A 125,000-nucleotide genomic window follows, 5' to 3' on the forward strand; every position below is an offset into this window, starting at 1 on the left:
TTGGATGGCTTAACAGTAGCAGCTCAGTCAGATAAGGAAATATTTCATATCCTCATATTCTCATAATGTGACTAATATTCTTAATTAATCTAATTCTGTCACCTTCTAATGCACCATTTCAAATTGTTGTCTTAAGTGTGATATTATAATATAAATATCATATTGATAATATAAATATAAATGTTTGCATTTATATTTTAAGACTTGCATGACTGGATTAGTGGAAACAGTTTTTGCTATACTACACACAGCTATTTACATTAACTTCAAACAAACCAACAATACCAAACACTATTAGGAATATGTATATATGTCACCCATATTTATTCAAACAGTGTACTTGGTTTTGATTGTTCATGGATATTTTCCTGTGATAACACTGCAATCACTTGTGGACTGTCAGTCGAATAGCTATGACCCCTCTCACCTGCTTACTCAACCATAGGCCTTCTGCTGACTTCTTGTCTTTTGAGTAGAGAACAACTAAAGAAGGAAACCATGGGAATGAGCAAAAACTACCAAAAAAGCCAAATTAGTCTTTTAGAGAACACAGCAGATTGCTGATTTGCCATCATCATTTTATCCCATAACACTTGCCTAGCCTCCTTCTGCAGAGAAAACACATATTTGGAGGAGAAGAGGGAATAGATGCTGCTCCATCAGTCAATTTCCAGTCAGTCCCATTTGATTGCCTCTCTCCCATTTCCTTATGAGAGGATACTAGGCCGCACACCCTGGCTACTGCACTATAAATGAGAGAAAGTACATGGGTGCGTAGGAATATACTTCATATTTCAGTGGCATCATAATGTCACACTGTTTGAACAAAATAGGTTCTTGATCATTTTAATTCCATTCTGTATGTACAATGCAATAATTGTACAATGGCACATTTCTGGTGGTGGAGGTTCTGTATTTCAGCATATATAAAATGTACAGCTGGTTTTATACAGGGGTCAAAAAGTAACTAGACATGTGAGCATGATGTTAAATAAATGTTTCGTACTTTGGCCTTCGAGGTGGATGATGTGTCTTCCCTGATGATGCTCTGATTGGCCTGTACTGTAGAAGTTTGAAATTTCTCCTTGTTTTTTTTACTTGTCTTCACCTGCCATGTGGTGATAGAAAGATGAAATAGACTTCCTCATTTGTGAAACTGTCATGCCTTGGCTGGTATCCAGCCAGCATTCATGTAACACACACACACACACACACACACACACACACACACACACACACACACACACACACACACACACACACACACACACACACACACACACACACACACACACACCAAGCAAGGCATTCAGCCACTCCCCCCCATCTGCTTATTGAATTATCACACACATCTGTCCCTTATTCATTATCCTGCCTATTTAAACCCCACAGGTGGCCCTTTTGCCTTGAAGGTCCCTAGGCTGTCTCTGCTTCTCTTTCATAAAGCCTTTTTTTCTCTTTGTCATCTGTATTCTGCAACTAAGCATTTTGTGCTCAGCGCATGCGTTTCACTCCTGCATCCAGAAAAATGGTGGCATGGATGTGTATTGAACTCGTTGACTTACAAGACTTCCACATTGATGATGGGACCACTGACAGCAGCAACAGGACAAATTCTGAAGACTATAGAAGAATCTGAATTGGCAATGTGAAACACACTGTTAAAGCACCTATGGACTTTCAGCTTTATTATGCTTCTTAGCATCGTTTGTTCTCATGAGAATAAATACTGAAACAGGATAAAGCAGCATTTAACTCAGAAATTGATTTGATATACTAATACTATCGCAAACTGCTTCCTGGAGCCGGTCATCTGGAGCAGAGAGTTGGGAACAGTTTTGGGACAGTAAGAAACCATTTATTGTTTATACCCACATTTGATGCCATGTATTTGACAGTGGAGCCTAAAGTAAATTGTCAGGTCTTCAGTTGCCTTGGCAAATGACAGTGATGGAATATGGCAACCCAAAATGTAACTTTATGCAATTTACGAATCAGCAATAGTTACCATTTGGTTATATAGTTCCTTTATAGCTCATGATGATAAATAGCAGTCTGGTTAGGAATATTGCCACTTGAAAAATCTGGCATGCTCTGGTTGTATTTGTTATGGTTTTGTCTGTGTTTAGCTTTCTTGCTGGTCTGAATGATTTCCATTTCTCATAATCTTTTTTTAAATTTTTTTTTATTAACCAGGCTGTTGTGATATTTGCAGTTAAAAATGAGTAAATAGCTCATTTGTCATTATTAAAAATGTATCATTAGAATTTGTAATTATAAAGTTCATAATAGAGTTCATAATAGAGTGGTCATAGCTAGAGAGAAGACAGAGTAGGGCTCTTCAGAACAACACATGAGGGCTGATCTGAGGAAGCAACTCACAGTGACCAGCTTGAAACAAGACAATGTACTGCTTTCAGAAACATCAAAGCATGTTGTCATACTGCATCTGACTGGGCCCTTGGAGAAGAGGATGGAAGGGACCAATTACAAAATTTAGAGAAGAGACCAATTTACAGTATTTAGCTGACCATTTTATCCAAAGCAACTTACAATTATGACTGAGTACAATTTTGAGCAATTCAGGGTTAAGGTCTTTGCTCAGGGGCCCAACAGTGGCAACATGGCAGTGGTGGGGCTTAAACTGGCAACCTTCTGATTATTAGTCAACTATCTTAACCACTGCGCTACCACTGACTAATGAAAGGAAGAAAGCCAAGTACACAGATTTGGTGGATAAGTGTTGCAGGGAGGGACAGAGAGTATACTATTATAAGTGGTGGGCTTGCAGCTCAGTCTCTGTGTAAAGCCTACAATCTACAATCTACGGCCTACAAGAGGAAGACCACTAAAGCCAGCCCAAAGGCAACAGAAAAAGCCTCTAGATGGCTATAGATCAAAAGAAATAATCCGTGGACGCATGCAACAGGGACACAAGATGGGAACTGATCACTCCCAGCTGGGTCACCTGACAGAGGGTGTCTGATGTTTGAAAGACTCAAAACACCCAGTGACCCCAGGGAAGTGCATCACTGGATGTATATTTTTTAAAACTAAATTATTATATTGAATTATTATTTAATATTGAAATCATGGGACATGATCTCTGATATTAATTCAGCACATTAGTGGAATCCAGCTATAAAACAAGTACGAATTGAATGGCAATTTAGTAGCCCCAGCTTCCTGCTTAATGCCACTAGACAGTAGCATTCATACACCTCCTAGTGGTGGGACGTATGATTGCCAGTGAGTGTGTACTTTCCATATCTAGGATTTGGCAATGATTTGGTGACAAGTATGATGGTATTTGTAGTATTTTAAACTGTGGCCTGCTGAAGGTTTTACTGAATAAAGTTGAACTATTCTATTTTAGAATCTTGAACTCTTTTATAATTTTCAGATAGCAAAGTACTTTATTTAACTTAACTAGTTCCAAACTAGTTTGGTCACTTGTCAGAAATGTTGAAACAACGATCAACAATGATTCACATATATAGAGAGAAAGCATGAAAGGAGAGAGCAAATAAGTGGAGAAGAGAAAAGAGAAAACACAAGCAGGTGCACTATACGCTGACTTGCAACACGCACACCTCGAAGAGCAAAGATGTTTGCGAAAAGAACAAAAAACAAACACAGAGTTTGCAACACTTGCTATATACTCATTTCTCTAATCAAATGAATGTGTCATCCATGACATTTTCACTTTCTTGAGTTTGATTTCTAGATTATAACTTTGTATAATGAGATACTATCTCATCAACCATGGATTTTGTTTGTATAGATACAAAAGCAACAGTGGATTATGGTAAACATTGTAAACATTCATGGGAAGGGAACTGGAACCAACATAAACATAAAAAAAAACAACAACAAAAAAAAACAAAGGGACAACAATAGAGCTAGAGCTTCCTGTTCTACAGTAGAATGTCACTTGATGCTTGTTGTAGGGAAGAAATAGCTTATAGTGGAGAATTTTTGGAGAGAAATATAATGATTGACTGACTGATTTCATATGCATCATTTACAATAAAACAGCACCAGCCCCAACAGATCTTATGTCAGTCTCAAGTTTGAAAGATCTGGAGAAATTAGAATCTGCAAACACAGGAATATAATTTAGGAGATCGTTCACATTGTTACAGGCATGCTGACTATCAGAAATACAAATAATATATTTGGATGGGATAAGATGTGAAAAGTGCAACAACAGTAGAAATGTTTTACTGAAGCTACAGGAGTACCCCGCCATACCAAGAAAGCTTCATAACTCACGGTGAGTTGAGGGCATTGGAAAATTTTGAATGACAATGATCGTAGCAACAACAGGTTGCACGTGTCCATGTAAAATTTGTTTCCAAGGTATGTTATTGTAGCTCAGGCAAACTCAGGCTTTGCTAGATTCAGTGTCAGTGAAGCCTGTATTAATATTTTGAAAACAGCTCAAAATATATCCAAATAAAGTACCAACTCAGGGCATAAGTGACAAGGTCATCTGTGGCAGTATCGTTCCAACCCAGTAGCCTTTCCCCGCCCAGACTTAGGTCACCCTTGCCTGAGTACTGATAAGTAACACCTGTCCCTCGTTCCAGCTCCCTTTATAACATCCCAGTTTCCCCCCTCAAACTTACGAAGTATTAAATTCCTCTATGCGTACCAAGCATTATTTGTTCTTATTGTTTCTCCTGGCTTTTGACCTCTGCTTCCTCCCCAGACTACACCTCATTCCTGGCCCCTTGGATTACTTGGGTTTATGCCTGCTGACTTGCAGTGTGAACAGTACCCTCCACGCTCCTTATCCAAACTCCCCCAGTGTTGACGATTCCCCTACATATCCACCTCACATCCATTCCTGCCAGTACCAATAAACTCGTGCACTTAGATCCTCACTTACCTGCGTCTTGGAGCTCATTACACATCTAGATTGAGAAAGTCATTAAGAAAATCATCTTCATGCAAATTACTTTTATCAAAACATTTTTTCCTCATCTGGTAAATAGCATGATCAATATATATTCAATATATAAAATATTCAAAATCATTATCTTTACTTGCAGAATTGATATGATAGACAAACTTTGAATTTTGTTGTAGAAAATAAAAACTACTACAGTTAATATTAGAAAAATGGTTGTAGCAGCCTAGTTTAATTATATTTCAATAATGTTTTCTCTTTAAATAATATGACAACATGAAAAAAAAAAATTTGAACAAGAAAAAAACCCAAGATAAAGAGTAGGCTTTACCCAGCAAGAAAGAAAGGTGCCTTAGATTAACCAGACATGAAATTATACAATGCCTTTTTTGAAACATCTAAAATAAAATTGGATTCAAACAGAGGAATAGTTTTCTTGGCTTGCAATAGAACAAGAGGACGTTGCTACACTTCTGTTTATACCAGTTTTCTAACAGTAATATGATGACAAAAACATGATAGATTATTCTGATGTTGTATCAATTGAAAGACCATTCATAACTGCCGTCCCCTGCATCTTATGAACGTATGTAAATTAAAAGAAACTTGCATTATAAGGCTTTGGCCGATGCTAAAATGATGGCATCATATAATTGCTGCACATTCGGCAGCTGTAAATTCATGCTAATAATCTCTTCTTCCGCCACCTCCCTTAGGTTTCCTGCTGAATTCAGATCTGGTGACTGGGGAGGTACTGACGTACCCTCAACTCAGTGTCATAGTCCTTGACCCAGTTTGACATGACTTGTGCTTTGTGACATGATAGGTTATCATCCTGGAAATAGCCATTACAAGATTGGTACGTTGTGGCTATAAAGGGAAGCACATGGTGAATAACAATTGTGGCTTTGACACAATACTTGATTGATGCAGACCAAATTTGTGCCAAGTAAATATTCCCTATATCATTAGATGAAGACCCCCAACCTGATTTGTTGACACAAGGCAGGTCTCATGGATTTATGATGATACTGCCAAATTCTTACCCTACTATCTGAAATATCACAGCAGAAATAGAGATGACAGGTGACATTTTTCCCCCAAATATTAACTGTCCAGTTTCAGTGAACCCGTTTCCACTGTAGCCCTCAATGCACTAAATGTCTTGTAATTGCAATAAAATTGTATTTTATATAGCACTGTTTTGTATTGTATCTTATAGTCTGGGTTTCAGGACTCTTGTATTTGTCAGTATCTTGGTTTATGGGTATTTTTTAACTCTAACCTATTTGTACTTGCTAAGCTTTATGAGTAGATAAATAAGCATGTTTGTAAGCTGTTCTGGAGAAGACCATCCACTAAATGTCATAAATGTGAGCATATTTCAGTTATCATACGGCTACATAATTAAAGTCAGGGAGTTGGGGGTAGGACTAGTGTCAGTAAATACATATTTTATTGTAAACATCCTGAAATACACTGGAAATGGCTGGGTTGAAAAAAATCTAGCTGATAGAATAGAGTTTTCCATTATAGTATACTTTTGACCCTGGAATAGAGATTTTTAGCATACTTTTAGTAATTGTATAGACCTCTATGTATTATAGCTAAAATGAAGCTTTACCACACTTTCCATTATACTTAGATATAGAAATAAGTATTCAGCTAAAGTGGCTGTGGCAGTGATGAGACAAAAAACAGTGTTGCACTTGACAAATTATAAAAAATAATTGCAAAGAACAGGGATTGTCGCACCATCACCCTGATATTAGTATTTTGTTTTGGTACTTTAGGCATTAAAACTCTTCAAACATTTTTAGTAATTCAGGTAAAAATAAGTCCATGAAATTTAATTTACTCTTGTTATGAACAAAGAATATTTATTACTTGCTGCAGTAATCTAGCCAAAGTGGACATTTGGATATTGATTTATGTCTTTTACTTAAAGACATAGATTTTATGTACAAATAGGTTAGCATAGCCAAATAATCTCTTTTGAGGCAAGTATGGAATGATTTTGGCATGTACTCTGCAAGGTTCTAATTGGTTGATATAAATTTCCCTCAGTTCTGAGCAACATTAACCTTGTATATTATGTAAAGACTTAAAAAAAAATGTTGCTGAGCTATTCTTCCTCTGGAAGACACAGAACACTGGGAACTCAGATGTTCTTTGTTATAGGCCTATTATCCTGAAAATTTGTCAACTTTGTCTTCAAATATGCTGTTTGTGTAAATAATTCCCCTGCTCCCCCAAACCATTCCTAATCTCTTGTATATTATTCAAGGGCATGTTAACAACACACATTTTTAGCTTTTAACAAAGACAGAATTCATTTTTAACCACAGACTTTTTCCAAACAAAGCAGGATGTGGTTTGCCTACACAACTCTTGCTTTCAGCAGTAATCAGCAGGCCTGTAGCCAGCTTTCAATTCAGACAAAGTGCTGTGAGAATACCAACAAAATAGGGGAAGTCTTTCTTAGCTCTCACCAAATGTCTAAGATACTTTCACTAGAAAATGTGTCAATCACACATTTGTAAACAAGACTCCTGTGATTCTCAGCTGTCACCCTGTGACCTCTATGTGAGTTTTCACATGCCAGTTTGCGTGGCGTCATGTGTCTGTGCCCAATGTCCTCTCCTCTGGTGGTCTTATAACTATGGAGGCTTTGGCCTCCCTCCGTGCCATTTGCAGGTTCTCCTTCAGTATGAAGTAGTAGCACGCGCCGTCTGCCAAGGAGTTAATGCTGCTCACGCACAAGCTGCTGTGTACGAAACTTCGCAGTGGCTCGATGATCTCTGGATCCTGTTTAAGCTGTTTGAAGTGGAAATATAGCGGCACGGCTATGTGGTAGGGGATGAAGCAAACAAGGAAAACCACGAGGCTGCTGAGGACGATCTTCGCGCTCTTGTTGTTTCGCAGTTTGGCATCACTGGGCTTCAGTCGCCGCAGACTGTGCAGCGTGCGCACCACCTGCACAGAGCAGAACACCATGACTGCCACGCTGCAGCAAAACACCGTCTCCAGGGAAACCACGAGCCACTGCTTTTCCCATGTGTCGTTGGAAAAGTTTTGGAAACAGTGGGATGTGTTGCTGTTGGAATCTGTTCCATGGAAGTCGTATACGGGGAAACTGCTGGCAAAAACCAGCACCCACACGGCCGTGCACACCAGCCCGGCCTTTCGCGGTGAGCGCAGGCGGCGCGCGGCAAAGGGCAAGCACAGAGCAATGTAGCGGTCCACGGCAATGCACACACTGAGAAGCATGCTCCCATAGATGTTCACGTAGACCAGACTCTCCAGGAGGGAACAGAACAGTTTGCCCAGGCGCCAAACCTCTTTGTAGGCGTACATCTTAAAAGGTAGCGAGAGCAGCAACAGGCTGTCGTTAATCACAAGGCTGCTGAGGTAGACGGTTGACACGCTCCAGTGACGAACACGGAAAAACAGCTGCCACAGAGCAGCCATGTTCAGAGGAAGTCCAGCAGCCAGTGCTGGCACGTAGACTGCCCACTGCAGGCATTTCACCCAGTCATCACAGATCACCATGGTGAACCACTGGGAGAGAGGCCCTTCTGACAATCAATGTCTGTCACAGAGACATTCCTAATGAAAAAGAGACCAGGACAGTTAATACCATGCAGAGAATCACTCTTGTAATGAGCCAACACAAGCTACAGAAGGTTAAAAGAAAGAGGTCTGTAGGAGGTCATGGGCAGCATGCAAATATGCTGCCAAGTCTGTAGGTCAGCATGCAAATATGGGAATGTATCATTGCATACAACCACTCAACTTCCCCATACAAGGGGACAGAAAAAATACAGAAAGATAATTATATTTCTGTCTATAGTACAATGTGCCATTAAAACTAAACAAAGCTAAATCTTTTAACTAAGAAACAATTTCATGGTTAGGTCAGGTTTTAATTCTGAATTTTAGTTTGGTCAAACCAATAATGCTCAAATCACTATTGATATAAATAACATTTTTACAACTGAGAAGATTTGGATATCTGATTATGCCAAAAATGGACATTTCTGATAAAACTGGCATTCTCTGAAATCTTTAAGATTGTCATAAGGCTAATAGTTTTCACCAGAATCTTTCAAATCAAGTAGTTACAAATATTAAGAAGTAAACTTTCTTTTGTTTTGCTACTGATCGTTTCTATTTATTTATTTGATTTATGGCAGTTTAGAAAATGAAAGTTAGAGACAACACCACCTACCCATACTTAACCCCAGTAATCTCTAGGTAACCATCGATAACCCTGGATATTGCTAATAATAATAATAAAAAAAATTCTAGCTAAATTTGAATAAATATATTCTATTTGGGAAGACAATTCAATAACTGAATTCATTGAAAAACAGTTGCAAAGCACAAACCACGAGGTTACAGGGTACATTACACCTTAGACAGACCTGCTTACTACAAGACCCTCAGAAATGGAAGTTTCTTATTCCACTCATCTCACTCCAGTTAAAACTTATGTATCTATTTGACACATATGTTGATTTTCCAAATAATTGCTAAAACTACCTAAATAAATAAAAATATTTTAAAAATTTATTTATGATCATTCTGGATTTCCAATTCCAAGCTCATTTAGAACTGACAGTGGTATAAAACTCATACCCATGACATTAATGCTATTGGTTTAAAGAAACTCACATGGTTGGGGGATGGAAGGAGTACTAGATCTCACAGCAGTGGCAGAAACTATACCATCTCGGTTGGGTTATATATGTATATTTTCAAATTTGCCAAAAACTAGCATTTTACATGTAACTGTAACTACATTAAACATGATAACAAGCTCAAGATATAAGAAGGAACAAACTTACCTCAAATCTTTAGCTTTCAGATTAACTCTGTAGAAAATTCTGCTCCTACTAAGAATAAATTACTTCCTCTTTCTTCCTACCTTAGCATTTTTTGTGAATCTTTTCTAAGAAAGTGTCAACTGCTAAAATATGTGACAGAAAAGCAAGCTAAGTTTGAAATAGAAAGAGAGAGCTCCATCTTTGTGCAGTATGACTGATCAAACACTGAATGGAAACTTCCTTTGCAATGGTAGCTTACATGTTCACCACAGACTGACATTTTATGCAACTGCAGTAATTGTGGGTGTATGCTTCTCTGCTGGACCAAATGCACTCAAACAGTTCACTTTTTTGTGTGTTGTGTTTCATTTGTTATTATTACAGAGGATCCTTTTCAGGATGTGTGCCACTGCTAAAGTTCTACTGTAACCTTCTATCCTGGTCCTTATGACTGAATGAATGCACATGATTTACCTGGTAAAGCAGACAGAGAAACATGAGCCAAACACTATGGCCATGGACTCAGTTGCTAGGGAGTATACTGACAAATCAGCAAGTCTCTCTGGATATGAGCATCATTGAAATGCTGTAAATGTAAATGAACAGGTGCACTGGCTGGACAGAAAAGCAGTGTATATTGTGCAAAAAGAGCATTAAAGCTTTTGCCCATGGTCAGTGTCTATATAACTGTATAATTAATTATGTGCTCAAAATGGTTCAAAGTGCTAGAGGGTACCAAAATTACAGAACTCCTTTGTAGATAACACAAATGTCTAACATGTTAAAAATATTTTCAAATGAATGGAGAAGTGTCGTAAATGTACAGCTTACATGGTGTAATGATAGGCTTATGTGTGATTAATTACAATAAGGAAAAACCACAAAGAATAAGACAGAAAATCATAATAGTGGCATAGGTAGGCATACCCACACACATGCACACTGAGAGATATAGAGAAAGAGACAGAGAGAGATAGAAAGATAGCAAAAGGGGGTGTCCTAAAGTGTATTTACAGATTGAGCAACAGCTATCATTGATTAAAAAATTATATGAATGTACTTTGTTAAATATGTTCTCTGTACTGATATATTAAAATATACATTAACCGTCCGCTTTTCAAAGAAACTTTAAAAATGGGTGTTTAGAGATGAGACTTGTGTACTTCACTTGTGGGTTCATACTGGACATTCACCATCCCCTTACAGTGTGGGGAGGTGGGGGATACATTGATTATAGGTATGTTCCTGATTGTCTGTTTAATATCACACCTGGGTTCAAGGTCAGGAACTGTTGCTACCCTCTGCTTTCAGTGTAGGTAACTTAGATGTGAGAGTTAATTTCAGAAAAGACACAACCTTGATTCCACAATAAACTTTACACCAATTTAGAAATTACAGTTCTTAAGTCTCTTTTTAAGAGTTTCAGTCTGGTTTCAGATTAGTTCATAATACTAAAAAGCAGCACTGAAAATAATATAGGATCTCATAAATTTATATAAAAATATAGTTGCACTTCTACATCTACATTTGCACCTATTTTTGTAATCCTACATCTAGCCTAAGAGTTCTGTATTAGGCCCATTTTTATTTTCAATTGAATCAAATTAATAAACAGCATGCATAGCTTTGCAGTAGGTACACAATTATACATGTATTTCAATATAGCACAAGTTAGATTCCTTCTCGTACTTGTTTCTTTCAGACCTGTTTCTTTCTTCATGTCTATACTGTACTGTAATGCATTGTTTACCAGATTTCTGAAAACCATAAGACTGAAACTTGTTCAGAATGCTGCAACCATACTTTTTACAGACTACAACTTGTTTATAGGTTTAACAGAGTTGAGAAAGAAAGAAAATATTACATATATTAACCTCTAAACACTGGAATCAGGTTTGATTTCTGAGATATTTAAATGGCTTCTTCACTTAATGGGATAAGCTCTTAATGGGATATCACTTTCACACACTTCAGAATGCCTGATGAAATATGTTCCAAATTGGGTTTAAGATAAAATGATGACCTATTAAATGTTCCAAGGTTGAAGTACAAAAGCACAAATAAAGCAGCTCCCTGGAGTCAAGCAGTTACTGTTAATATTTTTAGAAAGTAGCATTTGTGTATAATTGTAAGCATTTTAGTAGTTTTTCCTATTCTTTAAAAAAAATTTTTTAACACTTTACATTTTTATTCTCTTTATTTGTATTTTATGGTTTTCTGTTTTTCCTATTATTTTCTACTGATATTAAACAAGCACCTTGTTCTTTCTGGCCTTTATAAATCAAGGATTTACTTGGACTAAATAAATTTACTATTATGTTCACATTCATTGTATTTTTAGTTGCATTTTTATGTCTGTGTCACTCTGTGAATACAGTCACTATTATTAAATGACTGATGGCTCAGGACTATAGACCAATCTGCATCATCTAGTTCACTGATGACACAATAGTAGAGGACCTCTTTAACATGTAATATGAATAGAAATTGATTCTCTTAATGAGTATAAGGTGAAAGAGATGTTCACTTGTTCATGCCAGGAAAGTCTGTGGAGGGTGATGACTTCTGTGTATCGAGTTGGGTTTTTTCAGGGGAGTTTGGCATGCAAATCTCAGAGGACCTCCTTTACTTTTTTCCCCTCTAACCAAGACACGTACCGCAAATGTCACATGAGTAAGACCTCCATTATAGACAATGACTGCTCTCACGTTTGCTTTGTCTCTTAGAACACACCACAGCTCTAGGCCTGTTCTGTGGGCTTCTAGCAGCATCTCCCCTAAAGCCGCCAGGTTCTTAATGTCTGACCTGGGCCCCCCTAATTTGCAGGCCCCCTCTTCACATTAGCCACTTACATGACTTTCCTTCCTTTTCTATTTCCCAACATTATTATGTTGCTGATGATCACCCACCTCAAGCCTTACAGAGTTGTGCTTATCATTTATTATCTCCACTCATAATCCATGCAGCAAGCACACAGTATTTTTACTGTTATATTTACTTGTACAGAGTGGCCCTGCAAAAACAGGCCCTGTCTCATCTGCTAAGGCCCTGGAAGGATATCACTTTGTCCCACTGTACAGCTGTACAGTATATGGATGGGATAATAAACAGTTCCTGCTGATTTGCAGCAGTAATTTAAATAAAGGAAACAGAGCACAAAATTATATTTTATTCAAAAGCACATTCAGGGACTTAATGAGGAAACTATATACTCATGTCTCATATTTTTTTAGGTTTGAGGTTACAGCAAAATGGAACAGCCTTCTATTCCAGTATTCACGATGGGCATTGTCATTTCATGGGTTACAATACGATGCAAGAAAAGTACATTTGTCACAGTCCTAACTGTGACTGTAAATTACTTAGAAAAGATTTTAAAAAATTAAAAAAAAAAAAACACCACCAAATACAGAACGTTTGTGTTATAAAGTGGTCATTGTGTTTATTTTCACGTGTTCATTGGGCTACATTTCTGTAAACTGGACAATTTAATCCATAACACTGAAGCAGATAAATATGGATATTTACACTCTGGGTGAATAATGACCATGTGATTTGTGTGGTGGTCCATGTGGCATGAGTCTGGAATTACATTCTCCAGTGCAAAGCACTAATTTACACGCTACAGCAACCTGTCTGAGAGATAACATGGACTTTATGGAGAAATTAATAACAACTGTTGCTACAAGTATAATTAGAGAAACATGAGAAATGTTAATGTTTAGAAATAAATACAAACACAGAGTGAAGGATCTATGTAACCATCCTAACAGACCTCAGATGAAGTGAAAAGGACACACAAAGACAGTCACTGAGACAATGATCTCATGCAATCTCTGATCTTGACAAACTGATAAGCTCACTATTTTCTCTAACCTCAAAGCATGCACGTCACTGAGACACCATGAGACACCACACTGACAAGCTCACCTTGGTCTCTGATCTCAAAACATGCACTAAATTCTTTTAAGAACATGCCTGGCAAGATTTATCATCAGAGCACAAACACAAACAGTGCTACTGTATAATTTCTGGAAGCACTTCTACTTAAAAACACCACTAATTATTGCAATTATGAATAATTTGGTCATGGAGAGAAATAAGGAGCGATAAGGGGAGGCGAGTTCAAAAGTGCTATCTGTCATTAATGACGGATTTGCTACAGAGCCCCCAAGCATGTGCGTTCATTAATGATGGAAGAATGAACACAGGAAGGCCCTATGGTGCATCACATATCATTGTCTCCACCACGAAGGTATTCTCAAAGTGTCGAATAGGATGGCAGTTCTGGGCCTCGCGTTTGAAAATGCCTGAGGACCACAGGGAACATTTTTTTAAATTTGTGAAGGCACCTCAAGCCTCAAAAAGAAAGCCTTATAAGGCAAAAACAAGAAGCTGGTCACTTACGTCTGCGGGTGATGCGACGTGTGAGCTGGTAAGTATCTTTGCCATTACACAGTCTATGGATAAACATGCCAAACTGTTGGGTGTTGGGAATCTTACCAGTCACAATCATCTCCTCCTGAATGATATATGTCTGTGGAAGAGAAATTCCCTTCTAGAGAGAGAGAAAGAGAGAGAAAGAAGTGGGGTGATGGAGTATATGCAGTAAAGGTGTGGGGCAATAGAGAATATGCAGTGAGGTAAATATGTGACTTAATCAAAAAGGCCTTTTCATTTAAAGTCTCATAGGAAAGTTTTGAAATAACAGAAGTGAAGGTTTTAGATTTTTAGACTGAGGTAAATAAGTTAAGGATTTGGAATAAGTGTACATGTTCCTGAATTACTATGTTAATGTACCACATACATGGTTTGACTCTTAGCAGATTCTATGGGTCAATGTGCCATGAACCAGACTGCAATTATGCAGTAATTCATATTTCAGTTTTGAACTGAGCTTAGTACTAGTAGTGGTGCTCCTGATGACGGCAGGTAGTGACCTGTATCATACCAGCGGTGCCACACCACACACTATGCAGACAATCTCAACTAGTGATACAAATCCATTCTGTAAATTCTAAATGATAACTGTATACCAAAATTTATTTTCCAGTGTCAGTTCTAGATGTGCTAGAGTGCGTTCTTGCTCTGCCTGTTCCCTCACACACAGAGAGCTGCCCTCAAAAAGACCATGCCAGCCTTCAAAAAGTTAAACGGAAAAACCTCCTGAGGGCAACTCCCCTCCCCCACAGCACTGAATATGGTATTTAATAACAGTGCTTTTCAAAGTCTTGAAGTTGGAAATTTCAGTATCATGACAACACGTCTCCACCTACACAGCAGTATTTCTGTAGATGCACAGGGTACACTATCTCCACCGACGTATTTGCACCATGTTTAAATGAACATAGGAAAGTATGACTTGAAAGGCAAAGATATATTAAGAAATGCCTACTTAATTTTACCTACTTAAGGAATGCCTACTTGAAGCTACCATATCAAATTTTATATTCCTCATATTATGTTTTATAAAAATACAAAGAAGCACACACATGTTTGGTTCTTAGCTTGACATTGATGAGCAATTCCCAGAGGTTTCGTGGAGGCATTACAATGGTGGTGTTCAGTTCAGTGATATAACACTTATCCAGAGCAATGTCATGGTAGGCCGTGAGCCCCTAAACAAACATAAACAAATACAGTGCAAGCATTCAGTAAGATTTTTCAGTCCCTGTCAGATGTGATGTGGAAGTGAAAGTGGTGTAATAGACATCTATATTGTGAAATATAATAGATTATAGAAATATAATAGACTGTATTGTGAAATATAATAGGTGCACTGATTGGTTGGAAACCCTCCAGGCTGTGTTTGTACCCTGTTAAAGTCATGGATGATGGTGGCAGGGTCAGCATTGCTGAACCTGGCTACTGGAACACTGATCTGCTCGTAGTTCTCCTGCAGGTAGATGCCCACGTTCTCCTCGAGCGCCTCTGCCCCACGTTGAGGTGCACTTACTGCATTCTCATAAGTCACATGACAGTGGAACTCACTCTGGTCTGGAGCCTGCGTGTATACAAAACTGCCATCACCATCACAGTTATATTTGAATGGTTTGGCTTACGTTTGCCTGAGCTCGAGAGAGATTTTGGAAATATGATGTATTGAAGGGATAGCAATTGTTGAAGACTAAGCCTGCATTTTAAAGATATAATAAGGCTGAATTGAGGTTTCTCTGTGTAGAAGTTACTAGTGGATGTGTGTTTTACATGCTGAGTGATAAATGCATGTGTGAGGGCAGCTACCTGTGGGGTGATGTAGTAGCGGTAGATGTAGATGGAGGCATAGATGAGACTGCATGTGCATATTATTAGGGCAGTGGTCAGGCAGCAGAGACCACTTAGAGATGAACGGCTTCGTCCTCCACGCAGAATCAGCTCTTCCTGCATTTAGTGAGTGTGTGTGTGTTCAGGGTGGGGGGTGGGGGATGGGGAGGGCAGCAGAGAAACACAAAAAATGTAAAAAAAACTGACCCATAGCAGAGACCCAGAGTGCAGGCCAGTAAAACAATTATCAGTTTATGTACAAACACATTTCTATTCCCTGCTTCATGGAAAATATTTTTTGTCATGATCAATTTAGAAACCAGCAAAAGCATAAGTCACAAACTAACAGGTGCTTCAGTGTTGCAAACACCCCGAAAGATTCTGTGTTCATTAACATGGCATTGCTGCATCAACACTGAACAATAATGTTGTTGACTTTCCACACAGTCCCTACAAATGTGTTGTTTAGTTAAGTTTATTTAAGCATCTTTACAATGTAGTCACTGTAATCCTAGTTCGGGTTTAGGGGTAAGGAATGCTAACAATGTAAACAAAGACCTGCAGAGTTCTTGAAATGCAAGTCCATCTCTCAGAATGAACCAACAAATGTATACAAGGACATTGATTCCTGGCATGTTTTTAGAGACAAGAACAGTCTATAATGCTATCATAACTGAATTTTTTTTTTAAACTGATAACACAAATAAAGAAGTTAAATAATCATTTTTAAAATCACAGTAAAAACAGGAGGCACATGTCATGTTAGAAATATAACTGAGGCTGACCCTGATGTCTCTAAAGAAGAGGGCAATTCGAGGTAAACAGTAAGATTAGATCATTATATTCGACAATACCTCTGAGACTTCTTTTAATTTTCTTTTAGATAAGTTTTCATTCATTCCTGTGTTTATTTTATTTTCAAATATTTGTCACATTTCAAAATACTGTGCATGTGCATTTTGACAAAGCTTTAAGTTATCAGTTCAATTTTTTTTTTTTTTTTTTAATGAAGAGCTGAATCTTTGTTAGGTGATGTTAAATTGATTTATGCTGACTGAAATTTCTTAGTAACTCTCAGTTCAAATGACCAAAACGACATTTTATTTTTCACCACAAGCAGTTATCGGCATATTCTACTAAAAAAAAGCAGCAGATGCCAACAGTCGTGACTATCTTGCATGCATCTGTGACCAGAGGATGGGCTTCCCCTTTGAGTCTTGGTTCCTCTTAAGGTTTCTTCCTCATGCTCTAGGCAGTTTTTCCTTGCCACTGTTGCCCTTGGCTTGCTCACCGTGGGCTTGCACTCGGTCAAGGGTAAAGCTGCTTTGTGACAACGGCTGTTGTAAAAAGCGCTATATAAATAAATTTGACTTTGACTATGACTACTCGGTGCAGACCGCTCTGTCATTGTAGACGTTAAACCTGCCTCCTCCGTGCCAGTGAAGTGGATGCTGCCGCCTGCACTCTATTTCCAGCAGAGCTGATAATGTAATAGCAACGCAACGAGCAGCTCATCTAAAGATGCAATCAGTCAGAACACAAAAGTGATCGATTTCACTTGATTTAACACTGCCGTAATTGGTCGCGCACGTTTACATCTTGAAAACCACGGGCTGAAGTTTAAAATCAAAAACTGACAATAGAATACAAAATGTATATTTAGAACATATATAGGCCTAATTATATCTATGTAGCTATAGCTACACCTTACTAAGAAAAGAGACATAGGAAAATAATTTTCAATAGTAAAATGGGTATACATAGTCAATTTTATATAAACAAGCAGCTTCTAAAACCTCATGGTTTTACTGGCCTGGAAATCCCTGCCAGCGAGAAAAACGATTTATGTGCTGCACCTGAATGCATTATCTGCCATTTTGTACGCGAAGTCGCGTGCGTAAAAGCGCGCTTTGCCAGTAGACAACAATTTTATGGATGACATAAAATTTAAGCAGTCTTCCAAATAAATCAACCGAAGGAAACGTTAAATAACTTGGACGTTGGTCCAGCAAAAACAGAGGAAAATGTGAAGCATTTCATCCACGAAGCGGTTAACAGATTCCTAGAATAGGCTACTCCATGGCTGCATCCCTTCCGACTGCACAGCAACCACGGGCGGTGATGCTGCATTTCAACATCGGATGACGATGAATAGCTAATAAAGGAAGAAGTGAGCATTAAACAGTACGTTGATTGTGACATTTCTGTTCGCACTCTTGTCAAGAGCTAGTAACAAGCGAGTATGTGAAAAGAGATGAAGAGCTTAATAACAGACTTACATGTGGGTGCTGGATATATATTTGCGTCTTATCGCCATCACCCTCGTCCTTGTCGGTTTTTTGTCCGGCTATGGCCTTAAAGCTGATTTTTACCATGACTGCTCGCGCACGCAGATCTGTGCAAAGCCAAATTGAGGGCGACTCTCGTGTCCCTGTAACGGCTCGACAATGTCAACGTCCCTGTGTTTTTAAATTCTTATTCATTACAAGCACACCGGAAGCGCACTTACCTATTGCTCCTCTTAAAGTAACCATGCCTTTTCCACAACATAGTCCAGAATCCAGAATCATTTGTGCTCCATAAAAAAAAAGAATAATTTAAAAAATTTATATATATATATATATATATATATATATATATTAAAAAATTATATTTATTTTATTTTTTTTCTTTCTTACTGACAAAGTGGAGTCTTACGTTTCTGAAATGAATATTCTCAATTAGAGGAATTATTCTATAAGAAATGTAAATGTATTCAAGGAAAAGTATGTGGGGGCTCATATGCCAGTAGCATATTGTTCGGTGGTACTCGAACCTGCGCTCGACTTTTAGACATCATCCCTTCTCTGCAAAACAATGACAACAGTAATGTTTTGTATCACAAACATTTGCTTTATTTTCGAAGCTGGATTATTCTGATCTTTCAGATACTTCAGAAAAGTGGCCACAATTTCAGTGACCAACGCCAGACATCTTCCTGTGCTTTCTGTTCACATTTGACTTTTAACTAATAAGCACTTGAGACTGTGCCAGTTTAAGAATCATGCTGCATCCTAGGTTATACAATTCATGCTCAGTTGCAAACTTTAACTAATGTTCACTAATTGCAAGATGAGATCAAAGTCATTGTGTCTGTGTGTGTGAGATTGATTTTATATATATATATATATATATATATATATATATATATATATATATATATATATATATATATATACACACACATATACACACACACATAAATAAAACACTCACATATGAGAACCATATGCCTTTCTTGCCACCTGAGTCTGCAAGTGCACCAAGATGAAGGTGATAGATTGTCTAAGTAAATGGTGACTTTAAAGACATAAGATGACTGCAATTAATTGCAAACTGACATATATGCCACAAGCTTTTTGGGCTTTGTGCCAAATTGGTCACTCACAAGAATTTTTCATGTCCTTTAAATAAAAAACTAAAATTCTTACATTTTACTTCAGAGAATTACATCCAGAACAATGATTTGATAAAAAAAAAGTAGAGGTTGGGGTTTTACTACTTTAACAAATAACCACCGGAGGGGGTTACTGGTAAAACCAAACAGCCGATTAGTCTGCAAGTGATTAAATTAGAGCAGACGTAGAATGTTTTTTAGTACATTAAAGCTATGGCAGATGTAATATACTACAAAGCGCAGTGAAAAAATCTGAATTTAAACCAGAGCAGTAATAAAAGAATCATCCCACATCTTTCCACGGTCTCCAAACCAGTGCTTTCATGTATATATCAGAAATACTGACTCAGGACATTACATGCAAGTCTACTGCAGTTTTAACAAATGGTTTTAAAATTGAGTGTCTGCGAAATTTCCAACACTGATACCTTTGTTGAAAGAAATCAAAACCCTCTGTGTCAGGGCTGGTCATGTTTCTTATTTTTGAAGGACCATTTTCCTGAAGTTGATTTGAAATAGATGGCCTTTCTGAAAACTGAATTCAGTTCTTTACTACTTTGAGTATCTAGCCTGGGGACTTGTTTTTACAGTCAGCTCATAATGGAGGCTGGACACAAAGGACAGAAAACCAGTCACAGGTAAGGAGCCAGAACATCCCTAGCAAATATTTGGGTCAAATTAGGGCTTCACACAACTGAGCAGAGCATTTACAGTCACTCATATCTTACAATATTATTTTTATAACCACCAAAAACGTAATGTCTTCAGTTTGTATATATACACACACACACATATAGTCAAGGGTCAGAGCCCAATGGAAAATTACAGTACCCAAAATAAAATAATAATAATAAAATTTAAAAAAAAAAAAAAAAAAAAAAAAAAAAAAAAAAAAAAAAAAAAAAGGGGGGGGGGGGGGGAACATATGTACATATCTAACCTCAATTGCCCCTCCCTAAAACATAATACTTGCCCAATGGATGGGTGAAACACATCAAATTGAAATTAGGATTATGCATCAATCACATTTTAACCAGGTACAGTATTCAGTCTCAAACCATATCTTATATTGTAACTCCATTAACCACACACAACCATTACTAGGTTGTACTTGGGTGTGCGCATGCTAACACATCTGTAACTGTGTGTGTTGAGCGCTGTTAGGAGGCATGTATAAGTAAAAGGATGGGTGTGTCTCTTGTGAGAAATACAACTGGACTGAGGTTAGACAAGATTAATGACATGCTGCTCTGCTGATATTTTATGGAAACCCATTAACATCAAATTGTCAAACTTCAGTCACTTCTTGTCTGCCAATGAGAACAAGCATATGTTTGTGTTACAAGGCCTACAACATTTTCATGTGCAAGAAAGCAGCAGCGACTGTCCTTTTGTTTGCTATTTATAAAATAAAACAAACTGTCCAAGTCCAGCAAAGCAAGACTCTATCCTCATTCTCCCTCGCCTTCAGACCTCATGAGACGTATTTCTCCTGCAAAACCCAAATTTTAAAAAAATGCTTGGTGTTGCAACCACTCCGGATCATAAAAGAGCCACACTTTGTTCAGATGTTGCCTAAGATGACATGTAGACACGATCTGTACTATGTCTGTCTGTTCAGGCATCCTGTGGGTTGGGCCTCTTGAGCTCTCTGATCTGCTTGATGAGATAGGTCTTTTCATCATTGAACTGCTCGTCCTCAGTACGATCATTCTGGAACTTGCTTAGGAAATCTATTAGTTTGGTCTGATTCTTCAGCAGGATGTCTAGGATGGGTTGGGTCTTGTTTGGATTGGCCACAAACACCTGCAAAGTTAAAATATAACATTTTACAGATGTCATGGGTCTTCCTAGAACATTATTCATGACAAACCTGCATGGTGTTTTATTCAAGTAGTTAAAATATATATATATATATAATTTTTTTTTTGTGGTGGTTAAGAGGGTTCTAGGGATTATGCAAAATGTATGATTACAAACAAACCTACAAAAAACGAGACTGGATAAAAAAAAAATAACATTACCAGACATGGGTTAGTCCAAGCCTCCAGAAGATTGCATGTGTGTAGGCTTATGCTTAATCTGGATCTGATAAATTGGCCCTAAGATTTTCGTAACTCTAGTACTAATGCTTCACAAAGCATCAAAATGGGCTAACATGTAATTAATTGTGCATATAGCACTAAATGGGCTGAGTGATTTTAGAGAACTTGCTGTGTTCACCAATTTTATCATATTTATAAATCTCTTAGCTACAAACAAAACATACCAGTGCCCCTCCATTTGTATCTATTTCTATATTCTATCTGAATATAGAAAATAAACTTTATGCATGCTACACATGTTGCAATGATCTTCAACAATATAGAATTTGACATTTTCTCTCTACTATTCTCCAATGGCAATCTAAATTGCAACAAAAGCTATTCATCAGATTTGCTAAAGCTGGACCAATATTATGTTACCCATTGACTTTATACACAGTGACAAATTAACCTTCAATTCAAATTTATTTTAATTAATTTATATATAATTTAACACTGTGATGCTGACACTGTCAGTCGCTGCTCAGGCTGATAAAAGCCATTAATGTTGCACTAACGGCTTTAATACTTCATCAACTGTCAACATTGACTGTCTCACATATTCACATAACTTCTTAATTTTGTGATGTTACAGATCTTGCATCACAGTGTAATCAATATGAGCAAATTCTGTTTCCCATTTCTTGGCTCAAGTTTGTCTTTAATGCACTAATAATGTTACAATGAACTGTGTTTGTTTACTTATCTCTGAAAGCAACTTTTTACCTTTAGATTGCATATACATAAGTATCATTACTGTCAAAAACTGCCTGAAATACCCCATGCAAACTCTTTGGGAAATTTAAGCTGCTCAGTGATTTGCCTACTCTAATAAGGATCACCACAATTAGGTCAGTAACAGGTATTACAAATGTTCGTCACATATTTTGCATTTTTCTGACCAGCTGGTAATTTAATATGTTTCCACATACGGTTTATGATACATAGATCGACAGCATAAAGATGCATTGATCTAATCAGCCTATACTTTAGTTACTCCAGGTTTACTAATTGCCATACTTTAACAATAAGGTCTATAAAGTCATTTGCTGGTATGTACTATAAACGAGACTACATCTACAAAAAACACCAAAAAAATGTATTTCCATATTACATTAATTGTACTGGCCAGACTGATACAATACAGCATTCAACTAAAAACAGAATAAATTAATCTTAAAATTTTGGACTGTAGGAAGATTACTGCCTCCTCTTATAAAAAGCATAGCATGCTACAATTATATAGTAAACAAATAAAGAGATAAGAATTGACCATTGCATTTCCATAAATAGGGATCTCTTAACAACCAGTTGTGAAGAGTGTACAAACGGTTTAGGAGTGGATGCTGTCAGGCATTAAAAACCTCCCAGTGTTCTATAACTGCAGACATGTGTTTCCATAATGGAGAATCAAAATGTGCCACCATTAGAGGTGACAGAGCTAAAGGCAAAGTTCAGATATTTCAAATGTATGCATCTTTTTGGGAGTTTCCATACTACATCCAAAAAATTTGATAGAAAGCAATCTTCCAGAAAGGGCATTCCTACAGAATGAAGGGATGCCATTTTTCATTTCAAAAATAATAGTAGAATCGTCTCTGGTGACATACTGAAATAGCCAAGCATGGAAAGCAAAGCAAACGTGTTGTGTGTGTGTGTGTGTGTGTATACCTTGAAGACATGGAAGGCTTCAAACTGTATGTTACGGCTCTTGTCTCTCAGCAGATTCATCATGAGTTTCAGGTTCTCTGGTTTACTAATGTATTTAGTCATGATGGTAAAATTATGCCTATCCAAAAGGAGCTCTCCTAGCAACTAACAGGGACAGAGACACAGAAATGCATTTAGAAAGTATCAGGTGACGCATGGACCGTTTATATAGTGCACGCATCACTATGGTCAGCAGAGTGTGCTGTGCTTGCCATGAGCGAAAAAAATTAAAAAGAGAGAGCTTCACAGGGATGGACACGTTGTTCTCATTAGCTTACCAGGAAACAGAGCAAGCCACAATCCCAGTTTAACCCCATGTTAACAAATGAACACTCCAGTATTTTACTGTATTGGAACATTAATATAAGCAAAGTGAAATATGATTGTTTTTGTTTTGTTTGCATTTATGATGCATAAAGCAGAGTGGTGATACTGCAATTAGTCTCATTAATAAACCACCTAATGAGTGGCCATTGATAGCAGGTGGTAGCTGGAGTAAAGTAATTCTTTGGAGAAAAAGAAGAAAAAACAAAATCAAAATTCACACCATTTTTCACTTATGCCAAATGGAGTCGATCTGCCAAGACATGTCTGGTGTCCAAATGTTGCTTCTTTAGTTTTGTGCTGGAGCTACAAGCCTAACACAGCTAACAAGGAAAAACAGGAAGTAATACTAGAAAAAAAAATCTTTAATTAATGTGTTCTTGGCATAAAGTGAGAAAATTAAATTACCAACTCATGCCATTCTTGGCTTCCAAGAGAGGCTTTGTGAAGATGTTAGTTTAAGAATGAGCACAGATATGGCATTTTAAATGTTAATGTTACACTGTGTATATTGTACCATCCTGTTACAAGAGAAACAACAAATACCCTTACCTAGATAGCGAGATAACCACATTAAGTCAACAACATGCTAACAACAGAAAAGGTCAGTTACTAACAATACCGACCAGGTACCATATAGGATTTAAGTTTGGTCATCTAAACATAGCCATCAGTCATGCTACTAGACATCAGTAACATACTTAATAGTACTACCCATTAATATAGCATTGCTCCGATTTAGTACATAGTCAGCTCGTAGTGATCTGCTTACCTTAAGTGACTGCCTTTTTGTCACATAGTTTTCAGAATGGAGAAGCTTCTCATATTCACTGAAGAACTATGGATGAGGAAAAACAGGGCAGAAAAAAGTCACCATGCATATTTCTCTCTGCTGCAGACCCAGGACATGGCACTTTTATAAATTAATAGCGCACATCTAATAAAGGTCCCTTCCCATGACTACAAAAATAGGACTTAAGTTGAATATCAACCAGCAGGCATTTCAAGGCCAGCAGGTCTTCAAGCTGGGGCTTCGACCATAGTGGCTAAAACCTCTGGGCTTCTCACCAATGGGAAAAGTGCAGTCTCCCTTTTAAAATGAGACCATCCCAAGTCAACAAAAACAGTGTTTCTTAAAACATGTGTGGGGACTTTTGTCCCCAGCTGGGTCACATATGTGTTTAGTAGTCACATAATAAGGAAAAGGAAGTTTCAGTGTGATAAACAAGCTCAGTTGTAGCTCAGTGATTAAGGTGGTTAGTGGTTAAAGCCTTTAACCCTCAATTGCTCAAGCTGTATTCAGTCATAACTTTGTCAATTTGTATACCAGCAATCAGCTAAATGCCATAAATGTAAATGTAGTATGCCCAAGTGCCAGTTCTTTGATGAGTGACACGTCTCTCTGTTGCAAGTCTAATAAAATCTAATCAAAGTCCCTGTACATTACATATCCAAATCATCCAAACACATGAAAACAGACTGACTGGACATATATGAAGCAGGAAAGGAAAACTAAACCAAACCCAGTCTTCCAAAACTTAACACCCTAAACTTTGGTAGTTTTAGATGCAGCACAAGGGTGATGTTCTCACATTTATCCTAGTTAGCACCTGCAGCCTTTGTCACTTTCTTTTTTCATACTGGGATATTTCCCACAGAAAATACCAGTACTTTTTAAAGTTAAAATGTTTCTGGAAAGTTCACAGAAGTACCACAATTTGAGGCATCTCAGAAAAATCACTTGTGTATAAATCATCACTTGAAAGAAACTTTACTCAGTACCACATTAATATGGATGAAAATGGAACTCAGGGTCTCCCAAAAAACACAAACCCACATAAACCTTCAGAAAACTAAGAGGAGAAACTAACAGAAACAATACGAGCTAATGGGTAATAACAGGTAATAACAGAGGTATTAACAGTTGGTGGTGTAGTGAGGCCTTACCCTATCATAATGCTGCTCCAGAAACTCAGCACTCAGCATTTTGTGCCTTGTTAACAAGTCCTAGGTATGAAAAGAGGCAAAGGAAACAAGAATAGTACCAGAATCCTCATCCCAACATTCAGCATAAATAATTCATCCAGGAAGTACTTCATCAGAAATATTTTAAATGTTATATTGGATACATCTTCCCAACAATTTTTTTTTTCTATGCTTCTAATGCAAGAATTGTTTTGTTATTCTGATGCATGCTCCTTAGATTTTAAATGGTTTCAGTGCTGGGGTTGAAATCAAAACCTAAAGCTAAAAAGAAACAGATAATACATTTTAGAAATGCAAATAAGAAAAAATAACAGCATTACATAAATATCCAAGCTAAATTACTTGGTAATTCTGTCCGATAAACTTGCAATGTAGAATAAATTTTTTGTGGAAACACCTTTGGCAACAATTACTGTACAGCGGCTGTTACTGAATAACATATTATTATACATGTTTCAAATGTTTTTAGCTAGGTTTCTACCATGTTTTCTAGGTTTGGAGAATTCATTTGTTCCTTCCACAGATGCCTCTCTCAAAGAATTACCACACGCATAGTTTTACCTTGAATGTGGCAAACGCATCGGAGGCAATGTCAAACGTGGACATCTCCACGTATCTGAAGAACTCATAAAACTGCTCAGAGCAGAGGGTGAGCTTCGCAAGGGGCTCATGACGGATGCACTCCCTCAACATGATCCCACAGTTTAGCGCGATCTCAGGGGACTCATACCTGCAGCCAGAGAAGGTGCACGCACAGACCAGCTCAAACCAATTGCAGTTCAAACAATATTAAACTAGACAATGTTCAAAAGGGCACTGGCAAAAACAAGCAGCAAGACATCGCATGGACGGTCTTTGAAGTAACAATCTTAATTACGAAGACACCTACACCATAAAAATCTAATGCCAACTGGCAGTATATGAGACAGTTACAGAAAAGTTCTGATTACATTTTTTTAAAAACTTTATCATCAAAGGGAATAGTTTTAAAAAAATTGTGTGACATGTATACAGACAAGTTATATCAATAAAAGATGACCTGTGCTCATAATGCAGGACCACACAATTAGAGCAAAAATTACCACTGATTCAATAATCAATCATATCAGCAAAGTCACTCAGCTCCTAGGGCCCAAAAAAAAATAAGCTTCCTAAATCTGGAGTTTATAATGCTGTTCATAAGTCACTTTTATCCAAGTCCAGCAACCAATGTATAACAAACCTATATAAACCAATGTAAGAAGCACAAAACCTGAACCCTTAAGCAACAGAAAAAGCTTGTATAACTGATAAGGGGAATATGGATATGGTACAGAACCATGTGCATTCTATGGTGCCAACACTACCGTTTCATTTGACATCATCAATCATTGCAACTTGAATGAAGATCAGAATTTGTTTTAGGAGTCATGTAGAAATCCAGACTCCCAAGAATGTTCCCAAACCTGTTCTCTCAAGTTAAGGTTTTTTGCCAATAGAGTTTTGAAACAAGCGGAGGAAGTAGGTTACAAACCCTGCATGTGGGTGTGTTGCATGTTATGGATTTTTTACATTTTATTAGTATATCATGTACCGGCTACGCAAACCTGCAAAAGCTTCTCATCAAACAAAGAACCTAACATCAAATTAAAATTCATCAAGCTAAAACCACGTTACAATCAAACAGCAGTTTGCTATGTAGTATTTAAGCTAAAAGACCCAGTTTTCCTCACTTAAAAAGCAAAGTAAGCATATTACAGCATTACATTTACAACTGACCAGAGTTCTCTTGCACTGATTTATGGCCAAGACCAAAAGATCAGTCTGTAAAGTCTGTCATGGCTTGTTTATTACCATGGGTTCATAAAATGCTTTGAAGCAGTACTGAAAAAAAATACTAACCATGTAGTTTACTGGAGGAACATTCAACAACATACTCAGATAGTCTTCCAGGTAAAGTAGCTAGTATATCCCTAGGAAGCACTCAGCCCATCACATTCTGAGAACAATGTTAGATTGCCTGATCAACCAGACACGTCATATCTGCATGGGGGTGGGTGTAGTTCATTTTGGTGTCCATTGTCACAGACAGTCAGGACATGTACAAGATTATAAAATAAATGCTTAATATGAGCATTAATATGAGCACATTCTTCAGCACTGCATGATGGTATCAGTAATGTGCAATAATGATAGCCATTAAGAGCTAGCGCTGATTGGCTGCCACATCTTGTGCACCTCCAGAATAGGAGTACAAGTCCTACCCTTTGAGCAACATGAAGAGGATGTTCTGCTGAGTGCAGAGATATTCGACTGTGGGAGTTCGTGTGCCAATCTGACGCCTCAGGATGTTATTAAAGATCTGAGCTACATCTTTCTTGCCCTAAAAAGACAGAGAAATGAATTAAATAAATATGTATTCTAGTTTATATTACATAATTATATATATTCTAAAAGTGATTGGTTCAGATGATTAACTGATTAGCTACAATGCCCAACAAGAAGGAATCAGACAGATCTGCGCAATAATATGGTACAATTTCATAGACTATGAGCACAAACATTGCTCTGAGGCAACATTAACTTTTCGGTTATCCATTTGCTGTTATCAAGGAGAAATTACAACTGAGGATTATTTTTTTTTTAACCCAACCCACCCCACACCCCCCTCATCCCCCCCCACATACACCTCAGTTATATACACAAAGATAACAATTTTCATTGCCCTACCCATCAATAGGTGATAGGTTAATTTAATTTAACTTAATTTGGCATGCAAATGCTGCTGAGTCTACTTCCTACACCACACAGGTGAAGGTTGTGGCTATGAATTTAAAAGAAGAACAATCAAATCTTACTGAGCATGATTTCAGTTAGAGCTCTCATGAATACTTTGAATGCTGGGTCAACGGTCATTTGCAGATGACTGATGGGAATACCAGTAAAAAAAAAATAATAATAAAAAAGAGCTCGGAACAGCACCTAAGCACATGTGCATACCCGCGCACACACACAAACAAACACACAGCCACCCACCTCAAAGTCAATGAGCTGTAGGTCTGCAATGAGGGTGCCGAGTAAGCCAGTGTTATAGAGCTCCTGAGCCAGCTGGGCCACCGCTTCAGCCTGGGGCTCCTTCTCATTAGTGCCATACAGAATCTCCTTCATGGCCAGGAGAGACTTGGAGACCTCCTCGGTAGCCTATGTGCAAGTATGTACACACATACACACACTTGTTCACACACACACACACACACACACACACACACACACACACACACACACACACAGATCAGTGCCAAACAATATCGTTACCAGCAAAAGGGCATAAGGGGTCTCCTCCAGCAGCTTTTGAGAGAACAGCATCGGTGGCTGGTGGAAGCAAATCAACACTCCATCAGTAGAGAGAAAACAAGGTGCCTAATACTGATTTTCTCCACTCAGTTACAAATGATGACCATGTTTTCTGACACAGAGACAAACATTAAAAGAAAAGACAGAGAGCAAGCAAGGATGAACAAACTCACTGTAGGATGGCTGTTAAAAAACAACAACAAAGAAAGAAAGAAACAAAGAAACCCCAAACAAACAAAAAATTGACAGAAGAACGAACACTATAATCTCATGGTCTCAGATGTTGTAAGAGGGAGTAATGTGTACCTTCTCAGCCTTCTTGTCAGATATGTCATGTTTCTCCAGAATCATCATGCTGTCTTTTAAGTTCTTCACAATGTCCGCTGGACACTTGTGAGATTTACCAAAAGGGAATGGCATAGCAACAAGCTATAAAAGTTTACCAGGTTGCACTGAGTGCACCTAAGACAGACAGACAGACAGAGAGAGAGAGCGGAGAGAGAAAATTAGGTGATTAACCAAAACTGAGAAGCTGGCATTATGGAATTAAGTCTAGTTATTTACTAGTTATTGTAAGCTCTACCAGTCCTTTGTTATGGCAAAAAAAAAAAATCACTCAATATTTAATAAAAATCTATATGAATTCAGTGTAATTCATAATGCATTACTGTGCTTTGTTAAGTCTCCCAAAGCATGTGTCTCTAGCTTTTTACAACTCAAAAAGGGTTGGAAAACAATCAATTGCCCAACTCCTAAACCCAACCTCAGTGCATAAATTGGCAATCTCAAACTGAACTAAATGTCATTCTTAGCTCTCCCAAGCTATAGATAAGCAAGGGTGTACAGGGCCAGTCTTGAGAAGCAAATCTCCAGATGAACCACATTAAACCCCCAATGAAGACAAGGCTAAACATTTGCAAAAGGTCTATAAAATCACTCACATTATTTACAATTATGTTAAAATCTATATATTTCATAACTAAAATCATGGTAATATATGATTTTACAAGTATTTAGAGGGATATTAAAATGCATTTGCTTTTTATTTGTTTGAAATGATAAAAAGAAATTTCTGCTCTTGTTGAAACATATATGCAGGCAGGTGGTGATGGTTTTAAGCATTTGTTGAGAAGTAATTTTATGCCAGTGGTGTCTCACAGGACACGAGACAGCAAGAAAGAAGGTTTAACTCCAATGGGTCATTTCAGGTTATAGCAGGGTGTCTACACTACCACACATGCCACATTAAAGTATCATGCCTTCTGTGGGGTGACCCAGTCAAGCACTGGAACCTGACATGGAAAATTTCTATGACCCTATCGCAATAGTAGCTCTAGGAAGGTGTCATATGAGCAAAGCCCTTTGTTACCCTCTGTGCTCAGAAAGGAAATCATCAATTTTATATCCAAATGAGAGAGAACATGTGATTCTAAGACAATGCCATGAAATGACAGTCTGTTGTAGCCTCCAATCAAGAATCACAAAACACTGTCAATGGATAAAGCAAGTATATTGAAAAATAAAGGCTTAAACTGGAAGACAAAGCTATGCCAATGCTTGTGCATTTACACTGCCCAAGTCACTTTTTTTTTTTAATAAGCTAGCTTTTTAAAGTCTAAAATTCTATGGCGATATTGACTTTCACAGATGTGCAAAGTTTGAGTGCTACGTTTAACAGAGTAACATATGACATACTGGTAGTTTCACCGAGGACGAATCTACGATTCTGACATGTGAAATGTGATGAAGAATGCTAATAATATTGATCCATCTGAAAACGGTATTCTGGCGATTAACTGAATTATGTCAAGTAAATCTCAAACAAAGATAGTTGGCTTCATATCGCCTACTGCTACCTAGACTGACTCTGGTGTTTTGGAAAGGAAAACTAGAGGTTTCAGGGAAATCGGAGTCAATATATCTGGGTTCACTGCTAAACCTTTCTGAAAGACCACCCTAGGTTCACTAGTTTAATTAACTAAAACATTCACTTAGCATCTTAGATAACCTTGCTGATCTAGCCACATTGGTAACTGGCCAGGTTACAACGGTTACTCTGCAGCGATGCAGTCAAATATTTTGTAGCCATCTCCGCAGCAAGTCAGAATACCATTTGACCGCTGCAATTAAAGGATTGACGATGGACATTTTTTATACAACGGGCTTTCGACAGTGCTAATTAGCACTAACTAGGGTTCATCTAATGTTTTGCAGGTCATCCCGACAGCAAGGAAACAAAGAGAACATCCCGACAAAGATGACTGGCAATTAGCTAGCTAGCCAACGTTAGCTAAATATTTAACTGGTCATGTTTTGCCCACACCGTTGAGCTGTTTATCATGGTAGCTAGTTAAATATACTGTCAAAAGCGCAGAACATGAACTTTATTAGGTATGACGTATTAAACCTAACCGTAGCAGTAACTAGATAGCCAAACCTGTTAGGCGCAGCTAGGCCTTGGTTGCACAATCCCTCGCCTCGCACCAAAACCTATCTTAGCTGTGCTAGCCTAGCACTTTGGTTTAAAACTAGCAAGCTAACCTTCTTGCCACCATAATTGTGGAGAAAAAAACAACATCCAACCTCAAAACACTTCTTTCAGAGTTGTCCTCAATGTGTGATGAAGTGCTTAGGTAACACCAAAACGTCCGCAGTTTTAGTCCACAATCTAGTTAACGTTAGGTAGGCAATTTCTCAAGAATATTGTTCCCACTTCACCTGCAACTTCCTCAACAACTTCTTCTACTTCGTCGCCTTTCATGATTTGATGATTGGTTTAACAGCTGGCTACTGACACCTAATGGTGATATAAAGTTGTAACCGCTACCGTGCGTCCTTAGTATCGACATTCCTAGTATAGTAGCAAGTCTGTACGTATTATAGTTTGTCGTTATTTAGGTGAAGTAAATGTGAAATAACTTAAATAAGAAATTGATAACTTGGATAACTGACCGTTGACGCGGCATTGCTGTTATTTATATTGAGACATTAGGAATAAACCAGAAAGCTGGTTATGATTTCGAGTCCTTTTAAATTATTTTAACTAGCATAAATGCTGTAGCCAGGGATAAGAAGCCCACCCAGCGTCTTCCACCAATTGGCATCTATAGGCCACCAGGACCCTAGTCAGAATTTATTTAAGGAATTTGCAGATTTCCTTTCTAATCTAGTCACTCTAGTAGAAAGAGCCATTATTGTTGGCGATTTTAATAGTCACTTTGATAGTGATCAAGACCCTCTGAGATCGGCCTTTAGTTCTATATTAGAATCAATTCGTTTCACCCAATGTATATGAGAACACACACACACTGGTGGACATACGCTTGACCTAGTACTTACATACGGTGTAGACATAGAACACGTAGTTATACTACCCCCGTCGGATGCCATCTCAGACCATTCCCAACTACGTGTGAGCCACAATAATAATAACCTTGCCTTGCATCATACAAGACGCAAGATTAAGTCAGCCACTGCACCTAGATTTGTTGCGAATCTCCCAAATTTATCATTTGTGACTAGGATACCTTCAAACCTCACGGTATTTTATCAAATAACTGAATTCTTAGAAACCGTATTCTGATACAAACAAAAACGTACCTTGGTATAATAACCACATTCACAATTAAAACAAAAAACTCAAAAAATAGAACGTAAATGGCTCCACACTAAACTTGTAGTCTTCCAGCTTGCATAGAAGGAGAGCCTTCAATGCATAGAAAACCACTTATTACAGCTCGAACAGCTTCTCTCTCGACCCTAATAGAAAATAACAGAAATAGTACTAGATTTCTTTTTGTACAATTGTATAAATACAATCTAACTAGGAATACAACTGACACCAATGCTCAGATTACAACAACACACAGTAGTAATGATTTCATTAATTTACATTTACAGCATTTAGCAGACACTCTTATCCAGAGCGACTTTCAAAAGTGCTCTGTCATTTACTTATACAATGCATCCTAGCCAGCAGAATAGGCTAAAGTGCAATATACCAATGATCTATAATGCTGTAGAAATACGGAGCTCAATGCTGATACCTAGAACTACAAAATACATAAGGTATATCTTAGACAATGATAAGTGCAATAAACAATAAGTTTGTTAGACATCATCAGTTTAATAAGCAATACCCTGAAATAAGTACTATTTTGAGTTAGTCAATATGGGAGCAGGGTCAGTGGTGATTTAAATATTCTGGGAAAAGATGAGTCTTCCGTCCCTTGAAGATTGCAAGGGACTCTGCTGTCTGGACAGCTAGCGGAAGTTCATTCCACCACCTAGTAGCCAGGACAGAGAATAGTCTCAATACTTGTCTTCCATAAGACTTGAACCATGGTATTTCATTCAGAGCTGTACTTGAGGTTCAAAGTACTTGAGGTACAGATCAGGCTTTGACTATTGACCTCACGTATGGAGGGGCTGGTCAATTTTTGGCTTTGTAGGCAAGCATCAAGATGCTTCAGATGGTGATAATTTCTTTAATGAGAAAATTATGTACATTAGAGATAACATTAAGAGTATTAACATGACATTGAGCAGCTACTTAGAGATCAGAACAACGAAGCCAAAAACGACTCTAGTATCCTTTACACCTATCCAAGAGCCAGAATTTACATCTCTGATTGAGCACTCAAAATCCTCCACTTGCTTACTAGATTCACTGCCCACACATTTTCTTAAGGAAATCCTACCTGAAGTAATTGAACCTTTACTAAATTTAATTAAATCCTCCTTAAACCTTGGCTACATTCCTAAGTCATTCAAATTAGCAGTAATCAGACCACTTATCAAAAAATCTAACCTCAATCCATGTCAGCTGTCAAACTACAGGTCCACCTCAACCCTTCCATTTATTTCCAAGATCCTAGAAAAAGCTGTAGCTCAGCAGCTAAGATCATATCTCGATCAGAACCAGATACATGAAGTCTTTTAGTCAGGGCTTAGGTCTAATCACTGTATGGAAACAGCACTAATTAAAGTAGTTAATGACCTGGTGTTGGCATCTGACCAGGGTTATGTCTCTTTGCTTATATTGCTTTATCTGACTGCAGCATTTGACACTATGGATCACATTTTACTAGATAGACTCTAAAATGTTGTTGGGATATAAGGGAATATCCCTTTCCTGGTTTAAATCTTATCTAGCTGGTTGCTACCAGTTTGTTAACATAAATGGAGACTTCTTAGCATACAACAAGGTTAGCTATGGTGCCCCATAAGGATCTGTTCTAGGGCCTTTGCTTTTTTCCTTATATATGCTACCTCTAGGTGACATTACATAAACACTGTGCTAGTTTCCACTGCTATGCTGATGATACTCAGCTATATGTTTCAGACAAACCAGAGGACATATCAGCTTAGTATTATTGACGAAGGCATAAAGGATGTCAGATACTGAATGTTGAGGAACTTTCTCTCACTTAATCCTGACAAAACAGAGGTGCTTCTATTAGACCCAGAGACAGCTAGGTCCTCACTCTCTAATTACTCAATGAACCTCAATGGTCTACCAATCACATCTTCACTAACAGTTAAAGATCTTGGAGTTATTATGGATCCCAGTCTCTCGTTCGAAGCTTATGTAAATAATATTTCTAGGACTGCCTTTCTCCACCTTAGGAACATTTCAAAGATTAGGAAAGATTAACTACTTCCCATCTTAGGTAAAGGTGTAGATCTGGGGGTCCATGGGCATTGCGAGTTATGTGATGTTATGATGCTGTCACTTCACCTCTCTTTTGTCATTTGTTTGTTGACTGAGAGCGGTGGAGTGCTGATGTTCCAGGGTGCCCTCATGTCTGTGTTTCCTTCTGGTTCTTTCCTTTTAGCTGTACTAGCATAGTTAGATCTGCTGGAGTCCATTGTTGCACATTATAGTTCTCTAATTTACACACCCTCATATCTGGACATGCCTAATAATCTAGTCTCTGTTTCTGCCAAGGTACACCTACCCCCGATGCCATGCTACGCCTACCACCCCCTGATATCCCCTGCTGTAGCCCACCACACCTCCACCCCAGCCAACTACTCTCTGTTGCTCTTAATGGGCGTTCTCTTATGGGATGTCATGATGTTACTGAGCCTCTACCCATCTCAGCTGCCATGGCTACTCCCATCAACCCCTGATGTCCCCTCCTGTAGCCCACCACATCTCCACCCTAGATAACTACTTCTCCGTTGCCCTTAATGGGCATTCTCTTGCAGGATGGGTCCCAGAAACATGTAGACCTTTGGGACAAGACTAGGACCTCTAGAAAGTTGGACTAGACTAATTGCTGTAATGTTCAGGAGGCAGAGCAGGATAGGGGGATGAGTTGCGTAAAACAGAGACTTATGTTTATTAGAACACTCAAAGACGACATAGCTTACAGGCTAGCATATGGGTAAAGATCGACAACATCCATGACTATACAAGAGACTTATATATGCACATGATAATGACACAGAACAAGGTGAGATACATTAGAGGGCGTAACCATACAAACACACACGAAGATTTTGAGGGGGAGGGGCCGTATCGTGACAGGGCCCCTCCCCAACGGCATAACTCCTGGTGCACCAGCCTATAGGGCTACAGCCCCAAAACCGATGCCAAGGTAGGAGGACCAAGCGACCCAAGCCAGCACGAGCAGAACAGAGGAACGGAAGACCAGGACAATGACAGACACACTAACAGGCACAGACACAAAGGGGGACAAACTAATCAGTACACTAAGGGTGACAGGGACAGGTACTCTATATACAGGAATAATTGAAGGTTAAGGGCCTTGATCAGGGGCCCAACAGTGAAAACATGGCAGTGGTAGGGCTTGAACCAGCAACTTTCCAAATACAAGTCAAGTACCTTAACCACTGAGCTACCACTAACCCACTGAGTTAATCCTGCCACTTCTTAATAAGACAGTAATGGAAAAACAATATCAAAGTTTGAACAATCTTACACTGGTTATGGTTACATAATAAGCAACGTCCATAAGACCTCATGCCATATATAAGGAGTTTATTCTGCAGAGAGTACGCCATTTTCAGTCTGGTTACCACCAGTGAAAAAAATCATACATACATAGAGCAGCATATAGACAAAAAAGTGAACACTCTATATCATAGTGCTGATTTATACTGGCAGCTTCATAGGATAATGATTTCATGGAATGGTTTCAGTTGGTCAAGTAAACACTTCGAGTAACTACAAGTAAACACAACTCAGGTTATGGGTTTGGTTCCCAGGGAACACATGCCTTATGATACTGATAAATATATAAGAGCCAAAAATGTAAATTATTATTAATTACTCATACACAATGAGTGAATCCTGCTCTTACAATCTCACACACAATCTATACTGCAAATTCTTAAAAGTACTAATATTAAGGTAATGGTATATTTCAACAATCTACAGATATTAGCTTCAGAATTCATGTAATGAGTGTCCACAAAATCCATTAGGGTGGGTGACACTCTACATTACAGAAATTAGTGGACTGCACAAGCAATGGGGATATGCATGTGACTCTGTCTGAAAGCACCAATCTTCATCTCATTTCAATACCAAACATAATCAAAATAATTAAAAAAATCATTGAAGTAATCCTGCCAGTGTTCAGGTCTCAAAGCCTCAGTTTTATCATCAAGGCTTAAAAACTCATTTTGAGGGAAAACAAAACAGGGGTTCATGAATTGAGTTATTCCAGTTGTGGTGAACAGAAATGTTGATTCTCTCTTGTTAATTCTCATTGTTAGGCCTCTCTGTTTGCATTTGTTGAAAGCAATGGAGTGTGACACAAACATACACTTCCCCATGCAATATCATTTCTCCAGTGAGACGACAACGGAGAGGCTCCTTTGGCGATCGTTCTGGTTGTGCTGGGCGAGGCTCAGCCTCCTCTCCAGGCACTCCCTCTCCCTCCGCACTCTCTTCTCCTCCTGCTGCAGCCTCCTCCTCTCACGCGCCACCCTCACCTCCTCATCTCTCAGAATGTCCAGACTCTCCTGAAACTCCTGTTGCTCGGCTTCCAGGATCTCCCTCTCCTTCTTTATCCTTTCCATCTCATCAGTGTGCTCCTTCTTTTTCTGTTCCACTTCTGTGTAGGACCTGCAGGCTGGACTGCCTTCCTCATGGGGCTCAGCAGACCTCTGCATGGGGAGAGCAGGCGCAGACCAGCAAACAGGACAACAGAACTGCAAATGTACAAAAAATACATCTGTTTTTCAGCAAACCTTTGTGGAGGTTTGCCGTGGAGGCAGAGAGTAATGTTCTGGAATTTCATTGGAAATTTTGTCATATCCAAAGTGTTGCTAGATAAATGATTATCATGCCAGGAGGTCTTTGTGTTTCATTTAACATGAAGGAGTAGTCTCAAATGTTGTGCATAGTATACTAAAATTTTTCAAGTAGTGTTGTCATTAAAACTAATGAAATTCATTTTACAGAGGCACACAACACATTTGCAGTTACTGCATCTGGAAATTTCACTAGTAAGTAGATAAGTCCAAAGCTCTTAAGAAGGGCAATTCTTCTTCTCTGCATTTCCTAATCATTTTCACACTGTATCCTTGAACTTCATATTCATATTGAGAACTGTATGCAATAGCATTCTTTCCCATTCTGTTCATATTTTAACAGTCACACTAGAGGCAAAAGTGTCTCTGCCATATCCTGGAAATGCAATACCAAATGGTGACCCAGCACTTTGAAAATGTGATCTAAATGTTATGGCTTGCTATAACATCTAAATGTTATGCTATGACACTAGTATTGCCCTTCTTAAGAGCTTACTCAACATTTTAAATGCTATGGCTTCATTTATTTTTTATAACTCAGTGTAAAGTTTACTCAACAACATATTACAGCTGTATTGTGTAACATGGTCTCAAACCCAGGTCAGCTGGATGATGATACCAACAGCCTACTGGGTGAACAACCACACTCTAACAATGGTGGGCCCGTTTTCTGAACAGTTAGAGCTTGGGTCAGGTAAAACAAAAGGAAAAACTAAACACCACGCCAAACGTGGAAAAAAGGGAGAGCAAAAGGACACCAGGGGAAGAAATGGCAATCCCGATGCACTGGGGAAAACTCAAACTAAAACTTCCCAAACAAAACCAGAAAACGGGGAGGAACTTGAATGGCTAAGGGAAGCCTCCGGAGAGAGACAGACTCAAGAGGGGAAAACTGGAGAGAGGAGGGGACGTGTGAAAACACAGACATCCTCGCAGCACAGAAGTGAGGTGTAGCACAAGAGCTCACAGACCTCAATACCTTAAGTTACCGGCTAGGAGCTTGACTCAGAACTTTGGCAAAGACCTACCACTGAATGACTGGTTCACTGGGCTTACACAAAGTCTAGCCCAGCTGTTGGGTGTTAGGTCTGATTAGTGGCGTGGTTGACTCAAGGCCTCCCTCTGGTATTCAGAAGGGGCCTCGGCCTGCTCCCAACCCTTACACATTTAGGGTGTACTCAGTGTACTCAAATTTGGATGAATTTGCTGAGACACCAATGGAAAACGTTGACAGTGAAGTCAAACTGCTCTGGTAACACCATACACAGCTACTGCTCCTGAAATAAATTTGTGGTGTGTTGAATTTAGAATAAACAATGTGTATACAATCTCTGCTTTTCACTCAGATTGTACCACATTTCCATGGTGGTACATTGACTGCCAATTATGGAACTATAGCCAGTTTATGCCAAATTACTGCTAAACATGGTATTCTAGAATTGTTGCACTTGAGGACTGCACTCTATCACACCCACCTTCCCATCACCATAATCACTGACAAACCATGAAGGTAAGGCTTCATCCTCCATAATGAGAAGTTTCTGAACTTCAAAGAAGCTGTCCAGGATAGTCACAGCAGCCTGAAAGTTGCAATACTTAAATATTTATCTTCCCCCCAACACACACAAATTCTAAATTAAACAAAGTAAAACACATTGTCTTGCCTGTAGGCTGTATAGTATCTGGGCTAAACTTTGAACAGTCTTCAACACCTAGTGTGAGGGGAGGAAAAGAGAGTGTGTAAGTAAGAAACAAAGTGCCTGCTAGCTTTACTCTTTTAGTGGTCCTCTAAAAATGGGGTTCTCAACTCCAGATCTGGGACACACTACCCAGCAAGTTGAAATGAATCAGTTTTTGAAAATTGTCAGAAAGTATTGATGTTACCAGAAATTAAGTGCAGGAAAGCAAGAAGTAATAATAATAATAATAATAGCTGTAGTTGTAGTTATTATTATACCTTAAAGCGAATCTGGTTGGTGCTGATTGCTGGAGCCAAAGTAACAGGTTCCACCCTTTTTAGAAGATTTTTCTTGCTCATAGTAGACATGTTCAGTTCCTCTGCTGATTGGGGAATTAAAACGTATTTAAGTAGCTTGTTGTGATTGATTGATACAACAAAATGTAAAAACATTACATTTAATACTGTGCCTTCTGCTCACTCACCTTCCTGAATGAAAATGTCATGGTTACAGGATAGCCAAGGCATCAAGGCCCCTGCCAGTTTTACCACTGTAAAGCAGGAGGTGGAAAGGGAGAGAGTGGGTGGCAGAGAGGGTAGGGTAGGAGGGAAAGACATGAAGAGAAGGGGAATAGGGGGAAGAGAGGAAGGAAGAGAGAGAGAGGAGAAAACAAAGACTATTTCAATTGCGTTAGTACTTATACTTGTTCATTTCCTAACGAATAAGCACTATGGTCATGACATATGCTTTCATTCAGGACCATTAACATCAGACCACAGGTCACTTTCAATACAGTTCAGATTAATTCAAGTCAGTCCTCTTCAGTTCGGTTTTATTTCAATGATGCCTTATAGTAGACAGGGTCAGAAAGTGGCTGCATTAAAACACCTCTACGTTGTTACCCTCTCTCTGTGCATCGCTTAGCAGACTGGAGCCTTGGGGTCTGTTATATGGGTGGGGCTGCACAAGTAAGTGGCAGGGAGTTAAAGTTAGTCCTCCCATCTTAGTATATAGCCGCAACTTTTCATCCAGAGCAGCACACATCTGTAGATCCAAAGAGAACAGAGCATCTACTCCCAGACCACACACACACACACACACACACACACACACACACACACAAACTCCTTTAGATATCTCTAATGGGACTGGCACAGTGAGGTCAACAATGTTATTTTTGATAGCAAAACATTAGCACCAAATATCCTTGAGACACTGAATCATCAAAGCACCTATATTTTTTTTTGTGTATATTCCTGATATTGAGGGATGCTCAACATTTATATAACAGTTTATTCTCAAGAAGAGTTTTAAATAACAATTTTGACTCCATTGTGAGTGTATAGACTAATGAATGGATAGATGGATTGACTGTTGAATGAATGGATGGACTAAAGAATAGATGGATGGACTTGTGGATGGCTGGATGGCCTGATGAATAAATAAAGTCATTGATAAATAGGACGGACAGATGAATGGATAGACATATGGACTGATGAACAGATGGATGAACTGAAGAATGGATGGATGAATTGAAAGTTGAAAGTAGATGGACTGATGAACAGGTGAATAGACTAATTAATGGAAGGATACCTTGTAGCATGTGTATTTTCTTGCTTTTCAGCTCCTCGTTATGCTTCATCTCATGATCAGGACTAAAGCAAAAAATACAATTTGATTTCTCTACTTTAAGGTAGATATGTTTAAAAGCATACAATGCAATTCAGGAGTTAGACGATAGTAAAACTTCAATGCATTTCAGTTGGAATACTACATTAGCTTTGACAGACTAGACTAGACTATGTGCCTGTATGCAGAAAAAAAAAAACATGCTTTGTTATGTGTTGAAAACCCATTTAAAGTTTTGCTGCAACGAATTCTGACATAGAGGTATGACAACCAACGGAGTGAAAGGGATGGGCAGGTACAAAGTCCCCAGAAAACTGAGATTAAGGAGAGACTAGTCAACCTGCAAGGGTGCATATTTATGCTCAAGACCTGCATGTTTTTGCATCTACCATGCTATCTTTGTGGTGTCTAGTGTATAGGTAGCCTAAGGGGGAACTTTCAGTGATTTGAAGGTGTCTGTTAGTCATGCTGAAAAATGATTTGTGTTTTCCTCTATATGCATTCAGCTCTCCCACCATTGTTGTGTAAGTGACAGCATGTTAGCACTCACAAACACTCAATATACCATGAGCACCATTACCTTATAAAATGTGCTCAAATTTGTTTTTCACGAAAAATATCAAAATTATTGGCATGAAATGGAGGCCTTTTTCAACGGCAAGCTCTCATGAGCTGGGAAAGCGCATAGCTAGGGTCAAAAGTTTAAGTGTAAGAAAATAATTAAAATTCCCAAAATAGCTACAGAAAATTTTGAATTCCTACAACTCCACTGTGCTGGTTTAATAAACTGTTTCATCAAATGAATTGAGCATGTTCTCTCAGACTGTCTTTATCTGTGTCTTGTAAAAACACACCTCTCAGCAGCTTGTTGCAGCAGTGTGAACCAAATGTTGCGTTCCTCCTGACTTGTTGTGTGAATCTCGTACATCTCAGGACCGACAGAGTAGTCATTGCTTATCAGAAACAATCCCCGCTCCTGATTGGCTATCTCTCTCAAAATTAGACCTTGTAATGGCACCATAGATGGCTTCTGCTCCTGAAGGAGCAAACACTAAACACACTCAGAATAAATGTTGCAGGAAAAACATGTGTGATTAAAAAAAAGCAGTGTGTGATTACAGTGTGTGTTTGGACTAGGTACCAAAGCAGCAAATGTGAACTTCTGTTCTTTTTCTTGAAGGAACACCAGGATGTCTGTGAGCAGAAGGGCGAGGACATCTAGAGGCAGTAGGAGATTACCAAATGATTTGGAAATTATTAAAAATGTAATAGCACAACGACTCACATAACCCTTCATCATCCCATCTCATAGCGCACAAACACATTGCATGCTACCTCTTAGTCTGCCAGATGTAGTTCTGCATGCGAGTGTAGAAGCATATGTTAGTGTCTGTGGTGTATTCTGGAGGATCTGCTTGCTGAAGATTTCTCCGTTCTTCAGCCTGGTGCAGCTCTTGGCATCTAGACGGCTGATGATTTCCTCTAGCTGCTGCGCTCGCTGAGACTCACTCACATGAAGCTCTACACCTGCCAACACACCCCGCAGCCCTTCCAGCGCTGCTGAAATCTCGTAGTGCTCAACACTGCCATCTATAGGGGTGGAGGCCCATACTCCTTTTGGCTGGACAGAAACATATCCCTTGCCAGTACATATATTAATTATAAAAGTATGTTTTGTGTTTATATTTCAAATTCACCCTCACATATAATTTCAACAAATCTCGGTACATGTTTTACCTTCACTATACAGAAGCAGTCTCTCTAGCAGAATTGGGTACTTGGTTATTCTTTGTGTAATCAGCAGAAGAAACTCTGGGATTTCTCTTCGTTTAATAACAGAGTTACTACTCTGCTGCTAAAAACAAAAAAGCATCCTTGTTACCAGTAATTTGGGTACCAGCCAACAGAATTATAGACATTTATCTATGAATTCTAGTTCCAGTAGCCACATAGAATGTTAAGATAATACACTGCCTGGCCAAAAAAAAAAAGGTCACCACCTGGATTTAACTAAGCAAATAAGTAAGAGTTTCCCTTTGGATAATTACTGCATGGGTGATTATGTTTCAGCTGGCAACAAGTTATTTAACCCTAATTGATGCAGTGAGTACCTTCTCCTTTGTTAAAAAACCATGTCAAAAGACACATCCTGTTGTCGTGGAAATTATGTTAATCTGTTTCAGAAGGGTCAAATTATTGGCATGCATCAAGCAGAGAAAACATCTAAGGAGATTGCTGAAACTACTAAAATTGGGTTAAGAACTGTCCAACACATTATTAAAAAGTGGAAGGACAGTGGGCAAACATCATTTTCCAGGAATGAATGTGGTCAGAAAAAAATCTTGAATGATCATGATCAGCAATCACTTAAATGTGTTGTGTAATCAAATTGTAGAAAAACAACAGTAGAACTCAGGGATATGTTTAATAGTGAAAGTAAGAGCATTTCCACATGCACAATGCGAAGGGAACTCAAAGGATTTGGATTAAACAGCCACTTATCAGTGAGGCTAACCATCAAAAACTGCTTCAATTTGCTAGAGTGTAAGGGTTGGCACCAGGCTGAGGCCCCCTCCGGCTACCAGAGGGAGGCCTCGAGTCAACCACACTACTAATCAGGCTTGATGCCCAACAGCTGGGCTAGAGCTATAAAAGCCCAGTGACCCAGTCATTCAGTGCTGGGTCTATGCTAAAGTTTTTAACCAAGCTCCTAGCCGGTAACTTAAGGTATTGAGGCCTGTGAGCCCTTGTGCTACACCTCATTTCTTCCCTGCGAGGGTGTCGGTGTTTTTACATATCCCCTGCCCTCTCCAGTTTTCCCCTCTCGAGTCTGTCTCTCTCCTGAAGCTTCCCTTAGCCATTAAAGTTCTTCCCCGGTTTCTGGTTTTGTTTGGGAAGTTTTAGTTTGGTTTTCCCCAGTGCATCGGGGTTGCCAATCTTCCTGTGGTGTCCTTTGTTTTCCCTTTTTTCCATGCTCAGCATGGCGTTTAGTTTTTCCTTTTATTTTTCCTGACCCAAGATCTAACTGTTGTGCACACTGGCCCACCATCATTAGAGTGTGGTTGCTCACCCAGTAGGCTGTCAGTGTCATCACCTAGCTGACCTGGGTTTGAGCCTACCTTACATAGGGAGCATAAGGACTGGACTCTGGAGCAATGGAAGAAGGTCATGTGGTCTGATGAGTCCACACTTACCCTGTTCCATAGTGATGGGCACATCAGGGTAAGAAAAGAGGCAGCTGAAGTGATGCACACATCATGCCTACTACCTACCGTACAAGCCTGTGGGAGCGGTGCTATGACATGGGGTTGCTGCAGTTGGTCAGGTCTAGGTTCAGCAATGTTATGTGCCCAAAGAATGAGGTCAGCTGAATATACTGAACAACCAGGTTATTCCATCAATAGATTTTTTCTTCCCTGATGACACGGGCATATTCCAAGATGACAATGCCAGGATCCATCAGGCTCAAATTGTGAAAGAGTGGTTCAGAGAGCATTAGACACCATTTTCACACATGGATTGGCCACCACAGAGTCCAGACCTGAACCCCACTGAGAATTTTTGGGATGCGCTGGAGAACACTTTGTGCAGTGGTCCAAATCTCCCATCATCAATACAAGATCTTGGGGGAAAATTAATGCAACTCTGGACAGAAATAAATGTTGTGACATTGCAGAAGCTTGTGGAAATTACGCCACAGCGAATGCATGCCATAATCAAAGCTAAAGGCGGTCCAACTAAATATTAGAGTGTGTGAGCTTTTCTTTTGGCCATGCAGGTAGAGAAGGCAGAGAAGGTATAAATCCAACTCTCTGAGTAAGAGAGCTATGTGTCATCAGTAGCAAATGTACTTTGGCTGTCAGTAGTTATCATAAAGGTCTTTTGCAGAATCTTTTGCACCTTTAATTATGGTTTTGATGTCAACTGTAATACAACATTGAAAACATCTCTTTTCGGTCTAAAGTGCAAGTTTAGAGACACTAAGTAATATGGCTGCATGGGAGGGGCGGACCAGGTTTTGACTGACAGCTAAGGTACCCTTAATTTGCTAATTGGTTACTGACTTGTTATTTCTTTACCAATTTGCTAATCAGATCACTACACACTGAATGGTAGAGAAAAAGGGGCATGGTTGCAACCCAACAAGTTCTCTATACAAAGGCACACAGGTTTCCACACTACTTACTTGACATGCTCAGAATTTCACATTATACCCTATTGGTCAGACATGACATGAAACAAATAAGTTACAAAAGCTAGGTGTCACTCTGGAACAGCTGAAGTGCAAGTGTGCATCTGATGAACTCACTCTGAGAAAAACCTGTAGCTTTCTGTTGCTCTGCTGTAGTTGCTTATAAACTTTGAGTGCTTCTGAATGTCTACTGCAGAAATCTCCATAAAGCTCTGTTAAATGAGTTCCAAGAAGACCTGAGAACTATATACACACACACACACACACACACACACACACACACACACACACACACACACACACACACACACACACACATTAAGCATGTGTTGGTAAAGATCAATCAATATTTATATTTGTTATTCAACTGCAAAACTGTTGTTTAAGCCACACCCACTTGCTGCAACAGCACATCACCAATTCTTTGGATGACATAGTTCCTGTGGTTTTCAGAAGTGGTGGAATCCTGCTGCCGCATCTCCATGGCAGTGAGGAAATTTCGGTGGAGTTTGATTAGCTCATCCAAGTTTGGGAAAATCTGGCCAATCACATCCTCTTCAAGCTGCACTTCTTCCAATAAACCACGCCTCAAAACCTCAATCATGACTGTGAGAGTCTGAACATGATGAAATTCTGTCTGCATCAACTCTGTAAAACACAAAACTATCATAGGTCAGACAAAAAAACAACAACAACAACAAAAAAAACACTGACATAAAACGAGCCTAAAAATACATTTTTGACCAGTATGCTTTTGACCATAATATCTGACTAGTAAAATACTGCTTACTGGAAGTTCAATTAACTGTTCAACAGCAACATGCTATGGTAAACCTTGCTATGGTAAATGGAGTACCTCAAGGTGGTAAATGTATTCTAATGTGGCAAAAATGGTATTACCTGACAGATAATGATCACATTCGCAATTTAAAACAAAACACTCGAAAAATAGAATGTAAATGGTGCCACACTAAGCTTGTAGTCTTCCATCTTGCCTGGAAGGAGAGTCATTTCAAGTATAGAAAAGCACTTATTACATCTCTCAACCCTAATAGAAAATAACAAAAATAATCCTAGATTTCTTTTTAGTACAATTGCATATCTAACTAAGAATAAAACTGACACCAATGCTCAGAATATAACATCACATAGTAGTAATGAGTTCATGAATTTCTTTAATAAGAAAATTAAGCACATTAGAGATAACATTTAAGAGCATTAACATGATATCAGGCAGCTACTTAGAGATCAGAACAACGAAGCCAAAAATAACTCTAGAATCCTTTACACAACAATCCAAGAGCCAGAACTTACATCTCTGATCTCGCGCTCAAAACTTGCTTACTAGACTCACTGCCCACACATTTTCTTAAGAAAATACAAGTAAAATTTTGTATTGATTATAAAATACTTCTAATAACCTGCAAAGTACTGAATGGTCTTGCCCGACAGTACCTTAGAGAACTCTTAGTGCATTACAATCCAATACATCTGCTTAGATCAAAAGGTGCAGGCTCTTTACTAGTACCTCTTTACTTTACTTGTCTACCCTCTTCAGAAGCATTTATTAATTTCATCAAGCATTGAAAGTTTGCAGGTGACAGTGTCTGCACAGTGCCAGTAGGTTGTAAGCGTTGTCTCTTTTCAGTTAATGAATAGGGTCTCTATGCCATTGACATTGACATTTTTTTGTAGTATCCTAGTAGAAAAGTAATACTAAGAAGCCAAATAAAACAATTCAGACACTGCTATTCCAGGCTCAGTAGGTCTATGACCAAGAATACATCTGTGTATTACATTTACATTTACAGCATTAAGCAGATGTTCTTATCCAGAGTGGCATACAAAAGTGCTTTGTCATTTACTCATAGAGTGTATTCTAGCCAGTACAGTATGTTACAGTTCAAGATACCATTGAATTAGAATATCAATGCTGATACCTAGAAGTGCAAAACACATGTAAGCTCTGTCTCAGAAAATGATAACTGCAGTAATAAATAATACCCTACAATAAGTACTAACATTTCAGTTATTCAACATAGGTGCAATAATAATATTTGATAGTTATTTATATAATTAAATAATTTCCAAATTGGCCAGGAATATTATCTTGGATATTATGTATTATGTAAGGTAACTGACCATAGATAACTTCCTGTTTCTTGACTTCCTGTGTGTTCAGTGTGTTAGTGAACTGTATATCCACCACAGCTGTCCATGATGCTGCTGTGTAATCTAGTGGTGCAGAAGCTGTGGAATGACAGAAATTTTGGCAAAACATTATTTGAATGTTCACACATAAGGATTTATTTAAAAAATATGAAACTCGTTTAAAAAAAGAGAAAAAGTGAAAATTCATGTTATTCCATAAATAGATGTGTTTACGTGCAATGCTTTCCAAAAGATCATTCACTGCTTCAATACCCACAATTCTCCACTAGCTGCATCAGTCAGCTTTGCATTTCTTTAAGACATTCCCTTTAACATCCTAATGTAAACTCTTAGAGCATGCCCTAAACATGTACCCTATTCACAAAGAAAAGTATTTGAGAACTATTACTATCCTTCATATTTATCCTTCAGCAAATAATTACTGTAAGGTTTAATGTTTGCTTTAGGATTTTATCTTGCTGAAGGATGAAGTGCTGCCCAAACAGTAATAATGTTGATGAAATGGCATGTCTCTGAAATAAAGCAAAACACAAAGCCATGTATTGTTTCATTTCAGATCCAATGTGGAATGCAGAGCCAAAAAACAGGGATTGAACTATTAACGTCCAATACCCACAACAATGGAGATTCCTAAACTGCAGAGGTTTGTGAAACCTAGTGGAGTGATATGCAGTAAAAATATACTTATGCAATGTAATTTCAATTTGTCACATACTGCATTTCACATAGATGTCTATTATGTGATTGTGCATTCGTAACCAAAATATGACCTTCTCACCTGTGCTTTGAGCCAATTTGCAAGTTGTAGAAAGGTTTGTCAGCGACTCTCCAATTAGAGACCATGTTTTCTTCATAGTGTTCTCATGACCACGCCCCTCACTGTTACTTCGCCTCCTACAGCAAACATACAAACATCAGAGACATAATTTGTCCCATTCATGAATACCGAATAGTGTAGCATTTACTCTCTTGTTGGTTAAGCCTTGAAGGTCTGTAATCTATTACCTAAATAAGTGACCCAGTAACAGTTCATTCTGCAGGTGATACACATACACACACAAACACACACACACACACACACACACACACACACACACACACACACACACACACACCTATGTCGCCCAAAGTTGTTGTGGCTGTTGACAAGCAGAGATGGAGAACTGTGGCTTGATGAACCTGAGTGAAAGAGAATATAGATCATCACATGATGAGATCACAATAATTGCACAAACTCTTACATCCCATTGGCTGTCATGTCCACATGACTGTCCTAACAGCTGCATAGTCCAAAAACAATTTGAAGGGAACCAAAACAAAATTCTGTTCTCTTTCATGGCCTGCCCAACTTCATCAAAGCTGTTTCCTTTTCTCCATCACTTCCTTTTCCCTTTTCCACTCCTCAATATGTGAGTCAGAGATGCCAAAGCAGACACAGAAAAGAAAGGAAAAAGATCAGAGATCTTAAAGAGAAGCAGTATGTGGTAGAGAAGCAGTATGTGGTATGTCTGCTGTGTCTGACAACCCTCAAAGCAGAGCCAAACACCTCAAAATACACCTATAGCAAATGTAGGAAATTTTAATCTTGTCACATTGATTATTTTTATGTTTAATAACTAGCGATAGAGGGTAACTGCAAGTATAACTGAATATGATGTTTAGCTTTTGTTTTTGTAGAATGTGAAATATGTTGACATCATTGTTGTCATGCTGTTTGTCACAAAACACAAATGAATTTTTTTTTTAAGAAGGAAATGAATGTATTTCTTATAAGGAAACTGGGCTGGCTACTGAGTTCACTGAAACTGTGGGATGAAGCTGAAGAGGAGAGTGCACCAAATATTTTGCTTCGCCCACCTCATTATTACATTACACCAGTATGGCACATGACATCTGCCAGAAACAGAAATTATCCAGTATGTTTCAAGATGCAGAAGCTCTGACTGCCAAAGCATAACACATGACACATTTTTCTGTATTTCCACAAAGAGCAGCTGCTTTAAGAAATTCCATTTCTGAAGTCACACACACACACACACACACACACACACACAAATGCACATACACACATAGTTGCAATAAGAATGTGAAAAACTGAAACAGGTTAAAAAAAAGTAAATCAGGAAATTGGCACTATTTTGTTCAAAATATATCTTCAAATCTATGTAATAATACATGGTAAACTTAACCATTTTATAAAGCATTATTCTCCATGGTGCTACATAAGGTTTGTTTTACACAAACATGCACACACTCATTTTATGTTTAAAATATAAACCTGCATGATGTCAGACTCAAGATATCATTACAGATTATATATGATATTTTAGGAGATTCCTGTGTTGTTTGTGTGCATACAGTGTCAAGTGCTTGATGTTTACCATCATATGGCGACAAAAATATTTCTTTTTTATAAAGAGAATTAACAGTGCAGAGACATTATTACTTCAATTTAGGAGAAATAAAAGATATAACTGAAAAGGAAGTCATTTGAAGCCTTAATATATGTAGTAATCTTGTTTTCTTTATTCTTGATTATTTCATTAGTGTTTCTGAACACTACCTAGTAATGTAATTTAACCTAATGTGTTTAAACTAATGTGTGTAATGTGAATGTCATGATTGGTAACCCTCCTAGTGTCCATGTCTCCATGGTTTCCTTGTCTCATGTTTTTGTTTTGTTTTGCTTCCTTGTTGTTGTTCCGTTTCTTAGTTTTGTTCTCTCTGCCCCTTATGATTTGCACCTGTTTCTTGTTTAGTGCTCATTAGATCATGTATTTAAGACCTGTGTTAGTTAATTCTTGGGGCTTTTTATTGTAAATCCAGCATCTTTTTGTGAATCGAAGCCTGTTTGTTAATCCTGGCCTGTGTGTGTGTGTGTGTGTGTGTGTGTGTGTGTGTGTGTGTGTGTGTGTGTGTGAGAGAGAGACTCAAAGCCTCTGTGTTATTCCATGCCTCTGTCGAGTTTGTGTTAATCCATGCCTTTGCGTTTCCTAGCCATGTATTAATTCTCATTTGTTTATTGTAGTCTGTTTGTTATAATCTGCTTCCCTTTTCTGTTGCCATGTGTTTGTGTTTATTATGTATTTCTGGACTCTCCTTGGTAATTTCACCCTTGACTGTGACTACATCTCTGACTCTGGATTTGCCCCAATCTCGCTCTTCTCCGCCCACGCATCCGCCTCCTTAATGCTCAATGTTACAGCGAAACCTGTCATAATAGACAGGTTTGGCTATTTCTAACACAAGGTTAGGGTGGAGTACAGTGAAATCAATTAAAAGTCACGTAATCAGGATGGAGCAGTGTGAATGGCTCACTCACAAAGTAGGATAGAACAACTGGTGGTCTTCAGGGGAACCTGGTGAGGAGAAAGCAAAGTAAAGAAAAGCTAAGAGTCATGACATCAGTGAAATGAGGGCAAATTTGAAATGTATCTACTCTCACCTTACAACATACAGGAGCCATGTCACCACAGGTCTTGTGAGTAGTTATGAAGGAATCTGTAAAAAAACCAAATACAGTCATTACATTACACACACACACACCCAAACACACACACACTCACACTTCTTGAACATTAAATCCACTTACTTGCGCACCGTTGACATCCTTTGATAAGGGGTGTGTGGTACACCTGTCAGGGTGGAGAAACAGAATGTTCAGGTGAGCAGGTAGGTGCAGGGTGGAGCCTCTGCTAGTAAGCCCTGGGTTATGCTGTATTTTCCCTGTCATTATTCACAGTAACAGTTTTGTGGAAGTTTTGTTAGGTAAAGAATTGCAATTTAGCTACAATGCACACAGGAGACCAAGTTTATGGTTCGACAGGCTAAATTTGGCTTTTAAGAAAATTTTATTTTGATTTTCGTGTACACCATTTGTTCTCTTAGGAAGCTAAGACGTGCTTTGGGCTTTTCCATTTCCGCATGAGATGAAATGGCATATTCTTCCTCCTCTGCATTGAGTTCTTCATTATTCTTCTTGCTGAAATATGAGACGAATGATAATTTGAACCATAGATATGTATATATATTTGTGTATGTGTGTGTGTATGTGTGTGTGTGTGTGTGTGTGTGTGTGTGTGTGTCACCTGTTAGTCTATTGTCTGTATGTGTGATGAGAGTGAAAATTCCAGGTAGAGAAAGTTCATACCTTTCATTGATTATAATTATTTCTTTAAAACTGGTTGGAGAAAACTCTAAAAATGTAGACAGAATTAAAAATAGTTTTAACTGAAACTGAAAACTCAAAAAGTAGATCAACAAAAATCACACAATAACAGTAAAAATACAACAAAGCAATACAGTTAAATAATAATGCTCCTCACATCACTCTTCTTAAACGTTCCTTCAGGTTTGGGAAAATATGGAGCATTCTAAAGAATAAGACAAAGTACTACAATATACTTCATTATAGAAAACAAAAATACACACACCCACCTGTTGCACTGCAAACCAGCATTCCTGATTGGCTGCTGGCAGTTGAGTCAGACTCGGAGCAGGGTTCCTGGGAGCAAAATATTAAATTCTCACTGAACATTACAGCATATTTTATCACTACCAATAAAAGCAAATGTTTTCACTATACTTATACACCATCAGTGTTACATATGTAATTGTACCATAAATTACAATTGAACCCTGTGTACCGATGCATTTGTACTCTGTATATGCATAATAAGAAACAGTGTATTAAAGGGTTGTTACATACATGGTGAATATTTAGTACAAATGTGTTTAATGTGAAGTGACTCTCAGTGGTCTTTTGCACATCAGACCTTTGATATGGGCAGAAAAATGTGTCAACTTCATCACACAGCAGCATGCTTGCTCCAATATTTGTGTTGATTTAACCCTTGAACATAACCCTGACTTCTAAGGTCCAACCATATCCCTTAAATGTGTTCCGTGCATTTCACTGAGCTGTTTGGAGAAACATCATTGAATCCTTGCCTTGTGGTACCAGATATTGTCATGCTGAAAAAATCTACTGCTAATTTTTTTTCTTCCAATACTTGTATTCAGTTTTTTACTTCCTTCGCAAACTGTCAACACAAAGTAGAATTCTGTAAAGTCCCATTTGTTCATTGTTCATGGTGTAAATGGTGTGCATTATTTTATGCCTCTCTCAGCACCAATACCACATTGGACTGTCAGTTGTCCAACCTTTAGGCCAGTTTTTGTCAGAAGGAAATGATCTGAGTACAAGTCAACAGCCAAGATAGATGATTATTTACACCTGTTATTTTCATGTGCCTCAAACATACCTTCTTCGACCAGTGACTGAGTTTTGTGAGTAACCACAAAATTGTTGTTAGGCAGGTGACCATTGATTTGGCATGCTTTCAACCATGTGTATGCTTTGAATTACATACTAGGATATATTTTCTCTAATTTTTACAATTACTATTCTTATAACTTTCATGTTAGAATTCGCATTGTAATGTAATTTTACCTGTTCTTCATCAGCACGTATGCTTCCCACACTGGATTCTAAGATTTCACTGAATCCAACAGGAGAGCTGATACTCAAATTAGAATGATTATCTGATCCACCTATTAAAACAATTAAATACATGGTGAAACCAGGTTATAATGTTTTAAATCAAATTTAAGTAACAATGGCTTATTATGTTGAGAAATTATTCTAGCAATTAAAAAAAACCTTACAATTATTACAGTTAGAATTGAAATAAAATGTTTCTCCTGAGAATTACTTAAGGCTAATTTATTTATGACTTGTGATGGTTTATAAATTGTGGGAAACATATAGTCAAATTTAACAGCTTTTACATGCATTTGGTACATTTTGAAGATCTCAGGTAATGTAAATGTTTCCAAGTTTTGTGCTGTTACATCCATTTGGTACTTTTTGAAAGTAGTGCTACATGCTTGCAAATTTTGCACAGTTTTCAGATTGGCTGTATTAAAAAGCAAGTAAAACTTGATGTGATAAAGTATTGTTGGGTGGTCTTCATCTGAAATGAATTTCAGGGGAAATATAAGATAGTTTATTTTTCACTTTTACTTTAAAATATCACCAACCACTTGTTTTACAAAATATACTTATTTTGTAACTACATAATTAATTTAATGTTTTAAGAAAAAATAAATGACAGAAAATAACTGTCTTGAAGTTGTCATTAAAACAATGCGCCCTATCATAAAACCATAATAACCATAATCAGTGTGTGTGTGTGTGAAAAGAATCAAAACTTGTAATGCTCAAGTTCAAGGTAAATCATAACTTGTGGAACACAAGTTATAAAGGTCTTTCATAGTAATTTTATAAAATTTTAAAGGCATGTTTTCCAGTAGTAAATATATTTTTGTAGCAAATGAGAGTAGTAAATATGTAGCTGTAAAATTAAAGAATTTACCAGAGTTTAGAGATAATAGAAGTTCTTCATCTTCATCAGCACTTGAACTGCTTAACCATACCTGACAACAAAAAATAAATAAAAAAAATAAATAAAATAAAAAAATAAAAATAAAAAAACATTTGGGGAAAAATAAGAGAGAAGACAATAAAAACTGATAAACAATTCAGCATTGAAATGTAGTATTATTAGATGTGATTATTATTTGATTATTAGATTATTTTTTCAAGCAGGTCTAACTGTGCATTGATAGTATCTCAGTTTTGACAGTGCTTGAATGTTGGCTGGAATTTGAACAATTTCAAAACTGCAAAAACACAAAAGAGCAATAACTGTTTAATGCAGAAGTGCTTTTTAGGGAAGAGAGTAATTGACTGGTTACTGGAAGAGAGTAATTGACACACAGCTGGTCCTGACACTGAGTTCATTAACAAACACTAATACTGTTCCATATCAGGACCAGTCTGAAATACAAACAATCAGACTAAAATTAAACACAGAACCACGATTACAAAGTCCAGATTCCGTGAACACAACCTGCCTAACCAGATCGCCTGATATAAGAAATTATGGCTGCCCAGAGACCAGAGAGTCTGCCAGCAGTGTAACAAAGACACTGTAGAGACAGAGCTGCACTTTCTGACTGAGTGTGAAACATTCAACTAAATACAGTACTTCACAAAATTTGAGATGACACACCCCATCTTTAAGTCTCTATCCAAAACTGACAAACTGCCCATTCTATTGGGAGAAAAGAAAGAAAGCAGCGCTTTAGCGCTTTAACTGGGTAATATATATCTGCCTGCTATAATATGGGGGATACACACACAGACACACACACATACAAACACACTTACACACACATGCAGGCTGTATCTCCCAGCTTATGTAATTATCTAATTATTAATTTTTTCCCATCTTTATTATTATTTTTTTCTATTCTTTTCACTTCTTTCCTTTCAATTCTTTCAGTGATTATTTATTACCAATTACAGGTATTTTCAAATGCATTATTATAACAGAATTCTTAATTTACTTAATTCAAAGGTTCATTCATGTTGTTTATTGTAATGCTGCTTTGGCAATACTGTTAATGCATATGGTCATGCCAATAAAGCTTACTGAATTGAATTGAGTTGAATTGACTGCACAGTGATCCAGTTCCCTAAAAATCAGAGATGAAGATTATAACACAACCAACAGAAAATGTATATTTCCACTCACGTTGTATGGTGCGACTGCATGTGTTGAATGTGGTTCATCTAGATTGAAGAGGGCAGAGTGTAAAGGACACATAAACAGTGGAAACACACAAATCACATTAATTTATACAACACTGCTTCTCTTGTGATTAGGGCTGTACACAAATTTTGATTTGAATCTGTGAATCCTATATGAACATGAGACAAGTATGTATAGCTTGTATTATTAGGAAGATAGGAGAGTCTGAGTCAGATGATATGGATAGCAATGACATTTTTTGAACCACAAAGTAACTACAATAACTCCCGACTTCATTTTTCCACAGTAGATGCAGAAAATTAAATTGTCTGATGATTAATTAGCTTTAATGATTCTTATTCATTGTTTATACTTGCACTATACTGAACTTCTAAAAAGGTAGTCAGATTGTATACAGGCATCTTCAGTCCAAATAGCCAAATGCCAATACTGTACATAGCAGTTAGATGCTAGTTTGATTTCTGCTATAGAAAACTTGAAAAATAGAAAATGAAATACAAATTCTTGGCAGAATGAGATTTAAAATTGGCTCATATATGCAACACAGATATAAGTCTCATTATGTAAGTGGATGGTCCATTTAGCATGATTTATATGTCTGATATAAGCAAAAATAAAAAACAGTAATTCTAGACACTGACATTTTTTCATATTCTATTTTTGATATTTCAAATCAGGAATCTTTGCCCACTTAAGTAATATTCACAGATTTGAACTCTAGGGAATTTGAAGCACAAACCTAAAGGTGATACTAAAGTGTCCTGATCTGGCCTGTTCACTTTACTGGCACCAAGTTCTTCAATCTGAGAGTGTACACACACACACATAAACCATTGACAGTGATAGGCAGGAACCACACCTGAAATATTTTATGACAGTTACAAATGTTTACAAAACATGCATATAGTGCATCTGATACTGTACGTGTAAAGTAAAATTGTTTTACATAGTAATTGCACTACAATGATGTTCATTAAAGGTCAAAGTCTCAGGCATCAAATGAACATGCCCATTAATCACATTTTATTGGCTGCTATGGTGAGAAACATAATTAACAAAGCAGTACCATGGATTTTTTCCATCTCTGTCTGGAAGCCATAGACAACTATCTGCACTACTGATTGAAGTTTGGTCACATAAAGAAGTCAAAAACAATGGAACCTCCATAAATAAATAAATGAAGTGACATATTCCAAATGCTACAACAGCTTCTAGTAGTGTCTGGTATTGCACTACACTTCTCAATTTAATTTATCACAGCGATTTCATTTAGACTTTTATTATCCCACATTTAAATCAGTTCCTGCTTACACCACTATACAAAACAGTCCTTTCCTAAAGTCATTTTTAGTCTAAATCATTAAAATCTGGATGAAGCTAAGATTACCTTGTGCAGTAGGGAAGAGTCCCTTATACAGTCTCTTAGTAGTAAGATGGTTGACTGCATGTGATGAATGGAGTACACATAGTGGGAAATGCACACTGACAGTGACATGACTCCAAGAGAATGGTTATACTTGAGGAGATGAGAGCGACCTATCCACACCTGAGAAACCCCTGCCAGGGGTGTAGCTAGTGGATTAGGAGGACTGAGAGAGACAGAAAATTAAAGAAAAGGGAAGAAATGTAAATATAGCAGAGTTTACATCCCATAGATCTATAAAATGTAAAATGTAAAGCTACCTATGCTTGCTGTGGCTTTTTGAGCAATCACACGCACACATTGAGCAAATTATTATTAAATAACTGCCAGCATGATAACATTCACCAAATGTAGAAAAGTCATATAAGAAAGAGAAATAAAAATCTTTCTACTGGGTGAGAAGCCTTAATAGATCATGCTGTTTGGTCTGCCGGGCAAGTTCTAGCGGTGTGTCTCCTTCCTGATTGGGTGAGCTTATGACCATCAGAGCACCAGGCTGACAGAGGAGGAACTCTAAGACACGTACAAAGCCCAACCTCACACAAAGATGCAAGAGAGACTCTACATGAACACACACACACACACATACACACACATACAGAGAGTGAGAGAGAGTGAAAGAGAGAGTGAAAGAGAGAGAGAGAGAGAGAGAGAGAGAGAGAGAGAAGAAACAATGAAAGAAGAAAGAGAAATTAATATAACACACCTGTATATTACACAGAAACTCTAACTCTCTATATCTATAAACCAACCCTTCAATCACAAAACACTGTAATTAGAGTATCCTGTCTTGCCTCTGGTTACCGCAGTGACCTAATTCAGTTAAAATACTGAGTTTAGAATTCTGCTCCTCATTTCCGGAAATTTGTGTCATTTGGATGTGAAGCAGAATCCAGAACAAATCAGATCACACACACACACACACACACACACACACACACACACACACACACACACAGGAATATAGAGGAACACACACAGGAATATAGAGGAATATAAGTGGGTTCACTTATAGCCATACACACACACACCTTGTGCTGACTGGCTGAGTAGATCATAAGGGGTTTGTAGGTTCGCCAAAGCAAGTGTGACACGCTGATCCATTTGCGTTTGGGTGCTGCAGTTACTCAAACCATACTGACGAATCAGATCCCTGTATTCAGTTGTGCTGAGGCAGTTACTATGGGTTACCAGGTACTCAGCCAGTTCCTGTGCATCATCTTCCACGTATGTCAGAAATGACATGCCCACATACCTCACCACACCTTTGATATGTGTGTATGCTTTCACACAAACTGTCTCCTGTTGATTATGGCCTGTATGCATGCATGAACACATATATACACACACAAGCACACAAACACACATTAATTCCTCATATGACAGAGTCAATATATTGTAGATAAGTAAATAGTCTATGCACTTCACTAACAAATTGCACATGGATTGAACATTAATGAAACAAAAAGGCACTCAACTGTAAAATGAGGCACATTGCCCTCTAATAGCAAAAATATTTACACTATGGCTATATTCACACACACTCATTCACACACACACACGCGCGCGCGCATAGGATAATATTTTATATATTTAAATGTGTTTATATATTTAAATATGGTCATAGTGTAAAATATACATGAACATATTTTGAGTCTCAGTGGGTGATTTTATTTTGCCATTAGAGAATGGCATGAATCATACTGCCACTTTCATTTAGTTCAAATGACACTGAAATTAAAAGCCCTTTGTTTGAAATCAAGATTTGAAGATTTCTATTAAAAAAATAAAATAAAATGAAAGCTTTGGAATGATGACCAAAAAATGACGAAAAAGTTCAAACAATAACATGCCAGATCAGACAAACAACAGCAAAAAATATATAATTTTTTGAAGGGTACTCTGATAATTTAATAAGTTAATGTTTGCCATGGAGAACCTGAAAATAGGGATTAAGAGAGACAAACAAAGGACAGGAATAACATGGAGTTACCTGGAGCAATGAAGTACAGAATGGAGTGAACTTTAGTTGGGAGAACATGAAGAAGACTGGATCCTTCTATAACCACAAAAACCTCCTCATCTTCCATTACTAAGGGGATCAAAGCGAAGACTCTTGCCTGACCCTGAGACACACAAACACATGAACAGTGCCCACATGAACACACACACACACACACACACACACACACACACACACATATACATTTATACTCACATAAAGGGGCACTTCTTTTCTGCTTAGCTCCATGGTTGCAACAGCGCCTGAAGCTTTATAATGATTAAAAATAAACATGCAAATGCAAAATCCCTGTCTTCTCTCAGAAGCTGGAAAACCAGGAACCATAGAAGATGTGTGACTACAGTACACACAGTAAGAAAGAATGAAAACGAAAATGAGGGCGAGAGACAGACCGAATTATAGGGGTGGGGGGGAGGGGTGGTTGACAGAGGATGGGGGAGGAACAAAAAAACAAGGGAGGAGGTCAAGAAAAGAAGGAGAGAGAAGAAAAGAAAACGATAAATGGAATGTAAAAAAATATCAGCGCATAAAGAGAAAAGCAAATGCATAAGCGTTCAGTTATGAATGAAAAATCTTTAAAGACTTCTGTATTAATGGGCAAGATTACTCTATAGTTAACAATTACATACCGAAATATGTTAACATTCCATTGTATATCTTACAAATATGTTTTCCATATGTTATGCAGTGGAACAGTTTTCCCACACATGGCATAAGTAGCATAACTTAGTTACACAGATACATTCAAAAACATACAATAGGTGCTCTGCAGCTGGGCTAACTTGAAACTAGTGGTTTTTAGAATTAGTGACTTTGGGATGGGAAAGTGAATGCATTACATCATGATTACCACCTGAGAATAATCTGCAAACCAAGCACCTTGATTTCTGTTCGTACCTTCAAGGCCTTCCTAACCGGGTTTATCACAGTCCAATGCATTAATCCTCTCAAGTATATAGGTTTGGAAAGTTGCTGAACTTAAGAGCTGACTAGTTCAATGGGCATTGGTCAGAACATACATTGGGAATGGGAACATTGGTTACCAGGAGAAAGGAAAGCACAAACCTTTTTTATTAACTTGTGGCAGTAGGACAATTATTCTATAATTGTAGTATTCTCATTTTTATAATGCAATATAGCTCTTGACCTTTTGAGTAACAGGATGACACTGTCAGGGTCCAGAACATGTCATCCTGCTCATCCAACTCTAACGCTGGAGCCTCCCAGAGCTATGGGATGTCCTGTAAATGCTGGAGCACCCCTGGGCTATGTGCTGTCCTGTACACTATAGAGCCCCACAGGGATGTGTGTTGTCTTGTATATGCTGGTGCCCCAAAGAACTGTATGCTGTCCCGTAATATATAATGACTTGCTAGTTGTCTTTTTCCTCTGTATTCTTCTGTATTTTTCAATGTCCTCCTCTTTTAGAGTATTTGTACTTGTGTCATTTCCACCACCACTCCCCTCCCCCCACGATTTGCTAGTATTGGCGTACGGGCCACCGTAGTTATATTCGACTTCCCTTCCAGGCACGCGAGGAGGCGCGAGCACCAAACTGTATTGCTTGTTGAACGTTGGACCAGTTTCAGCTTTCGAAGGTAAGCATAAGAAATCGTTTCGCGGAAAGTTGAATTTTCTTGTGAAATGCACTTCTGTTCAGAGCTATGAGTTTAAGGTCACTTAAACTTCAAAATAGCATTTCCCTTTTAGTCATAGCTCCGCTACTCAGTCTACTGGTTAGGCCGCGCTGGATATCTGGCTAAAGCATCTTTTACAAAATGATAGAAGACTCGCTAGGTAAGATAGCTAGATACGTTGCTTATTTAAAATCAATAGCAAGCATATTCCCATATCCTGCAGAGTGAGCTGGGTCGATTTTGGCCAGTTAATAACAACTATTTGAGAGATCTAGAATGACTTTTTGCAATAGTTAAGGGAAGACCACACTTCCTCTCATCAACAGAAATAAGACACTAGCTAGCTAATTGCTATTATTTTCCATTAAAATGTTAGGACTTTCTCATTATACATACACATATACTGTCAGTACGTGTAGCCGCTAGGATATCGTTGCATTTTCGACAGTTGAGCGATTGGGATATCGTGGGTTAACAATGCAGTCACAACAACGGGTTGGCTATCGCTAGCTAGCTAGTTATCTAACATGGATGGTGGACAAGCAGTAACCTGCTAGCTACTGAGTGGCTATCCTTGAACGACCGCGGGATATTTACAAAACAGCAAGCCAACTGCTGTCGACGTAGGCACAGTAATAAATAGCTAGCTAGCTAGCTAGCTAGCTAGCTAACATAGGTCTGGCACAAACCGCTGCGTACCTCCTTATACAGAAATTATTAGCACGCTGACCCAATTAAGAATCCGTGCGATGAGGGAGTGCTCGGGGAACATGATCGCAATCGGGACGGGATTTTCTCTCACCTGACTTCTTGAGTTATTGAGCGCCCCGAGCATTGTCGTTAGCTAGCTAGCTTGATTTTTTTTCCCCTGATGGATATGGTGGCTGCTTATCTTATTGATTTGATTCTCAGGTCAGATGTAGCGAACCGGATGTTCAGTCCAGCGTATTACACTAAGAGGTCTGTGCATTTGCAGAGATTAAGCTTTCGAGTTCAAGTTTGCCTTTGTGGGTGTGTGACCGTTGTCATTTGAGGTCATGGTCCTGCTTTGCGTTCGGATTACAGCTATAAAACCAGAGCAAACAACCTAAACGTCTCTTTGTTTTAAAGCGTACTAGCCATTTACCGAATAGCCCTTGGTTAAGATGGAATATAGGATACTGAAGACGTTAATAATTATATAGCTTGTTTGGAAACAGTAAACAACGGATCAATAAACTTGTTCTACTTATAAATGCAATAACACCATGCCCAATAAGCGCACGCTCTGTTTCTTAGGCAAACATGACCTATAAGTAAGCAAAGTGGAAGAGTTTGACCTACGATAAACCGGTTCTAAAATTACCTAAAAATTCACATAGCATCGCAAGCGCGAGCTTGTTTCTGATCGTTGCGGCTGGAGGCGCTATCGGATGAAAACTATCCGCTTCTGAGCACACGACCAGTTTCTTTTGGAGTAACGCACTGCAGATTTTTCAGTCACTTTAATAAGCTAACCTTTCTCAGACAGAGTTGTATCAGGTTATTTTCTAGCTAGGTAGGGAGTCATAGTGACATTGGTCATTATAGTTGAACAAGAATGCGTTTTTCAGAAAAATGCAGGACCTGTTTACATCTTGCATTACGTGTTTCTTTTTTGGATCATATCTAGATATACTCGGATATGGCCACCCCTAGCGTGACCAGAGGAGATCCAATTTTATTCTCCTGCATAAAAAGCACACCAACACATGTCCATTCCAGTATTACTTCATATTGTAAACGGGGGGTTTTAACAATTCCTACCAATATTACTGTGTTAAATAGTAATTTATTAAAAATTTAATGGTAATAAATGTAATTAGTAATAAAAATGTCAAATATTATATGCTGTCAAAGGACAATTAATGCAGGCAATGATGTCTCATCCTTCCATCCGTCCAGCTTCACTTGGACACTTTCGTCAGCCCAGAGTGCAGTTATGCACTGGATTTCTGGATACTCCACCTTGCAATTCTCCATGTTGTATTACATCTCATCTGCCAGCACTCTGCAGACATATTTTCATTTATGTAATTGTATGCGGATATTGAAAACGCATTCCGTTTACACTTGTATTAAACTTGGTCAAAATCCACACCTGGATATTCATGGATATTTACACCTGGATACCCCTGGATATTCATGTGGCCAAATGGAATGCAAACATGATGTGAAGACCAGAATTGCATGTCAATGCAAGGAGTAAACAGACTTGTAGAAGAAAAGGTGTTTTTGGGCTGCAGTGCCCTCCAGTGCAATTTTTTTTTTTTTTTTGGGTACTATTTGAGATTTCAAAATCATCTTTTAAGCAAAATCTATTGATTTCTGCATGATGTTTTTAAGTAGCAAAAGCAAAGACACTACCGTATCAGTGTTTGCCAAAGCATAGGCAGTATGCAAAAGTCTCAGTCTCTTTATTGTCATAGCCTTAACAGGATCAGTAGGCTACTTTTGCATTAGTAACCCTGCTCAAAATCACTGTAAAGGAATACAAAAAGTGTAGCACGGCTGTGCAAGGATTATATGTACCAACAGAAAGCATGGTAAATGTAGTAAATAGATTAGTTAGTTAGGACAGATGTAATTTTCACTTGTATATTTATATAGGCTATGTTCTAGCTCTACATTTTCTGTATTTGGCCACCAAGAAATAAAGCACATAAAACGCCTGTTCTCTTGTATCACTCACTGCAGAGATCCAAATTATTCCAGGAAGCAACATTAGCACAAGAACTGTGTAGAGAGCTTCATGAAATGGGTTTCCATGGCCAAGCAGTTGCACATAAGCCTAAGATCACTATGCACAAAGCCAAGCTTTGGCTGGAGTGACATAAAGCTCTCCACTGCTGGACTCTGGAGCAGTGGAAACCTGTGCTTTGGACTCATGAATCACACTTCACTATTTGATATTCTGACGGAACTCCATGTTAAACACCCATGACTTTGGAATGAGATGTCCAGCAAGCTCATATAGGTGTGATGGCCAGATAACCACATACTTCTGGCTAAATAGTGTTACAGTAGATTTGTTAAGAGAATACTTGCAATTATGCTGGTACGGGCACATGCCTAGAGAGGGCGTGGCTGGTCGATCTGCTGGTCAGCAGGGAAGAGTTATGATTATAATGGTTGCCAGGAATGCAGTTTATACACATTTGCTTAGAAGTGCATTCAAGATTGGACTGTGTTTTGGGTTTGTTTTTTGTTTTTTGTTTTATTTATTTGTTTTATAAAGTTTGTAGTAACATAGACCTAATGGATTGTTATAAAGTAAAGCTAATGCATTTTATTGATTGATTTTCAGGCTGCTGCATATAACCTATTAGGACTATTCAGTTTTTTCATTCAGAAAATATGAAAATTTGTTTCCACAGTGGCTGGTAGATTAATGTTTTAAATGTCCAGCAGTGAGACTGCAGTAAGTCACATTTTCTGCATATTTTCTGGGCTGTCACTTAGTCCAGATGGTCTGTCAAATTAACCTGTAGAGCCAAAAGGGACATGCTAGTCTCTGTTTAAAAGCAAATTTAAAAACCTAAGCTTTGGCCAATTTCACGTAAATCTCTTTAGCTGAAATTGGAAAAGCAAATTAAATTACTTTCCTTTATGTATTTTTTTTTAATGTAAATTATCCTTTCTGTTTTTATTGTTAGGTGGTTTGAGTAGACCTGGATAGATGGATGCACAACATTTTGGACAAGCCAAAGATTGATGGTGTATATGAAACTTCATATCTGTCTGAAGTCTGATTAGCTGACTTAAATGTAAGCCTCTCTTTTATATGCCCTTACATGCGCCTAGCTGTGTCCTTGCCAACATGGTGACTAATAATGGGGCGGGGCCATATACAGAAAGAATTGGTGTTATTTTAGTGTCCTGGGGTTAAAACCACTTATCCCTGATTTGTGTGAATCTTAAAGGTAAAATAATGTCAATCTTAAACTTACAAAGAGTTTTCTGTTGCAGGTCATGTTCTGTTGAGTACAGCTGAAAACGAAAAGCTTGTAAATATGAACAAAGGCCAGAAAGAGCACACACATGCAGCCTTTTCCAGTCAAAGCAAGAACTGATTGACTGACTGAACAGTTGGTTCAGGATCCTGAACGGAGCCTTTGTGTCACGTTGTGGACCATTTCCAGGTCTAGATGCCTACGGAGGATTTAGAGCACCGCACACCAAAGGAGCTGTTAAGCAAGCTGTATCGCCTGTCCTGACGGTGCAGTTCGTGCATATTCCCTCTGTGGCTTTGTTGATAACTAAGCAATGGCCATGGTGAGAGGGGGATGGGGAGATCCCAATGGGAATACTAATGGACTTGGAGACAAGGGCTATCTTAGGGGTGATGAGGATGATGGGTCACCACAAGGCGGTGGCAGCGACATAGAGGCAGGAGAAGACGACAAAGGCTGTGTGGTGGACTGTGTGGTGTGCGGTGATAAATCTAGCGGGAAACACTATGGTGTATTTACATGTGAAGGATGCAAGAGCTTCTTCAAGAGGAGCGTTCGGCGCAACCTGACCTACACCTGCAGGTAATGGTTTGTTTTCCCTTTCTGAGACTAATCACTGATATTAGTATCTTGCCTCGATAAGCAATGTTATCAAATTATTATTATTATCTTGGAAATTATGCAAACAAACCCTCCAGTACATGTGAGCTGTTTTCTGGTAGAGAGTGAAATGTGTATGAGCTTGTCCAGAAGAAAGCTAAACCAGTACTTTTGTGTCTGAAACAGTTGTTAAATTTGTGGTGTTACATTTTAAATCTGACCACTGAGCAACTGAACATGAATGAAAATTAAATCATTGTTTATTTATTTTGTTTAACATGCTGTTTTTTTTTTCTAGAATTTAGATTTGATATCTTTTAATTCTCTGTTGCAATACAATAATATTATTTATCTCTATAATGCTGGAGACAATCATTTACATTTATTTATTTACTTCATTCTACTAATATCACTGTGTTCTGATTGCTTCAATTTTATTTCTATTTTGAATTATACTCATTGTTTTTAATTTCCAGGTCCAACCGGGACTGCCAGATTGACCAACATCACAGAAATCAGTGCCAGTACTGCCGTTTAAAGAAGTGCTTCCGGGTGGGGATGCGTAAAGAAGGTGTGTCTTCATCTCACCAGACATCCAGATCCATACATTTTCCAAGCCCAATCCATATACTTATTGACATTAACAGTGTTGGTGCTCAAGTTGGTTTAATTTTTTTTCTTCTGCATTATATAGTTTGCATAAGTTTAACTAAAACAACAAGTTTGTAAGTTTTGAGCTTATTACAGCTGTTATTTTTAAATGATATTTTGTTTTGTTTTTTTTTGTTTGTTTGTTTTTTTATGTTAGAAGAGAAGGTTTTTCCCCCTTCATTTTCTTTTGCATCTCCCATCTGTCCTGTCATCCAACACTGTTCTGGCCCCAACTTTCACAGTCACTCTTCCCTTCCTCCTGCAGCAGTTCAGCGTGGTCGAATACCCCCATCGCATGCTGGCCTCAGCCCATCCACCACGCCGATAGGTGGCGGCAGCATTGGAGGAGTGAGCGAGTTCTACAACGGGCAGCCGGTGTCGGAGCTCATCTCACAGCTCCTCCAGGCCGAGCCCTACCCCAACAGCCGCTATAGCCACCAGTACGGCCAGCAGGGGACCAGCAGTGGCGGCATGGGCATCGACAACATCTGTGAGCTGGCTGCCAGACTCCTGTTCAGCATCATTGAATGGTCCCGCACCATCCCCTACTTCCCTGAGCTGCCCGTTCCAGAGCAGGTGGCCCTGCTGCGTCTCAGCTGGAGCGAATTGTTCATCCTGAACGCTGCCCAATCTGGCTTGCCTCTGCACACAGCGCCGTTGCTGGCCGCTGCCGGCTTCCATTCGTCCCCCATGTCAGCTGAGCGTGTGGTGTCTTTCATGGACCAGGTCCGCATCTTTCAGGACCAGGTGGAGAAGCTGAACCGCCTACAGGTGGACTCTGCAGAATACAGCTGCCTTAAGGCCATTGCCCTCTTCTCACCAGGTGAGCTTTATCCAGATCCCATTGACTTTGTGGCTTTTATCTGTTAGTTGCTTATGTGCATAAGTATAGCCAATTGTTGGTGTGTAATGAAATTAGGTTTGGTGAAATGATTTGGGGAAAAGGTGCATTTTCTAGCAGTGTGGCCTATAAAAGGCATTGCTTGCTGACTAAATCCCTGACACAACCATAGTGTAAATATGGATACATGAGGAGTCTTGGGTAGTGCACATTTAAATCTAGAAAATGTGAGACAAATTTGTTACATTTGTTTGCAAATGAGCCCATCTCCCAGCATTTTGGTACCACAGAGGTCTTGTCTTACGTGCCAAAGGGCTACCACAGAGATCTTGAAGGTTTTCATAATGTTTTGGCTCACCAGTGTATACTTTGTGCCAAAGTGTTTTCTGCAATAAATTTAATGGGCTTACCTGAGTACTTGAAAGAAGCACGGTCTGGGAGCATTTTATTGAAGAGCACAGACTTTAATGCAAGATGAGCAAAAATAAGATAGCATTCCACAGGAGAACGATTTAAGTGCAGTTTACATTGCTGGTCGAAAACTCAATTAACAAATGTATTAAATTCTAAGAATTGTTAATCAAAACATTAAGCAAAACATGAATTTGCAAGTCACTGCCTGATGCAGAACTGAACCTCTGACTGGGCAGCTTATCAAGATTCCTCAGCTATGTAGTCTGTGTAGTCAAATCACTGAAACCAGATGTGGTAGTTTTGTTTGTATCGAGGGGAATAATTAGTTTTGCAAAATACCTGTGTATTTTGTGATCAAAGAACAGAATAGCAACCTGCAGGTTTTTATTGAATAGACTAATTGTTCAATGTAGTAGAACAAGGACACCTTTGTTGTGTGTACTCTATTCCTTTTATTATTTGAAGCACTGTAGGTTAGAAGGAGATCTGGGATATTTTCTTTATGCATAAAAGTGATTTAAAGATCTTTCTCACATTTGATTTAGTCGATATAACCAAAAGATAGCTGACAACCTCAGCTTTCAATTGTAAGGCATAGGATGTGCTCCCAAGAGGAGAAAGTTCTCATGGCAGTGCTGCTGAATTTGGTACAACATGAGTTTGGATGTTTCTGTAACTACATGCTGGCTGTGTTCATCTTGACTATTATGCCAGGTCCTTAAAAAGCAAAGCAAATTCAGGGTATTTATTTCCTTTTCAGTTTAGTTTAACCGTAACTTAATCTCCTTGTTATACTTGGAAATGTACGAAGGTCTATAAATTAGTTGAACAAAAAACAGTGAGGCTCTAAAAATAAGCCATTTTCTCTGGATTGGTTTTGAACATATTTGAGACCTTTTGAGTGCTTAAAAGTTGCCTTACCCATGTTACAAAAGTGACCTCCTTGACTTTCATTTCTACTTATTTGCTTTTTCCTATTTTCTTTTTTTTTTTATGTTAAAAGAAGACAAATCATATTTGTATATAAGCTACAGCACCTTTTTTGGTAATGCAGGACATTGCCCTAAAGACTAAATAATGTCTCAAGGACTTCTAGTTCTAGTGTGAAGGTTATAACTTTCGTCATTCCTACATGAACGACTGCCTCCCAGTTACTGAAATGCCATAGACTCTTGTGTGACATATGATATGCTAAGGATGGCCGTTCGGTAAAATTGGGTCTACGTACTTTAAAAAAAAACAATTTAGAGGAATCCTTCAAACTTTCCTTGGACACCTCTCTTAACATTCTGTCTGACTTTACCGTTATTTCTGACCTGTCATTTGTTCCCTCTTCTACTGTGTTTATTTGGTCACAGATGCATGCGGCCTGACGGATCCAGCTCACGTGGAGAGCTTACAGGAGAAGGTTCAGGTGGCACTGACAGAGTATGAGCGCGTGCAGTATCCCGGGCACCCCCAGCGCTTCGGCCGTCTGCTGCTGCGCCTGCCTGCTCTCAGGGCAGTGCCCGCCAGCCTCATCTCTCAGCTGTTTTTCATGCGGCTAGTGGGCAAGACACCTATTGAAACCCTCATCCGAGACATGCAACTCTCCGGCAGCTCCATCAGTTGGCCCTATGCAGCAGGGCAGTAGTTTTCTTCGCCGTTCCCAGAACGTCAGGCCATCGTTTTGTTCATTGGTTGCAGTATTGCATTCATCAATACACCAATGTTGGCTGTGCTGTTATCCACGGCAATAAATCACACTACTGCTATATTAGCTGACTAATGTCCTCCAAAGTGATGCACAAGCTGGGAATGCTAACATAAAGGAAAACTGGGGGGAAACACCTACCTTTTCCCTATACTCGCTGGCCTCTTTAATTAGGTACACACATCTTATAGGTGCTTTTTATAGGTAAACCGTTCCAGACCGTTGCCCGTCTTTCAGCCCTGTTCTGTCTCATCCATAAGCAGTCATTTTCTGACCACGGCACTGCTGCTGACTTCTCTTTGGATGGCAGACAGTTCTTAACACAGTGCAGACACTCGTAGTGGCATGGTGCTGCTGACACAAGTGGGTAAGGCAGCAGTGTTGCTGTGGGTTTTTACACATTAGTGTTACTGTTGGGTTGAGAAACATCTGACATCTAAAAATATTCAGCCAAAGAGTGATTGATAGTCATCCACAAACTTGTGGTTTCAGCTTGTGCAGGGCAAGAGAGACTCCAACTGTCTACCTACAAAATGTTTTGGGGTTTTTTTTGTTTGTTTGTTTGTTTTTTAAATACCAGTCTAACTGTATACCTGCAAAGTGTTTCCGATCTAATTTTTGTTTTACCAAAGTGTAGTGTAAAATGTAATGATCAAATGTAAATTTGATCACATCAATAGAGCACTTGAGCAAGCATGAAACACCAGTCCTTTTGAGCATTAAATTTCCATGGCCCCTAGTATTACCATTATTCATTTTCTCTTGAGACCAGACTGCTATTTTGGGAAAATGAGTGCAGCGTTTATTTGTGGATATGTAATGATGAGTATCACACTTGCAGTATTTAAACAGAAGATTGTTTAAAAAAAACTCAAAATCAGAAAAAAGTAATTTTTTGTGCTATTACATACCTGTAATGTTGGTAAAAGTTACTAAGATGTATACTTTTGCATATGGCTAATATTTTGATGTTGGTACTTATTACCAAAATTACTCCAAAGGACTCCAGTAACTTCATTAACCTACATGGGGCTAATGTAGCCAAATTGACTGTCATGTCTCTCCTTAAAGAGAGGAAAGTACTAAAACAGACCTATTTTGATGCTTTAATTTTTTTCTTTTTTTTAAATTTTAAAATCAACATTTGTCACACCCTCCAATATCTAGAGATGCAGAAAAACATTTAACTTACAAATTATGCATTTGCTAACCATCAGCCAAATTCATGTTGTATGCTTGTGTCCTACTATTAACTTGGCATCATACATGGAACTATGTTTGAAGTACCTGAAATATTCTGTTGACTTGGACAAATATCAGAAATGACAATAGTTCTATGCACAGACTACTTCATTTTAAAATAAATAATTAAGAGAAAGTGAATGCCACTGTTATTCAAAAATGCTTTTTTTTTCCCCCCATATGCATACGTGCAGTAGTGTGAATTATTTCTGCTTTAGCATGCTGTTTTTCCCTTGATCTTTGCTAGTTATTCCTGAACTTGGAGTTTGTCTATATATTTTAACCAAAAATACCTCTATTGTCCTTAGAGACATGAAAGAACCATCATATGTATCAGTTAACAATGCCATCACACCTTGGATGCTTACTTTTACTGCAAGAGGACTGGGGGCATTCATGAACAATTGCAATTTGTCAAAAATAATTTCTTCATTCTGCTTTTGTATTGATAAAATTTATGCTTAATTTTTTGTTGTACCCATCGAATGGCATTTAGATTCTACAAGCATGAGTAAATGGCTATACTCATGATGAGCCCTTTATGCCCATATCACCATATATTTTGCACTTTTGCATGTTTCTGATTGAGCATGCTAGCTGTATTGGACTGGCCACTAGGTGCTAGGGTAATCTGAGTCAAAGACCTGTAACTCATGAATGCTTAAATATGAATCCTCATTAAATATTATATATTGATGTAGAGTTTAATTTAGAAAGAGCAACTTTGGCTGTTCTTTTATCTGAAAGTGGCTAAATTAGTTCAGAAATGCTCAGTTACTCTGTTGGATTCAATTGTAAAATTCTTTCTACATCCCTGTTGAGAGTGGCATAAAATCTAAAAGCTTTTTGATTTACTGTGAGAAACAAACACCCTTATATGGTTTACCTTCATATAATGGGACAGAAGCATTGTTTGCATGTGTGTCTCCACGTTTTCACTAGAGCTCATATGAAAACCTCTGTGAGGGTTTGATTTCAGGACTTGCACTATGAGTTGTAAATACAGGAGAGTCTGGTTTCTTGTCAACACAGAGGAATGTCCATCCTCCCTCTTCTGAAAAGAGCATGCTTATCCAAATGGTTACATATCAGGAGCAACTGTGGTTATTGGGTTCTCAATGCATAAAGTTACAGTGCGAATATACTAAGCCAAGGTAGGACCACCAGCTCATTGCTTTGTCAGTTTGTTCAGTGGAATGTTTGCTAAAAAAAAAATTCAAACTGACTTCACAATAATAAGCCATGCAACAGATTTGAGTCATATGTTCATTTATTGCAACTGCTTTTCATGCCTTTCTTTTTTAACGTAAAATCAAACAAAACCTCCGCACAATTCACAGGATCCAACTTTTGCTTTTTTGTTGTTTTCTAGCCTTTTTGAATGATTAAATTTACCTCAATCCACAGTAAGGCATTGGAGTAGGATGTCTAATCTACATACGTCAAAATTTCAGTGTTCATTTTAACTTTGTCTTTCTAAATTCTTGTGTATAGTTGTTTAAATAAAAATAGTTTTGAAAAAGGTGCATTTGTGAATTTTGCTTCATATTTAAAAAAGGGAATAAATGTTCATTAAACTGGAGTGTAGATTTCCTGAACCTTTTTGGTGAACCTTTAGAAAGTTGCTTCAGACTAAATGATTTGTGGTGGACTAATTGTGGTTCTTGCATTGTATTATCAGGAACAAACGTAATTATTTTCTCTGTGATACCAGAGAAGAGTCCTTTTACCTTTTATCAGGAACCCTTGGTTTTTAATCCCACTGTCGGCCGCACATTCATCACTGCTTGGTCCAGATAATATAAACATTTGGGAGGTGGACTGTTCTCAGCACAGCAGTGATACAGGTATGGCTGTGAAAGGGTGGGTGGTGTTTTACCGTATAAATGCATGCCTCGTGTGTCTGACATGCTGGATAAGAGTAGTGGTACTGGACTTGGCTTGTTTAATGGCTGCAAGGTGCAAGATGGCTGCCCACATTGTAGGTGCTGAAACTAGCTGGGGCTTGAGGAATCGGTACCCTGGACAAAGGTGATCTGTTTCTAATGAGTCTTGATAATTATACTACAACTGGTGGAGTCGGCACTGAATAAAACCTTTTCAGGCATTCCAATAAATAGTAGGCCCATGTGACTTGCAGCGCATACCTTGATGTCACAACAATGGCGAGAACACAATGTGCTGTACACAAGAACCATAAGACTAACCAATTAATTTATCCAGAATTCTTTTGCTGTGTCCCACTGGAATTACTTGCAAAGACAAATACACTTGTCAGTGATGTGATGAAGAGTTACATAGCATTAGCCTCTATGTGTAGTTAGATACATAGTTTTAGTAGCTAATTAAAAAACAAGTTGAATACATGTATCTATGTATCTATAGTTGTGTAATTAAACACAAACTGACTGGAGATATTAAGTTTACATTATTGTTGTGCATTTACTGGTATATCTTTCAAAAAGACAAATTATAGCCCAAGTCTCTAAAGGTGCTGACAGCATTTCATTACGGTTGCCATGATAGTAATTAGCATGTCATTACATTAAAGCAACTTTATAATCTTCCAGGTTTTATCCTGTCATTTCATTTGTGGGCTAATTCTGATTATAGGCCTTGGATAACGTTTGAGGGCATATTCATGGCATGGTGCCCACCCTCTACATTACACTACCACACCAAGAAGGACAGTTCAAATTGAGATTCATTATCCTACCATGACGTGTCACAAGAAGGGCAAAATAAATATTAAGACAAGCACAGTTGGATAAACAGTTTGGAAAAGCTTATTTTGTTTTTTTTCAGAGTGAAAAAAAGTCATGCACAGTGAAAAAACCCTCCAATAAAAAAAATAGATTACTTTGCTTCTCAAGGTTTTTATTTTAGCACAATATGCATTCTAATCACTGGGTCTAACAAAGCTTGCATAAGTAAGTCATTCAGCAATTTCTAGAGCAGTCCATTTAGCAGCATTTCATTGCAGACTCCTTCCGGAGTGTACTCCATCTACAGTACTCTTATTATTCGATACTGCAGTTATCGAGAAAAATGTCACGAGAATGGAAACAGAAACAAATGATTCAATTACCAAATCTAATAGTATTTAGTTTCACTGTTTGCCCTGTTAGAATTTCAGTAGACCATTATTACTTATGTTACACAATGAACACTGCATATTTTCTCCACGCAAAAAACAGTGTAACATAGATGTTGCATACTATTCATATGCAGTTATGAACTATTACATTTACCTTAATTGTATTCTTAGTGGATAACATACTGGTCATAATGCTAAAGTTCTCATAAATGCTAAGATTGCATGGCCAGGATAGGACTTGCATTAATTATAGGCAATAAAGTTAATGATAATTCACTACAAACAAAGCATCCTGAGTGCTTTCCTACAGGAAATCTCAGGCAAGCATCACTGCCGGAAATGAAAAAGGAGTTTGTTAAGGCTTAACAGTACTGCACAAATTCACTCATGGTGCACCCTAACCTGCAGCACACACCCGCTGGTCCAGCATCGCGCTGTGATCTGGCAGACGCACTCATAGCATGTCTGGTGGTCAGCTGCTCTGTCTTCTTTTCTGGAGGTTCCATGTGGCTAGAGGATGGCAGGTTCGTCACGCTTTCCTGAGGAACATTGTCTGGCCCTTGGTCCTCCTCACTGTGCTGGATGTCTGTAAACTGTGTAAGCAGGCTTCTGCCAAACCCATTCCTCCAATTCCCTGCTGGGAAAAAAAAAAAAAAAAAAAGTACATTAAAAAGATTGAAAATATCTTTGGTTTCCATGTCTGAGAAGGTTAAGGAAGAGTGAAGGTTACCAAGACACTGTTTCGGATGAATTGCATTTGATGTTAACAAATCAGGTTAATAATTCAGGTTTAATTAATAAAAAAGTGGCATAACAAAATTCCACCTACATTGAGAGCTTCCATGGGAACGGTCCGAGTCAGGTGCATAGCGTGCCATTCGGGAGCTGCCGCACGACATGACCACCATTCTGATAAACTCACGACCACAAAGTTTCAGCCTGACATCTTGCCCTTTACTCCTGTCAGCATCAACATTTAGAAAAATAGCAAAAATCACAAACCATTTGATATTCATCATATTCTTCCAAAATAGACAGGTAACAAGATTACAATATCCAGTGTAAAACGCTTCTCAAAGTTTGCAGAGTTAGGTGCGTTGTTTATATATCCACATCATGAGTGATTAATGGCTGATGGTAGATGTGGGTAACTTTTTCTACTGGACCTTGAAAATAGAAAATAATGTTCTGATCTGTGAAGTTTATCAAGGCTGGATAAGTACATGTCAGCTGGTGATGTATTATATGAGGTTAAGGGAAGTTAACCTATGCTGCATTCATGTTTAAAGAGCATTATAGAAAATAGAAAAAAGTCAGACATCTGTGACTTACAAATGTACCTATAATTATATGTTTCAGCAGCAAGATGTATTACTTGTGTTACTTGTTATTACTTATGTATTACCTTGGTGTTCTCATCTTTAATTGTAGTCTTGGTTCCCAGTTAACTCAGGCATCTTAAGGGGGGAACTACTTTAATATTTAAAATATGTAAGTATTTAATGTATATGAATATCGGAGTATGACTGGCAGTGGGGCATGGCTGAGTATAATCTGGGGGCTGAAGAGAGCATGGGTGAACCAGCAGGTGATTAATACATCTGTGTGTCATTGATAGTTTAAAAGCTAACTTTTCTGTTAGTAGGTTACCGGAAGAGAGCGCATGAATGAAATTCAGACTGAAACTGTTCATTGGCTGGAGCTGTGTTTCCATTCCTTCTCTCCCAAGCTCTCATTGTGCAAAACATAATACAGCACCACTGAGTAGGAATGTCAAGCCATCAGTGAACAGTCCTCATCCTTCGGTACTACCAGCTGGGATGTTCTTTCATCCTCTGCTGTGACCACACCTCACTCCATTGGTTCCACTGGTGAAGGATGCTAATGTGTGGATCACCTGATAGTATCTAGTGCTTTAGCCTTTTAAGTTCAAGGTGATCAAGTTCAAGATAAATAACAATTATAACATTAAATATGAAATATAAGCGTGCTACAAAGTAAAAACATACTACTGTGAAATGTCCTGCTCCACTCTAATTTTTGAAACTGGATCAGGTCTACCAGCTTGTTCTACCTCCTTTAGCGGATCAGGTTCTGGCTCAAACTGTTATGGCAGAACCGACACCATTGCAAAAATACCCACATTGGAGTTTACAGCTACTCAAGAGTTAAGTGTCTATCTGCAGACTGCAAGATGGGGCAAAACATGTAGGGCTGGAACATCCTTGGCAGTTGACCAGTCAGAACAGAGAGGTCAAGTTGTCCAATCAGAGCTTACTGGGCTCATCAGAAGGAGCATTTCAGACAGAGGGTGAATAGAGATGTAGAGTATGAAAAAGTGTTTCCATGTGTTTCTGGAACATTGAAACATGGAAACCTACACTAGTAGACCCCAAATAGTATGGGGTATAATAAATTACAAAATACAATTATGACACAAAATAAGAATACCCTTTAAAATTCCTGACACTACACTTACAAGGCTAACACTTTTAGCAACTTCAGAGAAATAATGAGCTTAGATATTTAAGATATTTGACTTTATTATGCTATTAAAAAAGAACCACAATTGTAAATATGCAGTTATCTGAGCCCATTTAATCATTTGTATTGTAAAAATTTATTTTTAGATTCCATTTCTATAATTTCTAATATTCCTTTTTCCATGTGGTGAAATCAGCCGTGCTGATTGTATTGCATAATAGCAAGTACACAGCACACCTCACTAGGCGTCATCCGTCCTTGTGCTCTTGCAAGTTTTTCCGCAAGTACGTTGTGTGCACACCTTTATTACTAAATCCAATTTGGTGTTGTGCGTATGTTCAGTGTATGACATTGTACTGTATAAACTGTATATATTAACTCATGATGATGATGTTTTTACTGATTTGTATCCAGAATATTATATTACATTATACCAAGCTCTTTCTTCCATTTGGAGTTTAAATGTTGGGCGTGTTTGCAGAAATTGGCACATTTTTACAGAAACAGTTATGGTGTTTTACTGAGGAATGCTACATTTCCAATTCCAAGGATTAACTGATATGTCAAAAAAATGTGATTGTCATTGGCCAGTCAGCATTCAGAAATAATTTAGCATTGACCAATCATGATGAAGCTTGTTGCCATGGATATGAGACTGACACAAATGTTGCTTTTCATAATGTTTACTGCCTCAGGTTTTTTTTTTTAGATCCTTTTGTCAGATGTTTATATGATAAGTACAATTATAAGCATTTCATAAGTTATTTTAACTTTTTATTGACAAATACATCCAGTTTAAACAAAGACTTAATATTTACAGTGTTGAACTTCTGCAATTCTCCTTGGCATGCCGGATATCAGCTTCTGGGCAAAATCTTGATTGATGACAACCCATTCTTGCCTAATTAGTGCTTGGAGTTGATCACAGTTTCTGTGTTTTTGTTTGCCCATCGTCTTTTGGAAGATTGATCACAGGTTCTCAATGGGATTGAGATCTGGGGAGTTTTCTGGCCATGGACCCAAAATTTAAATGTTTTGTTCACTAAGCCACTTGTTATCAATTTGCCTTGTGACATGGTGCTCTGTCATGCTGAAAAAAGCATTGTTCATCACCAAATTGCTCCTGGATCGTTGGGAAAAGTTGCTCTTGGAGGATGTTTTGATACCATTCCTTATTCATGGCAGTGTTCTTAGTCAAGATTTTGAGCAAACCCTGTCTGTCTGTTTGTCTCTTTCTCACTCTGTATCTCATACACACACACACCTACCTCTAGATTTCACCTAAACACTGCCCCCCTCCACACACACACACCTCTGTGGCTCTCTCCCTCACATACATACATACATACATATACATTATATATATATATGTATATGTATATGTGTATATATATATATGTGTATATATATATATATATATATATATATATATATATATATATATATATATATATATATATATATATATATAAAAACAATCAAACTGACATTTGGCTTCTTACTTATTTATCATATTGCCAATGTGTGTGGTCACAGAGTCTATAACAAATATAACTATATTCAGTCTTTACATATACACATACTTTCACTCAATTCACGTACAACTAAATTTCAAACAATACTTCACAACTTTAATTTGAAGTGTGCTTGATAAGTGTCAATATTATACAAAAACAGTTACTGGAATGCAATATCTTAACAGTAATAGAAAAGAACAAAGCTGTTTTGTGGCAAACTGAGAAGCTGGTTGATATTCATACATCTAGCCAACTGTATGCAAGGTGACCACTCAATAGCTGTCACATTTATGTCACTCTTGTGAACTCTTCAGAGTGTTGCTCAATGATAAGTTCAATTATGTACTAGTTAGATATTTTTTGACAAAAGGAGTATACATTTAAACTGCATGGCTCAACCTACAAGAGACTTCAAATACTTGCTCAGAAAAACCTCCTGAAGCCCTCCAGCAAGATAGCTTTTTATGAATATATACGTTACAGTGTAACAGTTAATGGAGTTTAATGCCATACTATATAGAACAGCACACTAAACGGCTATACCTTTGTACTTGCAGTTATATTATCATATAATCACTGCAGGCTATTACAGCAGCACAGTTATGTTTTTATACCATCACATTTACATCTATGACATTTAGCTGACACTTTTATAAAAAAAAAAAAAAAAAAAAAAAGCCCTTACAAGTATGACAGTACAACTTGAGTAATTGAGGGTTAAGGGTCTTGCTCAGGGGCCCAACAGTGGCAACTTGGCAGTGGTGGGACTTGAACCAGCAACCATCTGATTACAAGTCAAGTACCCGCCCCCATCACCAAAAACTAAACTCAGAAATTCACTACCATTTCTCATTAGAGCCAACATACCAGTTTTTGCATTGTAAACACCTTGACTTGTCTTTAAAATGTTGCAAAAAGACAGTGTTTTCACAAAATATTCACAAATGTGATGTAAAAATGTAAAAAGCTCAGTTCAAACTAAATCAGACACATGCACATAGCCGTTCACTCAGTCTTGTTACAACTAACCAGTTGTAACAGTTACTGGAAGTTAATTCCTTACATTAACACTAGTTCTAATGCATTCATTACTTGCATTGTGTTGCAACAAACAATAGAGCAGTACTGAACAGTTACATTTTAGACCATCATCAAAATCTGAGACCAGCTTTTCACATTATATGCAACGTACTGTTGTATACATTTTAAAACTTTTAATGAGTGGGGGCAGGGGATATCCCAATCTATATGTCTATACATTCTTAACTTGGCAAACACCTCAGTCAAATTTCCAGCTCATTAGAAAACTTTATTTCATTGTCACCTAACCTCAGCCACCTTTTACACAGCATCTTCATGAATAGTGAACAAAGTCAGAATGTCATGTGTCCATAGTGGGTGGTTTCTGTGTCCATGTTGCTTCATGTCAAACTTGCAAGACTGTGCTTGGAACCAGAATTGCCACTTGTGGCTATATTAAGTTATTGCTATCACCTGTTCATTTTAGTTCTCATTATTCTCTGTATTTAAACACCACGTTGGTTCAGTCGTTGGAAAATCTTGTCATTGTTTGATACGTTTCTGAGCTGTTGGTCATCATTGTCTGTTTCTTTGGTTTGTTGGATCTTTGTTGACTGCTTTTTGAATTTGAACCTTGCTTATGTTCTCTGGATTACGACTGAGGAATAACTGTGTTCTGTAAAGCGTGGGAGGTGAAGAGCGAACACAGGTGTGAAGTGACGACGCCATTAACTCGGGAAGCCATAACGAACCAAACGGATCGAATAGAATAAAAAGTTTAATAACCGACACAGACTAACAATACAGAATAGAACGAAGAACAAGACAGGCTAACAGAAGAATAACAGGATAACAGTGTGAGGGCGAGAAATAGGCAACAAGGGAATTAAACTTTAAGAAAAACACACACACAGAATAATGAAGATGTATAAAACTAGGACATGTAGGTAGAACACTGAACCGGACTACGTACGATAGATAAACAACAACAACAACAACAACAACTGAGACCAAAAACACAAGTCATCATCTCTCAAACCAGATAACACTTGCATACATATTAAAGGGGAAAACAAACAGAAGCGAAACAACGGGAGAAAACCCGGCGAGGAAAGAGAGCGGACTCAGACAAGCGATTACAAACCGGGAAAGCAGCGGAGACAAAAACACAGAGACAGTACAACAGACTAGCGAACATATGGCAACTAATTTAGCCATTTTACATATAACATCTAAACATCTTTTAATGATGAAAATTAAAAGTCTTAAAACTTACCCCAGATATTATTGTAAAAAATTCTTCAAGAAATGTTGCCACAATATTTAATAGTTCGTAAATTTTGGGAGCCCTCAGGTCATGAACTTCTTGGCGTCAAATGTCCATGGGAAAAGGAAGTACAAACATGGATTTCCTGTTTATGTGATGTCATCTATTATTTTTACTTTGAATGCAAAGTCTTTTTTGCACAATTAAACAGTAAAACATGTATTTTATATTACTGAATTATTGTAAAACTGAAATAAAGTACTAATTTGTCCATCCTTGCCTTCAGTGATTGGGCCATCACTTGATCCTTTTGAAGTTGTTATTGATGATGTTGTTGTTACTTAAGTAGGTATCAATGTGTCTGTGGCATGGAAACATTTTTTGGTTGGTTCAGTTGAGATCATTGTAAATCAAAGTTTGGTAAAACTCTAATTGGAAACAACTGAGATTTTTGCTGATTTCGGTACTTCAGCACACTGTACTTACATATTTACATATGTATGTCCATATTAAGTAAACTAAATAATTATTTCACCAAAATTGACGGACAATTTTCTGACAACCTTGCTTATTTGTTTCTTAGCAAGCTGTCTGCAGTATTGCAAGAGCCTAAAAAAAGGTCTAAGATTAATTTTAGTTGTAGCATTTGCATTTGAAGTCTATTGCTATTGACTCTTGACATGAGGTCCAAAGAGGTGTCAATGCCATTCTTCACAGATATAGACAAAACAGTTCACTATCAGATACATTGCTAAGAAGCCAAGCCTCATAGTCTGGCCTAAGATATTGGTTTTATGGTCTGCATTATATTATCAAAAATACTTTGTCTAAGTATTGCGTCTACAATATTGTAAAACAAAATCCAATTGTTGATTTATTTAAAACAAGTCTTCTAAACTAAATAAACTAAACATTTAACATGATATTATTTAGCTGTTTCATTTAATAACATTTAGTGAATGCTCTCCCGACATCTGATCTCCTTCTACCATTGCAGTTACTGTTGGAAATGAGGTAAGTCCACTTCTGTGTTTAAGCCATGCTATTTGTGTCTTAAAAATGATCCTTGTATAATTCAAGGCATGTACAGGATCAGTGAAATCCAGGGACCTACTGTTTAGATGTATTGCTATCAGTAGATTTTTCATTTATTTCTCCCTGTGTTGTTAACTAAGTTTGAATCAGTCTATAACGTCATGAACAACCACAAATTAAATGGGGTAGTTAATGCAATACATTACTAAAATGCACTGCATATAACATTGTATATTTAAATACATATTTAATATTTAAATACAAAATATGTTGCCTGTTCCCTATATTCAGTTATAATGATATAAGTTCAGAATATTTTTTAGTAGTGAATCTATGATAAAACACTTTTTTTTTTTTTCTGATGAAACACTTTTTCAGAGTCACTTTGTCTTTTCTAATTACACACATTTGAAGGATTTATGCCAATCCACAAGTTGGGTCCAATCAAATTGCTTTTGATAAACGTCTCAGCCAAGCAAATCAGGGCTGACTCTAGTTAGGGCAGTAACTAAAGCCATCTGTTGTGTCCTCCACTGGGGAGTTAAAAAAGGCTTCAAGCTTTCTTCTAAAACGTTTCTTGAGCTGCAGGCTGTGCTGGACTTTGGTTTGTGTGTACTCTTGGGCTTTCAGCCTGGAATAGTAGTCAGAGAACTTGTTGAAGAGGATGGAGATTGGCATTCCATTTAGAATGATGCCAAATGAAATACAGCCAAATGCCACCACTCGGCCTGAATAAGACATAGGCACCACATCTCCATAGCCCACTGTGGAGATGCTTACCTGGAGGAAAGAATAGAGAATTTTATTGTTTACGCCAACTTGACGAGTTTCTCCTAAATTACTATTAGCCAAAATAGGTGTTCCAAATAGCTAATTTCAGACAACTTAATAAGAATTTAATATTTTCTTTAAAAGGTTTTTATGGTGCTATTACAAATTTTGTAGAGACTAATTACTTTCAGAAAGTAATCTAATGGTTTGCATTCTGCATGGATGCCTTCTATCCTGAGGCATTAAAAGTTTTTTTTTATGTAATTAGTGGCAGCTGTTAAAGGATAAATCCTAATGTGCTAAATGGTGAGGATAATATCACACAATATTATCAGTAAACTCAAAGTTGTAATACTTGCTCTACTGTTTAACAATGACCCTTGTGTATGGTACCTTTGGGAAACCCAGTCCAGAACAGTTGAAAATACATCTCAGAGATTATAGTTTCATACTGAAGTAACATTGATTTTATAGCAAAGATGATACTGTTATCCAGCCCGCTACATATGTGAAAAATAGTGGCTAGCAATAATAATAATACTCCAGTGGAGGATCTCACAAAAGCAATGCTTAGCAGTGCAGAGGTGTGTCCTACAGATTGGAGTCATGTCACTCACAGCTATGCCATGACAATAGAATCCTGTTCATCCTGCCATTGTACAGTATGTCAGTCAGTGTGGAATTTACATGGTAACTCACATGAGTGTGTGGCTGTGTGTAGATATGTGTGGGTATATGTGGGTTTGTGTGTAGGCGAGAGATACTTACTGCAGCCCACCACCATGTATCAGGTATGCTGCTGAACGGGGACCCCGGAACATCTTGCTCCACAGAATACATCAGAGCCGAAAATGTGAAGACACCCATGATGATAAACAGAAATAGACAACAGACCTGCTCGAAGCACTGGCGAAGGGTAAAACCAAACGCACGCATCCCTGTTGAGTGCCTTGCTAATTTGAGAATGCGAAAAATTCGCATCAGTTTGACTATTTTTAGCACTTTACTGACCTTGCTTACTCTTTCCATTGTCTTCAATTCATCTTGAACACTGAGATCTTCCTGGTCAGCAAAAGCCTCAAATACCAGCTGTATGAAATAAGGCATGACAGCTACTAAGTCTACAAAGTTCAGGGCACTCTTCAAGAAATGCTTCACATCACAAGTTGTCAGCAGACGAAGGAAGTACTCAAAGGTAAAGAAGAGAATTGAAAGGATCTCAATGCATTCCATGTATGTCCTTCCACAGATTTGGTAATTCTTCAGTTCATTCACGGTGTTGAGGGTCATGGCCACGATAGAGATAAGGACAAATAGGCTGGAGAACACAGCGAACACCTTAGCGGCCACTGATGAGTAAGGGTTTTCCATTAAGTCCCACAAAGTCTTTCGAAACCCCCCCATAAACATGCTGTTAAAGCCCTCCTCATTGTGAATAGGTTCAATTTGCTCCATCAGCTCTTTGCTTACCTTCAGCTGGTCTCTTATTTCGTCTAGCTTTTCCTCATAGAGAATGCGACAACAGCAAAGTGTGTCTTTCAAGTGGAGGCCCCAAAACTCTATCTCCTCCTCAAAACCAACAGGACACAGGCTCTCCATGACCCACAGCACATTGCTGCAATAAAATTGGAAGATGTAGTGGAAGAAGGAAGGATCTCGATCAAAGAAGAACTCATTAGTGATAACACAGTAGTCGTCACAGAGTGTCAGCTGATTGACAGGATCCATAGACAAGGCTAAGGAGCCTATTCTGGAGTTTGGATATCTGATAGCCAGGTACTTGGGAAGTTTAAAGACTTTACCACCTACATTAAGATTTATCATGCTCGAACGCCTCTGTGGAAGTGTTGGTGTTTCTTTGTTACTGTTGGTTCTCTTCTTACTGTTACCTTTTGAGTCTTCTGCATTAGGTGTGGGACCATGAAGATCATGCATTGAAGTCCAAAGTTTCACAGAACTTTCCTGTGAAAAAGGAAAGGCACTCTCTTCTTTATCTACAGTCCGTGAGAAGCTGTCGTTGAGTTTGACGCTGTCAAAAAGGCTTGATTGCCTCTTTTTCAGCTCTTTGAAGTGTTGTCTTGGTTGGTCCATTATTGGAGTTTTACAATGAGACAGTGGAAACAGTGTGAATGTCCATGCACAAATTGTTACTTATTAGACAGGAAAATGGCATACCACATACAGTATTTGTTCAATCGAAATCTGGTTTTAAAGTGTACCCTAAATTAAAGGACCCAACACAGTAGCCCATACTCTTGTAGCCTTTAGAAGATAAAAAAAGCGACTGCTTTACACTGAGCTTGATGGAAGATCAAATGCTTGATCTGAGGATTTCACCCGACTCCAGTAATCCTCTTGCCGTCCTTTATATCCTGAGTTAAAAATACACTCATGGTGATTGGTGTGATTTAAGGGATGAGGCCTCAGGAGATGAGAAGGAGAAGTTACACAGCTAGCACAAAGTTTTAACCATTTAAATAAAATGTAAGGACCACTTCATGTCCCAGTCTAATTTACAAACAAATTGTATAAGCATTAAAATAGTATTATTGAAAGTTTCTGGTTATTACTGGTTATACTTTTCTACTGGCAAAAATATTTTTCTTCACTGAAGAACAGTTTAAAATGAAACTGATATGCTGATTAATAAAACACTTGATACAAAATTACAGATTCTGAACAAAAGTTAGGGTTTAGGGTTTAGGTATACAGTTAAAACTTTACGTTTAGGGTTTGTGTTGTGAAGACATGAGGACGAGGGCGGTAGTCTAACATCCGGCAGTCAGTCTAACTACCCAGGAATCAGGCCAGATTTAAAAAGAGAATGAAAGAGAGATAGGAGGAGGAGAGAGGAGAGAGGGGGTGGATGGGGAGAGAGCCAGGAGGAGAAGATAAGGGGGAATAGATAGGGAGAGAGACAGAAGGAGAAGAAGGGGGGTGGGATTAGAAGTGGAGTGGATTAGGCCTCAGAGGCCTCTGCTCAGAGCATGTTATCACCTTCTGACCTTGGTGATCCATTATTGGAATTATATAGTATAAGAAGGAAATTTGTGGCTGACACTATAGTCCCACTTTGAACTTAAAATTGTAAATAAAACATTCATGATATTTTACAGGATTATTTATTTAAAATTAAGATGAATTAGTTTCATTTGAGGCAAGTATATGAATATTTGAGCATGTATTTATGACAAAAATTCCAAGGGAGACTTCTTACTTCTTAGCCATATAAATCTTATATCTCGAGGGCTAAGATAAAGAAGACAACATTGTTCACCAAATAAATCCTGACTAATCTACAGTACTATTGGTCTAGGGCAATCTTTTTTGGGCTGATCTAGAACACTAATAATCTGGACCTCCTCCTCTTCCTCCTTCTTCACTTGAATTATAGAATATTCTTTAAGAGCATTACTACTATGTACTGTGTGAATGTATAATTCTGCACAGGTGATAGTCTGACCACTGGGGTTGCATCATCATATAATCATACAATCATTTATATGCAGGTCTCATTAATATGAATTGTGCTATTTCTGGCACTTGTATTTGCTTGCATTTCAACATTTCATGATGTTAAGATATTCAAATCCTACTGCATTATATGTCTGCTAAATGTTTGTCTGCTATATATTGTTTCAAAAGGAAACAATGATAATTGCACAAAAGTGCACAAATCTGCAATACTGCCTCATTAGGCTGTCAGCCCTAGATGCAGTTCAACAGTTTCTGAACAATCTTAGGCATTCAGAACAGAGTTCGGAGAATGAATGGCTTATTTTCAATACAACAAAATCTTGTTTGGTCAGAGTAACAATGGAAGTGTTATGTACTGCAATGACATTTAGTTATTGGGCCAAGTCTCTCTGACACTAAGCAGGGACTCAAAAACATACACACAGTAGTGATGCAGTTACTTGGTCTAGATGTTTTGTGTTTTTGATTGCTTGTTCCATGGACACTGTGTCCTGGACTATAGCAAAACATAGATGAACTGGGGCACCATGAAGACTGGGTTGGAACACAGATTTAAAATAAAGTGCTGAAACAAGGATAAGGGATTTGTTTTTCTCTTACCTATGTGTTACTTGGGTGGCATGGGTGTGAGGATCTGATTGCATTCCTGCCGGTTATGATGACACATGTTTTGGAGAGCATGAAAGCATGTCAGATTACTGTTGACAGCCAAAATCCAGTGGAATAGCATTTCACCAGTGTACATACTTCTCAGTGCCACCCAGCCCATTAGAGGAGCTGTCATAAGCACCGCCGTGCCATGGATATCACAAAATATCTATCAATTGCTAATATATCTCATGGACAGGAAATGTTGCCTCCCAGTGAATTCCAAAAGCAAAACAATGCATTGTCATACTGTTAAAAAAGAGAGTCTATTAACTGTAAGGAGTGAAGGGACTGAGTATTTCCTAATAAATTTAAGCTTGATTGATTTCTTCTAGCAACATCTGTTTAGAAGACTGCAGGCAGAAATGTCTCTGTAAAGCCCATAGTGTCCCTGTCACAAACACTAGAGTAAATATCCCTTCGTTTAGCAGATGCCATGATTTGACTCCATTACAAGTACATAAACTGGTGTGAAAAGAAAATGAAACACATTTTACCAGGAGTCATGTCTATTATTAGAAATAACTTAATAGTAATACTTTTGTCTCAAAAACATAATTCTGTGCTTTCTGTCATATTGACTTTTTCTGCATATGCTCTAAGAAGTTTAAGGGATTTTCTTTTTTTGGCAAGTCACAATCTGGTAAGTCCTTGCATTCATGATTTTTGAAGAATCAAAAGCCTTAGTTTGGACTTCATACTTGGTGGGGTTGCAATACTACCTTCAAAAACTGTAGGATATGAAAGTCCATTTGGCCTGAAAATGCAATGTAAGGACTGGACATAGCCCCAAATGTTTTTCCTTCCATGATAGCCCAAATGTTTGATGCAAGGTTAATTGCTGATTACATTTTTTCAGGGTTGTTTTATCAGTGGTTTAAAGGGGACATATTATGAAAAATGCACTTTTTAGTGCTTTTGCACATAAATTTGGGTATCTTGAGTGTCTATCATCGCACAAACTGAAGTAAGACAACTAACTCAGTCAGTATTTTGTTTTGTTTTGTTTTGCTTTTTTGTGGGCTGCCTACATCAAAAGAAACTGGTTAAAAAAGCCACAGATTTGATTCCCATTTCTATGTGAAGGAAGGCTGTATAATAGCATTATACAGCCCCAATCTGAATATCTCCATCTACTGTCTGAGAACTACCTTTGTGCATGCATGCCATTTCTTCTGCACACGAACTGGTGTGGTGTGGATTGCTGTCATTATCTCGAACTATGGACAGGAACTGTTGGCCCAAAATCCAAGGTCAAAGTCAAAGCCAAATTTATATATATAGCACTTTTTACAACAGTCATCATCACAAAGCATCATTACACATGTCCGAGTCTAAGCCCCCAGTGATGTGAGCCAAAGGCAACAGTGGCCCATCCTCCTCTGGCTGACAACAGAAACCACCAATGCAACAATTTACATTTACATTTATTGGCAGTTAGCTGATGCTTTTTTATTGAAAGCAACTTACAATTATGACACTTGAGCAGTTGAGCATTAAGGGCCTTGCACAGGGGCCCAACAGCAGCAACTTGACAGTGGTGTGGCTTGAACCAGCAACCTTCTAATTACAAGTCAAGTACCTTAATCATAACATCTCAGTTTACCTTTGCCTAAGATGGGAAGTATTTAATAAAATCCCTGCCTATACAAAAAGGTTTTCAGCCTAGCCTTAAATATTAAGACTGTGTCTGAGTCTCGAACATTTACACAAATGTTTTTCCATAGTGTGGGAGCTTTATAGGAATATGCTCTTCCTCCTGGACTAGATTTCCTTATTCTAGGGACTAATAAAGAGCTGCACCTTATGATGTAACAGACAGAGTGGATCATAATGCAGTAGGAATTTGTTAAGGTACTGTGGAGCAAGACTGTTCAGTGCATTGTAGGTCATTATAAATATTTTATAACCAATACAATGTTTTACAGGCAGTCAATGTAATGTATCTTAGATAGGAGTAATGTGATCAAATTTTCTTGTTCTAGAAAGAATTCTGGCTGTTGCATTTTGAACTAGCTGGAGCTTGTTTAGGCACTTAGTGATACAGCCAGATACTAAGGCATTACAGTAGTCCAATCTGGAAGTGATAAATGCATGGACTAACCTTTCTACATTATGTGAGGATAGTATGTTCCTAATCTTTGCAATGTTCCTAAGGTGGAGAAAGGCTGTTCTAGAAATATCTTTTAAATGAGCTTCTAACGAGAGACTGGGATCCATTATTGGATCTTTAAAAGATCTTTAACTTTTAAAAAAGGTATGATTGGGAGACCATCAAGGTTTATTAGATAATGAGAGAGCATACTCCTGGCTGATTGTGGGCCTAATAGAAGCACTTCTGTTTTGTCAGGATTAATCGAGAGAAAGTTTCTCAACATGTCTGATGTCCTTTACACATTCCTCAATAATATTAAACTGATAATTAACCTCTGATTTGGCTGAGACATATAACTGAGTATCATCAGCAAAGCAGTGGAAACTTGCGCAGTGTTTACACCCACCTAGTGGTAGTATATATAAAGAAAAAAGCAGGCACCCAAGAACAGAGCCTATGAAAACTAGATCTGTCCCTGCCACCTAATCTTCTCCTTGGTTCATCACTGAGCTCTGTGCCTTAAAAAACAAAACAAAACAAAAAAACTGGTAGACTTGCTTATATAAGAAAAGTGGATTGCATGTGGATTCCCTTGCATACTCCAAAAATTTAGCCAAATACAAGGTTGCTTTGAATGTAGCCCATTCATCATACTTTCTTATATATTAATTAGTGCAGGTCATAATTCCATGGACCTTTTTTCTACTCTTAATAAACATGTTCGACCTCTGTCTGAGGCTGTGGCTGGCTCCTCAGAAAAATGTAATGCCTTTCTCAAATTTTTTAAGTTCAGAGCCTTTTACCATGATCTTCCTAAAATCACTTTTTTTCTGATTGCCCTCCATCTTGCTTATACCTTTTCTGATTTCTCTTCTGTCAATGTTAACTTTATCATCAAAATAATATCCAGTTCCAAAATGACATCACAGCATGATCACACCTCCCACCTCTCTTCTAAAGCGCTGTCTCTTCCTGTCACATCATCAATGTGTTATTTACAACCAGTTATGTTCTACCTGCTCTGAAATTAGCTGTGGTTACCCCATTATTAAGAAATCATGTCTTGACAGATAACGTCAGACAATTTGCCATTCATCTCCAAAAACCTAGAGAAAGTCATGGCTTCCCAGTTGCTTGACTTTCTAAACTCCAACTAACTTTTAGAAACCTTTAAATCAGGCTTCTGCCCAATCATAGCACTGAAATGGCTATTTTCTATGTCCTTAATGATCTTCTGTAGTGTGATTCCAGTTCTGCTACCATTTTGCTATTACTTGACCTCACTGCAGCCTTCAACCATAATATTCCAATTACACAATTCTCAAATAACAGTTTTACAAGTACAAGTACTGTTCCGTCTTAGTTTAAATCATAACTAACTGAGGCACCGATTTGTTTGTATAGGGAGGCATAAATCTGGACACTGCTCTTGTTATTCAGGGTATTCCCCAAGGATGTGTTCTTGCCCCTTTGCTTTTTTATCATTTACATTCTGCCCCATGGTGATTTAATTCATTGTCACAATCTCATATTTCTTTGTTATGCTGACAACTCAAATTTATGTGAATATTAAACCTTCAGATGCATTCCCACCTCTTACTCAGACCTCCTGCATACAGGAACTAAATTCCTGGCTATGTGCAAATGTTTTAGAGCTTAATTCCCATAAGATTGAATTTGTGGTTATAGGTTCTGTGCCGTAGGGCAAGGAGCAGGATGCACAGATTTCTTGACAGACATTTCTTAACACAAGACACAGAAACAATAAACGTTAACAGCACTCAAAATGGTCCAGTGAACAATGCCCACTAGCACCAACACAAACATGTATATGAACATCTAATGTGAATAATGACTGAAAATGAATAACACGGGGGTTTAAATACACCCATGTGTATTTAAATAAATAAATGACATAATGAACTGGGTGAAGGTGTGTGCTAACAAGGGGTGTGGTTACAAGCAAGACAATGAAGAGTCAATAGTGAACTCCCACTGCACATTGTTGGTTGTACCACATGATCAGTGGGAAGGGGAGCATACTGTGACAGCACCCCCCTACCGCCCAAGGGCATGGCTCCCAACACGTCCATCTCCATATACATATACTTATACACACACAGCAACAAGGCAGAGCCTGGCACTCACCCAACACAAGGGAGGGGGGGGGGGGGGTTGGAGCCACTATCAAGGGACGTCTCAATACGCAAGGGGAAAAGCGAAGTAGTCACAGCTACCAGTGATAGCCCCAGCCACAACTGGACAGGAAGCGCAGCAGAGACCAGCTGCAGCAGCAGCAGCTTCAACAGGACCATTAATGTTAGTCCCTCCACCACTGCACGTACACTTGGCATTCTTTTCTACATATGTCTGTCATTCGAACAGCAAATTATATCGCTGACTACATCTGCATATTTCCATCTCCGTAATTTAGCCCACCTTTGCTTGGTTCTGTCTCTTAAAGACTCTGAGATCCTGGTTCATGCATTCATTACCTCCAGGTTAAATTATAATAATTCACTTTTTTATAGTTTTCCCTGTAAATCTCCCTGTCCCCTCCAGCATATACAAAATGCTGCAGCTAGAGTCTTAGTCCTCACTAGGAAATCTGCGCATATCACTTCAATTTTGTATTTTTTTTGTTTGTTTGTTTGTTTTTGTGCTTAGTTTTCTTATTTTTGGGCTTTGTGAAAGGTGCTATATAAATCTAACCTATTATTATTATTATTATTATTATTAATGCTGTTGTTGTTGTGGGAGATCAAAACTAAGCTGAAAAGCCATACTCAAGGCCTTATTCTTGTTGGGTTTGACAAAAAGTTGCTCACACAGAAGAGGTCTCAAACTGTAAGTAAAGCCTGCTTTCATACAACAAAACTAACTGGCAACATGGTATATTTAGCAATGGCAAAATGAATAAGAAGCTAAAATTCCAAATATAGCTTTAGGCTTTTAATGGCACTGTGCCATAAAAATAAGAACTTAGCCAAAGAGAAGAGATTCTGTACTCTAAGACAAATCTGGTTTTAGCCTGGGCCAAGATAATTTCATACCTCAAAACTGGCGACATGGCAGAATGATGCATTGCGTTAAATGGAATACAAAGGGCAAATTTCAGAGGGGTACGGAAGGCCTTATCAGGCCTGATCTTGCTATGCAAATTAATTCATAGTGTACCAATGTAAAAATCCACAATGGAAATGCTATTTGCAATTATGTCAAATAGAATGTCATGCCAAATAACCATCTCCTCCTTTCTTCTGTTTGACGTATTCACCCTCACAGTTCTGCAGAAAAGGGCTTTCAAAACCAAAAGCTGTATGTACCAGACCATTCCAGCCTATTCCCAGGGACCTTTTCTCCTCATAGTCACTTGTCAGAGCATCAACTGAATTAATTAAAAGGTGTGGCCTGCAAATGCAAATTTAGTTTCAAGTTTATTGTCTGTAAAAAAATAGTCTCATCTAAATTAGAGAGAGAATTTTCTCCTGGGGGGTGTATATCCTGACATCTTCCATACTTCAGGATCAGATCTCATCTTAGTATGCAAATTCTTTCCTAGTGTATTGATGCAAAAGTTCACAATAGATATGCAAATGACTTTTTTAAAGACAAAAATGAGAACATGATTTATTTTACCATAAATTATGAACAAGAGAAAATGAAATGTACAATGATTTCTGTAACATTAAAAATAGGGCATGACCATTAGAGGCCAAAAGTACAGCTGCAGAAAAAAAAAAAAATTATAGCGCTTAACATATAAACAAAAGACACAAACAAATATTTTAATAATTAAGAAAGAAGTAGAAACAGCTGTAATGTGTTAAGGCCAGTCAATATGACTGAGAAAGTCACGCTCCACAGGAATTCCTCATATAACTTTGATTCAAAATAAAAAGTCAAGTAACTACTCTCTGATGCTTTAAACTTCAAGTGATAACATGCATTCGAGTGAAGACCCCATATACTTTTATAGCACGACTGCAACACAGTTAACAAATATAACATCTGTAATTTTAATACTGTGAATGTTCTGTGTGAATAATGACATTAAATAATGCAAATTCTTTATACAGTGAACTGAACTGGCTATGTCTGGGTAAACTACTGTTTGGTCCATAACTTCACAAGTGAGGCTTTTGTAAACAATCTCATTTAACGTAACCATGGAACTTTCTACTTGGCTAGATCTCTCCTAACTTTTCAGAAATCGTGTGCCTCTGAGATCTCTCTGCTGGATATGCCCATACATGCACTTGAGCCAGACACTTGACTGCACCCATAAAACATGTTGAAACCTGATGGATTTCAGAGAACCTTCCTCTACAACTGGGTGTAAGCCATTTTCAGTTTGATTTTCCTCTGGCATTGAAGCTGCCCACCATATAGCACCATTCATACATCAAACCTGATACAACATCTCTATGTTCCAACAAAGATATTAGAAAACTGGAAGGCAATCATTGAAGAGAGTTAGGCCTTTCAAGCACCAGGAAATTATTTTGGCAAGGCACATAGTGTAATAATATACAATACCAGTATCACTGGTTAACGTCTGTTGCATAGTTGAATCAGAGGGAAAGAAAATCCCTTTATGACTTGTTCTCAATCTCAGCGGGTGCGATCATCATGACTGTGGTCTTTAGTGGATAGTACCGGCCATGCCAGGTTTTCCAGAACACTCCTTGCTTCCGTTGGTGCTTCTGCTTAGGAGTAGAGGTGACAAAATACCTGCCGTTCAGGTTGGAATGGCCACAGTTGGTGAACCACCATCCACCTGATAAGAAAAAATGGAGATGTTGTAGGCTGATGCACACTCAAGCAAGCAACTCTTTCTTTGGACTCTTTTCATGAGCATAATAGAATTCATGACATTAAAAGGCTAACCAGAGAGATGATTGGCACAGTTGAAGCCATTCTTCCGGTCGTTGTCTTTGTCACGAGTGGAGAAGGGCAGTCCGGAGGATTCACTTGCCAGGGCACTCTCTAGATACCCAGCAGGGCTCAGGATGTGCAGAGAATAGTTGTTTGCCTCCCCATTCAAACGGAAAAGGTACTTGATGGTCTGATGCGCATCTCTCCAGTCAGCCAATTGGATTTGGAGGACATAGTCTTTGTCTTTGGTCACATGATGGATTTTATCCAGACCCAGCCAAAACTCACCTGCACAAGAAAGTTATAGAAGATTGAGTAAGAGTAACTTAATGTCTACTTTACAGTCACCATCAAATGCCTATTCTTTGTAATCTACCAACTGAATATCAGGTAAAAAAAAAACAGATTAAGTCACTTGGTGAGAATAAAGGGTACATTTTCCTGATATCATCTCAGTGATACCACATAGCAAAGATGAAATGAAACTGGCTCACATACAAAGTTTATTCAACATCTCGTGATCTCAAAGTAACAGAATTGACACTACACACTTACCACTGAGGCTTCCAAAGCCAGTCTGATATGCCTCCCACAGCTGATCAAAATCTACAGATCCATCCTGGCGTCTCTGGACGACTGTCCACCCACTCTCTGTGTTTACAAGAAGACACAGAATAAAACGTAAATGTTTTTCTTGGTTACATCTCGTCAATCCATGCAATAAAGATAAGGAGTTTTCCAGTTTTGTTATGGACCTTTACACTTTTGAAGTGCTACAATGTTGTTGTATTATAGTGACTACATAAGTTGTCTAATCTTCTAATGATCATGTTAGGCAAGACATGCATTGACAAATTCCTTTTAGAAAGCATTGATTATGTAAAATAGTTCATTCTAAATTGATATGATTGTTGATCATATTCCAGAGTACTTCCATACATACCAGATGTCATTTCACAGAAGACCTCAAAGGGCTGCGAGTCAGATGGTTGAATAGTGTACAGTCCACTAGTAGTTTCCCCTCTCAGGAACAAGTCGTGACAGTTAGAGGCCATTGCTGCACAATATAAAATTAAAAACACCTTAAGCTGAACAATTCAGGACAGTTTTCCTTTAAAAATTGAGGCTGGCCTGTCTACAAGCAAGAACTCCAACTGTAGTATGCACCTTCTTAGAAAAAGTCAAGTCATCATGTTTATTAATCCGTTTTGATTAAGCAACTTCTTCTCTCAAGTACCTTGAACTTAAAGTATCTAAGAGCTATGGATTTTGTCAAAGTTTAGGGCAAAGGTCCGTGCTTTTCTTATATGCATCCCTGACATAAATGTCATTTATCCAAACACTTGTGTCTAAATTTGTGCTTACATTAATTGTTAATTTATGCATGCGCCAGGTTTAAGGTCTATGTACAGAGTGGTTTATATAGCAGTGTCTATACTGTTCTTCTCTTTCAGCATTGTAAATGTCTCCATTTCGATCAACAAAGAATATAAACATGACCTTTCCCCTAGTTCCCAAGCAGACCTCCCTCCTCAGCTTTAGAGGTACATTCCTCCCTGCACCCCAACCCCCAACCCCACCCTCTGTCATGCCTCCTTCACATGCACAGTGGCTCAGCTCTGACTTCACAGCGTGTGGACACCATATGATCAGAGCATGCTCCTGATATTCGAGATGCGAGTGCCCTTGAGGGCAGGTGGTGGACAAAACGTGTCTGGCAACCACACTCTGTGCATACAGAAAGTAAGCCAGCAGACCCATGGCTATTAGAAACACCTGGCAGATATCTGAAGTATATTTTTAGATTGTTTGGAATCGGTTTGTACTTTAGAATATCCTCCATATTATATAATTCACTTACAGCATACATTCAACAGAGAGATGGGAAGTACTAAGGACTCTGTGGATATCCTAAACTTTACCATCCTTTGGGTTCATTACAAAAGAAAAGGGAACTGTTGTGTGAATGGGGAGGGGGATTGTCTGACTGACAGATCTAGGGGAAAGGTTACCCATTCTTGGAGGAAATGACTGTGATTTTCTTTGTAACAGCATAAAAGCTGCGTGTCTCCCAAAGGGCAAGGAAAGTGTGTACAAAGTTCACAGTCCAAAGGATCTGGCCCTTGTTAAAGGGTTCACTCTGGCTTACAGCCAGGAAACCTAATATAAGATACAGAACACTAGCAGAAAAACCCCCTGCAAGGAAGAATTACAATAAATCCCCCTCTGGTAAAGCCGTTCTGTGACGTTGCACTAACAGTCCTTATGACGGGTTCACTTTTCACCCATTTGGAACCCTTCCAAGGACAGTGTCTTTTAGAAGCAATGCTTGAATCCTTCTGATGTCATACAAAATTTGTATTTCACTGATGTATAACTTTCATTTCATGTTTCCAAGCCGAGTTCATATTTACCGTACTTGACACAATGTGCAGTGAAATTGTGAACTCTAGAAATGCTAACCCCAACCGTAGCATTTCCTAGCACATGACCCAAACATATTGCATATTGAATAATCACAGTGATAACAGGTGCCACCTAGTGCATGACTCAATGCAATGTGTTGCTGCTAAATTGTGTAAATTACAGCAAGTAGATCAATCTCATCTATATTCTAGTCACCTTTAATTTGTCATTTTAAAGCAATGCTATTATTTATAAACCTCTACTTGGAATAAACTTTACAGGTCATAGTTACAGTGATGGACTTACTAATAGGTGAGTCACGCTGTTCAGCACTTGTGTTTTGATGACTTTCATCCTTCTTGTGTTTGAGAGAAGGCAGGTCATTTCTTATTTGAATCTGTGAGTAGTGAACAAATATATAGAGAATAAATAAAACAAAAACACTGTCACATCAACATAAGAAGCCAACATTAGTAGCCTTATTTGTGGCCCAATACACACCTGGCTCTGAAGGGTTCGTAGGTGAATGTTTTGTTTATCCAGCTTTTCTTGCTGCTGCTTGATCTGTTCCACAAGTTCATCAATTCGATGATTTTGTGCTTCAAGCATCCACTAAAAAAGGAAGCTTGAAGTTAAGGTGTGAAATTATAAAGCTGTAACTTACTCAAAGAATACTGATCAATGCAAGTCTGAAGCTTTTAGAATTTTTCCCCTCAGTCTGGTTTAGGTAGATCACAAGATGCAGTTTAATCATTAAATCATTAAAACTCCAATAATATTCTGATTCTGACTACATAAATAGGTGAACACTTAGTGCTCCACAAGTTCTCAGGATAAATTTCAGAGTTGATAAGTTATGACTTCATTCTTGTTTTTTTTATTCGTTACTTTTTGCAGTTTTCTAATTCTGGCAGAAAAGACACAAAGACTGATTAACTGATTCGATAAATGTCCCTGGGTCAGGCTCCTCCACTTTTGTTAATACTACATTTTTCAGCAATTCACTGAGCCTACAGGATAAGTCTTGTCCAGCTGCAGGTGAACATTACTTTGCTACTGCCATAGGAAAAAATCTACTTGAGAAAAGGCATTTGGCAGGCTTCTGTTATGTAACTGTGAAGTCATGTAACTTCACACAATAGTAGGCTGTCTATGTTTCATATGAAAATGTTCAGGTCAGATCAGTTTAAGCACTCAGATCAGGATAACTGTTAGAGATAACAGATAAGATTTTCACCTCTATATTGCCTTGCAACTCATGTAAACATTAAATGAGTGTAATGAACCATAGTATGCTGAGGTGTTTTTTCAGAGCTTTCATACGTAAAATATATTTATGTAGTCTCACGTGTTAAAAGTAATAACACGATTTATTTTAATTGTTACGTACTAAAAATGTTATATACTAATTTCAGGAAAGGTATTGCAACTGTCCTCAAACATGGTGTCCCTTTGTCTAGCAAAGCTCTACTCTTGCACGTACAGCACGCTTCCAATCCAATGCCTGTTCCGCTGCATGCAAGTACTTGCCTGTGACGTGTTTTTTAAGCACCACAGTTTAGTTATAAATGCGTGTGCCTAAAGAAAAGTGATGATAAATACTGTAAACATAATACAAAGCTTGCATTTGTTGAATATGACAAATTGCATCTTAAAGTGACAAACTTAATTTTGTGTTTAAAGTGCAGGATGACTAAAAGCCGATACAGCTTCGTTGCATATAATTATGAAAAGAAAAGCTCTCACACATTGCTAAAAAGAAGTTCACGATATACCTGAATGATCCGAGGATCACTATAGTTGCCAGTAGGTGGTCCCGTACCCTTGCTCTGCATCATGCCATCAACCTTGTCTTCCAGTTTGCTCATCTTCTCTTGGATTGTCTGTCTGTCTCTCAGCAGCTCTTCAACCTTCTCTCGCAGTTCGGAAGATATGTTTAGGATCTGTCCTTCACGCTGTTCTAGACTTTGCGCCTTCATTTTCAATACTTCGCTGTCTTCCTGGAGCCGTTGCGTTAACTGGCCCAGCTCAGCGACGGTACTGTCAAACACCTTCAGCTTGATGGAGATGTCTCGCACGTGGCTTTTGCTTTTGTCCACATGCTCTTTTAGACCCTGTCCCAGCTGCAAGAGCCCGTGGGCGAGCACATTCACGTCGTCCCATGCAGCATATTGAACTTTCTTCTCTTTTCCAGTCGCCGACTTCCTCTCGTATGGAAAGCTTGCTCCGGAGCTAACCAGGACTGTGACGCACAGTAAATCTGCCAGCTTCATCTTCAGATGTCTATTTGCTGTCTGTACTTGTACAGTAATGCTATCTTTCAGTGAATAACACCGGCTTAAGTTTATACTGCATTACTTGTATTTATATGCATACCGAGTTCCGTTGAGAGACTCTGATTGGCTGTAAGTGCGACTCCGCTTTCCACGTCCTCCCTCAGTTAACCCCTTCTGTCAAACAGAAGAGTGGACCTGTTTATCTTCATAAAATATGGTGGATTTTACATGTAACATTTTCTGCATCCAAATCATTTTTCTTTCATTTTGTGAAGCCATTATAGAAAAGGGGATTTTTCGGACAGATGAAGCGTAGCGAAGACGAAGTGAAGACGAAGAGTAAATGTGTTTCACTGACTGATGATTTTTAAACATTGTAATACTGACTACTCACATATAATATTAATCGATTTAATACATATTTATCTATTTTGTACATTATTTAGCTTAGTAAGGGGTGTATTTTGTGAAGTCGTTACGGAGGAAACGACAGACGAGGCGAACGTGCCGAATGAACGTGCCGGTTTGCTGTTACGTATCCATTAAGGAGCAGTGTGAGAATTAGGGGAAAGTTCACGTACAGAGAACGCCAGTGTCCAGTGGACACTATGAGTATTAAATGATTTAGACTGTTTAGAAATATCCCTGCAGTATCTGTAGTCTTTATTTGTTATTTTATTCATTTAATTTAGCCTTTTTTTAACGTTACTATATACGTTTTCACAAATGTGTAAAAATTAATTCGATATAATGGAATACTCATTCTTTATAGGCCTACAATTTTAGCTGTTCCAGTCTTAATAGCCTCAAGGCACACCTAATAAAAATATAAGAAATAAGTTGCTACGTTACCAATACTGATACATTACTTGTAAATAAATGTAGCTATGAAAGCATGAAGAAACCAATGGACTCTTTAGTGTTCATATATGCCAACTGTTCTGTCATCATATTATTTTGGCAACCTAACACTTCATTTAAAACTAGATATACCACAAAGTGTTTAACCAAATTCATAGGCCTTAAAGTACCATTTTCCTAAAAGGTTACAGCTGAGGAATTTGGAAATAACCATAAGCATATAAATGGACAGAATGTTCTACACGTGTCCAGCATCAGTAGTGACGTCAGAGCACGTTTACAGGCACGTTCTGGTACCAGCTGCATTTCTAATTCTAAAGCTGGCAAAGCGCCAAGTAGAATGACCTTTTACCTACATTCTGAACAGACAATATCTACATGTTTGAAAAAGACGAGTCTTTAGTACAAGTAGTTTCTCTTGTGTAAATCTTTAAGGATGGAGGAAAAATTAATAATTAGGTTCTGTTTTTTTTTTACAGCCTTTCAGAAATGTCTCACAAACTGATTCATCCTTAATGTTATTTTACTTCATTAACTCTATAGTCTAATAAATAGTTTATGATTTTAAGTCGTTTAAATGTGTGATCTTGCCTTAATTTTAAAGATTTCCCTAAAAAAGTTAGCTCATAAAGAGAAAGGGAAGTTACTGTGTACAGTAACTGTGCGGGTGTACAGTAACTATATTTGGTGGGTCTACTGAAAAATCTAATTCAAGGATTGGTAATACAAAAATACACCCACATCAAATGCATTGTATGGAAACATATTGGTCCTTACAGATAGTAGTCCTTCTAACTTATTACATGTAATGCATTTGTTTATTGTACTGTGAAATATTCTCTCTTTAAAAAGGTTGACTTCCTTTACTGCTTATGTTATCTTTTAAAAATGCATATGACAGTCCAAATATACTTTGCTAAATGGTATGTGAAGGACTCGGGCAACATGGAAAAAGATTCTCTGGTCTGATGAGTTGAAAATTGAACACTGCAAAACAGCAAGCACTATGTCCAGCAAACAACAGGACACTGCACATCATCAGGCTAATTCCAACCCTATGGTGAATCACGATGGTGGCAGTATCATGCTATGGGGGTGCATCTCAGCAGCAGGGACTGTGAGACTGGTAATAGTCGAGGAACAGATGAACGCAGCAAAATACAGGTATATCCTTGAAGAAAACCTCCTGCAGAGCACATGCAACAGTTGCCCTTCAATACAACCATGACCATAATCATACAGGCCAAATTTCTGAATATCCTTGTGTGGCCCAAACAAAACCCAGATTTATATCCCACTGAACATCTGTGGACAGACGCTCACCATCCAATCTGATGGATCTTAAGAGTATCTGCCATGAAGAATGGGATAAAGCATGGTTATTTTTCACCCCCACTTTGACTTTGGCACTTCCAGCCTGTATTCAGCAAAAATGTTTTTGTATACTACATCACCTACCTGGTTATGGTGTTCCATGTATGCTCTCACTGCTAGCATCTTGCCTCCTGCTGTTATGTGCTGGATTGTCTCAGGGGCATCTTTGCACAGCCTGCATGTGGGGTCCTGCCTGGTGTGGTAGCTGTCTACTTCTACTGAGCCTATATTCAGAGTTTGTTCCTGTGCTGCCATAATTAGTGCCTTTGTGCTGTCTTTCAATCCAGCCCTTGGTAGGATTTCTCCATATTAGCCACTTCCACTATTTGCCAGTGGTACATACCATGCAGGAATCTATCCTCCTATGATGGTCTCTGCACCTACTAATTTCCTACTAGGGTTTCTGCTGAGGTACTCACTAAGCACCATAATTTGGGGCCACACTAGGGTCCTCAATCACAGCAACAACAACAAAAAAAAATCACACTTGTTCCATATAAACTGCATTGGTTACACATGTATTTAATCCTTTATGTTAACATGTTTAATGTAGATGTAGTTTGAGAATGGCCTTTTATAAAATGATTATTAATCTACTTTAACATTCAAGTGTTTAATGCAACAAAATCCATGAGTAGTGAATTTACTCACCTTTGCAGTATTAAGGTCTCTGCTCATCAGCATAGTTATACACTGGCTCCTATTTTGACATTTTGTTTTTCCGGTAGAGAAAACTGAATGAAAATCTTGATTTCAGAAATATTTACTAGTATTTGATAGTTTGAGTCAACCCCCCGCCAAAAAAAAACAACAACAAAAAAAAACTGCTGTGTGAACAAAGGGCAACTCTCACGATTCCCATGGCTTTAAAGCTTATGGATATAGGTATGACTGCTAACAGGACGACGCCATGTCTTTCTGTTGTTGTTTTGTTTTGTTTTTTGTTAGATTTCCCAGTGTCATAGATTAAAAAGAGCAAACAGTTTTGAATGATACAGAGTAGAATGAAGACTCCCTTACGGTGGCCGGGAACATCCATGGAACTGCAAATGAAAAAAACGCGCTGCAACTAAACAAAACATATTCATCAAAATGACAACACATTCGCTACATTTCAGAAACGCGATGCAAATTTATGAACGTTATACAATAAATAAATAAATAAAAACAAAAAATTAAAAAACACTTTATTCAAAATGACAAAAAGTGTGCTACATTTCGGAAACACGGTGCAAATTTAGTTTGTCTGTATACCTACATTTAGAATGTTATAGATTTCAAACGTTGTATGCATGTAAAATATCACACTTCAGATAAGACAGTCAGAATAAGACAATTTATGAGCTGGTCATCGAAGCAGATCAGCTAAGATGTTTAGGATCTTTTGCGTTCTGTACAACTGTTTCGGAAACGTAGCACACCTGTTTTCATTTTGATGAACACGCTTTGTGTAATTGCTCCGGTTATTTCTTTTTTCATTTGCATCCTGATGGGCCTTCAGGCCACCGTACTCACACCCACTCACAAATATAGCTCACGTTGTACTCTTATTACCCTCCAGATGGCACTGAAGAGCCAAAACAAAATGTAATGAGTTTGCACATATACTCAAAATTGGACAAGCAAAACACGTTCTCCTATTTACCATATCCTTATTCAAGAATTGTCCCAGGCCGACCCCAGGCTGGTGTACCCCTGCTCTTAGCAGGGTTCTGCTAAGTATTACTAAAGGATGTTTTCCTTTAGAGACACTTCAGGCATGCTCTTGGGGAACAGGTCTTGGTCTCTGTAAAATTATGAGATAATGCTCATTGATAGTGGGTGATATATAAATAAATGAAATTAAAACCTCGCAAATGAATTGTTACATTTGAGAGAGAGGTAGTTAAACATCTATTCGTTTTTCTTAACAGTGTTTTTGTTAAAAGTATATTAATATTTAGTATGTTCTATTTCTTGCATTATGTCAGACAACTTCTTGACCTGAGGCATGTGGTTTTTGTAGCGTTGCTAGGGGTTAGGAGTAGGTTTAGGATTAGGAACCAAGACGCCAGATGAATGAAAATACATGTCTACCACCCCCTAATGGACAAAATGTGATGCATTTCAAATCAAATTTGCTACCAGAGACATTTCAAATGGAATAACAATGAGTAACCATTTGTTCTGTGATAAGTAAAAAGTCTAATTTTGATCTTTATGATAACATTAAAATATTAAACGCTTCACGATTATGCGTTTCATCCTCGCGCCAGGTGGCCATACTAGTCTTCTTTATATCAACCCAATTTTAGTATGTGTAATACCGCAACAAGCACGACCAACGTTTCTCAACAACAAGTATCAATATCACGGATCCTGGAAGTGTGTCCTGTTGGTGGTAAATGTTGGAGTGGTCACAAATATTTTTGTAATAATACTACAGATATAGCATGCAGTTTTATACAGATTAAAGATAAGATTATTTTCTATAAAAATTAATATAAATATGTTCGCTTTTTCTTTAAGATTCAGCGGTGACTTGTGGGAAGTGTAATCGGACTAACAACGCCTCCAGTGACGAACTCTCCACCCCAAACCTATTCTTTCAAAGAACACGTTTTAACGTGAAAATTGTACTTACAGATACGGAGCCTGATTTTTTTTTTTAAATGTTGTTTTGCTTTTATGTAGGTCTATTTATTTTAACCGCACATTATGTGAATGGTGTTCATGCCCAGTGCTTGTAAAGAATTGAGAAAAACTGTAAAGATTGAAAAGTATGTTGTTCAAAGTGAAGCGGTATCATCTACTTTCAGTATCATACTGCATTATTTTTTATTTTGTATTTGCAAATATATTTTGCATACCGCTGATTAACTCATATGAGACACTTCCGGTTCATTGCCAATTTTTAAAACCGTTCATTGTAGTAGCCAATCATACGAGAGCTTTCTTGTAAAGCTAACCAATAGGGAGTAGCGTTATCTCGAGGCTGCGGTCTTGGTCAGTGGAAATGTGTAAACGCGATAGCGTTTGGCATGGCAGAAAAGTGTTATGCTGTATTAATGTTAGCTAACCCCGTAGACTGTTTAGTATTTTGATTAAATGTTTGTTTACGATTAAATTATTAAGGTTAGAGTGGTTTTAGGGAAAGGAAGGTTTCGTTTTCACAATGTTTCGGCAAAGCAATACGTTTTTATCACAACTGAAGTACTTGAGGTGAGTTATATGTGGCCAAAGTAGAATGAATGAATGAATGGAGAGCTAGATTGGGTCATGTCTGGGTTCTGAGTGGAACAAGTTAATAAGTACTTTTGATACATGATGACACGGGCGAGTTCTTGTGTAGTTATGGCTGAATTTAAGTCGAGTTCCTGTTTAATTTGTCCGTATTGTTTAAATGTCCCTCAAAGTCCGATATGATGTTTGTTGGCACTTTGCTAAAATTACGTTTATTTTTCCGTAGTGTGCGGGGCCGAGAGGCGTGGAGGCCTAAGACTACATCAGCTCCTGACCGAGCTATGCAGTATGTGATAGGCCAGAAGATCCACGGCTTCACCGTCCAAGAGGTACGCCAGCACGCGTTTCCAAAACAAAGAAATGACTCGAATCTCACACGTCAGATTTGAAGTTTTATAGTGGGATTTTGTAAGGAATAGGAGAGTGTCACTTTTGGAGGGGGGTGGACGAGCTCTTCTTGCAGGGTAAAAGAAAAGGTTGAGGTGAAGGTAGAGTTGCGATATAATACCACCAAGGAAATAATTGATTACCTTTTGAATCTTGGTTTTCCTAAATATTTATTCTCATGTTAGTATTTCTTGGAGCAGGGGAAACCCAACTGAGCTATGTGCATGTGGTCAGGAGTAGAGTATGGAAATGTATAAAAAAAAAAACAACACCGCATGCCTGTCTACTAAACAGCATCATCGTCATAATGAATTGTACTGTTGTCCAGGTAACAGCGGTGCCGGACCTTTTCCTGACAGCGGTAAAACTCGATCATGATGTCACAGGAGCACAGTACCTGCACGCAGCTAGAGATGACTCCAACAACCTCTTCAGGTGTGTGTACATATTGTCCTGTGCTTGTGAACATGCTTGCATGCATGTTTAAATGCAGCTGCATTAAAAAAAGAAAACGTAGATGCCCATGAATAATTGCTGTTTTCACTCTTAAACTTTGTGTACTTTTCCTCTTTCAGTACAAGCTCAAAAGTGTATTCTGCTATTTAATAAACTTATAATGTTTAATGAACTTGCTTCCAAATTTCTATGTACAAAACCAGTGGTGAATCAAGGATGATGTTCCCTGCTAACGGACAAGTTGGCAAGTTGTTTCAGATAGGCTATGAAATGCTTTTACTTTTTTCCTGATGTGTTGACACACTTCCTCTACGTATTTCAGTAATTTTTTTGTAAAGGTTTGCGTGTGCACATGTGTTCCCATGCAGTGTACAGTTCCGTACCACGCCCATGGACAGTACAGGTGTTCCCCACATTCTTGAGCACACAGTTCTGTGTGGCTCCCAGCGCTTCCCCTGCAGGGATCCCTTCTTTAAAATGCTGAACCGCTCTCTCTCCACGTTTATGAATGCCTTCACAGGTACTTTCCTTGGTGTACTTGTGCACATGCTAGTTTTTAATAGAGAATGGATTTTTTCTTTATAGCGATTTAATAAACTTTGCCATATGACTTTGAATTATATTGTATGAGAGTCTAAATAATTGGTGCTCTTCCATTTCAGCAAGTGACTACACAATGTACCCCTTCTCCACTCAAAATGCCAAAGACTTCCAGAACCTTCTGTCTGTCTACCTGGATGCTGTCTTCTTCCCATGTCTTCGAGAACTGGATTTCTGGTACAGATCGTTTTCACATGCACACATTAAGGGCCAGATTTACCAAGAGGCATGTGAATCCTGCAGTGTGCTAAAACCTACCATGCACAACTGTTTTGAGTTTATGGAGGATTTGTCATGACAAATCTTCCATTTAGGTGACATTAGCTGCAGACTGGCTCATTTGTATCACAGACACTCAGATCCAGCCAGAACATCTTTTGACCAGTGAGAAATGGAGGCATGAACATGATTCCTGTCTATATACCCTATTATGTTAGGAAACCCAGCTCAATCCATCTTGGATATTACACGCCCACTGGTAGGTTGTGGTCTAGATGGCCGAGCAGGCATGTGAACAAGTACACTAAAGTGGAGTTAGCAAAACCCACACCATAGGGGTTAAATGTGTTTAATGGGGAAACGGGTATAAAATACAATTATGTAATCAACATCACACAAACACAATACCTGGTGAATCTTTACAGGAACATGTACTAAAAGGTCAACGTCAAATTTATTTATATACAGCACTTTTTACAACAGCTGTCACAAAGCAGCTTGATACACAGCCGAATCCAACCCCCCAATGAGCAGGGCCAGGGCGATGGCAGCAAGGGGAAAAACTCCCTAGAGCATGAGGAAGAACCCTTGAGAGGAACCAAAACTCAAAGGGGGTGGCGCTAGCCTGGAATGAGAACTTGGGCACAGCTCAAACAAAGAAATAAACAAAACACACTAAACTATTCTGTGTTATAACCTTTAATCTAATCTAGCAGGAGAAGAAAAAAAAACACCAAATACGCTAGTCTAAGATAAACAATAATACAAGGCTTAACTCCCCCATGCTAACTTAATGTGTCTATACACAATTGCAAATCTATAGGATGCACAATGTAGGTGCGAGCCCTATCTAACCTTTTTTAAGATATTGAGGAACATGAGCCAAACACATCACTGAGCTCAGGATGAAAGCCGTAGGCAAAAAAAAAAAAAAAAAGCCTTCTGGGTGTCACGATCTTCAGATGGCACTCAGATTGGCAGACCATGATGAGACAATGTTGTTGACGAGTACCTGCAACCGAGGCAAACAAACTGGAAGCAACCAAGAAAACCCCAGTGACTCTCCAAACATGTAACAGATGTGTTATCGACTGTGACCATCTACTGCAAGTAATCATGACTTTACACCCAGTGTCGAGTTCAGGCGCAGTGGATGTATGTGCTAACTGAAAAGTAGGGAAAAAAAGAAATCATTAGGGTCATGAAAACATGGGTCTCTCAGGTTCTTAGCTCTGTAACTATCCAATAGCAGTTTATTGAATTGGTAACATTAATATATTTAGCAAATTATGAGGTGTTGCTTACAAAAACACAAACCACAGATATTAACAAAACATTTTATAAAGTTTGCTCATTTGAGGAGTGTTGCTCATTTTATATTATTTTAGGAGCAGATTTTATTTAACTCCTGTGCCACCAGATACATTCAACCCTGAGAATTCTGTTCATGGTAAAGGATGTACAGTTGTGGCCAAAAGTTTTGGGACCAGCACAAATTTTGGTTTTCACAAAGTTTGCCGCTTCAGTTTTTATAGTGGCAATTTGCATCAACACTAGGTTGTGAAGAGTGATCAGATGAATTGCAGTTAATTTGTGGCAAAGTCATTCCTTACCAAGAAAATTGGCTTAATCACAAAAATTACTGCATTTCAGCCCTGCCACAAAATGGCCTGCTAACATCATTTCAGTGATCTTCTCATTAGCTCAAGAGAAAGTATTAATGAGGACAAGGCAGCTGATTTAATTCAACCATTTATCGAATCAAGAATTTCAAGGGGAGAGGATCAATTGCAGTGAAGAAGGCGTCACGGCACCCGATAAAGTCAAACAAGCACCAGGACCGTCTCCTAAAGAGGATGCAGCTATAGGATCGGGTCACCACCAGTGCAGAACTTGCTCAAGAAGGGGTTGGAGTGCAGAGGACTGGGGTAAAGTTATTTTCTCTGATGATGCCCCCTTCAGACTATTTGGGACAGCTGGACAAAGGATTGTCCTGAGAAGAAAAGGTGAGTGCTGCCATGAGTCCTGTGTCATGCCAACAGTGAGGTATCCTGAGAGCATTCATGTGTGGGGTTGCTCAAATATTTGCTAAGAACACTGCTGTGATTAAGGAATGGTGTCAAAACATCCTCCAAGAGCAACTTCTCCCAACGATCCGGGAGCAATTTGGTGATGAACAGTGCTTTTTCCAGCATGACTTAGCACCATGTCACAAGGCAAAAGTGATAACCAAGTGGCTCAGTGAACAAAACATTGAAAGTTTGTGTCTATGGCCAGGAAACTCTCAAGATCTCAATCCCATTGAGAAGCTGTGGTCAATCCTCAAAAAGAGGGTGGACAAACAAAAACACAGAAACTGTGATCTACTCTGAGCACTGATTTAAGCAAGAATGGGTTACCATCAGTCAAGATTTTGCTCAGAAGCTGATATATAGCATGCCAAGGCGAATTGCAGAAGTCTTAATAAAGAAGGGTCAACACTGTAAATATTAAGTCTTTGCTTGAGCTGGATGTATTTTTCAAAAAGTTAAACTTATGAAATGATTATAATTGTACTTCACTATACCATATAATCTGACAAAAGGATCTTAAAAAAACTGAGGCAGTTGACTTTGAAAACAAATGTCAGTCTCAAAACCTTTGGCCACGACTGCATGTTGACCACAACAATACCTTGTATATGATTTGTATAACATCCAGTAAGGGTACTTTTCATGTTGATGGTGTCACTCCTTAATCTGCATATTCAAGAAGTGAAAGATGCTAAAACCCGCAGCTCAGAGGTAACAACGTCTGCACCTGCAAACAGGTCCCTGTGCATCTTTTTTTTTTTTTATATATAAATCATCTTTGACTGCTTTTAGCCCACGCAAGACACTTAGTAAGCCTGGTCAGAATCCTTTGTGACCACAGTAAGATATAAGTGGGTGCCCAGGTGGTGTTTAAATGCAGCATGCATGTATGTGTATGTGTGCATATGTATGTTGCCATCGTGTGTGCTTGTGCGTATGCGTGCTTGCGTTACAGGCAGGAAGGGTGGCGTCTGGAAAATGAGAACCCTACAGACCTGTCATCTTCACTGGTGTTTAAAGGGGTGGTCTTCAATGAGATGAAGGGGGCTTTTGTGAGTCAACTACCAAGAATCTACCATCCTAACACAAATGAACTGTCCCAGTTCTATTGCTTCAGTATTCTGTACTCATTCTATTGTTACCAAACTGCCCCGTTCTGTTGCTGTGACCTGCCCCAGGTCTGTTTCTCCCATAGGCAAACTAATTTCATCTGTGATTTGAAATCTGTTGGCTATCAGAATTGTCAAACGTTTCCCTGCAGTGGATGTGAGTAGTGAAAGTATAATGTGTGTGTGTGTGTGTGTGTGTGTGTGTGTGTGTGTGTGTGTAGTCAGATAATGAGAGTTTATATGCCCAGAATCTGCAGAATAAGCTTTTACCCGATCACACATACTCGGTGGTATCAGGTGGAGAACCACTCACCATACCTGACCTCACCTGGGACCAACTCAAAAACTTTCACTCTACACACTACCATCCCAGCAATGCCAGGTAGACCTGAACTCGATGAGACGGTGATACTCGTGCAGCACGACCACTGCCGCCACCATACCACCTCTCTACAACACATAATAAACACGTACATTAACACGTACAATAGTGTGATGCTGAGGTAACAGCTTTGTGTTTATCACATTGAGAAGTGGCAGTTTGATGCATAGGTGAGTGGTTTGTTTGTTTTTCTCTCATTTTTAAACAGGTTTTTCACATATGGAGACCTTCCATTGGAGAAGCATCTGAAGCAGATCCAGGAAGAGGCGCTGTCCAAATTTTGGAGAACAGAGCCAAACACGGCAGTACCATCCCAGATACGCTGGAACAAACCTGTTAGGACAAATGCACACATACACAAATGCAGTATAAACAAAACATGACATCAGTGTGAAAAATCAATTAAACACATGCGCACACAATTTTGTGGAGGTTCATGCGTGTTGTCATATTCAGAGGGAAGCTCACGTGAACTGCGCTCCTGATGCACTTGCTCCTGACCCAGCGAAACAGAACACGCTGTGTGTGAGCTACCTGCTGGGGGAGTAAGTTAATACACACACGTTCACTCTTCTTTTTTCCTCTCTTTTGCGTACTACATTACAACATTCTTTACAACCTTAACCCTTAATTGCTCAAGTTGTACTTGGTCATAATTGTAAGTCGCTTTGGATAAAAGTGTGAGCTAAATGCCATAAATGTAAGTGTGTCTGTCTGTCTGTCTACAGCATCACAGACACGTATGAGGCATTCACTCTGAGTTTCCTCTCTTCTCTCATGATTTCTGGCCCCAACTCTCCCTTCTACAAAGCCCTTATTGAACCCAAGATTGGCACTGACTTCTCTTCTGCAGTGGGGTACAAATTCACACATGAGCGCACTTGCATGGACTTCTGAACTGAAGTTGCTGTTGTACTGCACCCTTTTTTTCTACTGGCTCTACACCATAAATATTCAGAGTTATAGTAAATTAAGATTTTTTGCACTGTAACATTGACTCTGGCTATTCAGTTGTAATGAGGTGATATTACACAGATACGATGGCAGTACCCGGGATGCTTCCTTCAGTGTCGGCCTGCAGGGTATGGCAGAGGAGGACCTTGAGAGGGTCAAAGGCATCATTAGCCAAACCATAGATTACATCATCGCGTAAGAACTAATTTTTCTTGTCGAGTAAATTTTTCTTGTGGAAATTCATTGGATTCAAGTTCAGGAGTTTAATTGAAATGTATTTAATTGTTGGAAGTTGAATACATTTCAGTTTGTTTATTTGTTTATTCTTAACATATTCATTATTTATTAATACACTTATTATTTAATTGGTATTTAGTTGTTCATTCCTACAGTTTTGTTGTAGAAGTACTTTGAGTTTGTTAAAGCTGCTAGAGATCTGGTTTTGTATCTTAGTGTGTGAATGAATTGAAGGTAAACTGGATTTGAAAGTGGTGTGAATGCGACTGAAGTTATGCTGGTTTTCAATCTCAACTGTGTGGATGGAAATGGTTACAGGACAGGGTTTGAAGAAGAGCGGATTGAGGCCTTGCTTCATAAGATTGAGATTCAGATGAAACACCAGTCTGCCAGTTTTGGCCTGGCTCTTGCCTCTGTGAGTTAAACACACACACACAATCAGTTTTTATTGTTATTATATTTTTAACTTACTCACTGTCTTTGTACCCTCCCCATACCGCCCCCTCTCTAGTATATTGCATGCTGCTGGAACCATGACGGCAATCCAGTACAGTTGCTGAAAATCACTGAGAACGTCTCCAGATTCAGACAGTGCCTGCAGGAGAACCCCCGCTATCTACAGGACAAAGTCCAGCACTACTTTAAGGTAACCAGCCTGTCATCCAATCAGGCAGTCAAGCAATCAGTGAAAACATTTAAATATTAAAGTGGTTCACCAATACAGTATAATGCCATCATTTAGTCAGTTTTGCATTATTTAATGGTAATCAGTCAAACAAGCAGAAAGTCAGTCAGTTAGGTCAAACCCTTAATAACCACATGGCGCACTAGCAGATCCTTCAATTTGATGATGTAATCTTACATCAGTCAGTTTGTCATATTAAAATCAATCAGTGGTTTCAAACATAGTGAGGGTTTGACTAGCATTGCACATTGCTGATCAGTAGTTAGTGATGCGAGCTGATGAAGGCTCTGCACACACTGTAGACAAGTTGCAAGTCCAGCTAGTTGTACGTAAACTGCAGTTCCTGTTCAGACTAGAACTTTGACCAGGAATATGTTTGTAACATGAGAGACCCCATCAGAGGCACAGCAGTGTGTTGCTAATTCTTAATCCTGGCTAAGGACTGGCCTTTATCTTTATTTGAATTTTGAATTTTTTATTTTTATTTTTTAAATGTTGACCAGCCCTGCTTCATGTCGAGACCTTTGCCCTTGCAAATGTTTTCAAATCTTTCCCTGTTCAGAGAGAATGGGTAAGAGAGAGGGGTGCTGTGGTTTTGTAGTGACAGGAGCTCACACAGGCTGGTTGGTGGATGTGTTTCAGGATCTCACAGAAAAGCTGACTGGTGGATGTGTTGCAGGAGAACTCCCACAGGAGCTTGCAGAAAGGCTGATTGATGGATGTGTTTAAGGATCTCACAGAAAAGCTGATTGGTGCATGTGTTTCAGGACAACTCCCACAAGCTGACCCTGTCCATGAAACCTGATGAACAGTACCTGGAGAAACAGATCAAAGCAGAACAGGAGAAACTCCAGCAAAAAATCCTGGCCCTCAGTGAAACTGACCGTAAAGACATCTATGAGAAGGGTATGAACCGGAGGACATCATCAGACTTCTCTCACACACACCGTCTATTCATCTGACACTTGCAATGACAGTTTGTTTACATACTGAATTCATCTGGGCATAATGTTGGCTGTAGGAAAAACTTGCACAAACCATTAGACAGCTCCTGAGCTGCCATCACCAGCACACTCAGTTTCTCCTCGTCATCAAAACAAGGACTAGATAAAACAAATATTTTTGCACATCAGCTGAACATTTATTTGAGGCCACTGTTGGTTAGATATTTGAAGTGACGCTACCTGAATGATTCAGGTTTGCAGCTACTCTCTGAGCAAAGCAAAACTCAGGATACTTCCTGCTTACCTGAGTTGAAGGTGTCCGACATCGACTCCACCATACCCTGCACACCGGTGCAGATGGGCACTGCAGGTAAATACATGCGCGCGCGCACACACACACACACACACACACACACACACATACATATACATACATATATATATATATATACACACACACACACACACTCAGAGGCACAGACAGTAGTAACTCTATCCCCACCTTTGTCTCTGTCCCTGCAGGAGGAGTGCCGGTTCAGTACTGCGAACAGCCAACTAACGGCATGGTGTATTTCCGAGCCATGTGTAACCTCAACACCCTCCCAGAGGACCTGAAGATCTACATCCCCCTCTTCTGCAGTGTTATAACCAAGTGAGTCACAGCGCACACAGGTAAAAGAAGAATGCGAGAGAATTTTGAGCCTGACAATAGTAGAGTTGAAGGAAGGGGATGGGATTATTTGAAGATATAATGCAAAAATAAAACATCGCCCAGACCTGTTTTTTTTTATTATTTTTTTTTTTTAGGTTTTAAATAATCTGATATCATTTCATCACAGGTTAGGATCTGGGGAGCTGGATTATCGGCAACAGGCCCAGCAGATGGAACTGAAGACCGGGGGCATGTTTGTGACCTCACAGGTCATACCAGACACTGCCGACCTCGACCTGTACGAACAGGTAAACCCTGAAGAAAGGAGTACTTAAGCCAAAAATGCAAACCCTGCACCATTATTGAATACAAATGATTGAAAACTTGGCATCTTTAGTTAGGGGTATGCAAATGAAAATGTGGTAATTAGTGGCTAGTATCTTCCATTTATTATAAGCCTTTATTACTAGCCTTGTTGGCATTTTGGTGGGACAGTTCCTCACGATTCAGGAATAATGCTCCTTAACTTGGTTAGGTAGAAGTTTGGTGGGTTGTATACTGTCTCTGTCCTCTAGGGTGTTCTTCTCACCTCCTCATGTCTGGAGCGCAACTTGCCTGGAATGTTCCAGCTGTGGAGTGACATTTTCAACAGGCGAGTCAATATTCCCATTCATCTTCAGTATTGAGCATAACCTAAAAATAATGGACCAGATTCAGAAAACTTGACAGTAACCATTCTACGCTACGCAAAATGACACAGAATTTAAAAGGCCCCTATGAGAATTTACTCAATTTTATTGAAATAAAGAATTTAAGTAATATGCAAAGAAATTACAAATTACATCACCTCATTGCCTTAGGCTATTTTTTGAAGCCAAGATGCCATATATGGACTGTATTAAATGTTTTTCTGATGTCACTAGACCAAACTCGTTTACATATCTCTGCCTTTTCAGTCTACAGCAGTTTAGGCCTGCCCATTTACATTGCAGTGTTCAGGCATCTGAGGCTCTGAGAAAAATGATGGCTCTGAGTGCTTTTAGCCTCTGAGCGCTTTTAAGCTCTGAGCGCTTTTCGAATGAGGTGCAAAAAAACTAAAAAGCTACACTTCAAAGCAGTTTTATAAGTAGCCATGAAGGAAAAATGTAGGATACGGGCTCGTTAATTCCTATTTAGTTACTGTGCCAATAATTGGCACACCCTTGTCACCTTACCATTACTGTAAATTCACCTCAGTCAAAAAAGTCAGTCAAAATCTATGTATATTAGTCTATACACATTAAAGATGCACTCCAAGAGAGACTGAATAACCTCATTCATGAGAATGAAATGGTTTGCTGAAAAATGGCAAGTGTATAAAAATGTAACGCACTTGTAACTTTTACCAAGATGTGAACTGCATGGTTGCACTGAGTTGATGATCAGTTATTCCTAATAAAGACATCCTAATCGTCAAATTGCAAGTTTGCCATCATGTGCACTTCAAACAAACCAAAAATGTGCTTTTCAAATAAATGTGTTAATTAGCTAAATGAATGCATTGGCAGAATCTTGTTGATTGACTTGAAGGTGTAACTAAACATTGTTTGAGAAAAGATCATCCAATCCACATTAACCTCTTACCAGGACATTTACTGTTCGACAGGGTCAGGTGGTATTTTTGTGGGTAGCAGTGTTCTTTTATGAATGGATAACATTTATGCAAATGAGGACAAATTGTAGTAGCACCATATATCACACAAATGGAAAAATATTATGGCAGTACACATTTATGACTGAAGAAATGTTTGCATTGTTTGTTGATATGTCAAATCTGCTGGTAGGTTTTGTGAATTTAAAAGGGCACCACTGAGATATTGTATTTATTATGAAATGAGTTTTCTTCTATGATTTGAAATAATGTGATGCCTTTTGTTCATCTGACTTTTTATTAACTTTAGTTCTGAGGCTTTTACATAGCAAACTTCATTTAGCCACAAACTCTCAATGTGCCATTATTTGAATTTTTTTGTTTGTTTGTTTTATCTAGTTCTCGTTTTGATGACGAGGAGAGACTGAGAGTGCTGGTGATGATGGCAGCTCAGGAGCTGTCCAATGGTATCTCTTCTTCAGGTCATATGTATGCGATGACTAGGGCAGCACGATCTCTCACACCTACTGCTAACCTGCAAGAGACCTTCAGTGGTATGACTCAGGTTAGTCACATAACATGTTCACATGGTGTCTGGTTGTTGTTTTTTTTTTGTTTTTTTTCCTGAATGGTACATTTTATTGGTTGCATATATACATGTCTAAGAAACTTAGTACATTTTTAAGTGAAAGGGTCATGGCAGAGTCTTTTATCTCTTATTTGGCCAAGCTCCCCTTATTGCACAGTGACAGCCAAACATTCACTCTAAACTTTATTTGTAGTCTTGGACTAAAACTGTGCAGTGGAGATTATAGATCTATAGAAAACCTTCAGTTATCCTTCAAAAAGATAGGTGGATGCAAGAGCAGGGGTTTGTACTACAGTTGTGGCAAAGTTTTGAGAGTGACAAATTTTGGTTTTCTCAAAGTTTACTGCTTCAGTTTTTGTGTTAGAAATTTACATTAACTCTAGATTGTTATAAAGAGTGTTCAGATGAATTGCAATTAATTGCAGTCATTCTTTACCAAGAAAATTAACTTCACAAAACCCCCATTTCCACTGCATTTGAGCCCTGCCACAAAATTACCTGCTAACATCATTTCAGTGATCTTCTCATTAGCTCAGGAGAAAGTGTTAACGAGGATAAGGCAACTGATATCACTCTGTCATGATGATTAAATTATAAAAGCAGACTGGTTTTATCATTGCTTTGCATCAAAAAGGCTTCACAGACAAGGGCATTGCTGCTTGTAAGATTGCACCTAAATCAACCATTTATCAGATCATCAAGAACTTCAAGGAGAGAGGTTCAGTTAGTGCTTCAGGGTGCCCAAGAAAGTCCATCAAGTGCCAGAATGTCTCCTAAAATGGATTCAGCTACAGGATCAGGTCAAGGCTGACATCTGGCAGGTGTTTAGTGCATTTGCAAGCACAGTGATGTGTAGGCTTTTGGAGGATGGCCTGGTGTCCAGTACGGCAGCAAAGAAGCCACTTCTCTCCAAGAAAAAACATCAAGAACAGACTGACATTCTGGAGGAAGTACAGGGATTGAACTGCAGACTGGAGTAAAGTTATTTTCTCTGCAGAAGCGCCCTTCAGACTGTTTGGGACAGCGGAAAAAATGATTGTCTGTGTTATGTCTGTCATGCCAACAGTAAAGCGTCCTGAGACCATTCATGTGTGAGGGTTGCTTCTCATCCAAGGGAGTGGGTTTACTCAAAATCTTGCCTAAGAACACTGTCATGAATAAAGAATGGTATCAAAACATCCTCCAAGAGCAACTTCTCCCAATTCAGGAGTAATTTGAAGAAGAACAAAGCTTTTTTTCACCATGATGATGCAGCATATCACAAGACAAAAGTGATAACCTAGTGACTGTAAACGAAACATTGAAATTTTGGGTCCATGGCCAGGAAACTCCCCAGATCTCAATTTCATTCAGAACTTGTGCTCAATCCTCAAATTCGGGTGGACAAACAAAAACACAGAAATTATGCACTAGTTGGGCAAGAATGGGTTGCCATCAGTCAGGATTTGGCCCATAAGATGATGTCCAGCATGCCAGGGTGAATTGCAGAAGTCTTGAAAAAGAAGGGTCAACACTGTAAATATTGAGTCTTTGCATAAACTTGATGTATTTGTCAAAAACATATGAAATGCTTATTATTGTATCAGAGTATACCATGGAAACATCTGACAAAAAGATCTAAAAACACTGAAGCAGCAAACTGTGAAGACTTAAATTTGTGTCCGTCTCAAAACATTTGGCCATGATCTTATGGAAGTTGTACTTCCATATGACCCATCTCACAAAGTAAGGTCTGCCGATCCTGGTCTGCTAGTTGTCCCTTGGTCCAGGCTGTTCACTGTGGGTGGTACGTCTGTTAATGTTGCCACCTCTACCCGCTGGAGCTTCTTACCTACATCTATTCATACATGCACCTCTTTCCACCTGGAAAGTCTTTTCTCAGGTTTTTTTTTTTTTTTTTTTTTTTACTACTTCTGTGTAGGGATATTTTGTTTGTGTGTGAGAAATTGTAAAGTGACCATGGGTATGTGAAGGTCACAATAATAAATCTAATGTTGTTGTTGTTGTTGTTGTTGTTGTTGTTGTTGTAATATTCATTATTTAGAACTGTTGCATAACATTACCGTGTATGTGTGTTCACTCTCAGGTGACGTTCATGAAGAGAATAGCTGAGATGACTGATGTGACGTCAGTTTTAAGAAAGCTTCCCAGAATAAAGAGGCACCTCCTGAATGTAGATAACATGAGGTGCCAGTGCTACAAGTTCCATTATATTTGCTTAATTTTAACACCTGCATATGTCTCTGTACTCTACATGGGATTACAGTGCACTACACAGTGCCTTGAGCACTACTTCACCTGCCTCTAACATCGCATCTCCCAGTGCTCTAAGCATCTGTTCACCTTCCAAAGCTGATACACCATTACACCGTCCAAAGCCTTAATTGCTACACCTCACAGTGCCCTAAACACCATCATGCTTCCATATGCACTGAACACTTGGCACTGTTATGCACCTCATTGAAACAAACACTGAAACAAACATGAAGTATGATAGACCTGCGCCTTCAATGCTGTTAGTTGTGCCTTCCCACACCCTGAGATGTGCAGATTTCCCAGTGTTCAAAACCCCAATAAACAAACCTAGATCAAACGGGTACAACCCGCAGACCCCACCATTACTACATTAAAGCATGAGACCTAGGTGGCAGTGTCATTAAACTCACATTCACCAATTGATTCACACAAGGGAACCATGCAAATGTAACGTGAGTTAGCAAATAACCAATGCTTTTACTATATTTGAGCCCCATTTACATGCAGCATAAGGTAAACAATGTTATCCTATACTGTTGTTCTTCCATCTCAGGTGTTCAGTGAACGCTACTCCTCAGAAAATGGCAGACGTCACAGTAGAGCTGGAGAGGTTTATGGACAATATAGCCTCTACCAGGAAAGAGCGAAAGCCAGTCAGACCAGTTATTGTTGAGGTAATAAATCAAGCTTCAGTTAACAGCTCTTCTTTAGAATCGGATCATGATTCTAATGTGTGTTCCCCCATCCCACATTTTTTTTCCTTCTTTATTTAGAGGCCATTGGATCCTCATGCACCTGCTGGATCAGTTGCTAGCCGTAAACTCATCTCTGTATGTCCATTTACTCATGTTCAGGATTTATTCCACTAGACAGCTTTTACATGGTGTGTCTAACTCACCACCTTGGGGTTTTTTTTAGGAGCCCAATTTTAAGCCCTGTCAAATGAAGACATACTTTGAGCTTCCGTTTCCCGTCAACTTCGCTAGTGAGTGTGTTCGTACAGTCCCTTTCACTCATGAGGATTATGCCAGGTAAAAACACACTTTCAATTTTCATTGACCTCAAAATTAAATGAAAATGTTTGTTTTAAAAATATAGCTCTTTCTTTCTCTCTTAGCCTGTGTGTTCTAGGAAGGCTGATGACTGCTAAGTTTCTACATGGAGAAATCAGAGAGAAGGGTGGAGCCTATGGGGGTGGAGCAAGAATGGGGGGAGGTGGCCTGTTTGCTTTTTACTCATACAGGTATATTTGCACACAGGATATGAAACGGGATTAAATTTTAAGGACAGGAAATGCTTATTGTTCAAAATTTTCCTTCCCATGAAAAATGTACTCAACAGTGCAGCTTTATGAACTAATACATTTTCATACCTATATGGAGAGTACCAGTAAAAAAGATAAGCAGAGCAGTGTCTCATCAAAATATGTAGAAACCCAATTCAAATCCATAGGTTATTTCAGCCACAGATTAAAAAATCTCACCCTCTAGAGAAAACTACATCTACTATCTTTGTTTATACTCTTGAGTCTCCATTCTACCGTACCTCGTCATAATCTTTTATAGCCATCATAATATCTACATTCACATTTACGGCATTTAGCAGGCGCTCTTACAGAGTGACTTACAAAAGTGCTTTGTCATTTACTCATAGAATATATCCAAGTACATTAGGTTAGAGTTAAACATACCAATGAACTAGAATACTGTAGAATACAGGCATGAATGCTGATGCCTAGAAATGCAAAATACATAAGGTCCAACTTTAAACAATGATAAGTGCTATAAACAATAGCAGTCATCACATCAAAAATATACTTATACTTTCAAAATACAATTACATAGATTATTAATATACTGTAACATTCTATAGTAATTATACCACTGTGCCAGCTTTTGTTCCTACTGACTCTCCTCACTGTGATCCCACAGAGACCCAAACTGCTCCCAGACACTGGCAGCATTTCGGAAAGGTGTCGAGTGGGTATGCGATGGGAAGTTCACACAGCAGGACGTGGACGAGGCCAAACTGTCCGTCTTCTCTACTGTGGATGCCCCAATAGCTCCCTCAGACAAAGGTCAGAACCCCCCCCCCCCCCCATCTATCTGTTTCATTTGTTTTTGTCTGATTATTTAGGGGTTTCCTGTTAAGCTCTATAAAAGTAGCACCAAAGCATTGTTTGTGGATTGTCCTGTGTTAATAAGAAACATTTATCATGCTACCTTATTATAAACATTGGATCACTTACTAGCACATGTATGCATTTCTTTCTCTAGGGTAGCTCGTTCTGACATTACACTTTGAGACAGTTTAAAATTGAAAAAGCTTTTCTAAAAAATGTGCTATGGTGTTCGACTCTGAACATCTGCCTTCACTTGTCCTGTGCTGCAGGCTTTGGGCTCTTTGTAAACGGGATTAGTGACGAGGTGAAACAGGCTCACCGAGAGAGACTCTTCGCTGTGATGCGCAAAAACCTCATAGATGTGGCTGGCCGGTAAGGATCCACCGAAAAGAAAGCCAGTCAGAAAACATGGCCATAACAGAGTTTTTACTGTCTTTTAAACTGCCTTGCATCCAAGCTGTGTACAGATGAGCAGCTGGAGATTTTTTTTTTCCCATGCAGCATATGCTAAAATAAAAAGTTAAACTTTTAATATACAGCAATAAATATTTTTCCCATATCAGTACACACATCAAATCTTTCCACCGTTTACATACAATGGTCCTTATTCTTCAAATCTGGGCATAAAACAAGTGCAAACAAATTTCACCCATGGCTTTGTTGTACATCAGTTTCATTTTTGGTGTGTATTTATTGGAGTGTGTGTAAATTCGAGCTGAGTAGTTTGACCTGACATTGGTTTGTGGTTAGATAATCAAAATCATAAAAATATCACTATCAGTAATGTCATGAGAAAATAGGAAATGATGATCCTTGTATTAAAATGGAAGGCAATTTATTGTCAACATGTAATTTGTAAATGTCTGCAATTAATTAATCTTAATAGACAAGCACCACTAACTCTCCTATACTGAAAGGTTTTTCCATCTGGATCTATTTCCATTTTGTCTTCCATTTGGAGTGCACACCAGCTGCTTAATGCTTACGTTTTATTAGCCTAATAGCGCTACCTTAATACCTGTATAAATTGGGATAGGATGAATGCAAATAGTATGTATATAAGGGCAAAAAAGGCATGTCCTTTGCAAGTAATATGTAAATGAGGCATCAGTGCGATGTCACTTGTTTGTGCAGATGTATTCAGTATGTCATTCAGGGCGGTGAAATCTGCACTCGTTTGTACATAGCCTTGATGAATAAGGGCCACTTTGTTGAAATGTTGGAGCAAATTTTATATTGGTTGGTAAAAACAACCAATCAGTCCTGTTCAACGTTAAACACACAAGCTGATGTGTTGGGGCATTGCACTTTTAAACATACATTCTCCAGCTGCACCATTGGAAGCGCCTTCCTTGCAGGTACAGCTTGCGGGTGTATAGTTAAGACAATAGCCCATCCAAAGACAATAAGGCTTGTAAAATTCCACAGGAAAAGCTGAGCCTGATAAACTTGCAGTGGTCAGTGAAGAATTAACTGGAGTGTCATGTATAAGAATAGACTGGAGTGCATTGCAATAGGTGGCCCATAGACAGCATTCTTAATGTTCAACCCTTTTTGTCTGCAGGTATCTTGGATTTGGCCAGAGTACACGTGGAGTGGCAGTTCTGGGTCCAGAGAATGAGAGCATCAAGAAAGACCCATCCTGGGTTGTAAAATAGACCCAGAATAGATTTGTGCTCTGATTTTATTTCTGCTTTGAAAACCTTTACTTACTGGATAATCATATTGCAAATATTCCTAGATTTGCTCTGTGGAATGCCTCAGAATCTTTAGCAGTCCATTACTAGCATATAGTCATAGGTTTGATTAATCAGAAGAAAGCCCTGGGTACACCAAAAAGATGCAAAAGATTTTTCTTATGACTGCAAAGCTTTTTTAGGACTTCTGCTTTCAACTTGACCAGTACAATTAGCCGTAAATAAAATTAACAAACAGCACTACACTAACCCCATCATTAATGGGGATCTAAATTTTAGTCTCATTGGCTATCCTTTATTCCCAGGGGAAAACAAAGTATTTTGTAAATCCATTTTGCTAAATGGTGTTTGACATCACCGTTTATCCTGAAATCAGTGTTATATTGTCATGTCAGATTGAAATATTTATCCAGGTTTTTACACTGTAAACAACCTCTCAACGCACAAGATGCAATGTGTTCATGTGCTATTACATACTGATCTAACTACCTAAACCAGTGGCTGTTACTACCAGTTCCAGTGCTGACTCACAATGAGCTGCCCCTTTCCTTCTTTTTGCCAGCTCTGACATGCCTACTTCATCAGCCAATCAGCACAGCTGTTCATGTGTTACATGTGACAGAGCAGGAAAACCACAGAGTGCAGTGCTGGGACTGAATATAATAGAAAATAAATATTGTTTACCTTGCATATTGCATATAATTGGTGGACTCCATCAAATTGCTGGGTTTTAACAAGCATTGCTTATTGTTCTGGTGGTGTATTTGTTGATGGACGTTGATGACACAAACATCTTGAATCCTTTGAGATTGATCTGGTTTTCCTACATGGATCCAGACTGGAATGTGTGTTTAGCAAGATGAGCCAGTTCCGTTGGGTACCAGTTCCATTTAAGCTGGTATTAAAATGAAAAGATCACAACATTCTGGGTAATTTTATTTTTAACAGGATTGTTGCCTCATGGTTAAATATACATACTTTGAAAGATTTATAAAAGTGAAGGAAAGTGAATGACTGCTCTAATAAATAACATTTGCAAATAAGAATTTAATTGTTCTTTAATGAGTGCAATTATGGTCCTAAGATATGCACCACACTTTTACATCAGAAAATTAATATTGCAGCAGTGTAATAGTGTTTATGTGCAGCATTATTGGTTTTATTAATTACATATATTCTGTCGCTAGTGGGGGTTTCCATTCGGGGGGTGTACTAATGAAGCAAGCTTTTGGCATCAAAACTACCTTCAGTTGAACTGGTGAATCAAGAAATGAATGTAGCTTTGTATTACACCTGAACTGGTCCTCAGAGCCCCATTCTGTCTAAATGTTTACACCTGAGCTGGCTAACCCATATTCTACATTCATTAATCTTGGGTCTGGCTTGAGAATCTGAGGTCTTAAATATGTACATGATTGTATATAATAAGTATATTATTATATATATTTATATATATTAATTTGTTATTGGGTTTGTTTGGACTGAATGACATTTCTATTCACATCACAACACACACCAGTCACCTGCTACCGACACAGACAACTCCAGCTTTAGAACACAGGTACTTGCACAGGTTCTGGCTAAGCATACAACATACAGCAAGGTGCTAAAGAGAGCAGCATGGGGACAGTAGTTTTGTCAAATAACACACTTTACGGCACACTTTCACAAGACTGCAGAGAGAAACATTACCTACTCGGTTTTGCTTACGATAAAACTCTTCAAAGTGACAATTTTGACTATTTTCTCTGCACAAGAAGCATATGGTATGAGGTTATAGCACGAGAAGGTTATAGCACATATTTCTTATGTGCAAAGGAAGATCTCCTAGGCACCGCATCGGTGTAAGCAGAGTCTGATTAATTAGAGGTATTTAAGAGGCAAATGCTACAGTTCTACATTTATACACTCAAAGGTCATAATTAATTTTTGTGGTTTTGTGACAGTGCTGGTATGAACTCTCACTCTATATAAACTAATTCTGAAATAAATCTGCCTAAACTGTTCTGGAGAGTCTGTCTTTCTTATTCTCTTGTTCACACTCACATTATTTTTCTCTCATTGCCTTTCACTTTCATACTTTGTCTTTGTCTCTCTCTCTCTCTCTCTCTCTCTCTCTCTCTCTCTCTCTCTCTCTCTCTCTCTGTTGCTCTCACTCTTCCTCCCCCTCCTTCTCTCTCCCATTTTCTTCTATGGTCCTCAGCCCAGCGACGTGTTCTAGCTGGCCGGCATCAGACACATCATAGCTGGTCTTGTATTTGGCCAGGATCTTCATGAGAGGGCGGAGCTTCAGCCACCACTGCTCCTTAGGGATGCGGTGCCTGCGGAACCAAAAACCATGTGTGAAGCTCCTAAAACAACCTCAAAATGGCTGACAAACTGCACAAATAACTAGCTACACAAACAAAAAAAGTTAAACCAAGTATAAAAGTACAGTTGATAAAAAAATACAAACCAGAATGGAAAATCAACTGAAACATGCCTTAAACAGATAAATGTATAATTACTGACAAATTACACATTTGACTCCAAGAATTTGATGATAAATGTAACCAGTTATGCAAGTAACTATAGGTAAATAGGTATTTGGAGGAATACTCTCAGCTAATTAAGATCTACATCCAACAACCCAACTGTATAAATAACGCTTTTTAGGAATTTTCTGACATGAGATTTAAAGTTGTGTGAAGGATATTTTTCATGGTTCATACAAGATCCAGCCTTTACTATCTTACATGTCAGTTAAACAAGGATTGTTTGATTCTACTTCCCTGCTAGACTGGAAACTCCACCTTTAGAACAGGAAGGTTAAGAAGAAATCTTGCATGTATGGTGTCTTACACAAAGTCTGTCTCGTCTTTTAGTTGTGTCACAGGTTGAAAGACCAGAGCTCTACGACGCATTCCCAGCAGACACGCAGAGTCCTCAGTGTTAGCAAAAACACGACCTAGGCACACGCATACATACACATGGTTACACACAAGCCCACCTGCATACATATATCCTACACAAACACACGTTACACAGCTCTACATATGATTAGACACAAGTCTGCAAATATATCCAAAATGTATGCCTGTCAGTCAAAATTTGGACACACCTTTATTGTTTGTATTATTTTCTGCATTTTAGAAAAACAGTGACGGTATCAAAACAATGAAATAACACATATGAGATATAAAAATTGTCATAGGTTTTATATTCTTTGCATGCTTCTGTTCTCTTTACCAGTTTCTAGGCGTAACCACCATCATGAAGAAATTTTGAAGTCTTGAAAGTCTTGAAGAAATTCTCACATATGTTGAGCACTTATAGGGTGAGAAACTAAAATTCTGAATGAAGACTATTTGTTGAGGGGACAGTTAATATACATTTTTATTTTGTTTATATATTTGTGTGTTTTGTAAATCCATACATAGACTATCAACTTTCACAATCTATATTTGTCTTAGAAACAAATTTAATGCTTTTAAGACTATGAACAATATACATTGTCAGGTGTGTCCAAACCTTGGACTGGTTCTGTAATTTACACTCACACAGGTCTACACAAACACACACACTATTAACACCAACAGATTTCAACAAACAAAAAATTTCACTTGCCAGTATTTATTCAGACAAATCTGATTTACCTTTATCTAATCTCCAGTAGAGCATATGGTAAAAAAGCGAGAAAAACATATTTTTTTTATATGGAGTTATGCATTAGCTAAGACATGCGAGATGGCTCACAACTGCAACTCATCTCTCCCGTCTCATGACTGTTCTTTGTGATGACTTTTCGCACCCTGCCACGTTCATGACCCCTGTGCTTCAGCCTTGAAGGGGAGCATCCCTTTGGCATGAAGCACAAGTTGCTCAGTAACAGTTCCTTCCCCAGTTTTGTCAGTCACTCCTCAAACTGTCACGTTCATTTACAGAAAGCACCACCTGCACTTACCTAGTCAATACTGCAGTTGTGGGATATGTAATGTCTGTAACTGTCAACTATTGCACAAAAGGAGTAACATAAAGGTAAGTACATTATTACTATAATGGAACAACCATAGTATTGGTGCTTTATCGAATACTGTGTTTATCTGTTTTGGAGAAATTGCTCAGCATTTTCCCTGCAAAAGTGTGTGCGTGTTTGGGTGTCTATGTTTGGATGTGTGTGTGTTTACCTTCTACATAGAACTCCTTCAGTTTTTTTGAGATCCACTGCATAGCTTTAGCTGCAATCTTTGTGCCATAGTTCCGGTCAAACGGAGATGGAGCTCCACCCTGAAACACACAAAACATCATGGAATTTTGTATTTAGAGAAACTATAGCAAAAGACTGAAACATTCACTATGACTACACATGCACAGGCCTCGGTGACACAGAGGGAGCTTTGTATTACCTTGTACTATTTACTGCTTTAATATTCAACAATATGTAGTGAATCACAATTCTATGTATATGTGTGCCTTTATAATATATTTTGTATAATAATAATAATTAATAATAATAGTAATAATTGAACATAGAGACATGAATGCATGAATATGAGTGTTTGCATAAGCATGGTTGTGTAACTTCATACTCATGCATTTGCATGAATGAATAATTGAAGGGATGCGTGTGTGTGTGTGTGTGTGTGTGTGTGTGTGAGCAAGAGTTTGCATAAGCATGTGTATACCTGCTGCATGTGTCCTAGGACATTTTTCCTGCAGTCAAACACTCCTTTGCCCTCTTCTGAGTACAGCTGGTAGATGAAGTCTGTAGTGAAATTGTCATTGCAGCACTCGTTTCTGCAAAAAGTAAACACACACACATACACACGTTAATTAATAAATTAAGGATACACAAAATATTGATTGAGTTACTTCCATACAAACACTACTCCATACACAAAGAAACATACACTGCTTCATTCATATACATATGAACCTTTGTGAGTACATAAACCACACACAATCTCAAAATAAGTAAATATGAATAAAGCCACATAAACAACAGAGCTAATGTAAAATGCTTAACTAAAATTCATTAAGGACAAACAACTCAAGGTGAAGTGGGTGGGGTATGTGTGTAGGCATGAGTGTTGGCTACCTGAGCACTAGGCCTCGCTGGATGCTCGTCTTCATCTTCTCTGTCAAATGCTCTACATTGCACTGGAAGATGCAGTTATTAAAAACTCGCATTAACGTCATTCTCTCTCTTCTACGCTCTTTCTCTTCCCCCTCCCATTATCTGTCTATCTCTCCCTCCCTCTCCCTCTCATCCCTCTGTCTCTCTCTCCCCCTCTTACACTCTGCTGTAAACTCCTGAAATAGTCCTCAATGCTAAAAATACTGCCAAGTTAGAAGCACAAAGAGGAGAAGCGGACGGGGGGGCTGCCATTATTTAACCCCAGTAGGGGTGCTCTCGTTCGGTACTGAAAACACACACCCCTCGAGTCATCTCCTTCGCTACTAGATAGCTCACTTGTCTCAACTTCTTTAGTGATGGCCTATTCCAATCAGGAATATAGTCTTAGTATTTGTTTGCTGTAGAACTGTGTGAGAGTTGCGTGTGAGTTCAGAGTGTGTGTGAGCTGGTTTTTGTGGTGAGAACAGCTGCCCTGCTTCTCACACTTTCATTGTAACAGCAACAACACTAATAATAGATTAAAACATTGGAATAATTATGCTGCTCTGTGTGTGCGTGCGCGTGTGCGCATCTAGGTCAGCTCTGACATCCTAATATAGATACAGCTATTTGAGGACATATGATGGATACTTAGGATGTTGTTGGTGTCCAGACACAGGGAGCTAGTTTGTGTGTAGGTGTGTAAGAGAGCCACACAGAAGATCAGCTAACAAGAGTTCTCTATTATCTCTGTCCTCATCTCCATCTCTTTCATACTTTTTACATTTTGAAATCTGTGTTCTTTCCCAAACACCCCCACCCATCTTGCCTGCAGGTCTCGGATATCGAAGGGTTCCTCGTAGATGTAGGCGGCATCAGCTCCGGCTGCCAACGCCCCCACCGTTGCCAAGTAACCACAGTAGCCACCCATGGTCTCGATAATAAACACACGCCTCTTTGTCCCGCTCGCAGACTGCTTTATTCGATCACATGTCTGTTGCATACATGCACACACACCCACACACACACACCAGGTTGACACAGCTCAAAGGTTCATGAGAATGTACATACACAGTTCCTCTCATACACAAACATACACTCAGTGTAGTGTCTTTCAGTTTCAAAAATGTTGTATTTGAATACCTTTTTTTCCTCTACAGCCCTACACAAAAGACTATGCAGTCATCTCATGTGAGGACTCTGTTAAAAGAAATGCAGCATGTTCACTGTCTTAGCAGTGAACACTCTGCATATGCTTACCACACCCTCACACACAACACTATCACCATCACACACACACACCCCAGAGCTTGAAAGGCACAAACAAGCACAAACAAGTGACAAATCTAAAAATCTAGCTGTTTAACAAAGAGTAGAACAGACATGCAGTGGGGGGGGGGGGGGGGGGGGGGGGGGTCTCGGACCAAATGTTCCCTCATCTGATAAGCAAACAAGAACATTCTGTCCTTCTGCAACATTCTGCAGATCCCCCATGAGGAAACTTTAGCTTTAAGACAAAATATTTTCTTG

General features: G+C 38.5%; 10 protein-coding genes and 1 non-coding gene across 15 annotated transcripts in view; 2 read left to right on the forward strand and 9 right to left on the reverse strand.

Moving 5' to 3' along the window:
• Positions 1 to 6,579: 6,579 nt before the first annotated feature.
• Positions 6,580 to 9,962, reverse strand: gpr55a (G protein-coupled receptor 55a). The gene is made up of 2 exons (XM_027031494.2): positions 9,766 to 9,962; positions 6,580 to 8,524 (listed from the first exon to the last, which is right to left on the reverse strand). Exon 2 carries the CDS (start codon positions 8,465 to 8,467, stop codon positions 7,532 to 7,534), a length of 936 nt encoding a protein of 311 aa, XP_026887295.2. The 5' UTR covers positions 8,468 to 8,524; positions 9,766 to 9,962; the 3' UTR covers positions 6,580 to 7,531.
• Positions 9,963 to 12,893: 2,931 nt separating this feature from the next.
• On the reverse strand, positions 12,894 to 18,485 carry itm2ca (integral membrane protein 2Ca). The gene is made up of 6 exons (XM_027029838.2): positions 18,288 to 18,485; positions 15,988 to 16,125; positions 15,560 to 15,748; positions 15,237 to 15,362; positions 14,152 to 14,302; positions 12,894 to 14,054 (listed from the first exon to the last, which is right to left on the reverse strand). The coding sequence occupies exons 1-6, from the start codon at positions 18,381 to 18,383 to the stop codon at positions 13,963 to 13,965; spliced, it is 792 nt and encodes a 263-aa protein (XP_026885639.1). The 5' UTR covers positions 18,384 to 18,485; the 3' UTR covers positions 12,894 to 13,962.
• Positions 18,486 to 19,203: 718 nt separating this feature from the next.
• cab39 (calcium binding protein 39) lies at positions 19,204 to 31,628 on the reverse strand. The gene is made up of 9 exons (XM_027032019.2): positions 31,465 to 31,628; positions 29,188 to 29,343; positions 28,564 to 28,728; positions 27,792 to 27,910; positions 26,110 to 26,278; positions 25,510 to 25,569; positions 24,335 to 24,400; positions 23,200 to 23,343; positions 19,204 to 21,250 (listed from the first exon to the last, which is right to left on the reverse strand). Exons 2-9 carry the CDS (start codon positions 29,299 to 29,301, stop codon positions 21,062 to 21,064), a joined length of 1,026 nt encoding a protein of 341 aa, XP_026887820.1. The 5' UTR covers positions 29,302 to 29,343; positions 31,465 to 31,628; the 3' UTR covers positions 19,204 to 21,061.
• A 4,245-nt stretch (positions 31,629 to 35,873) lies between these two features.
• Positions 35,874 to 60,496, reverse strand: LOC113590512 (rho guanine nucleotide exchange factor 28). The gene is made up of 31 exons (XM_027030679.2): positions 60,347 to 60,496; positions 58,103 to 58,244; positions 57,878 to 58,010; positions 56,916 to 57,200; positions 55,849 to 56,445; positions 55,201 to 55,264; positions 54,444 to 54,481; positions 53,220 to 53,280; positions 52,295 to 52,395; positions 51,280 to 51,346; positions 50,993 to 51,038; positions 50,746 to 50,824; positions 50,435 to 50,477; positions 50,288 to 50,343; positions 50,165 to 50,201; positions 47,958 to 48,021; positions 47,621 to 47,736; positions 46,813 to 46,920; positions 45,068 to 45,318; positions 44,788 to 44,913; positions 42,216 to 42,333; positions 41,814 to 42,068; positions 41,620 to 41,696; positions 41,333 to 41,514; positions 40,443 to 40,504; positions 39,752 to 39,919; positions 39,334 to 39,399; positions 39,128 to 39,231; positions 38,835 to 38,882; positions 38,646 to 38,750; positions 35,874 to 37,068 (listed from the first exon to the last, which is right to left on the reverse strand). Exons 5-31 carry the CDS (start codon positions 55,954 to 55,956, stop codon positions 36,697 to 36,699), a joined length of 2,922 nt encoding a protein of 973 aa, XP_026886480.2. The 5' UTR covers positions 55,957 to 56,445; positions 56,916 to 57,200; positions 57,878 to 58,010; positions 58,103 to 58,244; positions 60,347 to 60,496; the 3' UTR covers positions 35,874 to 36,696.
• nr2f6a (nuclear receptor subfamily 2, group F, member 6a) lies at positions 59,419 to 70,304 on the forward strand. 2 transcript variants are annotated; one of them, XM_027030659.2, is made up of 6 exons: positions 59,419 to 59,505; positions 63,219 to 63,329; positions 63,532 to 64,097; positions 64,592 to 64,686; positions 65,032 to 65,589; positions 67,380 to 70,304. In XM_027030659.2, exons 3-6 carry the CDS (start codon positions 63,829 to 63,831, stop codon positions 67,652 to 67,654), a joined length of 1,197 nt encoding a protein of 398 aa, XP_026886460.1. In that variant the 5' UTR covers positions 59,419 to 59,505; positions 63,219 to 63,329; positions 63,532 to 63,828; the 3' UTR covers positions 67,655 to 70,304. The 2 variants fall into 2 exon arrangements, with proteins under 2 accessions (XP_026886460.1, XP_026886467.1); XM_027030666.2 differs by having other exon boundaries at positions 65,035 to 65,589.
• A 1,508-nt stretch (positions 70,305 to 71,812) lies between these two features.
• On the reverse strand, positions 71,813 to 78,459 carry insl3 (insulin-like 3 (Leydig cell)). Of its 2 annotated transcripts, none has more exons than XM_035527801.1 (3): positions 78,351 to 78,459; positions 72,883 to 73,013; positions 71,813 to 72,687 (listed from the first exon to the last, which is right to left on the reverse strand). In XM_035527801.1, the coding sequence occupies exons 2-3, from the start codon at positions 72,959 to 72,961 to the stop codon at positions 72,416 to 72,418; spliced, it is 351 nt and encodes a 116-aa protein (XP_035383694.1). In that variant the 5' UTR covers positions 72,962 to 73,013; positions 78,351 to 78,459; the 3' UTR covers positions 71,813 to 72,415. The 2 variants fall into 2 exon arrangements, with proteins under 2 accessions (XP_035383694.1, XP_035383693.1); XM_035527800.1 differs by having other exon boundaries at positions 71,813 to 72,690.
• Positions 78,460 to 79,868: 1,409 nt separating this feature from the next.
• On the reverse strand, positions 79,869 to 82,238 carry si:rp71-39b20.4 (potassium voltage-gated channel subfamily V member 2). The gene is made up of 2 exons (XM_027030332.2): positions 80,916 to 82,238; positions 79,869 to 80,156 (listed from the first exon to the last, which is right to left on the reverse strand). The coding sequence occupies exons 1-2, from the start codon at positions 82,236 to 82,238 to the stop codon at positions 79,869 to 79,871; spliced, it is 1,611 nt and encodes a 536-aa protein (XP_026886133.2).
• A 7,775-nt stretch (positions 82,239 to 90,013) lies between these two features.
• angptl4 (angiopoietin-like 4) lies at positions 90,014 to 96,035 on the reverse strand. The gene is made up of 7 exons (XM_027032074.2): positions 95,427 to 96,035; positions 94,153 to 94,263; positions 93,958 to 94,048; positions 92,189 to 92,302; positions 91,801 to 91,896; positions 91,258 to 91,533; positions 90,014 to 91,147 (listed from the first exon to the last, which is right to left on the reverse strand). Exons 1-7 carry the CDS (start codon positions 95,922 to 95,924, stop codon positions 90,963 to 90,965), a joined length of 1,371 nt encoding a protein of 456 aa, XP_026887875.2. The 5' UTR covers positions 95,925 to 96,035; the 3' UTR covers positions 90,014 to 90,962.
• Positions 96,036 to 100,371: 4,336 nt separating this feature from the next.
• Positions 100,372 to 100,480, reverse strand: LOC113591797. Its single transcript, XR_003412238.2, has one exon. It is a non-coding gene; the product is annotated as a U6 spliceosomal RNA (small nuclear RNA).
• A 194-nt stretch (positions 100,481 to 100,674) lies between these two features.
• On the forward strand, positions 100,675 to 119,421 carry pitrm1 (pitrilysin metallopeptidase 1). 2 transcript variants are annotated; one of them, XM_027032031.2, is made up of 27 exons: positions 100,675 to 100,921; positions 101,611 to 101,713; positions 102,100 to 102,206; positions 102,596 to 102,747; positions 102,890 to 103,004; positions 106,074 to 106,170; positions 106,449 to 106,609; positions 106,818 to 106,944; positions 107,066 to 107,154; positions 107,338 to 107,466; positions 107,645 to 107,758; positions 108,119 to 108,215; positions 108,312 to 108,446; positions 109,253 to 109,391; positions 109,683 to 109,799; positions 109,952 to 110,081; positions 110,269 to 110,389; positions 110,657 to 110,733; positions 112,111 to 112,276; positions 114,387 to 114,487; positions 115,110 to 115,230; positions 115,330 to 115,386; positions 115,475 to 115,587; positions 115,674 to 115,799; positions 116,488 to 116,633; positions 116,948 to 117,050; positions 118,243 to 119,421. In XM_027032031.2, the coding sequence occupies exons 1-27, from the start codon at positions 100,866 to 100,868 to the stop codon at positions 118,334 to 118,336; spliced, it is 3,093 nt and encodes a 1,030-aa protein (XP_026887832.2). In that variant the 5' UTR covers positions 100,675 to 100,865; the 3' UTR covers positions 118,337 to 119,421. The 2 variants fall into 2 exon arrangements, with proteins under 2 accessions (XP_026887832.2, XP_026887839.2); XM_027032038.2 differs by lacking the exon at positions 100,675 to 100,921 and adding an exon at positions 101,008 to 101,363.
• Positions 119,422 to 120,488: 1,067 nt separating this feature from the next.
• pfkpb (phosphofructokinase, platelet b) overlaps positions 120,489 to 125,000 on the reverse strand; it is an 18,825-nt gene continuing 14,313 nt past the window's right edge. Inside the window, exons 17-23 of one of the 2 annotated variants that reach the window (XM_035528754.1) lie at positions 124,300 to 124,464; positions 123,453 to 123,514; positions 123,040 to 123,151; positions 122,542 to 122,641; positions 122,011 to 122,016; positions 121,217 to 121,322; positions 120,489 to 120,696 (exon numbers count right to left, since the gene is read on the reverse strand). In XM_035528754.1, coding sequence (XP_035384647.1) covers positions 120,528 to 120,696; positions 121,217 to 121,322; positions 122,011 to 122,016; positions 122,542 to 122,641; positions 123,040 to 123,151; positions 123,453 to 123,514; positions 124,300 to 124,464 — 720 coding nt within the window. In that variant the 3' untranslated portion in view covers positions 120,489 to 120,527. The remainder of the gene's footprint in view (positions 120,697 to 121,216; positions 121,323 to 122,010; positions 122,017 to 122,541; positions 122,642 to 123,039; positions 123,152 to 123,452; positions 123,515 to 124,299; positions 124,465 to 125,000) is intronic. The other variant, XM_027032062.2, reaches the window with a different exon arrangement.

This window comes from Electrophorus electricus, chromosome 7 (assembly GCF_013358815.1).
Source record: "Electrophorus electricus isolate fEleEle1 chromosome 7, fEleEle1.pri, whole genome shotgun sequence".
Lineage (NCBI taxonomy): Eukaryota > Metazoa > Chordata > Actinopteri > Gymnotiformes > Gymnotidae > Electrophorus > Electrophorus electricus.

Coding starts and splice junctions, on each gene's coding strand:
- itm2ca (XM_027029838.2), bottom strand. CDS start 18,383: ATGGTAAAAATCAGCTTTAAGGCCATAGCCGGACAAAAAACCGACAAG. Junction 16,126..18,287: donor TATATATCCAGCACCCACAT/GTAAGTCTGTTA, acceptor CACTAAATGCAG/GAAGAGCTGATTCTGCGTGG. Junction 14,055..14,151: donor ACGTCGCATCACCCGCAGAC/GTAAGTGACCAG, acceptor TGTGGTCCTCAG/GCATTTTCAAACGCGAGGCC.
- angptl4 (XM_027032074.2), bottom strand. CDS start 95,924: ATGAAGCTGGCAGATTTACTGTGCGTCACAGTCCTGGTTAGCTCCGGA. Junction 94,049..94,152: donor TACGAACCCTTCAGAGCCAG/GTGTGTATTGGG, acceptor CACTACTCACAG/ATTCAAATAAGAAATGACCT. Junction 91,897..92,188: donor CTTCTGTGAAATGACATCTG/GTATGTATGGAA, acceptor TTGTAAACACAG/AGAGTGGGTGGACAGTCGTC.
- insl3 (XM_035527800.1), bottom strand. CDS start 72,961: ATGGTGGTCATGTCGTGCGGCAGCTCCCGAATGGCACGCTATGCACCT. Junction 72,691..72,882: donor TTCCCATGGAAGCTCTCAAT/GTAGGTGGAATT, acceptor TTTTTTTCCCAG/CAGGGAATTGGAGGAATGGG.
- cab39 (XM_027032019.2), bottom strand. CDS start 29,301: ATGCCATTCCCTTTTGGTAAATCTCACAAGTGTCCAGCGGACATTGTG. Junction 27,911..28,563: donor TACAGCTCATTGACTTTGAG/GTGGGTGGCTGT, acceptor CTGTCTTTTTAG/GGCAAGAAAGATGTAGCTCA. Junction 23,344..24,334: donor CAAAAAGGCAGTCACTTAAG/GTAAGCAGATCA, acceptor TGTCCCTGTTAG/TTGCTAGGAGAGCTCCTTTT.
- LOC113590512 (XM_027030679.2), bottom strand. CDS start 55,956: ATGTCACTGTCAGTGTGCATTTCCCACTATGTGTACTCCATTCATCAC. Junction 48,022..50,164: donor CAGTTGTTCTATCCTACTTT/GTGAGTGAGCCA, acceptor TCTTTCACTCAG/GTTCATCAAGCCACAGTTCT. Junction 42,334..44,787: donor AGCTACAGGTTTTTCTCAGA/GTGAGTTCATCA, acceptor TTTTGTTTTTAG/CAGCAGAGTAGTAACTCTGT.
- pitrm1 (XM_027032031.2), top strand. CDS start 100,866: ATGGTGTTCATGCCCAGTGCTTGTAAAGAATTGAGAAAAACTGTAAAG. Junction 102,748..102,889: donor GTTTATGAATGCCTTCACAG/GTACTTTCCTTG, acceptor CTTCCATTTCAG/CAAGTGACTACACAATGTAC. Junction 107,155..107,337: donor GTGAGCTACCTGCTGGGGGA/GTAAGTTAATAC, acceptor GTCTGTCTACAG/CATCACAGACACGTATGAGG.
- nr2f6a (XM_027030659.2), top strand. CDS start 63,829: ATGGCCATGGTGAGAGGGGGATGGGGAGATCCCAATGGGAATACTAAT. Junction 64,098..64,591: donor AACCTGACCTACACCTGCAG/GTAATGGTTTGT, acceptor TTTAATTTCCAG/GTCCAACCGGGACTGCCAGA. Junction 64,687..65,031: donor GGTGGGGATGCGTAAAGAAG/GTGTGTCTTCAT, acceptor TTCCTCCTGCAG/CAGTTCAGCGTGGTCGAATA.
- si:rp71-39b20.4 (XM_027030332.2), bottom strand. CDS start 82,238: ATGGACCAACCAAGACAACACTTCAAAGAGCTGAAAAAGAGGCAATCA. Junction 80,157..80,915: donor ATACATGGTGGTGGGCTGCA/GTAAGTATCTCT, acceptor TCTTTCCTCCAG/GTAAGCATCTCCACAGTGGG.
- gpr55a (XM_027031494.2), bottom strand. CDS start 8,467: ATGGTGATCTGTGATGACTGGGTGAAATGCCTGCAGTGGGCAGTCTAC.